The following is a 129,871-nucleotide window of genomic DNA, read 5'->3' as shown; positions in this document are numbered from 1 at the left end:
GGGTAGAATTATGGTGGGCACTGTGGGCTTGTGGGGAAACCCGGGCTGAGTCCTCAGCCCTACGCAGCCTCTCTGCACAGGGTGCACTCTCAGAGGGGATGTGAGGAGCAAAGAGGGGCACTGGGCTGTGTCAGAGGTGCTTCAGCAGGAGCACTTCTCGAAGTCATCAGGTGAACAAAGCAGGCACGGCACACGGGGAAAAAATTGTCAACAGCTTATTGTCAGTGTGCTTATCACCATCGTCATTGGATTGACAGCCATTGCCACTCAAGAGGTTCCCCAGGAGCAGAGAATCATAGAATCATCTAGGTTGGAAAAGGCCCTTGGGATCATCGAGTCCAACCATCTACCCTAGTCTACAAAGTTCTTCCCTACACCATATCCCCCAACACCGCATCTAAGCGACTCTTAAACTCATCCAAGGATGGTGACTCAATCCCCTTCCTGGGCAGCCCATTCCAGTGTCTGATCACTCTTACTGTGAAGAACTTCTTCCTCATGTCCAGTCTAAACCTACCCTGTTGCAGCTTGAAGCCATTCCCTCTTGTTCTAAAGAGGCCCTGGTTGCTGTTGTCCCTCTCCTGTGTCACTCATGTAGCTGGAGCACCAGCGTGACCATCTGGGTGCTTGTGAGCAGGGCAGTTTGCCAGCGTGAGGAGGCAAAAGCCGCTTGCTTGAAGAGTTCATGGCTATCACCGTTCCCTCTCATAAGTTGTCACATTGACTTCTGGGTTGGCTTTCCTTGCAGCTCCTCTGAGGAGCTCAGCTTCACCAAGCTGCTACTTGGCCCCCGGATTCCTCCCAGTGCTGAGGAGCTGGCGTTTGGGCCTAATTTTCCTGACCCTGCTCGCAGAGGAGCTTTATCCCGCTGCCCCAGCCTTTCAGGAGCAGCAGCCTGGTCCAGCAGAAGCCCTTGCACACCCAGCGCAAGCACACCAGCAGCAGTGAGACCCACCCCATGGCAGTCTCAATTTCCAGCCTAGTCTTGCTCCTGAAAGACGTGGTTGCCCAGAACAAGGAGTGCTGCAAAGAGCAAAACTAGTTTTCCAAGCTTGCCGAAGAGCTCTGGAAGAGATTTCACCAGAAAGCCCTTTACTACCACCTTCCCCACCTCTCAGTCCAGGACACCTCAGGGTCCAGCCCCTACAGCAGACCCCAAGGAGCGAGCTCCGGGAGGGTGGCAGCCGTGGTGGGCATTTTGTGGGGGGGCTCCCAGGGGGTAGAGGAGCATCGGTGGGCAAAGGGGGTGGGGGTGCAGGGCAAAGGGGGACCAGAGGGGGGCAGGCCTGTCCCACATCAAGCCCTTGCTGCCCACAAGTCTTGAAGGGCTTGTGCCCACAAGCACCTCACACTGCTGTACCAAGGCATGAAGATGAGGATGGGCTTCAGAAGAAGCCTCATGGAGCTGGCCCCCTCAGGGAGCATCCTGGAGTGGGTGCAGAGCCAGGGGCTTGGCTTCCAGGGCCAGGCAGGCTCTGGTTCTCCCAGCTGCTCCTCACCTGGCCCTACCTGCACAGCAGGGCCATCATCCTCTGGTGGGTGAGCATGGGGAACGGGGTCCCCGCTCTGACAGCTGGGGACAGAGCTCCCCGAGGCAGCGAGGGCTCTGCATGGCCCGGCCGTGCTGCCTGAAGGATCATTAACCCCCAGCCCAGGCAATGGAGGGCTCTTTGCCTCCTCACCTCCACCTGCTTCACCTACTCTCCCTCCACATGGCCACCTGCCCCACAGCTCCCAGTCCAAGCCCTCCTTGGCCCCTGACCTCCTCCTCCCCAGAGCTACCATCTGCCCCCCAGCGTGTGCTGCCTCTCCCCCACAGGGACCTGAAGCTGGAAAACCTTCTGGACAGCGAGGACAATGTGAAGGCCTCCATCTCCAGCTTCTCCAGGAAGCCAGCGGGTAGTCCCCTGGGGTTTCAAGATGGCACTGAACCAGAACTTCTTTGGGTCTGGGGTACGGGGGACAGCTGTGGGGCTTTGGAGGGCATCTAGGAAGAATTAAGTGGGAGCTAAGGCCATGAGAGGGCAGCTGGGGGGCATCAGAGGAGAGCTGGAGGGTGCTGGGGGGGCCATGGAGGCATTGAGGAGCATTGGGGGCAGAGGGGGCGCCAGAAACATTAGGATGGGAGTGTGGAGGGGTCTCCCAGACAATGGGCTTTCCCTGGTCCCCACACTGCCCCCTGTGCTCCCCCAGGAGGTGATCTTGCCCTTGCTGTGCCCACCCCACAATCACTTCTCAGCCTCCAAGCTGCTCCAGATCTGCTAGGTCTCTCGCTTCCTGCTCCCAGGGTGCCTGCCCTCAGACACCTAGGCCGCCAAGCACTTGGCACTCACGTGCAGTTTTGGGGCCCCCTCAACTTCAGGGAGGGCACTAATAAAAGTTTGAACCTTCTCTTGGCTCTCACTTTTGTGGAGGAGCTCCCATCATGGAGAGTCCCTGCAAAGGTTCTCCCACTATCCATGGTGGCACCACCTTTCAGCCCACAAAACAGCCTCCCCATCTAGGGACATCTCTCCATTCAAAACCCCAGGAATCTGGAGGTTCCCACCATGAACAGAGCCAACTCCAGCCTCCCAGGACTGTTTCTCCAGTCCCTTCATCATCTTTGTGGCCCTTCACAGCAGTTTCTCTTGTACTGAGCGACCCAGAACTGGACATGGCGCTCCAGGGGTGGCCTCACCAGTGCTGCGGAGAGGGGAAGGATCATCTCCCTCCATCCACTGGCAACATCCAAGAGCCCAGGATGTTGTAGCCCAAAGGTACACTGCTGCCTCATGTCCAACTTGGTGTCCACCAGGAAACCTCCAGGGTCTTCTCTGACAAGTTGCTTCCCAGCTGGTCAGTCAGCCTCCACCATGTACTGTAATCTGGTTGCTTCAGAATTATCTCCCCTTCATAAAGACATGCCAATCTATTACTCCTGGTGGCCGCCTTGTCCTCCATATGTCTGGAAATGGTTTCCAGGATTACTTGCTTCATCAGCTGTGTCATGAGGATCAAGGTGAGGATGGCCAGACTGTAGTTCCCTGCATCCTCCTGCTTGCCCTTCTTGAAGGCAGCCGTGAGTGACGCTTTCTGCCAGTCACCAGGAACATCTCCCCGTCACCATGGCTGTAATTACACAGGTGATGGAGAGTGGTCTCAGAAGGATTTCAGCCAGCTCCCTCATGCCATCTGCTCCCAGGGACTTGTGATTGTCCTATTTGTTTAAATGTTCCTCAAACTGGCTCTCCCTTCCCAAGGGGAACTCTTCCCTTAACCCAGGCACTCCCTCTGGCCTCAGGGGCCTGCGATTCCCAAAGGCAGCAAAGGCCAGAAAGTTTTGAGGCCATGGCTGGCCGGTTGTCCTACCTCCAGCATGTACTGGTGCCTGGGGTTTACCCTCCCCACATGCAGGACTTTGCACATCCCTTTGTTGAACTTCATGAGGCTCATTTCTCCAGCCTGGACAGTCACTTCTGACTGGCAGCACAACCCCCTGGTGTATCAGCTGCTCCTCCCAGTTTTCAACCATCTGCAAACTCACTGAGGGTGTACTCTGGTCCATCATCCATGTCATTACTGAAGAGGAGAAAGAGTAGTGGTCCCTGGAACAGGTTCCCCATAGGAGCTGTAGATGCTCCATCACTGGAAGTGTTCAAAGACAGTTTGGACAAGGCTTAGAGCCTTATCTGTAGATCGAGTGAAAGATGTCCCTGCCCATGGCAGAGGGGTTGGTCTAGATGATCTTTTAGGTCTTTGCTAACCCAAACCACTCCATGATTCTGCATGCACTCTTGACTTCCTGGAGATGAAGTCACCAGATCTGCAGCATCTGGAGGAGGTTCATGGAAACCCGAGGTGAGCAAAAAGGGGTTTGAATGACATCCCTGCACCTCATCACGGTCTGTCACTGATCACTGTCACTGGCATGCAAGATGGTCAGCGTGGAGAAAACTGCGGAGACACCCCTTTTGAACACCTTCAGACACGCTGGTGAAGAATCACCCAGGCGTGCAGGTGAGTGGAAATGCTTTACTTCTTAACTGACAACTCTGTAGTCTAAAAAGCACTAGTCATTTCAACACGGGGCTTTCAGAAACTGGCTTAGCCACAACCAAAGAGGGATCAGGAGAGTGGTGGAAGCACTCTAGCTTTGCTGGAGAGGCTTGGTTCAGCCCCTGCATAGCAGCCTGGAGCACCAGCACACACTGAAACTCTTGTCCAGCTCTGCTGGCTTCAGCCAGCTCTGTGTCTACTGTCAACTAGGAAAACTAGCAGGTAGCAGGCAGGGGGTTGTGCTGACTTGGGAACATCACCAAGAGACACTTCTCTGAGTCATTGTACAACAGACCTTTCCAAAGCTGGGTCTACCCTTAGTAGCCTGGATTTTCCTGTCTTCAGGAAGTCATCATAGAAGGATGGCTCCACAGACCCTTGCACCTGAACTCCCCACAATTTCCTTTACATGGTCCAACCCGGGTAAACAGAATGAAGAAGCCCACAGTGCTGTGCTGCAAAGGCAGCAGCTGGAGGAGTGCTCAACCCACTGGAGATCCCTGCGCTGCCCATCAAGCACAAATACGTGCCACCAACTTAAGCTGTAGAATTTGTACCGTGATTGGTGGCCAGGGAAAAAGCATTATTTGCTTATAGCATCGGGTTTCCCTCTCTGTCCTGTCAGAAAGGAGCAGCTTGAGGAACAGAAAGCTGTGGGTAGGTGTCCTCCTAGCAGGCCTCTCTGCATTTCCAGAGGTACTGCTGCCTTCCTCAGGAAGGTGCAGTCTCCTTCAGCACTGCCCTGAGTCACCTCCCCTTGGCTTTTGCCCCCTTTCCAACACCTTTTCAAAGGCCCTTGCCTCTTCTGATTTCTCTGCTGCTTTGAATATCCTCGTGCTCTCCAGATACTTATCTCCCAGTGGTTTCCTAACCATGTACTTTCTCCTGGCCTTTTGGGCTTCCTTCCGTGTCTCCTGCTCTGGATTCTGTCCTTTGGGGAGACTTGATTGAGCTCATCCACAGCCAAATTCATCCCTTCTGATAATGTTACTTAGGATCTGTGCTCATTTGCTGTGCTTTACTTTCCATTTATCTTCCTCATCTCCAGGCCAGGCTGGTGTGTTCAGGTGTGGCTGCCCCAGGAGAATACAGGGTGGGGAGGAGATTGCTATTGGTGCAGTCCAACAGGCTGTGTCCTTGCCCCATGGATTGTTTCCAGACCTCTTCCAGATCATTCCAGACACACAGAAACCCTATGGAAGGTGTCCTTGCCCACGGGGATAGTTTCTACTATTGCTCTACCATAATCTTTGTTCATGCCTTGAGCTAAGAAATCTCAAATTCTTTCCCAACCTTTACTCTTACTGGATTTTCCTGTTCTTCCTGTATGTACTCTCTTTGTAGAACCACATGGAGTTACTGGCTGATAAGAAATCTTGTGGCAGCACATTCCCTAAGCTGTTTTGCATTGCTCAGATGAAGCATTTGGTGGCCGGAGATAGTAGAATTTCACCCTGGTTTGCCTAGAACAGCAGCAGAAGTACGGTTTGTAGTGGACCGTTGCCTCAACAAACTCCCATCCAAGTCCACCAGAATTCAACCGTGGTATTTGGGGTTAAATTGGAATTCAGAATGGATGCTGTGCATTGATTTCTGTGAGTGGGCAATTTCTGAGGCACCGCTCATCTCTTTCATAGGAAGAAGGGCAAGTACCGATCCCAGATGGCAGAACCTCTCTTTATATTTTATAAATTATGTACTAGCAGCACAGAAGACATTATACTATTAAAAAAAAAAAAAAAGAAAAAAAATTGGTGATTTCTAAATCTTTAAAATCTGATATCATGGGAGAGACCAAACAAGCACTTGTTTGTACTCCTACATAGTTAAGGAAGCCTTCAGAAATGCTGAGAATAGTTTAAGGTCGCCACAAGAAAATACTTGCTTGTCTTCTTTCCAGCACAGACAAAAAGCCAACTGGTATTAAGACCCATACCACAAAGGCAGACTTCAAGTAATTTTCCTTAGTCGTCCTTCTCAGTAATAAACTTCAACCAGAGGCATCTCAAGAGGATTTATGATGCCTGAGTCCATTCCCCTTGTATCAAAGCCTGTTGGACAGCTTGCAATTCCCTCTTCGCAGGACTGCCTTTTCACTCCCGAGGAGCCCCATAGGCAGAGCCTGCTCTTGGAGTGACCACCACTCATGACATGTTGTCACCAGGCAAAGCTCCTAACGCATGGCTAACAATCCCCAACTGCAGCATTCAGTCTTCCCAATAAGATGTAGAAAATGAACCAAAATCAGAAGGACAAGAACACTCTCCTTTGCTGTTCAACGCATGCAAGAGAATAACCTAGTCTTTCCAAAAGCCTCACTGAAAACTTTAGCAATTATGATTTGGCCAAGAGAAAATCTCTAAAAAGCCTTAAATGTTAGGAGACGCTTTCAGAGACTTGACGAAGCACGTATCAGTCCATTACACAGTACTTTCTGCTAGCTATCCATAACTGTTGAGATAGTTGAAGCTTCTATTTCACCACCTGCTTCCTCCTTTTTGGTCCACTGCCTTGTCTTTGCTTCTGGGATTAATTCATAATGCTGTATTTATCCTGAATCTCCATGTTCTATCAGCTACAGGATCAGTCAGCAGCAAGTCAGGAGAAATGGATGCCAGATAGCTGAGATCACTTGTCCAAAGAGCCATTTTCCGGGAACTGCTTCACTTTTTCACTTTACAGGAACACAGAAGGTACCCCAACAGATCAACACAGCAGCAGCAGTGGGAGACAGACCGCATGAGCATGGCTGCTTTCTGTAATGCAATGCTGTCCTGCTCCCCAACGCTACGGACAGCAGTCACCAGCTATTGCTGATACCGGAGGGGATGTTTTATGTACTCTTTATTTGCCACTACTTGTTTACAGTGCAGAATCCCCAAACTGCTAGGGAAGCTCTGTAGCAAGTTAGCCTTGCCCGTGTGCATCTGTAGAAATGAGCCGATGAGGATGTGCTTTCCAAAGTGGTATCATAACCTTCCCAGAAGGCTACGGAGCAAACAGGAGGGGAGCTTTGATATGGCTGCCTTTTGCTTCAGAGAAAGTTTTGGAAGATGAAACAGTGGAAGGTGATGATCTCTGACTGTTCAGGGACCGAGGATGATTATCTGTGTCATCTCAGTGGTTCATTCCTGTCCTCACTGCTGAGTCTGCAAGTCAGGGCTACTGCCAGCATTGCCGCTCTCCTCATCTTCGTATCAGCTGTGCCATTTCTCCGCATTCAGGGGTGTGCTGTAGCATGGCCTCTAGCCCCAGGCAAGGTCCCGCAGCCCCTCGGCCCACGCAGACCAGCTGGTGTTCTTCCATTCACAGCTGCTGTTTCCCCATGTCCCATTGGCTCTTCACGTGGAAGCAGTTTAATGATGCCAGGCTCACCCCCGCCCCGATGTCCCTTGTGAGCCACAGCGAGGGACACGAGCTTGAAACACTCAGCAAGCCGGGTGTCCATGCCAGGTGTTGTCCCAAATCTGGGTTCTTTACTCGGTGTGCAAAGTGCTGGTCCACACACAAGTCGAGATACTTGTTTATTTCCTTTCTGCGCAGAGAGGGGTGCTAGGTGGTTCATCCACAAAGCCTGGCTTACACAATGTAAGCTTTTCTATTTTACAAAAAAAATCGGCTAATTAGTACACTATACTTCTCATTGGCGGTTCGTGATTTCACAACAAGCTCCTATTGGCTACTTGTATTCTCGCTTCAAACTAAAGGTATAGTACATTCCTAAATTACTACACATGCTCAGTGAGTAGGGGTCTCATCTAGGAGGTGGGTAGCTTAAGATCTGGAGCTGTGGTTTTCACATTATAAGGAGCTCAGTTCACCTAAAGGACACATACTTCTTATTTTCAACACATTGTAACAACCAGCAACCTTGCAGTTTTAATGGAATGTCCCAGTTTTCCCCTAGTTAGGTTCCTTGTGCCTTTTTGCTATCTACAGGCTGATACAACACAAATCTCATTTTCCTTGATTGCCCAAGGTCTTTTTCTCCCTTAGCAACATCTTCTCTGCTTTGCCTTCACCACAGGTGCTGGGGTGCCAATAGTTCCAGTCACCCGCAGGTTTCCAAAACACCGGAGGGGATTATCTCCCAGGTCCATGCAAGGTACCTCACACTTCACCTCAGGGCCTTCGCACCTCGACATGCCCCTGCCTCACCTTGCGCTCCACACCCCTCGTGCCCTGTCAGCCCCAGGAGGGCCCATGCCCTGCGGCGCCCCTTCACTCCCAAAGCCGGCGAGGCCATCTGCTCGCACCATCGCCGCTTCCACCGCCAGGAGAGAGGGGCCTGACCCGGCGTGTGCCGCCACACGGACACCCTCACCGTGGCGTCGACGCCTCCCCTCCGGCCGCCGACAAAATGGCGGCCGGCGCTTTTGCCCGCAGTAAAGATGGCGCCGCCGCGGCCACCGAAGTGCTGGCAAGCGGCCACCTCCCTCGCGAGCCCGCTCCGGAGGCGGGGATTGGCTTGGCTTGGCGGGGCGTGGCCGGGGCGTGGCGCGGCGCGAGCGCGGCGCAGGGCGAGCGGCGGCTGTGCGCGGCGCCGCTCCTGCCGTTCTCCGCCGCCCCGAGCCGCCGCCGCCGCCACGGCCACCCCCCCCCCGCCACCCTCCCCGGCATGAGGAAGCGCAACGAGTCGGTCACGGTGGAGCATGAGCGCGCCGCCGCCGCGCTCGCGCCCCTCGACAAGGGCTGCAGCCTGAGGCACAGCCTGCGCCTGCCCGCCGCCGCCGCTGCCGCCGCCGACACGGGCATGAAGCGACCGTTGGGCAGGTGAGCGGCGCCGGTCCCTGCGCCGGGCTTTGTTATCCCACAGCCCCTGCCCGGAGAGACACACACATCCCCCATTCCCCCCCCCCCGCCCCGGGCCTGGGTGTCCCCTGCCACCCGCGGGGGCCTAGCGGGGAACGGGGCCTCCTCCTCAGCCGGGCGGCGGGGGCAGGGCCGGGGGGGGAAGCGGCGGGGCTGCTCTGTCAGGAGAGGGAAAGGGCCTTTCTCCCCCCCCCCTCCTTCCCCAGCGCATCCTCCAGGAGCAGGAGCCGGCGGTGGCAGGCAGGTACAAGGGAATTCGGGATGTTTCCCACCTCTGTCAGGCGTCCCTGGCTTCTGTGTGCCGGGGGGAGCAAGGGTGCCGTCCCCCTCCCCTCGGGTGCTTTCCAGTTCTCGGTACGAATATCCCATGAGGAGAACGGGGTGGTTGGTGGGTCCTGCAGACCCAGGTGGTGGCCGGCAAAGGCTGGAAGGGCTTCGTTTCCATATCTGAGCGTTGCTTCGTCCAGCCCCCTTCGCCTGAAGGAAAGAAAAAAAAAAAACAACAAAAAAAAAACCCCAAAAAAAGGCTGGCACAAAATCTTCTCCATCAGAGAGTGTATGTGGAGGAGCCTGTGGGGAGGATCTGATTTGATTTGGTGGGTTTTTTTGTTTTTTTTTTTTTTTTTTTTTTTTGGAAGAAACCAGTGCCCGTCATATAAAAGGCTGAGATTTATATAAGTTCGCTATAAATGAATCAGATTTAGGTGCCGGTAGGAGAAGCTTGTACGTGTGGCTCTGTTGACAAGAGTTTAGCTGCGGCTGCATTAACGCTTTAAACGTTTTGGATGTGTCTATGCCGGGAAAATACCTGTGTTCCCCTACAAAAAAAAAAACCATAAAATCTCTTAACGACAGAAGGCACTTATAAGGTGTAACCTCCTTCGTGCAAAATTTCAGGGGGATGTAATACATGATGAAGAACGTACTCTCACAGTTGCAAAGGGCTGGGGAGGAAAGGACGTAAGCTTTTAGTTTCGTTTACACCGGCGTAGTGCTTTTCTTTGACTGCGTTTCGTAAGTGTGAAGAATATTTAATGATGGAAATAGCTGTGTGGTTTGGGGAGCTGAAGCCAAATTGCTGTGCTTCAGGAATACAGAAGCCTATTGGTGAATTTCTAGAAAATGAGCTAATGTGGCTGTTTCTCGGGTACGTTTTCTGAGAATTTTTCTGTTCTCGTAGACAAAATTAACTTCTGAAAATAACTTTTCCCTGTTCACGACAGGGACTTTTGCCGCATTCAAAGGTAGAAGCTTTAAAATGTTATTTTTCTTATTGGGTAATAGCTATTTAATTTTATGCCCTGGAGCTAAACCTTTGGGATGTTGTCAGCACTCTGGTCGTGTCACGACAAGCTTTTGATAATTGAAGATGGCGCTGGGTTGATCTCTCCGTTTCAATGACTGTGCAGTAGATCAGATTCTGTCAGTGCTCTGCTTTTATACCGTGTAAAAATTTTTTTTCTTCTTTTTGGGTCAGGTACTGTATATTCCATACAGCAGTGTTTCTCAAACTCTTGACGTTGTAGAAAAGCCTTATTTGTTTGAAACTCGCTTTCCCTTTCCCACATCTGGAGAAATTTTTGTTTATTTCTTTATTTATTTTAACAGAACCCTGTAGATCATCCTGTGTGGTGTTGCCAAAATAGCCTGTGTTTGTAACTGAGGGAAAAGTGCAAAGTGGAACATTCGCACATTTCTGTACTTAATGTTGTTGTTCTTTTCTGCTGTCCTGGGTTGGGTTGTCTGCCTCTCTTACTGACTTTCGGTGGACCTCCTTTGACTTCCTCACCTTGTGAGCCTTCAGACGGTGGTTTGCAGGCAAGACGTCTGGGTCTGCCAATACCCTCCGGTTATGTTTTCTACAGGATAACAAATACATTGCTGAAGTGTGAATCTGAGCGTGCAGGAATGGGAGGTTCAGGCAGAAGAAGGCATGATGCCCAGAGATAAGGTTGTTGTCCAGAACAACCATCCCGAGTCAGGTCAGATGGCTTTTTAGCTCCGTATCCCACCTTTGGCAGCAGACAGCAGTGGGTGTTTAAGGAAGAACGTGAGGAGGGTATGCATATAGTGGACCTCCCTTGGGGGAGTACACTGACTGTGGCCAACAAATTGCTGTACGAGTGTCTAGATCCTCGTATTTTAATACGCAAAGTCATGCTGTTATTGCAGCATTCCTTATACCACTGGATGTAAAATTAGTGTTTGACCGTGTTATTGTTTTCAATGTGTTACATCAGTTTTACTCCCCGGTGCACAGAAACCGTAAGGAGGTGAAAACTCTGCTGCAAGGTTGGTGGAGGTGGCATAATACCTGAAACTGGGGATATGTGCTTATGGGGAAAGGCTGAGAGAGCTGGGGCTCTTTAGCCTGGAGAAGAGAAGGCTGAGGGGAGACCTTATCAATGCTTATAAGTATCTAAAGGGTGGGTTGAAGGAGGAGGGAGCCAGACTCTTTTCAGTGGTTGCCAGTGACAGGACGAGGGGCAACGGGCACAAGCTGGAACATGGGAAGTTCCATTTAAATATGAGAAAGAAACTTCTTTCTGGTGAGGGTGCCAGAGCCCTGGAACAGGCTGCCCAGGGAGGGTGTGGAGTCCCCTTCTTTGGAGATTTTCAAGACCCACCTGGATGCAGTCCTGAGTGATGTGCTCTGGGCAACCCTGCTTTAGCAGGGGAGTTGGGCTAGATGATCTCTAGAGGTCCCTTCCAACTCTGACGATTCCGTGATCCCGTACCACAGCAAACTATTCTTTAGCAGTGTGCTCATTGATGAAATAGTTAAAATCAGCACTTCTGGTGGCTGTGAATTCTGCATGCAGGGGGAGGGGGGCTGCCTGCATTTCGTACTGCTGTTATTTAGTCTCTCTGCTGACTTGGGAAAACAGCACCTATGTTTGGCTTCAGCAAAGGCTGAATAGCACTGTTAACAGTACATGTAAGCGATGTTTATAGAATACAGGACTGACTTAGCTACAGCAGCTTATTCTTGCAGCATTTTTGAATTTTACCAGGGCTGGATTAGTCCTTCGTGTTTTGGTTCAGTCGTTATCATCACACTGTGCTCATTTGTCCAGGAATTGAAACTCATTCTGAAGAGGTGGCTGTGCGTTTGAACTACTCTGTAACAGAGAGTGTGTGGGCACGTATGTATAATGGAGTTGGATATCTGATAAATAAGATTTATGTGGCTTGGGCTAGTGCATACTGTAGTTGGTGTGGCTTAAGTGGTTTACAAACAGAAAGGAGCAAATACAGGTGTTTCCGTTTTTCTTCCATATGTACCAGTAAAACACAATATGGTGGTTATCTAAGAACTTACCAGCAGCTACTTTAAAAGTCTGTGAATGATTTGTTTTTTGTTTTTTGTTTTTTTTTTTAAAGGAACTGAGTTGTTTTGTCTGGAACTACTAAATGCAATAATGCAGTACTAAAGAAGCAGCATGCAGTGCTTGGTTTTCCTGGTATGTGTGTTTTGTGTGGATGGCCATTCCTCTAATATTTGTGTTATGATGCATTTACCAGGTGACTGTTTAAGTGCTAGATGGTTATTAAGGTACAACTGTGTTTTGGGTAGTTGCTCTGACTCATTTTTTTGGTCAGTGCCTCTGATGTTCTGATACGTTAGAGCAGCCTTAAATATAGAAAACCTTTATACAGTGGCACAGAGAATAAAGAAAAACAAATGAACTTGATACTGGCATTGATATCAAAGCAAATTCTCCTATCTCATTTCTGTTGAACCCTGATCCTGGTGGCAAACGCTCACATGTACATTACCTTTCTCTTCTGTGACCTAGTCCTTATCTGTGCCTTGTTAATCCCGATCAATAGTCAAACTATAGACCCGAACTATGTCTTTTGCCATTCCCTGCTCTCCTACAAACACTTGTTTGCCGCAGATATTAAAACTTGTTTCTGCCTCTCTCTGTGCTGTGAAGCGGTGAAGAGCTGCAAATCCCACGTGTCTAAGCTGTATACCTCAATGTCTCTTGTCTTCTTGCGTCGCTGGAGAAATCTGCTGCCCTTCAGGCTGTCTCCTCAGTTATCTCTGCTGTCTTTGCTACTAGTGACCCCCCCCCCCCGTCCCTGCAAGGTGTGTTTTTGGCACCCTTCTGCTTGCTGTCCCGCCTGCCTATCCTACAAGCTAGATCTCTTTTGACCGAATATATTACAATTAGGCGTAATTTTGGTTATGCTGTAGTCGCCATGTTTGCCGCCTTGTTCACTGTGTGCGGCTTTCTCAGTGCTTTTTCTTAAAAGGCAGAAAGCTGCTTTTGTGGTACCCTTTCCTGGGTATTTTATGAAAATACGGTGAGGTGCTGAAGACAAGAGGCTGCGGGAGTCTGCTGGTAGCGCTCCCTCTAACGCGGCTGAATTTTACTGAAAGGGTGAGTGTGCCCAGGCGTGTAGAATGCCATGTGTGGTGACCCTTGGTGCCACCCTGCCCCAGCAGCTGAAGTGCTCCATGCCTTCCTGTGTCTCTCTGGATTTAAGCAGCAGTATCTTTCCTTTGACAGAAAACTTGGCCATCTCTATGTAATCTGTCTTCTCCCCCCATCCCTTTGTATCTCTAGGCTTAGCCTCTTTTTTCCTGGTGTTACTTTGTGCAGTCTTTAATGATTATTCCAATCTGGTCATCGTAGCAGAGATCACAATTTTTTTTAATTGCTCTCCTGCAAGTTTTCATCAATATTTTCCTTAAGTTTGTTTTTTTTTTTTTTCCAGGTGAGTTTTGTGCCATTGTGTCTCTTCAATTGCTGTCTTCAAGTTAAATCAGTTAGGGCTCTTCAAGGAGGAAAGGTGCTGCTTGTATAAAGATATTTCATCAGTCGTGCAGCTTTTTCACCAATTCCACCTTCCTGCTGGGTAGCTGCTGCTATTTCAGTTGTCCTTGATAGTTGTTCTTGAGCAAAGTTCTCAAAGGAGCTGTGGAATGGTTTCCAGTCGCTTGCCTGTGCTTTCTTTCATAGTGAGTACAGGTTGAATCACAGTTCCTCATTTGTGTAAAACGTATAAAACCAGCTTGCTCTGTGTGGGGATTTTTTTGGTAGTGTGGATTTCACTGGTTTTGGTTACGGTTCTCTTGAAGAGGATGCACAACAATATTTTGCTCAGATCTGTGAAAAAAAGGGTTGTGTAGTTAACTTCCACACACGTCTGACTCTCTCTTTTTATGAATGGGAACTCGGTGGCTGTGTCTAAATCTTGGTTTGTTTCATGCTTTGTCAGCCATTTGGGCGGCTTGTGGCGAAGCGAGTGACTCTGAATTGCTCCCAAGTTTCCCAGTTTGGGGGGTGAGGTGTTCTGTTTAATCAGCGTCTTCCCACTTTGTTCAGGCTTTGCAGCCATTATCAGTCTCTTTCCTTGTGCTCATCTTCTCCCCCTTTTTTCTCAAAGATGTATAATTCATTCAGCAAAAATAAGACTACCTGCAGTGTGGGGAGTTACTATTTTTATGAGTATGTTTTGGGTTTTTTTTTAATTTAGGATTTATGTTTTTTTGAAAGTCTTACTGATTTGTGAGGCCATTGTGTTGATGTGTACCTGACAGTTCTGTGCCTCGGTGTGTTACTGTTCTTTCTTCTTTCACCACGTTCATCACTGACTTTCTTGGGTTAAACAGGCCTAGTTTACTCTCTCAAGCATCTCTTGAGACTCCTGCAGGCCCGTCTGTGATCAAAATTTCTTTTCTTGGATCCAACTTTCCCATGAGTCTGGATTTTCTATAATAGAGCGCAGCATTTTTTCTGCTGCATCTGCTCTTGTACGTCATCCTACAGCCTCATAGTCTCCGAGTAGTTTTCTCAAGTCCCCATATTTCCTGTGGAGGCCTCTGCTTGCTCACGCTTGCTCAAGCAAAGACTGAGCGGCCTGAGACTGCTTTCAGACTGAAGACTGTTTGCCCTCTAGTTTTTAACTTAGTTTTGTCTTGGTCTCCTTGAACTCCTTATTTCATGGCGGTGCCATACTTCTGACATCATGCTTGGTCCTGGGTTCAGTTGCTCTGCTTTGATGGCTTATGGCTGAATTAATAAGTACTGCGGTGTTATTAATTGCTACTACTTTGTAATTCCTATAAAGTCCTTTTCTACTTAGGGGCTGTATGAATTGCAAACCTCTGCTTGTTTTCAGTACACCGAAACTTCCCAACATATGGGTGGTTCTAGGTAACTCCTGGGACCAAGAGGACTTTCTAGGCACCTCTGGAGTGAAGATGTCTCTCTGGAGACCAGGGTCATCTCAGTGTTGTCATAATCTTTTCAGTCCTTTCTTCTCAACTGGATACTTATTCCTGGTTCCTTTGGGCATACCGGTGAGTATAATCATGGGCTGGGTTGTTGGCCAGTGGGATGCTCTTCTATAGGATGACCAGCTAAACTGACCTTCTAACATCAGCACAAATCCTAGGTTCCCATATGTGCTTTTCCCTCTAGATACTCTTTTTTTTTTTCTCTGGTACCTCAATGTCTCTTTCTAGCCTGTTTTCACACTGACCACAGAGGATCAATGGTCTACTTAACGACAAGCTAATTTCTAAGGTTGACTTGCTTTCATGCTATAAATGGCATGTAGTCGCTGAGCCAGGAATCTAGTTCTCTGCAAATGCAGTCACAGGGCATCACAGCGAGTCTGTGGGTTTTCTCCAGGATGCAATATATATGTGTTTCTTTTTGGTGAAAACAACGTTGTGGTGTTTTCATTAAAACTAATGATAGCAGCATCGTTTCCTCTCCAGAATTTGCTGCTGCAGCACGTGCAAGACGCCTGGTATACCCAAGCTGGACTTCTCCTATAGATCAAGAGTCCTTCCTGCTGAGTCCAGTTTCCTTTGAAAGGCACCATGATGTCCTTTTAGGAGGCTACAGCTAAATTACTTTTTCCTTCCAGGCCTTAAGGGCAGGTCAGATTATTTTGGTAATCGTGCCAGGATGTGAAATTAGTAAATAGGCTTCTCCTGCAATTCCTCTACAAAACCATAGGGTTTGGAACCTCAGTGGGTAGCTGCACTGTGGCACGTTGTTGGTGTTAAAGTAGTGGGCAGCTTCTGACATTGAGTGAATGCTTGTAAGCAAGGGAGGTTCACTAAGGCTGTAATGTGAGAGCACTATGTTAATGTGGCTGTGACTGAATCAGTACCACAGGAAGATTAAAAGAAAGTACTTCTAGCGTATTAAAAGGGTAACAGGAGACCTAGGAGACTTTAAAGTCATTAGCCTGAGGTGGAGTCTGTGCAATTTTAATGGTAAGAGTTAATTTGTGATTCAATGGAAGAAGAGTTAGCAGCTAAATATATATACTAATGAAAATAGATCTGCCCTGTGAAAGGGAGTGTAAAGTGTAAAATATAACAGGTTTGTCAAGATTACAGCCTGGTTGAAAGCATCAGTCGTAAAATTGTTTCTCCAAAGCACTTGACTTTGTACTGTAGTTCATTTATCCTATTGAAAGGGCTTGCATTGCTAATGGCAAGCATGTTATCGGTATTGAAAACTGGCGAGAGAGAAAACTCCGTGGAGAGAGGAACAACTGGGGAGTTATCTTGGCATTGACGCTTGAGCTCAAGGGTACGTAATTTTGTATATCAACCATCCCAACGATTAGACAATTACTGTTGGTAAAACTGAGAGGAAGAGAGGGTTGATGAGGGCTGGAGAACAGGGCAACCAGCAGTCTGGGGCGGCTGGTGAGATGGTGAAAAGGTCACCAGAACACGGGTTAAATGTAGCTGGCTGCAAGGCAGGGCAGCAGGGGAGAGTGCAGGGCTTGCAACTGTGGGACAGGAACGGTGGCAAAGAGTGAAAGTTGTTGTAGGTAATCACCTCTTCAAGCTGTCATGTGTCCTTTCCCACAGGCCTGGCACCAGTCTCGCCTATCCAGGAGGAAGGCTGCAGTCCTGGCTTTGCACTTTTGCCTTGCTGCCACGCTCTTCTCTTTCTCAAAGCAGCGAGTGTTGGTAAAAGAGTGCAATGCTGAGCTTCAAAAATCTGCTTCTTCCTTATTGAAGGCAATATTAAACATGCAAGCAGAATTTCCTAATTTTAGACTGTGTTAAGTGCCATGATCATGTATGACTATTGAATTGAGCTAAGAGGAAGGATGTCTGTGTTTACTTTTCAAATCAAAGTATTTGTTTAACCCACATTTATTTCAACATTGTAACTCTTACAGAGTAGTAGAGCAATAAAAAAAATAAATAAAAGATGGTTAGACTAGAAGATTAAGTTTTAAAACACAAACACTTGAAAGTATTTGAGATAAGTCCCGCAGCTGCCCACTCCTTGTTCAAAGGAATTTATTAAACCACAGAAAGAGAATTTTAGAAATCGGAAGAAGAGCATGAAAACCCCAGACATGGAAGTTGTCTTCTGAATCTAGCAAATAGCTGAAGCAAGACCTTCTAGTGGAGGGCGTATAGGACTGAGAAGTGCAAGTAGTTCAGTCTTTGTGGAGTTTATCTTTAGAAGTAAAAATCAAAATCCTCCCCCAGTAGACTGGCCGGTTTCACTCTTTTTGGGTTACTGCCATGTCTGAACGGATGCTGAAGGGCTTTAAGCACAGATAAAAGAATATAGAATTCCTCTTTTAAGATCTCTTAAGCCCAGAGTTTTTCTCTCATATCATGCTTGGGAAGAGATAACAGCATTCTCTGGTTTCCTCCCTCTTGTGTTTTAGTAGAGGCAACGTGAATAGCAAGAGCTGGTGTTCCTTCTTAGACTCCAAAAAGAAGAACTGATGGGTAGGTCAAAACGTGGGCCCTACCTTTCACTGGTAGTACACGTCTTGTACATCAGGCACAGGATGAAGAGGGGTACCTGAGATTTCAAATATTCTTTCCTGCAGTATCTGTGCTGCTGTTCTGAACGTCAGTGGTTATATTAAAATGAAACTGCGCCCACTGAAAATGCTGGTTAATTCTTCTTGCAAAAGAGATTGGTGTTGAATAATAAGTGGAATGAGGTCGTGTAGAGCATCGTCTCCCTTGTTACTGAAGGTGTGCAGAATAAAGGACTTTTTGTGGTATAACTGAAAAAAAAAACATCTTGGAAGAGTACTTCTCAGTGGTATATATGCAAGCTCAGAAGAGAGAGCAATAAATGTGTTTACCCTGTCTGGAGGCTGACTTGCTTTCCCCTGGGGTGACTTCTCTGAGATGTGGAAGCCTACACAAGTGAGGGTGATGTAACTGAAGCTTTGGAGTCAGGGCTTCCAGGTTGCAGCATCCTTGCTTGTGGATGAAAGTGTGTGTGAGGTGTTTAAGAATTCAGTAGACTTTTAGACTTCCTTGGCATCCCCAGGAAGGGAAGCCCGGCTCTCTTTTCTCCCCGAAAGCAGTCTTATCTCACTTTTTCTGAAGTTCTGATAGGATTCAGAGTAGATTTAGGACACAGGAGTAAGGCTGACAACGTCAGTTTTATACTGCTGAGTATGAAACCTGTGAATTGGACACAATCATTGGAAATATCCCATTCTCATGCCCTTGCAAATCCAGCAGAAAGCAGTCAGTAACCTTTTTTTTTTTTTTTTTTTTCTTTTTCAGTTTCTGATAGCTTTGTGCTGTCTCTAGTAAAGCATTCATTTCCTCTTTTGGCTACCGGAGTAGGGACCACATTTCGCTTTTAAGCTTTGTGGCAGGCTGATGTACAGTGCTGCAAAATGTTCTGTTTCCGTGCAGTTAAGCAGAAACTCCCAACACCTGCTTTTCACCTTCTTTGAGAATGTGTTTTCTGGCTCGGCTCTGAATTCAGAGTTCTGTAGTATTAGCAAAGGCTCTGATTTTAACTGTCATTAATATTTCAAGCCTTGTCCTTTCAGAGTCGTTTCCTCAACGAGATGATAGCTAAAGCTGGAATCCCTGAATAAAGCACAGATGAAAGCAGGAAGGGATTAATCTTCCTGGCTCTATGCAAAATAACCCTCTGTTCAAGGTATGTCAGCAGCTCTGTGCCTGTTCATACATCTGTTCTTTAACCAGGGCTGTTGCTTTATGGCCGTGCGCTGTTCGTTAAGCCTCCCTTTTTAAACAGGTCACAATTACAGAGGGCATTGTGACTGCTAGCTAAACGTAGCTGCACTCAGCTGATGGTCAGCATATGTAATGTTTTGGCATTGTTTAATGTTCTTGTTTGCTTGTACGCCTCTAACAGGAAACTGTTGGTTCATTGTAATCAAAATGTATTACTAATGATGTGTTCTGCATCTAAAAGGTGGCAGTATCGCTGCTAACACAAAAGCATTTTTTTCTTCAGCGCTTCCAAGCAGGGATCTCTGCCAGCAAAACCAGAGCTGTCTCAGCTGGACAAGTGCGAGATGACTATCTTCATGTATTCAAAAGGAAAAAGGTCTACAATACACGAATGAGACTTTTGCTCAGGTGGTTTGAAAGAGATCCAGAGCCCCAGAGCCTGCCAGTAGTGGTAATTCTCAAGCTGTGTGGCTGGCGGCTGTCTCGCAAACACCGTTGTGTGAAAAGAAGATTTCGTATTCACCAAGTTGGGCAGCTTGGAAATACGTACCTGTTCATACACGTGTATCCACAGGAACAAAGTCTGAATGAATCTATGGATTTCCTGTTATTGCTACAAGGTTAACACACACGTGCAAGTCTGGCGGCTTTACAGCACGTTAACAGGTTTTAAGTGGTGGTAGGGGAGCTGGCTTAGATGTACGCTATGCTTTTCCAATTATGGTATGCGTTCAACAGGCGAGTGGCTTTACATTAAACGGCAGTTAGGAACTGTGGTGGGGTATTACATGCCTAAATTGGTTCTGCTCTTGAACCTTTGCCTGTGCACCCCAATATTCCTCCTCCTGAAGGAGAGTGTGGTAGGGAGAAATGAGCTGTACCGCTTCTAATAAAAATCCGACTCAGCTGGTCTCAAGCTCCTGTTTTGCGCTTCCGGTGCTGTTTCAGTCTTTGCATCTTTATGTTCTGTTTTTTTCTTCTTTCATTTGCAGACAGCTTTGTTTTCCCCTGCTCGCGGACTAGCAGGAGGGCTGTGCCTTTAATATAAACCAGCTGTCAGCTGTGAAATGAGTGGAAAACTTAAGAATTCAGTAAACACTGCTGAGGGGAGTGTACTTGCACCACGGTAGTATCTTAATGCCAAGTTCGACTAAAATCTAGTGTGGGTGACTTCAAATTTCATTAGTGTCAGCAGCATTGCTGGGGAGCTCTGGAGAAAGCGTATTCTTAGAATTTAAACAAATGATTCATACTGGAAAGGCTCTGGTGCAAACTAAATGGCTGTTGCAGAAGATGCATTCAAGGCAAGTCAACAACCTTAAAACCCTAATCCCCAAGCCTGCTTTCTATCCCAAAAGTCAATCGTTCAATTGCCTAGGGTATAATTATTCATTGTTTGCTACATACTTAAAATAACAGAAGCATCTGCTCCTTTCTTCTTCGAACACAGCTTCCAGGTTAATCCCGTCGCATACAATTTGCGCTAATGCTAATTCCATTTTACTTAAACACTGAGAAGTAACGTAGCTGTTGCTTAGGCCGTGCTGTCACTATACATTTTACATAAATCAGTGCTGTATTGTCGAATGTTCAGCTTGTTCTTGTCTCCTGGTCTGTGACACACACGTAGATTTCATGCAATTAGAATATAAATTATCAAGACTGATGTTCCGAGCTCCTGTCCCTCAAAGGACAGCGGGAAGGGACAGGGTGCTTGAGGGGGAAAAGTTAGATGAAGTTCCCATGTCCCTGTCCTGTGGGGTGTGTAAATGCTCGTGTGAGCCTTTCCCTACCTTGCTTCATTTGCTCTGCTTTTTGCAAACATGTTTCGTTGCCGAAGGCCCATGTATTACCTGCAGGCTGCTCCGTTATTTCTTCAGCATTAGTTCTTCACACTAACTTGCCTTTCCTTCACTTTGTGGACTTTATTTTTTTTTATTTTTTTATTTTTTTTTCCTGCTGCGCATGGTCCTTCCTTGGATGACCTTCCTTGCATGACCTTCCTTGGCATTTCATTGCTATCCATTCTTCCTTTTGCCCTGGGTGCTGATGCTGCATTTCCCCTTCTTGCTGCACCAGGGTCTTGATTCTTGGGGGTCCAAGATCCTTCCCTATTCCACAAGCTGAAATATGGTTATTTAAGGTCTCAATAGCTGAATCTTGCTGGCCCCTTCTGAAAAACCCAATTCATTGAGATGCTCTCCTTTACTTTGCAGCTTTATCTCTTGGAAAGACAGCCCTGAGGTCCTGTAAGTGGCTAGATGGCTTCCTTCTTGCTGTTCGTTGTTTTAAGTTAATGTTTGATCACTGGATAATAATCAGAAGGAGGCACAGAAGCAGTCTAAGTGGGAGTGCGGGCTGTAAGAGGGGAGCTAGGTAATGAAGTGGTGGACTTGGGGGAATTTGGGAGCTTAAAGTTTCAAACCTCATCTGCATTCAGATAGTTGGAACAACACTACCTGAAGCTCTTACCCCAGCCAAAAGGAGACGACCTGTAGGCAACAGGTTATTTTGGGACTGAAATGGATTAGGAAGCCTCAGGGAAGAGCTTGAGTATAGACGATTTGCAGTGAAGGGGGGGGGGGGAACAGACGTTGCTGAAGAGGAACGTGTCTAAGGCACCAGTTGAACAGTTTCTGTAAGCTGATGCCACCTGCCAAAAAAAAGGGCTCCTCCTTCGGACAGGCTTTTCTACCGTGACTGCTAAAACAGACTCTACAAACCAAACAATTTGAAAAGCTAATTTTATATGTATTTGCCTTTATCTGCTGCGATGTGGTTACACGTTCAGGTCTTTCTTGCGACGAATTTGCTTTTGTGGCCACGTTAACGTTTGCCACCTTCGTGCTGCATAGGTGTGGAAGTGAATGGAGAGTGGGAGAAACCAGGGAGTTTTTCAATGCCGAGCTTGTCAAATGAGGTTAGGTAACTTCTCTGACTGCAAGGTGATGTGGGGGGATTTTTTTTAAAGATGATAGAAATCCGGTAGGCGTAACTGAAGGCAGCATCAGGAGGAATTCGATTGATTTTACGTGGGGCATTGTTAACGGAAAATAAGGGGTTGGATGCTGCAAGTGCTGTTTAGCATATAGACAAAATATTCTGGTTCTGTTTGCTGACGTGCAGCACTTCTGCGGAGCTGTGTATGCAGCTTCACTGTCTCTCTGTGATGCTGCTATCAACAGAGAAATAAGCTAGTGCTTACGGTAGCTTTCTGCTGTGCTTTAGAAACACAACATACCATTCAGCAAAAAAAAAAAAAAGGAAGAAAGCATTTTTTTGCTATAATAGCAGCAAAGAAAAGAATAAATTTCAGTATCTGACTGTGGTTTTCTGTGGTTAGAACTGTTTGAATTTCCTGCCGGATGCTAACTCAAAAAGTTCTACGGGTGTACTCACATCTCCTTGTCAATGCTGGGTTTGGAGCTTTTGCCTTTGTTGGGACACCTTCGCTTTCCATCACTGTTGCTGGTGTGTCTGTTTAAAAAATAGGTTGTCATATATTCTGAGGAACCTGAAGGTGGAGCTTGCAAGTTTGAAAACATTCTCAAAAAAGTCAGCTTGCCTTTCTTTTCTTTTCTTTTTTTTTTTTTTTAAATGAAAACCCGTAGGCTTTAAATTAGTTGCCTTTCCACTGCCTTATTAAGCCAATTATTCTTGTTAATTTGTCTTTTAATTAAAAGAGAAGTAGTAGAGCATCCCAACTGTTTGCTCCTGGGTACAGTCAAACTAAGTAGGCTGGTGGGAACTGTGGAGTGGAGTAGCTTTTCCTGGGCTGTGCCTCTGCCAGCTCTGCCTTGCTCCAGCCTAGCTTTTTAAGGCTAACATTTAAAAGGTGTGCTTAGTGTTTTATTCACCACCCTCTCCTGCTTTCTTTTCACTGTAAATAAGAGCATTTAGTGGCTTAGCTGGATTTTGAAATTTGGATAGCTTTCTCTGCCTACTGGGTTAAATGTTCATTCAGCTTTTGAAGTACTCTGGTAGACTTCTCTTTATCTAGGAAAAAAATCACTGTTCAGTGAGAAGCCATCTAGTCTGAATTGTTGTGGGAACCTGGCAAGCTTTAGTCTGTCTAGCTCAGCTCTGCATCGTCGGAGGGATGTTCGTGAAGTGTGGGCTGTTGTCCTTTGCCAGGAGTTGGTGGGAGGAATGAAGCAGACAACTGTTTTAGGCAGAGTGTCCTTTGTTGGGTGAGGGAATAGACTGTGTGACTTCTCAGGATCTCTTATAACCTTTTTACTGTCCATGTATCTCTAACTTGACTAAAATAATCCCTGATTTCAGATGCTTTTCTTAATTTGAATGATGAACAATTGGGACGCTACAGTGATGAAAGCCGTAGGATCAGGTATGAGTTTGCCTGTTGCATCTTCTCTACCTTTGATGGCATAGAATGGAAATTTACCTTGTATTAATTGACCGATACCTCCTGGTAACAGATCTAACAACTCTTTGCTGTTAGTGCTTGGTTTTATGTGCAGAAAGATTTGTACCTGATTTATAGAGGCTGTCAAAGAACAAGTAGATACCCAACCTTTTCTGTCTTGTCCCAATAGCTGAAAGATCATGTGGTCTTTTGCATCATCAGAAAGTAAATAGTGTCTTTCACAGGCATGGCGTGTGTCAGTAACAATTTATTCTGCTGCTGGATGCTTGCAAAATCGTTAAGTCCTTTAAAAATATGCTCTGCATGGCTCTTTGCAATGTAGTACCTTTATTCTTTTGAAGAAGTGCTGAAGTGATGATACTATACTGCGGTTCAGTTTCTGGGAGAGAGACTAAAATATTTCTTCGGAAAGAGTAAAGGTTCAAGATTTTAAGGAGATGGCAAAGGAATCCGGTAGAGCTAATTTCCTTCTTTTCAGATCTTTCCAAGAGCAGAGATTTTAAAGAATTGGTTGAAACTAAAAGTCTCTGAGGATGCAGATACCCATGCAGTTTGTGTTCATGATTTTTGGGTTTGTTTTATTAAACAAGCTTGGAAAAAAAAATGAATAATGCTTTTACTTTTGTGTTTTGTTTCTGGGATTGTGGTTTATGATTTGTTTTTAGATGATTGCTCGATCCCTAGAACAGCAAGATGAGTTTGGAGCCTTTGTTTTTTCTTTCTGAATTGTTTTACAGTGAACTGATCCTGTTAAATAGGTTCCCAATGCCAAAGGGAGGGATCAGTTGCTCAGATGCTCAAGAGTTCTGGCATATACTGCTGTGTTCCCATTGGCTTTCATGAATTCGGGGAAATGAATTCGTTTTCAGGATTGGATGAATTTTTTTTTTCTATAATTTAACCCCCCTGCTCTCTGTACAGTGCCTTCAGTGAAGCAGAATTAAGGCTTGGCCGCAGATTTTTCATTGAGGAGAAATCTGCATAGCTGGGCCCAAAAGAAAAGAATCACGTGGTTGCCTATTTGCTTGTGCAGCTTGGTTCACTGTGCGCAGAAACCAGGAGGGACAAACCCTTTGACATTAGCATCTTTTCAGTTTGCATGTGGCTGCACATAAAGCGGGTTTTGCAACAAAGGAGAGGAGCAAAAAGACCCGTATTAATCTTGTCGTGGAAAACTGCTTTGTTGCTAATCATAGAATGGTTAGAGTTGGAAAGGACCTTAAAGATCATGGAGTTCCAACCCCCCTGCCATGGGCAGGGACACCTCCACTAGAGCAGGTTGCTCGAAGCCCCATCCAGCCTGGCCTTGAACCCCTCCAGGGATGGGGCATCCACAACTTCTCTGGGCAACCTGTTCCAGTGCCTCACCACCCTCACAGGAAAGAATTTCCTCCTAATATCTAATCTAAATCTCCCCTCTTTCAAAAGCCACTGGTAATGTTTCGGAGTGGAAATGAGAACCATTGCCTTCCTGTGAGCTCCCGTTCAGGAGCTCTCTCTGAATGTGCTTTTACACAGTTGAAAGGCTGGCAGGTTTTTTCCTTTTTCTTTTTACTTCGCTGGTTCCCTGCCAAGAAAATAAAAACAAAAGGTTAATCAGCTTGGGTGGCTCAGATGGCCTGTGTGGAGGGAGGAGAAAGATCGGGTGATCCTGTCAGGATCTTTCAGGACCTGTAAGAAGGAGGGACCCTGTGCAACACCACCGTCCAGACTTCCTATAGGAAGGGAAGATGAATCATGAAATGACAGAATCGTCAGAGTTGGAAGGGACTTCTAGAGATCATCTAGTCCAACTCCCATGCTCGTGAAGATCCCACCGGAGCTAGAAAACATCTCTTGTTTAAAGCAAGGCTAGCAAGGAAGGCTGGAAGGCTTGCCAGTAACCTGATGTGTGGGCTGTCCTGCCCTGTGCACGGCTCCTGTGTTGTTTCTGCTTGCCCCTGCGTGCCTTGGGGCTCACTTGTAGTTTCCGGGTTGTAGAATAGGTTGTGTTGGGTACAACTCTGTTTACCCAAAGAAATTCATTCCAGTCCTTTAAATTCCTTTTCACCCTCGGTTTTTTGAATCCTTTGCCCATGGCTTTGTCTACCTCGCGGTTGTTACGCTCTTGACCCTTGGCTGTGGGGAGGAATGTATTGATTTTTAAAAAAATAAAGTGTTTTCTATTAGAGAAGTGGAGAAACGTGATCTTGTTATGCCATTATTCATGTTATTTATTTCTTCCTCTACCCCTTCTAAAGTCGCTTTTGTAACCTGGTAATCAGGAGGTACCTTGTGTGACCAAGAATGAAAATGATCTTGGCTCTCCACGTCCCATGCTCTGAATTCCTGCTGGGAAAGGATTGACGATGGTGTGCAGTTTGAACAGCTGATGATTTGAGGGACACCAGAGCAAGCCAGAAAACAACATTCACTGAACAAACATAGACGGAGTCTGGTACTCGGGTGTCTGTGGGCATTTTGTTTTACCGTTGCCTCTACTAGATGACAAAGGCCGTGTGGGCTGTACATGCCTTTGGCCGTAGGTCCATTTGGGACTGCAAGCCCAGCGCGTGTGCGTTTCTGATAAATTTTGTCCTGTTCTTACTCGACTGCAGCTCTCATGATACCAGTCTCTTGTTTCACCCTTGGCCTGCTCTTTCACCCTTTCACTGAATTTCACTGAATTTTTAGAGTTGGAAGGGACCATAAAGATCGTCTAGTCCAACTCCCCTGCCGAAGCAGGATTGCCCAGAGCATGTCAGAGCATGTTACTCAGGACTGCATCCAGGTGGGTCTTGAAAATCTCCAAAGAAGGGGACTCCACACCCTCCCTGGGCAGCCTGTTCCAGGGCTCTGGCACCCTCACCGGAAAGAAGTTTCTTCTCATATTTGAGTGGAACCTCCTATGTTCCAGCTTGTGCCGGTTGCCCCTCATCCTGTCACTGGGAACCACTGAAAAGAGTCTGGCTCCCTCCTCCTTCAACCCACCTTTCAGATACTTATAAGCATTGATAAGGTCTCCCCTCAGCCTTCTCTTCTCCAGGCTAAAGAGTCCCAGCTCTTTCAGCCTTTCTTCATAAGGGAGATGCTCCAATCCTTGAATCATCCTCGTTGCCCTTTGCTGAACTCTTTCCAGTAGTTCCCTATCCCTCTTGAATTGGGGATCCCAGAACTGGATGCAGTATTCCAGTTGTGGCCTCCCCAGTGCAGAGCAGAGGGGGAGAATGACTTCCCTCGACCTACTGGCCACACTCTTCCCTATGCAGCCCAGGATTCCATTGGCCTTCCTGGCTACCCTTGTAGCAGAGCTGAGAAGCAGATCCTGATGGAAGCTCCTCTGGCATACTTCTGACACAGAAGTGATTCAGATGCTCTCCAGGGGAAATTATTTTAGTCTGGATCTGCCTGCAGAACACGCCACAGCAGCGTGGTCATCGGGCACTCTCTGTTCACGAAACCTCCCGAAGTTGCTGAAGAGGAGGGAGAAACACCCACACTGCAAATTGCAAGGTGCCCCTACTAAATTTGCTTGCCTCGGTTGCTCTTTGCAGACATGCTGTGATTGTGGACCGCGGGTTGAAGTCCCTGTTGTGTGCTGGTGCGGTAGTTAGATCGTAGTTTGGAAGTTGTTTCCCACGGTGAGATGAAGGATATTTGTGCCTGCAGTTCCCTTATTGCTGGTAAAGATGGCACACTCAGGAGAAACTACTGTGAGAGGACCCCCAGCCTCCTTCTTGTTGACCAAATGCAAAATTTGATTGTTCAGACTGAATATAGGGCCTTTTGTCCCGGCGTAAATTGCCAGGAAAATTTTCAGTTGCTGATGTCACACTCGCAGGAAAAACTTTATTCTTTCAGATTTAAGTATGTCTGGAGAGAGAATGTATTTTTCACATCCTCTTCAGAAACCTGCGTGGAACAAAAATTGCTTCAGATTTTGCCTGTGTTTGGACAGAACCCAGAAGTTGGGCAAAAACCTTTGGTGAATGGAGAAAATGTGATGTCAATCGGGACTTTTTTTTTTTGGTTTGGGGGTAACTTGAAGTTGGGTATTTTGGGTTGGTGTAGGGTGGGGTTTTTTGCTGGTTTAGTTTTTTTAGACATTGTTTTTATTATTCCCGGAAATCCATTTATGATATTCTTCAGTGTCTTCAGTTTGCAGCTGATTATTCTGTAGCTCACTTGTATTTTCCAAGTAAGACCAACTGAGTTTCCTGGTAAAAAGTATGTTGCTGCTGCTTTTGCCTGAGCACACCAAAAGCTCCTTGTGCAGGGCATATTTTTCCTGAAATAGCTCTTCTGCGGGGCAAGAGTTTGATTTAGCTAAATTGCGCACTAAAGACTTACCTGCTATTTTTACAATGTCTGTACTTCAGCACGTTGTCTTAGATTTATCGGCAGAAGAGAAGCTGTTTGTTGATGGGTAGAGGCTTTGCCCTGGTTGCATTTTAAGTAGACATCTCCCTGGAGATGAGGTGTAAATGTCACGTTACCAATTAGCATTTGGCGTGGCATGCCAGGGCAAAAGAAGATATGCCTTGGTTCAGTCTCCGAAAAAGAGGAAACTAAAATCATTCCTGAGCTGTGACAGCATCGCTCAGACAATGGCTTCTTCAGTGTTTTCTGTTCCTGATTCCAGCTTGTGGCTGGCTCATGCTACGTGGTTTTGCAACCCAGACATCTGAAGAGCCTGTGTTTTGTCGTGCCTGGAGGAGTTCAGACCTGACTCTGGTCCCTTTTTATACGAGTGGGGTTTGGTGTGGTTTTGGTTGTTTTTTTTTTTTCCCCCGTAGGACTGAAATTCTGGCGTATGTGGAAGTCGCCCAGGAGAGCTCTGTTTGGCAGCAGGAGGATCTCAGCCCCAGGCAGGACAGCTTGCTGGAAAGCCCCGTCTGGCCTGGTTGCTCACCCCTTCTCGGTGGGAGGGTGGTGATGGCAGAGTCACCCCTCGAGTGTCAGGCGAGAGGAAACTGCAGGGTCGTGTTAACTCTGAGCAACCAGCCAAACGAGACAAAGTTTTAACGAAAAGACACCCTTTTCTTATTGAAGAGAGTTAAATTATATCCTGATGGTTCAGCGACTAAATGTCAGCCACCCTTCAGTGATCTCTCCTCCCCTCTCTTCCACAAACCCCGTTTCCAGTGATGGAAATAGGCTGTAGGTGCTAATGTGGGGGTGGGTTGTGGAAAGCTGATTTTAATTTGAGAGTGGAGGGCTGTGATTAGCCCAAGCAAAACGTTGAATGTTTCTTTCCAAAGTTGTGGGGTCTGCGTGTGTATTTAGCTGACCCTACAGCATTTCACAGTGGATTGCTCTGCAGACCCTGGCTCTGGAGTACGTCTTCTGGGTCCCTCTTGGAGACCACAACTGTAGGCAGGCTTTCTGTGTTGCTTGTTACTTCTTGTGCCCTCTGCCACCTCCTCTTCTATTTGCTGCTCTCCATGAGGCAGAGGTAGGTCAATCTAAGGCTTTGGTACTCAGTAATATTCTTCTAGTGCCCCTGTTTTGTACTGTTTCCTCTGCCAGCCCTTTGCTGTTTCTGCTTTCCTTAATGCTTTAGGAAACTGGGCTTGAGGTGTGGAAATACCACTGGAAGCCCTTGCTGGCTTTCTTCACCTCTTCATCGTCAGGTTTCATAGAATCATAGAATGGTTAGAGTTGGAAGGGACCTTAAAGATCATCCAGTTCCAACCCCCCTGCCACGGGCAGGGACACCTCCACTAGAGCAGGTTGCTCAAAGCCCCATCCAGCCTGGCCTTGAACACCTCCAGGGATGGGGCATCCACAACTTCCCTGGGCAACCTGTTCCAGTGCCTCTCCACCCTCACAGGAAAGAATTTCCTCCTAATATCTCATCTAAATCTCCCCTCTTCCCATTTAAAACCGTTACCCCTTGTCCTGTCACTACACTTCCTGACAAAGAGTCCCTCTCCGGCTCTCCTGTAGGCTCCCTTCAGATATTGGAAGGCTGCTATGAGGTCTCCCCGGAGCCTTCTCTTCTCCAGGCTGAACAACCCCAGCTCTCTCAGCCTGTCTTCATAGTGGAGGTGCTCCATCCCTCTGATCATCTTTGTGACCCTCTGCTGGACCCGTTCCAACAGGTCCGTGTCCTTCCTGTGCTGAGGACTCCAAAGCTGGACACAGCACTCCAGGTGGGGTCTCACGAGCACAGAGTAGAGGGGTAGAATCACCTCCCTCGCCCTGCTGGCCACACTTCTCTTGATGCAGCCCAGGATGCGGTTGGCTTTCTGGACTGCCATGGGAAGTATTAAAATCTGTTAACTTTTTGACATGGGCTTGTTGCAGCCAGAGCCGGCTGGAAGTGTCCGAATATTATTTTTATTTTTTTTTCCTCTTGGAAAATGGCAGTTCCTTTAGCTTGTCAAGAAAAGTGCATTGATTTTGATGGTAAACGTTTCTGAAGTGGAGAATATGGTTCCCGGGTGAGAGGAGACAGACAGGTACTTGTAGGTAGGCAGTAGTGTGGTGGAAACAGGTTTGGGATGAACAGGAGCCTATTCCCTGTGAGTCACCCTAGCAATCATGAGGACAATTTAGCCGGATGGGTGGTTTGGGGTGTCTCCTTTTTTGCTGTGCTGAAAAACTGTTCCCCAGAGTCTTGGCTTTTGCTTAGGGCTGCAAAAGCTGTTGAGATCTTGAAGATTTTGGTGCATGATTAAACTATTTCCATCCCAGTTCTGTCCATACACTCGTATTTCTTGTAGAAATGCTTAAAAAAGAGGTCTTCAGGCTCTCTATTTGATAATTTCAACCAGTTGACGATGTTCAAACCCTCTTAGCACCAGTGTGGAGCAAGCTCAGTGTGTCGGCTCCTAAAATTGCCAAGTGGGAGATGGATAATTTCATGCCTCTCGGAAAAACTGATCTCTGCTTTCAGCTGCTGGCAGTTCCCAATCCCGAGAATTGGTTGCTCGCTGGCGTGCAGTGTGGTTCCTGCTCAAGACTGACTGCTGGAAAACAAAAAGAAGTTGTGTTGCCTGAAGGCTTTACATTCATTTTAATTCTTTATTGTAATGATAGTTGAGGGCCTCAGTGTTTCTGCCCATACAACGTTAAATCAACTAGATCATTAGAAGTACACGTTTATGTATACATACAGGCATCTCCTACGAGGAGAGGCTGAGGGACTTGGGTCTTTTTAGTCTAGAGAAGAGAAGGCTGAGGGGGGATCTGATCAGTGCTTATAAATACTTAAAGGGTGGGTGTCAGGAGGATGGGGCCGGTCTTTTTTCAGTGGTGCTCAGGGACAGGACAAGAGGAAACGGGCACAAACTTTGAATATGAGAAGCTCCACCTAAACATGAGGAGGAACTTCTTTCCTGTGAGGGTGGCAGAGCTCTGGAAGAGGCTGCCCAGGGAGGTGGTGGAGTCTCCTTCTCTGGAGACATTCAAAACCCACCTGGACACGTTCCTGTGCAACCTGCGCTGGGTGGACCTGCTTTGGCAAGGGGGTTGGACTAGATGACCTCTAGAGGTCCCTTCCAACCCCATGTCATTGTGTGAGTCTGTGATATACATATATGAGTGTGTATGTGGTATTTATTCTGGGGCAACAAAGTCCATTTTGAGAGAAATTGCTTAACTGCTTCTGTGTGATCCTTCCATACTGTTGTTGTTGTTGATGGTGCTTTGGTGGTTTTTTTGTAGCCTACTCTTCCCAACCAGAATACTTAGGAGAAAACAGAAATAAAGTGCTGGGGCAATTGTTCCAACCTCAGTCTGGACTAACAGGGAGTGATGCCACAGATAAGAAATTTCATAATATTTTGTAACTTAGAAATACTTGCTTTCCAGGGCGTTGAGGGTTATGAACCCGTTTAGCTGGACAAGGCAGGTCTGCTCCAGTCTGTACGTGAGATTATATGTAATTCTATCAAGTCTCATTTCACATACTTTGAGGAACTATGTGTAAATCTAACCGACCAAATCTTGCTGATAGTGATTTAAATGGGAAGCGCAGTCAGGCTGCGTTTTGGAGACAAGCATGTGATAACACATTTCTAGAGATCCTGAAATCTGTTAAACCAGCAGGAAAAAAAAAAAAAGCTCTTGTTACAGGATGTTTTAAAATGTATTCACTGGGGAGTTTCTATTCTCTTTTTCTAAGCTGCATATCGTCAGCTGACAGTTTGGTTGCTTCTGCTTCTCTCAAACAGCTAAGGCTACATAAGCCGTTTAAAGTTAGTTTTGTTTAAAGTGTAAACGACCGGGTTTTATTTAAAAAAAAAAAAAAAGTTTTCAAATACACCAAGCACGCAGATGATTGTGAAAATTGCTTCATAAAATTCATGCTGTATTCAGGTCTGTCTTTCTTTTTCTTTATTTTTTATACAGGCGATACGGATTATGGTTTCGATTGCGGAAATTAATAATCTGGTTGCTGGGAGTGTACATAGCCATTCCATTTCTAGTAAAACTTTGCCCTGCTATTCAGGCAAAGCTGGTCTTCCTAAACTTTGGTAAGTGACTCAGTCTGTTGGGATGGGTGAGGGGTGAAGGAGGAGGAATGTCTTTATCTTTCATTTGTCTGCCCTCACTTTCGCCCTGCGTGTGTAAAGGTTGTGAATATGAAGAATATTAACTTTCATGGCTTGTAAGTTCTCCAAACTATGGTTTGAAAAGCGTTCTCTGTGGCCCTGGAGGTCTCTGTAATATGTCTTTTTATAAACCACGGTGACCAAACTGAAGCCAGCTTTCAGCCGAAAGGGTCTATACTAGATCAGATTTAGTTTATCGGTAAGGTTAATAAATCATGTGATTTTTTTTTTTTTTTTTTTTGGTTATGTGATGTGTTGTAAGTGATACCAAACAGCTCTGAAACATGTCACTAAATTAACCGTTGATGTTATAAATCTCCCATGATGTACGCTGTATGATGAGGACGGTGACCTGTTTGTGTGTGTAGAATAGGTGGACTCTCCCAGTGGTAAACGCCATACATAAAAATTGCCTGTATTTCTATATATTTCTCTTGCTTGGAGGTAGATACTCACCTGGCCCCCGTCACTGTAACATTGGTATGTTCTTGTCCATATCTTTCTAATATGAAATCTAGCAAGAAAGTCGTAACACATTTGGCAGATGGGAAAATCAAGGCACAGAGAAGTCGAATAATTTTCCCAGAACACTGCTAGAAGTGACTTGTGCTTCTGTCCAGACCTCGACCGCAGACCTTACCGTCCCCTTGGCAGATCCACCACCCTTGTGAGAATGTCACCGAGTTCTGTGGTGACGGCAGAGTCACCCAAGGGGTCTCTGGTGGTGTGCATGCTTTGTCTGGGACTCTTCTACACGCTTTTGCATAAGAGCAAACAGGCTTGCCCAGGCATAGATTTGCAGTCTAAGGGGCCAGATTTGTCAGTTTAACATCGTCTATTGCCTGCCTTGGTTTTCACGTCTGTGGAATGTTTATTGATATTTTGGGGTAAGTGAAGTGAGATTTGACTGTCACCATTATCAGTGTTTCTTTGTGTGTCAATAGCAGAAAAACTTTGGTATGTTAATCGTTACACCACTAAATATCCAGGAGACAGGCTTCCTGGTTCTGCTGGAGTGGAGCTCGAGTTTATGGGAAAAGCCTGAATCATTGAGAGAAGAGAGTCCTTAAAACTGCTTGATGCTGTCAGAAGATCTCTCTCTATGGTATCTCTCTGCTATATCCTCCTCGAAGACTCAGGAGGACAGCGTTTAACACAATTTATCTTACTCTGGCAGGACAAGAGCGATGTGGTGCCTGCTACTGTAATGCAATATCTCCTTTAGATTGTTGTATTATAGAGGCTGAAACCACGTGTCATCCTGAAACACGTTACAGCTCTGGGATGCACCCTGTACCCTGGGGAGTTTGTCCCATCAGTAACTTCTGTTGCAGCTACAATGCAAACCGTAAAAGGCTTGCCAAATCAACTAACCACCCCATTGACGCAGCAGGAGTGACTATCTTGTGTGGGGCAGATTTACGAACCAGACTGGGCAGAGATGGTTAAGTGTGTGTCACAGAAAGCTTTGTTTCCCCCACCTCTTCATTTTAGCCTGCTCCCTGGTTTTTTGATGGTTTCTTGTGTCTTCTTACCTTGCGCTCTTTGATGTTCGTATTTTAGTCACAGCTGTAGCCGGTTCATCCTTTCACACAAAAAGAATGTCTTCCCAGCATAGTGGACCAGTTTGTACAACTCTACAGTGTCTTTGTGAAGCAGTTTTGTAAGAAAATAGGGGTAAAAATGAAAAGATTCCTTATTCTTTTTTTTTTTTTTTTTTTCTTTTTTGGTATTTCAGTGAGGGTCCCATATTTCATTGACTTGAAAAGACCACAGGATCAAGGTTTAAACCACACCTGCAATTATTACCTGCAGCCAGAGGAGGATGTAACCATTGGAGTCTGGTAAGGAAGCCTGTTCTGTGCAGTGTGTGCCATGCATCTTTATCCTTCTTTTTGTTCTCGGTGTTGCCTATCCGGTATTTTTGCTGTGCGTGTGACAACCGTCGCCTGCTCTGATTTGTGAATGTTTGTGTTTTCCTCTGCCGAGTGACCGAGTTCATGTTGAAAAGTATGCAAATCTCTCGAGCTCATCTGAACTCAGATCGGTAATGCAGGAAACGCAATCGGGCGACCTGTGCATTCAGAGAAACTTCGTGAATTGGAATCGTAAATGTTACGGGTCTGCATTGCTACAAAGATCATGCCTCTATATCAGACAAGACCCAAGGAGTTAGAAGTTTTGTCGTTCAACTGCTGTTCATATTTTGTTTCGCAAAATAAATGTGGGGGAAGATAGGAAAAGGGGATCAAAGTGTTCAGAGTAGGAGGAAGAATATTCTGTGTATAAAACATATGTAACGTTTGGAGAGTGAGTGAGAAAGGAACACACAGTTTACTCTCCTAACACGACAAGTGAGCTCTGACACTGTCACTTGTTTTTCCTTCCTCTTGGAGAAGATTTTTCTGGTCCCAAGCAAGGGCAGTTCATTTTAACTCCTTGTTACCCGCGATCAGCACAGATGACTGGTTCTTTGTCTGAAAAGGTCTGCTTTCAGCACTTCCCGTATTATTAGACCAGCTCAAACCAGCTTCTGCATCTGTTTCTCGTGATCGCTTTCTGTCGTGTCTCAACACGGGGAGTTTCAAAGTCACGGAAAGATTTCCTGCTAGCTTTGCAGAAAAAGAAGGGCCTGCAGTTTAAATACGTATGCAAGAGCAGCAAACACCTGTAAAAAGGGCTAGACACCGTGTCAGGTGGGGGCGGATGGGGGCTGTTCCTTAATACAGCCATGATGTTAGATTTGTAAGCTGTAGGATTTGGAGTTTTTCAGTTATATGTGTGTATAACTTGCGTGTGTCTGCTAATGCAGTAGAGATTTTTCTCTTCACTTGAGGGTATATGACCTTTTGAATGGAACAGTAATATCCTGGTACACAAAGATGGTTCCTTCCCTTGAAGTGAATTTTGGTGAAAGGCATGTTTAGACGCCAGAAATTCAGTCTTTCCAGGGTAGGCTGATAAATAATGGTTTGTATGTTCTCTTCGACAATTAAAATTCGACCTGCTGAACTGTTGAATAAGTTTAGATTGCGGTCTTGAGATTTTTATTTTGTTTCCCTTACAAGTGTACTGTGTACCTTTACTAAAACAGAACTTAGAGCTTGTGGTGGCAATTCAGAGTCCATGTCGTTTTTCTTGAAGCTTATGGGATAGGCTTTTGCGAAAGTTTGGAGCCTTGCTTTAATGCCAATATAAGGTCTTGTGTTCGGTGTACTTCTGAAACAAAGCCCTCAGCCTGCTTGGTTCATAAGCTTGCAAAAGTCTTGAGGCAGAACAGTTGGAGAAGTTATGAGTCCTACAGTTATTGGGGCTTTTTTCCTCCTTGAGAACTCAATGTCTGCTGGCTGCCTGCATGCAAGTAGACTTTTTACATCGTGTTCCCCTGTGTTGGTTTGTCCTCGGAGCTTTACATCTGGGAGGAAGTTGTGTAAATGGAGTTTGTCTGTCTTCCAAGGAGAAAGGCATGTGAGTACTCAGATGACTTCTGACAGCTGTAAGCTGGCTTCCTTCTCCACAATTTGAGATGGTTGTGGACATGTACTTGCCTTCAGTGTTTGTCTTCTAGAGTAATTATCCAATTTAACTACCTGCCTTCCCTTCTGTGAGGTGTTCCCCTCATTCGATTCCACCAGTGTTGAATCCTTTCTAACCTGCTGCCCAGCTGTATCATCTACAGAAGAATAGCTGTGAGTTAAAATTTCATAGCTCCTGTAGATTGTAGCTTTTCTAGCTAAAATATTATACCTTCAAGAACCTGGTGTCTGAAAACAAAATACACGATCTTCTCATGAGACACTGTCCTGGGTTGAGAGACACAGGACTAACTTTTCTTCTAATGCTGGGGAAAATTGCACTTTTAGAAGACTCTAGTGTCTGAATTTGTGAAAATATTTACTTTATAGCCAGCCAGGCTCTGTGGGATTCAAGGTTAGTGTTTTTGAGCCTTGCCAGGTGCAGGGACAAGGAGGAGCAAGGCCTGGGCATTTGACCCAGGCTGGCCAACAGGACTCTTTCATACCATGAATGTCACATCCAATATAAATTAGAAAAGTTTGCTGCGTAGCGGGCTCTCTCCCTGACGGCGGTGGGTCCAGACAACTCCTTGCCCCAGTGCCGGAGCCCTGAGCCCTTCCCTTCCTCCTGAAGCCATTGCGCTCCCAGTGTCCGACGTTTGCTGTCCCTGCTGGGAGTGCACAGCTTCCTGCTGATACAGTCAGCTGAGTATAATTCCTGTATATCTTATATCAGTATTGGGATTAATACTGGTTCTTTAGTATTATTGTTAATTATTGAGTCTTAGTCTATTAAATCTATTTATATTTCAAGCCTTGTGTTTCTTTGTGTTCCCCGATTCCCCTTTCCGGGTGGGGAGGGGTCATCGGGTGATAGAATAATTGTCTAACAACAATAGATCGTTATGGGTTCTCTCAAACCATAACAGACCCCAAGCCCCTCTTTTTCCTCAAATCGACTATGAAGTCACGTACGCTCACCAAACAGTCTTTTCAAAACCAGCTGACTTTGGTGATTATTCTGAATATCTGCTGACCTAGGCGTGAATCTTGTATATGGTGTGTGTTAATTAACGTAACTAAGCGTCATAAAAGCTGAGGAATTCAAATTCTTTCTCCAGAACAGCGATAAGTTCAGTAATCGTGTTTCGGGTTTGCCTGTGAAGTTTGATGCCTTACACAGCCCTAAGTTTTGAAGGCACTGGTAATGGTGGTGAAAATGTGGAAATAATCCTAGCCACTGCCTTTTAAATTTGGCTGTTTGTTGGCTGTGACAGTTTTGTGAAGAGTGTGTGTGAGGTGTGTAGTCCCGAGTTAGTGAGTTGATCGGGAAAAACTGAAAATTTGAGAGGCAGACACCGCAACAGGCCGATGTAACTTTTCTTTCTGTATTACAGGCACACAGTCCCTGCAGCCTTATGGAAGAACGCCCGAGGGAAGGACCAGTTATGGTTTGAAGATGCTTTGGGTTCCAGCCATCCTGTAATCCTTTACTTGCACGGCAATGCGGGAACAAGGTGAGGCACAAAACAGTGATGACTTTGTTTCATGCTGTGTGTTCCTGGCTTGCCACGGTTTCAACACATTGATTAAAAACAGAATCTAAAAGCAGTTTGGTGCTTGTCCTTTCTTTTAAAAGGAAAGCATGTTTTAAGAAATGCCTCTCCGTTTATTGAATGTGGGAATAGATTTATTGCAATTACCAGAGACACCTGATACTGTAGTTTACCTTGTATCCTCTGTCTGCCAGAAGCCAGGAGGCTGTGACACTTACTAGATCAGGTAGGGAGAAGTACTTCTTTTTAGGATAGTGGTCTCTGAATCAAAACATGGGGGTAGTATTAGTGCTTCTGTATACGTGATTTACAGGCATTAAATAAACTTTCCACTTCCTTTCGTGAGCTTATTTTAGTAGTTAACACATTCTGAAAAAGGAAAATCAGAAAGAAAGAGGAAGGTAACGCGCTGGTCTTGTTTCATTATTGCATATGCACAGGACACTTGTCTGGAACAGGAGCATTTCTAAAATTTGTAATTTTGTAGTTGACCATGTGCTATCAGCTAAGGAATTAGGTTGGTTCTCTATACTTTGTTGCTGGATGCTAAAAAACACTAGCACAGTGTGAAACTTCCTGGATGTTTCTCAGAATCATGTTCTTACTGCCACATCTCTGCATGACACAGTGCTTTAGTTCAGTTATTAGAACGTGGGCTTTTTCCTTACTAATACACATTTTACGAAGAGTACCAGCCCCTTTCTGAGTTTTGAGTGCCAGTGCACGTTTTTTTGAATGTGTTGTCTGCTCGTAGATACTCTGGAAGAAGAGAAACATTGCGGAAATACAAGTTCAGTGATGTAAAGCGATTAAACTCTATTATAACTGTGCTGGTAGTGAAGGTTTACTAGCTCTCTAACATCAGAGGAAAGCTGCCCTTTTTCAACTAAATTCTTGTGTTAGTAGTGTTCTTCTTTGGTACGAGGCCATCTTTTGGTACAAGACGCATGCTGTGAGCCAGGAAGTCCCTGAGCCAGATGGGTCTTTGGAAACTGTCGTCTTGTGCTGGTGCATTAAAAGGTTTCATCAAATTGTTGCATTATATGCAATACTGCTTCGCTTGTTTTCTTGCCTTTATCGGGTGTAGCAAATGATACTCATGGAAGCTATTCTGCAGCTTAACGGTGGTAATTTGGGACCAGTATCTCTGTTATGTGCATATTGATTAGATTTACTTCTTGGCTCCCCCAGGTGCTAGAGAGTTAAAGTACTGGGCTACGGATCGATTCCATATTTCACTTTGCTTTACTCTGTGCACTGGAGAAGCTGGAGGTCTATTGGCTTTGCCATTTCAGCTTCAATGTATATTGCTGTATGTTCCTACACTGCATATTCAGTCTCTTTGGGCAAAGGGCTGCTTTATTGATGCAGGCTGCATTAACCATAAGTAAAAGGCGCTGCCTTGGCTTTCTGGTTTGCCTGAGTGGTCTGGAGCTGAGGCAAAAATGTTATGTTTACTTGATCCCTTCAGAAAAAATTCCTCTGTTGCACTTTGAGGAATGCATGGAAAGGCACCGGTGTGTGCACATCAAGGGTGGCTTTTCACGCAAGTGTATCTTCTTCTTCAGACTTGTATGGTTCAAAATTACTTTCAAGCAACCCCTTGCGTTTTGCCCTGAGCGCTTTTGGCTGCATTAGGTATTTTGTAGTACGGTTGGAGCTGACAGCTTTTGGCTGGCAAATGCATGTGTTCCTAGAGGGAGGTCTGGAAAATACCATTTTGGTTTAGAGGCTGCTCTGACCAAACCAGTCGTAGTGTTCTAGAGTTTTCATACGAGTGCAGGAGTAAATCTATTCTTACGTCAACACTAGACTAAAGTTTGAGTGTGGATTAGCCATATCATGTTGTGGATATACTTTAAAACATGTAATGGCACCTTCACTCTCCTTTCTATTTCATTGTCTAGATTTTAATTTATGAAAAAATTATTAAAGCAGATTCTTCCTCTGGACTTATTTACAGTGTTCATCTCTGGTTTTCTCTGCTTAGTCTTTTGCACGTGTCTTTCCTGTGCTTGGAGCCAGGTGAGAAAATCCTAGGGTCAGCTGCTTGGGTTAATGTGGTGAGTTCTGCTGAGAGCATGACACCTGGGAGAGCAGGGACAGCTGGCTGGGGCAGCACCGGTGACAGGAGCCCAGGATCTGCAAAACCAACAGGGGCAGGCTGGGTTGGATGTATTACAGGCTTTGGAAAAGGCAGATAGCAAGGTGGGTTGAAAAGTTTGTCTTTACCTGCTGCGAGAAGAGATTTATAGGGAAAAATTGAATTTAAAACTATGTCCTACATAGCTCAGCAAAGCCTTGCTGTCTCCTTGAAGCCTGTGACAAAGCAGTTAGGATGTTTCTTACGTTTGGCGTGTTTGTGTTAAACTGGAAGCCTGAGGCAATTGGTAGAGTCTGTTCCTCTAAAGCTTAAATGTTCACATGTGGGTTTTTTTTCTTTGTTTTTCTGCTCTTCTCTTCGTGAATCGCTTTGGCCAGAGGAGGGGATCACCGCGTGGAGCTTTACAAGGTAAGCGGCTGCACGTGTTGTCCGAGCGGTTGCATCAACGCATCAGATGTGCACAGACTTGAGAAGGCTGCTCAGGACGGCCCCCTGCCAGCAGGCAGATAGCTTAGGGCTCTTCGTCTCCTCTGGATATGGGAAAAGGGGTCTGTAAGCCATGAGCATGCTTTCCTGTATTAAAATATACTTGAAAGGTCTTTTGTTTGCTGCTGTTAATTGTCAGCTCCAAATGAGCTAACCAGGTTCTTTGCCAGGGATACTTTCACAGCACACTTTTTATAGGAAAAATAAAAAGCTTGACTTAATCGTAGCCATAATTATACTCCACCACCTCTCTGGGCAGCCTGTTCCAGGGCTCTGCTACCCTCAAAGTGAAGAAGTCCCTCCTCATGTTTAGATGGAACTTCCTATGTTCAAGTTTGTGCCCATTTCCTCATGTCCTGTCCCTGGGCACCACTGAAAAAGGACTGGCCCCATCCTCCTGACACCCACCCTTTAAGTATTTATAGGTGTTGATCAGATCCCCCCTCAGCCTTCTCTTCTCTAGACTAAAAAGACCCAAGTCCCTCAGCCTCTCCTCATAAGTGAGATGCTCCAGGCCCCTCATCATCTTTGTGGTCCTCTGCTGTACCCTCTCCAGCGGTTCCCTGTCCTTCTTGAACTGGGGAGCCCAGAACTGGACCCAGTGCTCCAGATGGGGCCTCACCAGGGCAGAGCAGAGGGGCAGGATGACCTCCCTCCACCTGCTGGCCACACTCTTCCTGATGCACCCCAGGATGCCATTGGCCTTGTTGGCCACCGGGGCCCATTGCTGGCTCATGGTCATCCTGTTGTCCACCAGGACTCCTAGGTCTTTTTCCTCAGAGCTGCTCTCCAGCAGGTCAGATAACGCAACTCAAAACCTTTTAAATCTGACAAGAATCCTGTTCTCTTAGCTACCTTGACTGTCAATGACACACTACAGCAAGCTCCTCCTGCTTTTCCTACTTGCACATGGAGGCTTCGGCAGTGAAGCTTTTAGTTATTACACTCATGTGCTGGGATAGAAGAGAGCTGATGCAGAGGGTTTTTTTGCCCGCCGCATGATGTTACCCAACTTTATAGCGGCACATGAAACAATACGGTGTTGTTATAGGGGCATAAGTAATTACTATAAATAAAACATTTGGCATTGTTACACTAAATATCTTACTAAGGGTCAAAGGAAGTGCCTGTTATCTGCAAAGCCAATTGAAATCTTGCCAGCTTCATTTGAGACTTTTTCTGAACTAATTCTAAGGGGAAAAACAAGAAAGAAAAATACTCTTAAGAAAGATTAAAACAGAAGAGGCTGTTTTAGTGCAGGGCATGGGATTGGGATGCTCCCAGGGCTGCTGGCTTCAGGCAGGGATGTTAACAGCTCATTGTCAGCTGTAACATCCCTGCCTCCTTCACCAGAAGGAGCTGGATGTTGATGGTGGAAGTTCTTCCTTCCCTCGTGTATCCACTGTGATAGGCCATACTTTGGCCTTGCTTTGCACGCCTGCTTTCCTCTTGGGAAGTGGGTGTTTGAGTGCTGCAGCTGCCTAATGCCAGGGTAGGAAGGAAGGTCCATGGGCAGCAGAGCCATGCTCTAAAGGAGAGGATGCTATTAGTGTGGGGCCCTGCATTGTGAAGGCCAAGGCGGGGGCACCTTAACATCTCTGGCAGCTGCAGTAGTGGTAGTGACAGTTTCTGCTGCTTTCCCTGCATGTTCCTGTTCCTCCTCAGGCTCATCTCTTCTTTAACCTGGAGGAGAAAGCCACCTCTGAAGTGTAAGGCTGGGCAGTGCCTGTGGTTGGGGCTTTGGCAGGTCCTTGGAGAAATCAGCCCCTGCAAGTGGTTCACCTGTCTCTTAGCTTGGAGTTGAATGGGTGCAGGAGTGGGAGGCTCCATCGACTTCTTCCTTTGGTAAAGGCATGAGATGACCTTCATCATCTTTATCCTAACTCTTTGTCCCAGCTTTCTGGGAGAACTCCCAGCTAGGGAGAGGAGAACTGGGCACGCCAGCTTGTGCCATGTCGGGCTGTGAGGAGGCAGGTCTTGGTGGCCGGGGGTCCTGAGCGTGGCCTGCCTAGGTTTAGGTGAATGTGGAGATTGCTGCTGCCTGTGCCTGGGGTTGTCTTGAGGGCATCCTTATTGCTGTTGCTTTTGGCAGCTGATCAGGACAAAAGCCAGGCAGATTGATGTTGCAGCATCTCTCGCTCTCTGCCGGGTGCGTTTTGCTTTGTGTAGCCTTGCAGCTCCTGGCTCCCAATGGCAAGAAGAGAATTTGGCTGGGGGTGCGTCATGCCATTCCTGTCCCTCTTCAGGAAACTCCATGGTCTTTCCAGACATGGAAAGGGAGCCCTTTCAAAGCCAAAGAAAGAGAAACGGGAATTGCTTGAAGACACCTGAATAGCAAAAAGCAAAGGAACTATGAGTGACTTGGAAGCTGTTGCAGTTCCATCTGCTAATATGAATTCCAAATAACTCTTAGTGGGAAAATGGCATTAAAAGAGGGGTAGTGGATTAGCATAACCCTGGGACAAGCGCCAAGAAATAACACAACCAAGTGCAGCAAGGGTGCGCATGATGTAATGTGTTAGTCTTGGGGAGGGGGTGTGTGGGGTGTGCCAGGAAGCAGCAGGGCAAACTGTGTGATACATACGTGAAGTTACTGGCTTTCCATCTTCAGACTACCACTTACATCCTGGTGGGATAATGGCAGTGCTCTCTCCATCTCCAATCAGGTGCCAGTTGTCTGTGTAAACCCCAGTTGTACTTGTATATGTACTCTGTGCCCCCACATTGCTGTAAATTGTCTAATTGTTTATAACTCTACTCGATGTTTGTGTATGTAACCTGTTAAGGTTAAAATGGCACTACTCCTTTAGAAGTAACACTCGGCTTACATGTAGCATTCCAGTTGTATGCTGGGATAGTCCCAGTACCACTAGATGTGTTATTTTAGGAATTGCAGCCAGTGCTAACCCAAGTGTTAATGCTGGAAGCCCAGCTTGTGGTGCAGTGAGCCCTGAAAGCAGCAGGTATCGCACACCGAGTGGGTACCTGATCTACCCCAGTGCTGCACTGCCAAACCATTGAGCAACGCTCCTGCCTGCCATCCCTCTGAGAGTGGTGTCCTAACCACTGCAGGAGTTTTAGAATTGGCTTCGCATAGAATCATAGAATCATCTAGGTTGGAAAAGACCCTTGGGATGATCGATTCTAACCATCTACCCTACTCTACAAAGTTCTTCCCTATACCATATCCCCCAACACCACAGCTAAGCAACTCTTAAACGACTCAACCCCCTTCCTGGGCAGCCCGTTCCAGTGTTTGATCACTCTTACTGCATCCTGCAGTTGTCATCTTAATAGCAATTTTATTCGTCGTGCAGGCTGCATTGGCTATAAAATCAAACGCTCAGCAGCTGAGTAATGGCAGCATGTTAAAGGAAGAGCTATGTGCTGCCCTCAGCCCTGTGCAGGCTATCACGAGGAAGATGAAAGGGCAAACATCTCCAAGAAAATCCATTGCTCGGTCCTAGTGAGAAGCCTGGAGCCACATGAGGGTTTTGCAGTGTCCTTCCTGGACTTGTGAGCGATAGCCTGCAGTTGATGGACTGTCAAAAAGGGAAATTGCAGCCTTGGAACCCAGTGCATACAGTATTGCCACTGCTAGTACCACGGCTGAGTCTTGTAAGGCTGCTTCTCACCTTGTTTTGGGAGCTCCCTGGAGCACTGTTTGGAACTTGTTTAGCCATAAAAACAATTGTCTAGCAGCCAGGTGGCCACTGGCTAGCTGATGTTACTTTTGCTGAGCTTTGTATAATTACGTGGCATAGCCATGACTGTGATACACGCAGTAACAATTCTCCTACAGATAGTGCTAGAGGAAAAATGGCTGTAACGCTTTTTATGTGCGAGTTACAGATAGAGTTACTGGGCATCAAACGAAATAGTGATGACACCCAGCATAGCCATACGGTGTAGAGGAGCCCAGGCCTGGTATGACAGCAGAGACCTCGGAGATGGGGACGGACGGAGCATTGCAGAGGAGCGCAGGCATGGAACGGGGCACAGGCTGACCCCAGAGACCCCCGGGCTGGGCACAATCTGCCAGTCATCAGCTAAAGGCATGCAGACCTGGGAGCTGGGCAAAAGCGGGTTTAGAGGTAACAAAGAGAACATGTCTAATGCGTGCTGAACACACCCCGTAAGGTAATTTGGGATGTAACATGGAGTCACAGACCAGTGAAGAGAAAGAAATGTCCAGTGCGTGTTTGAAATGTATGAAAATTAACCCCAGATGGATCCTAGAGAGAAGTGGGAGAAACCATCACCATCATAGTCCTCCCAGCAAAGGAGTTGAGTTGCCAACTTACCTCAACACCCCTCTTTTCTATGTTGTCCTCCATTCCTCTTTTTTCTGTACTTATGAGAGCTGAACGAGTAACAGTAATTGTTCAGGCTGCTAAGATTTCAATTACACTAGAAATAAAGTGTTGGTTTTACAGATGAGATTATTTCCTTTTGTCCATGAGAAGATTTAGAGTACAGTGAGTACTACGATTGCTTTTCTTAATCATGCATCATACACAGACCACGCAAGCAACAACATTTAAATCTTTTTGTGACTTGTTGTTGATTTTTATCTACCGTGGAGCTGTTATGTTCCTACCAAGCAGTGATAGCTTTGAATGGTAGCATTATTTTTACCAAGACACTTTTCCCAAGCAAGTTGATCTGGTTTTGGGTGGTTTTATTTGCTTTTAACAGATTTTGTTAGGGTTTCCGTTGGCTGTAACATAAATGTTCGTGATAGAGCAATTGCACATTTTTGGACGTATACAGTTAAGCCTTCTGAAACCAGGCTCCTGGTTTTTATGCTGACATTTATACCAATTTGAATAACCTAAATGAAGCAGTTATAGTGTTTCACTGGCAAAACCTGAAAGTGTTTCTTGGGGAAACGGTCATAGGATATTTGAGGATCAAATTTGAGGGCAAAGCTGTTAAAAGGAGAATCAACATCTAAGAGAGCCTCTTATGAGGTCCAGGAAACAAATGGAGTTAAGCCAGCAGGGTGAGATTATTAGTGTTTGAAAAGCTCTGTGCCCGCTACACCAAAAAGCTGTAGGTTGTACTTCACCACGTCAGGCTGATGATGATATAAATTAGGTCCCTGCACCTCGGCCTGAGGCAAGAGCGTGGCTGCTGTGCAAGTCTCTTTGATGGGTTTCTGCTTGTTTCTCTCCCCTCCAGGTTCTCAGCTCCCTTGGGTACCACGTAGTCACGTTTGATTATCGAGGTATGTGGGCTTCTTTTATTATGAAACTCTTTTAGATGTCTCTCTCTGTAGAAGCAGCAGAGAAGTTGCTCTTTTTTTTTTTTTTTCGGATCTCAGGGGAGCTATTGTTTTGTAAATGCTTGCTGCCAGCTAATTAGATGTGGTTATTTCTTTGGTTTTTTTTCCTCGTGGGTAACCAAAGAACTTCCAGAAGTTTCTTTCCAGTGCCATCCTGTCTAGCACTGCTTCCTGATGTCCAGCTCAGTGGACTCTGGCACAGGGCTCGTTGATTTGGGAGCTAAGGAGCAGAGACTGTCCCAGGCATGGATGCTGTCACAGCATCCAGTTAAAGCATCCTCCAGGTGCACATCTGGAAACTAGAAAGCCTGCCTAGATGTAGTCTTTTGGCTATGATCTAATTGACTTCCCTGACATCTCACAGGGAACTGAATTTGCACTTCTTTTTAAAAGCTGATAGGTGAGATAAGACATAGAATAAATGCCGACCATTTTGCAACTCTGACACCAGCAGTCAGGCATCTGCTGCTCTTTTTTTTTTTCCCCTTCTTAGTATTTAAGCCATGGCTGCAGTGTAATGCCACTGGAGATACAGGAAAGAAATTAATCCGTTGCATTTTTATCAAGAAGACATCTGGGAGAGGTTTATTTGTAGGAGCTTGCCCTGTTTTTCTGTCCTGCTGGCAGCTGCTTCTCTGGCTGCTTATTAGGTATCAAAAGGCATGTGGGATGCTTGCTGCTTTAGCATAAGATGTATAGACGTGCTGCAATAGTGATAGAGCCAAAACAATCAGGAGGGTGGAAAATTGCTTGAGGGCATTGATCGAACAGCATGGACAAACTGATGTTGCAATGGCCTTGTGAAACGTGCTCGGTTTTTGACCCGGAGCATCCAATTCTTACGTTGTTGGAGGCTCCACTTACAGATTGGTTACATGCGTGCAAGAGCAGCTAAGGTTTGGGAACCGGGCTGTCGCACGTGGGTAGGCGCAGGAACACAGCATGGCAGTGTTTGATATCCAGCTGTTGTTTTTCTTGTTGACTAAATCCACAAAAAGTCCTTGGCAGCCGGCAGTTACCTTGTTTAAATGACTGCAGGTCGATCAGGGCTTTCAGCCCCAAATTGTAGAGGTGCACAGTGAAATAATCAGAAACTCCCCATGTCCCAGGTCCCTTTGCGCTTGCAAATGGACTGCGCGGGAAGAGCTGGCTGGCTTGGCTGAGCAGTTTGTGCGATTCTCAGAGGGGCTCTTTCTTTTTCAGGCTGGGGTGATTCAATAGGCAGCCCATCAGAGAGGGGAATGACCTACGACGCCCTTCATGTTTTCGACTGGATAAAAGCAAGAAGCGGAGACAACCCTGTCTATATATGGGGACACTCCTTGGGCACGGGGTAAGCATCTGATCTCAGTGGGCCATAGCAGCTTCTGAAAACCATTAAACACTGACCTTGGATGAAGGTGCTGTTTGCTGTAATCCCCAGGCTGGCTTGGCTTGGGGTCTGTGGCATGATTGCTGCAGAGTAGCTTCCCCTTTGCACTCTACAGAGTGAGAAGAGCTACAGTGAATGACTGTACAGGAATTGATCTTGAACCTTCATTGCCCAGAGGGTTACACTGGAAAAAAGACACTTAGAATAATACAATGCAGGCTGACTGAGGGGAGAGAAAGTGGGACTGCACTGACCTCTTCCTGTGGTGAACCTATATGTCCTTCAGAGCAGGACATCAGGCTTCTCTGATACTCTGAAAGAGTGTCTCGGACCAGCCACACGTGCACTTGACTTGCCCTTACAAAATGGTTTCTCCTGTCCTTTCAAACACGCCGTGTATGATCAGTGCTCACGCAGATGCCTGCATGACTACACTGCTGGCCATCTGTGACATTTACGTGGTCGTGCCTGGCACAGGGAAGTTCAAAGTGTCAGGTGCCTTTGCCTGCATGTTTTTAACTTTCCTTTTCTGCTTTCTCCCATTCCGTTGCTGTCTGGAGGTGGGTCGTGTTCAGCAGGCAGTTCTTACCCCCTTGATCTGCAGAGGAGCAGAGGGCAAACGCAGGAGTTACTTTTGACTTGAGCTGTGTGCAGGTTAAACCGTTCGAGACCACAACAGCTCGCCTTGCTGTCCAACAAATGGGTTGCTGGGACAGGGAGTTGTTTCAGGATAGTGCCTCTACATCGCTATGTGATACTAAATGTCCTGCTTTGTTTGGGAGAAGGCAAAGAATTACAGAATCACAGAATATTTTTGGTTGGATGGGACCTTTGAGATCATTGAGTCCAACCACCACCACCAACAACAACAAAAAAAAACAAACCAAAAACAAACAAACCCCCAGAAATCCCAGAACACCAAACACCAAAAACAAACCAAAACAAACACCCACAACCACACCCCACACCCCCCCACAAACAGACACAACCCAACAGTCTCGGGCACTAGAGCATGCCCTGAAGTGCCACGTCTACACGTTCCTTAAATACCTCCAGGGATGGCGGCTCCACCACCTCCCTGGGCAGGCTGTTCCAGTGCCTGACCACCCTCTCAGGAAAGTCATTCTTCCTAATATCGAATCTAAACTTCCCCTGCCCCAACTTCACACCATTTCCTCTGCTCCTGTCATTATTCCCTTGGGAGAAGAGGCCAACACTCACCTCTCTACACCCTCCTTTCAGGGAGTTGTAGAGGGCAATGAGGTCCCCCCTCAGCCTCCTCTTCTCCAAACTAAACATGCCCAGTTCCCTCAGCCTCTCCTCATATGACTTGTTCTCCAGACCCCTCACCAGCTTGGTGGCTCTCCTCTGGACACGCTCCAGCAGCTCCATGTCCTTCCTGTAGTGAGGGGCCCAGAACTGAACACAGCACTCGAGGGGAGGCCTCACTAGTGCCCAGTCCAGAGGCACCATCACTGCCCTACTCCTGCTGGCCACGCTGTTCCTGATCCAGGCCAGGGTGCTGTTGGCCTTCTTGGGCTTTTCCTTTGGCTCTTCCTCTAAATTTTTGCCATGTTCAGGATCCCTTTCTGGGTCAGAGCATGCTCTTGACGTTTCCCAATGCACTGCAATCTGAGTGGCCTGGGACTGTGGACCCCGGCTGAGTTCCCTGGTGACCATAGCCAGCCTGGAGCTTGAGGCTTTTCAAATGTGCTGTACTTGGAGCATTCAGCAACTTTGGAAATATCCCTGTCCCATTAGGGAAATGCATGGGGGAGACCCTGCTGCTTTCTCAGCCAGCTATGGAAATTCCTTGCACTGTCACCCTGGGACCCTGCACTCCGGCTGCCTGGAACACGGCACCCCTCTGCCCACACCCCTGCCTTCCCCTCTTTCATGCCCAAACCTTGTGGTCTAGGGGTAAAAGGCTGCGTCAGACAGCTGCAGGTATGCTGGGAGCCTGAGAGCCACCTTAAAGGAGGTTCTTCCAAGTGGCTACATGGTGTGCTACTTCCCTGGACTTGATCACTTACCTAAATGCAGGTGCCTGATGGCATTTGGGACGGTTGGGTATGGGAGACCTGTGGGAACCCAAGTCATTGTGTGCTGGCTGCCCAGACCTCAAACAGTGTGAGGGGCCGACCTTACAGCAATTGAGTTGTACCTCTGCCACCTGCTACCACTAGAGCCTGGTGCTTTGCAGAGGGCCAGCTCCAGATTAAATGCTCATTGTTCTTCTTTCCAGGGTCGCAACAAATCTAGTGAGGCGTCTTTGCGAGAGAGGTAAGTCTGGTGGGTGGATGCTCTTCCCACCCAGCACGGGTCCTGCTGGCACCCCAGATTTCCTCATAAGTTTGTGGTTGTGACAAGGCTGTCCTTGGCGCACCGTGAAGGCAGCTGCTCTCATAAGGCAGACCCTGACCCTGCAGGGGTGCAGGTAGCCAGCATTTCAGCACGTTGCCTTTGGCTTTTCAGAAACGCCCCCGGATGCCCTGATACTGGAATCTCCATTCACCAACATACGGGAGGAGGCGCGAAGTCACCCCTTTTCTGTGGCAAGTACACAGTGGCTCTCGTGCTAGTGGCATGTAATTGTATGCTTAGAAACTAACCTTCAGAAGTGATGTAGCTTAACTAAGTGCGTGACTTGTGGGACAGCAGTGATAATTATGTGTCAGGGTAAAGAGCTGCGCTTAAGGAAGCTCCTGGGAACAGCAATACAATAAGCAATACCAGAGCCATGTGTGGAGCCTGCTTAAAGAAAGCAGGAACTGGGATCAGAAAGGGCAGTAAGTGTAGGGAAGGGAAGACAGACTCTGCTCTCACTGCAGAGACCGCTGCCGGCAGCCAAGGGATGTTACTGGAATGACAGTGACCTGTCCCCTTTATCCCCTTTACTGCTGTTTGTATAAGTGTCCTGCTGGTGCCTGCCACTAATGCAAATTTTTCCTCTCAGATATACAGATACTTCCCTGGGTTTGACTGGTTCTTCCTTGACCCCATCACGACAAGTGGAATTAAATTTGCCAATGATGAGAAGTGAGTTCCCTCTTTGCTGGGGTTTCAGCTCTGGCTGCAGTGAGCCGTGGCAAGCATCAAGGAGGATAGACATCAGACTGCACTCCCTGCTCTTCTTCTTTTTTTTTTTTTTTTTTTCTTTTTTCGTTGAATCATTTTATGTGCTGAAGGGATTTCAGTTACTCTCGCAGCCCTGAGTGCCAAACAGCTTTGCACTGTGGAGCTCTTTTTTTAATTGTTCTAAATAAGAACAGATGCAACTGGGAGCACAGAGACTACTCAGGATATGCTAATTTGGTCCATCTGATTTATGCTTTTCAAGTGTGGTGTACGTTCCATGTTAAACAGTAGCATTGAGACATTGAAGGTTTGGGAAGGTTCCTCTGCTGTGCGTTTGCATGAGCTGCCCTGCGTGTCAGAACGTTGTCTGTTTTCACTGAGCCGTTCGTTCGAGAGTCCTGAGTATTTGTGAGGTTGGGTTTCGAGTACTGAAGACCTTGAGGGATGGCGCTTTGCAGTGGGCTGAGGCATTTTTCTCTGGTCTGAGCAGCAAATAGCTTTTCCAAGGGTGCCTTTCACTAGTAAATTTTCTATAGATCGAATGAATGGTGCCCAGATAATAACATAGTCTGAACTGCAGTTAATGACCCACAGGACATGTTTGTCACTGCATTTTCCTGGAAAATCCCCATGTGTTGGTGTTAGAGAGTGATGGGATTGCTCTGAGCCTTTGTGACGTTGTTGTCTCTTTCACAGTGTGAAATACATTTCCTGTTCCCTGCTCATCCTTCATGCTGAGGATGACCCGGTGGTACCGTTTCATCTAGGAAAGAAGGTACGCGTGTGGCTCTGCAAACCGGTCTGGTGGGAGGAACTGGTGTGGACAGAATGACATCCCAGCCAAGCAAAAAATCAGCAATAGGAAGGTGTACGTAGAAATGCGTAGCCCGAAGGCACTACAAATTCTGTGGTGTTGGGAGGTGGCAAATCAATAGCGAAACGGAGCTAGAGCTGGCAAAGCTGGTCAAGCCAGGGCCCAGAACCCACCCTTAAGAGGGGTGATGGTTTGGCAGGGGTGGCTGGTTTGGAGTGACGCGTGTCCCTCACCTGCCTCCTCTTTGGACTCAGCTTTACAACATTGCTGCGACGTCACGGAGTTTCCGAGACTACAAGGTGCAGTTTGTTCCGTTCCACACGGACCTCGGCTACCGGCACAAGTACATCTACAGGAGTCCAGAGCTACCTCGAATACTGCGGTAACGGCCCAGCTAACCGGGGTCTCCTGTGGCTTGGGGGTGGAAGCTGGTGCTTGGGGTTTTGGGGCACACTGTGACACGCACCCAGGAGCGAGAGACGTGTAACAGGCGCCTGTATTGGGCAGCTCTTCTGAAAATCCCTTTGGTCTCCAGAGCGGGTGAGATACTGGGGGCAGGCTTAGCACAAAGTCAGAACTCTCCACCTCCCTGCAAAGCAGGTTTTGGGAAGGCGAGCCACAGAAAGTTGGGAGTTCTTCTCCTCTCTGGCTTATCTCGGCTGTGAGGCGGATGCTCTGGAGGAGCTGTTTGCAGAGCAGCTAATTCAGCTTGCCTCTTCTAGTGGGAGCCACTGATGGGTGAGAGCAAAGCTCGGTGCTGTTCCCTGCTCGGTGCAAGTGCTCGAGCTGTGGTATTTGGCCAGGGGAATGGGAAGGCCTGCAGCATGCACCAGAGTGTCGGAGAGCTGAGTGTCACTGCCGTGTTGTTTCCTTTCCTAGGGAATTCCTGGGAAAATCTGAACATGAGCATCAACACTGAAGACTGGCTGCTTGGCAGCACAGAGATTATCCTTTCTTTCCTTCCTCTCTCTCCTCTTTCTCTCCCCTCCCTGTGGGTCAGTCTGCCATTCTTCCATCCCTGGCACCAGAGGAGGTCAGGGATTCCCACTCTGGTCCTGATGTGTACCCTTGGCAACTCCAGCTCCCGGCGTCAGCATCTGTGATGGTAGAAGAAAGAAGTTGCTGGCTTTCTTTTTTGACATGGACGGAGGAGCGAAAATGGACCAGGAGCCGGTACCAAACGGTGACAAACGTAAGCACAACAAAGCCTGGCCGATCCAGTGTGGTACCGTTGAGGACAGACATTCCTAGGACACGCGTGTCATGACCAAGGGTGTTTCTTTCACTTTTAAACACTGCTGCTCTTTTTGGATCACGTAGAGACTCATTTGTAAGCGAATGGCTTTTGCCGTTTCTCCATACTACAGGTGTCTTGCTTGAGTTTGAGGTGTTCTCTTTCTAGGAAATACATGTTTTGCCTTCCCTTTTCGCTAAGTGGCTGTAATTAACAAATACACTGAAGATCCAGGTGGTGAGAGGTATTTTTATTTAGCTCTTCAGTCACAATGTGTTGCAAGTGTTGGGCTAATTGCACACATTTGGAAATAAAATGAAAGTGGGTTTTTTTTTTTTTTTTGTTCTTCCTTTTTCAAACATCTATATAATGGGAAAGGTTAGTGCCCTTTTATCTTTTCTGTACCCTTTTCCTTCTGAACGTCATTTCGGCTCCCATCTCTGCTATCCTCTGTGGAGCTCTTCCCCTTCTTCACATGCACTTCCTATTAAGACTGAAGTGACTTCTATAGATAAATTGCAAACGTGGGAGTTTAAGCCAGAAAGCGTGATGTGACTTTTTCGCTTCATCTCCCCCTTCCGTGAACAACGTGGACCCAGGATGCGGGAATGGTTGTCTTCCGTTCTCCCTGTAGACACCCAGACACGTACGTGCTTCCTTTGGGTGGGAAGGGCAGGGTTTTTGATTCATCTGTCTTTTAACTTCTTAGATCAGGTTTTCCTGTTCCTAGTGGCCACACTGTTCCTCTGCAGTTAAAAGCAGGCACTGGTGTGCAGTTCTTCATGAGAAAATAACAGTCTGGGGTGGTGTCCCTCCCCCGGCATTTCCCCCTCTACCTCCCTTCCGTGCTCTGGGCATCCCAGGCACTTCCAGTAGCACTTGTCAGCTCATCTCACAACCGTGGTCAGAGCACGTTGTCCAGGAGGCAGAAGCAGGAATGAGCCTCTCCCATGGGGAGAGCTTCTGGGGATGCCCTTGCCCTGCTTGGGGCTAAAACAGGGGCTGTTTTATGCCACCACCGAGCTCTGCACTGAGGCAGGAGCGGGTCATATGCTGATTCTGCGGTGTCCAGCTGGGGACCTGGCCCTGCCCCCCCATCAGTCCGTGTAGACAATAGCAGGTGCTGTAGGTTTAGTCACTAGTGCTCCTGAGTGAATTGTGCTGCCTGAAGGGTCTGTTCGGGGGTGTACAGCGTAGTTTATAAACTGCTCAGCATGCATCCAACTTATATCTGCAGGCTCATACTAGTTGCAAAGCAGACAGTAGCTTGTTCATGTACTGAGATTCTTCTGCCGTTAGCGTGGTTGTCCCTGAGGTTTCTGACCCTTGATTATTCATAAGCTAACTGTGCCACTTAAAAAATGATGTTTGACGCACTTGTATTTATTGCACTGATGGAAGAGAAACACTTTACTTGGCTTTGGAGAGTGATGTGCACATTCCAGCTAATGCTGAGCCGGGGGCCGGGCCGGCTGTCGTCCTCCCGTGTGACAGAGCTGAGGGCGACGCCGGTGTTGGTGATCCCAGCGCTGCCGTTCCCGTTAGTAGGCCAGTGATGATATGCTTGGAAACTTAAACTGAAATGTTTATCTCAAAGTGGTGTAGTTTTAATAAAGGCATTGACTGCTGATCACTTCAGCTTTACCCGTTTTACCTGGCGGTTTTTGGGACTTTTTCCCCAGTTGGGCAGATCAGGTGGGGTTGTGTGGCAGAGCTGTACGTGAGAGATGAGCTTGCAGCTTGGGTCTGGGCAAGTCTTTGCCAGCTCTGGGCAACCGGCTCTCTCCTGGAGCCCAGGGGCTCTGTGCCTGTTGTCTGGCTGCAGCTGAGGCTCGGCTTCCCCGCTGGGGATGGGGGGAAATGGGAACTGCCTGTGGGATTTCTAGCGCAGGAGCCCTGCGTGCCATTTGCAGGGCAAACCCAACACTGTAACCCCCGCCCCAGTGCATACAGTGGACATAGCAGGGGTTCAGACTGACCTTTCTGCCATGGGCATGTTGTCTGCGTGACGGTGCCAGCACCCCAGCACCGTGCCACCTGCAGGGGACCACATCCCATGAAGCCACAGCTGAGTAAGGTCAGCATGGCTTTCAGGTGTTGTGCCCTAAACTTGCTGCAATCTGAACCTCCAGGCCTGGAGGTAGTCACGAGTCAGCCCAAAAGTCAAACCCAGCAGGTGTTCTGGTCGTTTTAATGAGTTGGTGTCACACAGGGGAGTACTGGCGCACTACACAGCACTATGTATGGGTGTTAACTCTGACCCCAGCACCGGGAGGGACGCACGGAGCAGCATGACCCAGCTGTGGAGGGACACAAGAGATGTGATAGATGGTTCACCCCTTGGGTAGCACCCAGCTGTGTCTGGAGAGCCAAGAGCCTGCTTGGGGCCTATGGTCCCAGCAGGGTCAGCCACCCAGCTGGCAGTGGCAGGTACAACCCTCTTTATGCAGACATGGAAGTTAAAAATCCCTGGAGTGGCTTGGTTACTGGGCTTTTGGTTAGCAAAGAGGCGTGGGAAGAGGCTACGGCAAGCTCTGTGGCAAGGAAGTCGTTGATCCCAGGTCCTCTCTCCTTCTCCTTGAGGCACATAGCGTTTGATATTGGTGCCTGCACTGGGGCCAGCTGATTTAACAGCCAGCTTCACCTTCTCTAGGTGTTACTGGGGAAGGAAGTGACTGGAGGGGGACAGACAGTGGCCTCTCCCCTAGCTTTGGGGCTGGAGGAGGATGCAAGACACTCTGTGTTGGCTAAACCTGCTCGTGGGGCAGGATCAAGGAGGTCAGGCCAGGCTGCGTGCAGGGGGAGAGGGGAGGATTTAGTTGGAAAGCCCTTGTTAAGCACGGAGCACAGCTGTGGAAGACTTATCCGTGGTCATCTCACTAAAAGCACTATGCAGCACATGCAGGCTGGATACTTGGGTACAAATACAGGGTCTTTTCTCCTCTCCCCCAGCTCCCGTTCCTCAGTCAGGGCTCCTCCTCAGAGCATCACTCTACCCTCCTGAGGGAAAGGCCTTGTTCCTGCAGAGCCAAGCCCATCTGACTGGTGGTGAAATGCAGATGTGGCCTCCTGGGCTTGGAACCCATCCCTCCTTCCTTCCCTCTCTGCTTCCATTAATCCCGGGGGAGGTTGGGTGGGGGAATTTTTGTGGCAGAAGGCTCCACGCCCCAGATCTCCCTGGCGTACTCCGTGATGGTCCTGTCACTGGAGAACTTGCCCGAGCATGCAATGTTCCTGATGACTTTCTTAGTCCATTCCCGGGGATCCTGGGAAGAGGAGAGGCAACGTCAGCGGTCTGTCCCTCGCCCGGCTCTGTCCCAGCCTGCAGCCTTGCAGGACACCAGTTATGCCCACTTGGCTGGTTTAAACGCTGTGGCGTGGGGCCACCAAAGCAGCAAAACCTGCCTCACGCCCACACCATGTGGTGTCTGTAAGAAGAGCTCCACAGGGGTACCGTCATCCTGGCTCCCCCCAGTCTCCCCACCGCTCTGCCATGGTCCAGGACCCCATCCCTGATGCCCTCGATAGCGGGGCAGCTCTTACCATGAACAGCTGGTCCACTTGGCCTTGGCATTTAATGTAGGCCTCGTAGTCGGCAAACACCTTAAACCTGAAACCCAAAGCAGAGAAAGGCTGAGGTTTGCCTGCTGTAGGGTCCCGGTGTGGCAGGACAGGACAGGGCAGGACATCTTCCTGCGGGCAGGCAGGGCTCAGCCCCCGCGCAGGGGCAGCCGGGAAGGTGGCCTGGTTTGGCTGAGACCAGCCCACCAAAGGGGACGCTTCCCAGGACTCACCTGTCGTGGTTCATGAGCATGTTGACAACGTCCCTGAAGCAACCAGGGTCTCGAGGGGAGAAAAACCCGCTGCTGATCTGGTCGATAGCCTGCCGCAGCTCTGGCAGCCGCTCATAGTACTCCCGTGCGTTGTACCTGCGCCCAGGGGAGACAGGGACTGATGCTCTCCCCCTGAGGCCCAGCACCTGAGGTGTCTGGGGCGGAAAGGGCAGACAAGGATGTGGTATGGCTCCTGAGTGAAAGGGGGGCCTTGTTCCTGGGGCTGTATCCATCAGAGCACCCTCATAGTGGCTCTGAGACCAGTCGCGGTGGCAGAAACAGTTTCTGCCCAGGCTCGCAGCCACCGTGCTCTGGGTGAGCTGGGCTGCGTCCTTGATGGACCATCCACTGACCAGCCCAGGGCGGAGGCTGCCTCCAGCCCCAAGCTTTTTCCTGCTCCAGAGCTGCCCCGGGAGAAGGATGTCCCTCCCAGAGATCATGGCTCTCCCTGCCAGAGCTGGGACCTGTATCCCCATCTGACAAGCCCCGGCACGCGTTGGGCTCTCCCCAGCACCAACCCTTGGCGATCCAGGGCCTCCACATCCTCCACCCGCATGCCAAAGATGAAGAGGTTTTCTTCGCCTGCCTCCTCAGCCATCTCCACGTTGGCTCCATCCATGGTACCGATGGTGAGGGCCCCGTTCACCATGAACTTCATGTTGCCGGTACCCGAGGCCTCTGTGCCAGCTGTGGAGATCTGCTGGGAGAGATCTGCCGCCGGGATCACTGCCGGGTGCAAGAGAGGTAGGAGTTAATACTTGGCACACTGCAGCTCCCCACGACCCAGGCCCGGGACGGCAAAAAACACAACCCCGGGCATCTGCCAGTGGCCCTGCTGACCTCAACCTCCCCCCGAACAGCGCGGCTCTGGGGCCAGAGCCAGGCTCAGCCCTGCCACAACCCCATGCGGCTGCTGTCACTCCTGCATGAAGCTGGTTTCCTGCCCCGTGTGTAACCCTCGGGCCCTTCCTAAGGGAGAGCCAGGTGACCTGCCGTGACGGCCTCCCAGGCCAGCCAGTTTCTGGGCTCAGCTGGGACATTCCCAGCTCCTGAGGTGCGATTACCCAAGACCCGACGTACCCTTCTCAGCCAAGGATACCCTGTAGTTCTCCAGGAAGATGACCTTGAGCCTGTCCCCCACATAGGGATCGTTGTTGATGACCTCGCCGATGGACGTGATGAGTTTGATGATCATCTTGGCCATGTGGTAACCAGGGGCCGCCTGAAGAAGAGCAGCCCAGAAATGGTGAAGGCTTTTAAGGAAGGGAGAGCATGAGAGGTGCCAGTGCGGGTCCTCACCATGGGGAGAACGTGGGCCTCACCTCTGCTGTTCACATGGATCAGCAGAAACACCCTACTGGGAGGAGAAATCCTGAGCCACAGGGAAAGAGTGATGGGGCCTTGTGCAGTCTGGTTAATCCATGAAGGTGTTTCCTGAAGAGCCCGCCAGCAGACGCATGCTGGCTAACCTACAGGGGGCCCGGCAAAGCCACAGAAAGGGGACGGCACCTTCCCCACATCCCCACTGAGCCACGCGAACACCAAGCCTGGAACGCACGTTACCTTTCCTCCGATCATAATAGTCCTGGGCACGAAGGATTTGGACGGATCGCTTCTGATGCCTGAAAGAGCAGGGCACAGCACAGCTGAAGTGAAGATAAACTGGACAGAGTTTATTACGTGCGTTAGAGGTGGGCTGGGATCCCAGCCCGTGTCACGTGGACCCAGCAAACTTGTAGGACCCTGAAGCCCAACCAGACATCTGCCGGAGCCGTGCTGGGTGAAAATGGGCTGCAAAGTCCTCAGAAAACCACTCAAGCCAGCACGATGCAGAGCTCCAACGACTTGCCTCCCTTCGGGAATGGGTAGGGGGCCAGTGTGTAGACTGGGGAGTGGGGTTTTAACTTGCACCAGGTCGGTCCTAACACCTGCAGTACAAATGTGGGGGTTACCTGCGCCCTGGGACCCAGCTGGGCTGGAGACGCAGGCTGTGAGCTTTTCCTCAAGTTCTGTACAACGCTCTTCAGACACTCTCTCTTGGAGAGAAGCCCCTCGTGACAGAAGGACAGATCTAGGCTCAGGAGTCCTTGGCCACCAGCTGGCATATTTTTACATGGGAACCCTGGCAGTGAGAAGCTGGGGGGGGGCGGGGACAGGGACGGGGACACCCCTTGCCTACCAGCCCGGGCAGGACTTACGGTTGTAGAGGGTGATAGCATGCAGGCAGTTCAGCAGCTGCCGCTTGTATTCGTGGATTCGCTTGACCTGAACATCAAACATGGACGAAGGGTTGATCTTGACCTTGTACTGCTCCTCCAAGTAGGCCGCAAACTTCAGCTTGTTCTCCTGGCAAGAGAATCTGATGAGGAACGGGCACGGGTTCCAAGGCCTTGCATCAGAAGTCAGCATTTGCTGCCGGGATGTCCCTGGGAGCACGGTGCCTTCTTCCCCCGCCCCCGGCCCTGCCTCCAGTGCACATTACCTGCTTGACTTTCGCCACATCCCTGATAAAAGTCTCATTATTGATGAAATCCAGTAGCTTCTTCAGCTGGCTCAGATCTGTGATAAAGTCTTCCCCGATTTTCTAAAAGAACAAACCAAGAGAGGGATGTCCCACCACTGAGACACCTCACCCAGTCCGCAACCGCGCTTCCCCAGCAGAGATGCCACAGGCCAGTTGGGAATTGGAAGAGGCGCACTGGCCAGAAAAAGGGGTAGGGTTTCTTATGGTGAGGTTACTTCTCTGTGTCATCCGAGAACCCAAAGGTACAGGGGAAACGAGGCACTTGCAAAAGCCCAAACAAGTCCTTCTCTCTCAAGGAGCTTTAGATGAGCAGGACATTAAGATACATTTAATTGCAGGATGTTCTCCAGCTATGGCATGTTGCAGTGTGAAGCAAAAACCTGTGCTAAAGGGCCTGGTAAACAAAGGGGACAGAACTGGGGCTGGAGCTCCAAGGGAGCTCCTTCGTGCCTGTGAAGCCGACCGCTTGTGCGGACACCCCCCATTTCACACACCATGGTACTACTGCCTGACAGGTTGTGTGTAGCCACCGCCAGGGCAGGGAACCGCGTCCAGGTTTCTGCGACTGTTTTGGCCGACTTCATCTCCGACATTAAAACCCAGCCGGCCTCACACCTACACGTGCAACAGGCGTGCTCCTGCCAGGCTGTCCTCACTCAGGCCTTAGCCCAGACAGAGGTGAGGTGATCGCGTCCGGCCCCCTCGCTTCCGATGCTTGCGACTCACCTCAGCAATAACGTCAGCCAGTCCCGGGTTGCACAGAAGGAGCCAGCGCCTCGGCGTGATCCCGTTCGTCTTGTTCTGAAACTTCTCCGGCTCCAGTTCATAGAAATCCTTGAACCTGGAAGACCAGGGAGCTCTGAACCACCCACCACCGCCCGGAGCTTCGGCCGAGCCCCGCACTGTATGTGCTTCCGACTCGGGGCAGTCTCTGGGGGGGGGTCTCCCTGTAACAACCATGACCTCTTGTCCCGGTTTGAAGTAAAACCAAACCGATTTTCTGTTCTGTAACTTTACATCCTAGCCAGGCCTCCTCTAACTCTCTGAAATTAACGGCATATTGTGGAGAAAACTGCTCGTTCTCAGAGCGATAAGCCCAATGTTTGTGCTCCATGCCAAGGGATGGTGAGCAGAGAGGCTCTTGCTTGTACTTATTGCTATAACAACCAAGGGCAGCCAATTTCGTTATTTGCCCCATTAGAGGGTCGGAAAAGGAAAAAACGTAGAGGGGTCACATCAGTGGGGAGGAGTGGACAGGAGAGGTGACCCAAACCTGACCAACTGGGGTATTTCATCCCATCTGCCCCACGCTCAGTATAAAAGCTGAGGGATCAAAGGGTCAGCCCCTTCCTGCGATGGCCGACGTCCAGAGAGGACTCTGTCTGTTCATCTGCCTTTGATCCCGATCCGGGTGTCCCTGACTCCAGAGCTGGAATCCAGTTCCCATTTGTCACTCTGTCCAGTCTGGGACTTCCCCAGTGCCTGCCGGTGACGTGACTGTCATCCTGGGAGCTCGATACGGTTTTGTATATATTGTATCTATTTCATTATTTTCATCTTTATTTTTATTTTAATATTAATCCTTCATTAAAGTAGTTTAGTTCATTCTAAACTTCTGAATCTCCTTATCTCTTTCTCCTCCTCTCTCCTCTTTTGGGGGGGGGGGAAAGGGGGAGGAAGGGCCATCTGTCAGTCTGGTTTTGGTAAATTCGGCTGAAACGACGACACCTCTCTATGCTGCCTCTCACCCCCTTCCTCGGCCGTAATGCCGAGGGTTTCACCAGCTCCAAAGGGAAGTGAATTAGACCTTGCACATGTGTGAATAAGACAGTGTCCCCAGCCTGGGGCGGGGAACATGCCCAGCAGGGCAACCAAAGCAGACCTTGACACCTGATGGCTCCAGCTAGCCCCCCCCAGGCGAAGCCCAGTGAGTGGAGAGGGTGCGTGCCATGGGTGTCCCCCAACTCACACCGAGTTCTTCACGATGTCAGAGTGGATGCGGGCCACACCGTTGACCGCATGGGAGCCGATGACGCAGAGGTGCGCCATGTTAATGCGTTTGCAGTCTCCTTCTTCGATCACCGACATCCTCCGGAGACGGTCAACGTCCCCTGGGTAGAGAGCTGCCACCCGCTGCAGGCAAGCAGAAAAGGGGACATTAGTGACCCAGCTGCAGGGCCTAGGAACAGTCCCATCCTCAAGGCAGCCAGATCAAGGCCCCCAGAGCTCCCACAGCCTGTGGCCAGCCCGGTCCCCTTACGTCCAGATGCATTTGGTTGAGGGCGTAAATGATCTCCAGGTGACGTGGCAGCAGCTTTTCAAACATGGAGACCGGCCAGCGCTCCAGGGCTTCGGGCAGCACGGTGTGGTTGGTGTAGGCGCAGGTCCGTTTCGTGATCTCCCAGGCCTGCGTTACAGACAGCAGGTTAACGAGCGCGCGTCCAGGCCAGGAGGGGAAAGGAAACCCCATGTGAGGACGGGACAGCAGCTCCTTCCCCTTCAAGGTTGGGCATGGACCTCCCAGCTCTTCTTACCTTGTCCCAATCCACCTTCTCCACATCCACCAGGATCCGCATGAGCTCTGGGATGGACAGGGCAGGGTGGGTGTCATTTAGCTGAATAGCCACCTGCAACACAGACTTGCTGGGCTCAGATCTGGCACTGGCAGGACTGGGACAGCGTCCCCCATGCATGGAGTTGAGGTGAGGGTCAGCCTCAAGCCTCTTCTCGTGGCACACATCCCAGAAACAAGAGCTCCCAGGAACGGAGCCATTCGACCTTTGCAAATTTTACTCCAAATTGCAATTATTTTTCCCTGGGAAAATAGGCCCAGAGATCACCTGTTTTCCAACCCAAATTGTCAGGGTCTTTCTATACGTTCCCCCACCTGGTCCTGAGCATCCTGCTCTCCCTCACGATAGGCAGGTCTGGGCGAAACACCCCCTAGACTCTGCCCACAAACTCACCTTGTCTGGGAAGGTTTCAAAGCATGTTCTCACAGGGTCTCGACAGCCAAATTTGGAGGACTTGAAGCGGCGGATGATGTCTTGGAGGGTAGCAGCCACCACAAAGTACTCCTGTTTCAGCCGCAGCTCCTTGCCTTCAAAGAACTGCAAGTGAGGGGACCACAGCCATCAGTGCCCAGATGGAAGCCAAACCCCTGGAGATGCTCCTGTCCACGCTGATGGGCTTCCCACCAGGCCTCATGGGGGCAAATGTGGATGCTTCTCATCCTGCCTCTGATGGGGCAGCAGCTGTAGGGACTGACAAGGGGCTCAGCATCCCAACCAGCTGCCTCCAGAGGGCAACAGAACCTGCCACATCCATGCCGCTCCTCCAGAGCAAGCGCAGCTCCCTCCCTCACTGCAAGACCCTTTGCAGGATTTTTTTGGACGGAGGATTCTGGACTCCCTGTGGCAGCCAGGAGCCAGTGTCTCTGGACCACCAGCTGCCTCCCACGCACTCTACACATCACCCAGGTATATTTTAAAACAGCAGCGGGAAGAAAGTGCAGGAGAGGAGCTTTTTCCAGCACAGATGCTAATCCATGACTAGATAGTGAGGGCTTTTTGATCCTTTTGGATCCAGTGTCCAGGGAGTGCGTGGCCTGGGATGGTCCCTGCAGGGAGAAATCCCTTGAACTGGGGCTGGAGACGAGTCGTTCCCTCACGGCCGCCTCTGAAATGACATCTTACTTTTGCGAAGGGTAAGCCACGTCAATTGGCAACTGCCTCGAATTCGATGGAGTGACACGTCTTCCCCTCCCTTGCAGCAGGGAACGCAGCAGCTGTACAATATGGGCCAGATTCTCAGCTGCCATCAGGTCAGCAGAGACCCTCTGAAGAGCTACGGGGCCAACCTAGCGTCCCAAAAAACCTCAAACCAGAACGATAAACATCAGGTGGCCGTGACCTCCCAGTATCGCCTTGTTTGCAAGCACAGCTACAGGGAGGATGATCCCAAGCGGCAGGGAAGAGAGGCGAGAGAGCAGTCACTCACATTGTCATTTGGGTACAGGACTCTGGATATGTTTTCTGCCAGGTTTCTGTCCAACACTGCTTCGATGTAGTCACCCACGTTGACTGCAACGAGAGAGAGAAAGACACACGGAGCGCTGCAGCAGCTGTAGAGATTCAGGCAGGTCCCTGACACCGTGTTTTTCCCTCTTCTCTCACAGAGAGCTTTGCAACGGGAGCAGTCCGGCTGGTATTAATGAAATACGAGCGGGAATGTACACATGTGAAAGGCAGCAGAGAGACAGGAGGAGAGAGGGTAACAGAAAAACACATCTCCGTGCGGTTTCTCGTAACACAGATAGCAGGAAGGACAGACGAGATACTGGAGACAGATAACAGCCAGAGAAAGCAAAAAAAGGAAGCGAGTGACCAGCCGTCTTGCTTAAGGACTAAGGAGAAATGGGGCAGGGCAAAGAAGCACAATGACTGCAATCACACTGAACTCCTAAAGGCTACAAAAGGCTCATCCGAAACCCAGCTCGCAGCTGCCCATCAAGAATTGAGGGGACATTATGAGTACTTGAGAGCCATCGTCCCTCGTCCCACCCAAGTTCTCCTGGCAGGGCTGCTTGGACACACACCTCTCTGCGTTTGCCAGTACAGAAGGATAAATCAAATCACTCTCGTCTAAAACCTTCCCCTTCTGTAACAGCCTGGCACTGACATGTGGTGCGTTAGTTGCCCTGTATCTGCTCTTCAGGGCTGCAATTAGAGCCTGAAAAATGCCCTAGAGAGGTCACAGGTCGAAGACCCGAAGGAAACCCAACAGTGAGGTGGACTGTGCTTCTCTTTTCCTTCAGTGCTAAGGGATGACGCTGCACAGAAATGACCCTCCGTGGCAAGTATGGCTTTGCAGCTCCTTTGGTGATGCGGGGAACGCAGTGGCAGGTGGGTCGATCACTCGGGGAAGGCACAGGGCAGGTTTTGAGAGTATGATAAGCATGATGGGGATGGAAGGAAGACGGATGGGTGTCCTGGAAGCAGTTTGAGGTAGTCTGATCCATGGATGTGTGCGCAGCGTTGTGTTTGGAAGTAGCCAGGAGGTACGGAAGGGACCAGATGGGGGGGTGCTGTGCCAACAACCATGTCCCAGCCTGGACAGAAGAGAGGCAGCGGGGGAATAACACTTACACTCTTGGAGGTTGAAGTCATTGGGTGCTTTTGCGGACCACAGCCTCATGGTGTTCACAGTGTTGTTCTTGTATCCCGGCACCGGCGTGTCGTAAGGCATAGCAAGGACAACCTGCAAAAGGACAGGATTCCCCCTCTGATTAGCAGCACGGTGGGCTCAGAGAAGGTGGGAAAGCGGCTGAAACCTCTACAGGAAGAACCCAGAGGACACAGACAACTCCTGGCTGTGGTAAGGATCTCACCTCAACTAAAACACACCTGCTGAGCTTCACAGACTTCCCTGCCTGCTATCATGGGCGCTTCCAGCAGCCACTGGAAAAGCATTAATAGGAGAAGCAGAGCTGCCTGGAGCTTCACCGACAAACTGGAGCTACAAGCCCATCAATGAGAGATGCAAGAGAGAGAGATGCAAGCAACCTGCTAACCTTCCACTACCAACCAGTGTACCTATTAGTCACCAGAGCACTGGAAGTCATCCCAGCTGGGATTCTGTCTGTGCTGGGGTAGGGCCAGGGCAGCTGGGACCTTTGTGTTTCTGTCTGGGATAAACTCCACAGCCTGAATCCTGCCCGTTAGCCCTCTGCAGCCTGCCAGGACCAAACCCTACCACCACAGCACCATTCCCACAGCAATTCGTCCAACTGTTAAGGTCTTGTTGAACCTGTCTGGGTAAATCCACTGAGATCTCCAGCACCCGAAATGGACATGAGTGCAAAACTAGCAATGTGGCCTACGGATGATGCTTAAGCATCAGGATGCTGCACGCATGGCTACAGGGAGCGTAGAGAGAGTACAGAGAGCACTGGGGCTCCCAGCTCAGATGACACTAGCCAGGCAAGGCATGGGTGTGCTTCCAAGCTTGTGGGCTACAGCTCACTGCTCCAACATCTCCGTGGCTCCAGACCTGCTGAGCAGCGAGGTAAGGCCCCCTGACCTAGAGATGCAGATGACTAGAGAGCAGCCCTGAGGAGAAGGACTTGGGGGTGTTGGTGGACGAGAAGCTCAACATGAGCCGGCAATGTGCGCTGGCAGCCCAGAGAGCCAACTGCATCCTGGGCTGCATCAAGAGAAGTGTGGCCAGCAGGGCGAGGGAGGTGATTCTACCCCTCTACTCTGCGCTCATGAGACCCTACCTGGAGTACTGTGTCCAGCTCTGGAGTCCTCAACACAGGAAGGACATGGACCTGTTGGAACGGGTCCAATGGAGGGCCACAAAGATGATCAGAGGGATGGAGCACCTCCCCTATGGAGACAGGCTGAGAGAGCTGGGGTTGTTCAGCCTGGAGAAGAGAAGGCTCCGGGGAGACCTCATAGCAGCCTTCCAATATCTGAAGGGAGCCTACAGGAGAGCCGGAGAGGGACTCTTTGTCAGGAAGTGTAGTGACAGGACAAGGGGTAATGGTTTTAAATTGGAAGCGGGGAGATTTAGATTAGATATTAGGAGGAAATTCTTTCCTGTGACGGTGGTGAGGCACTGGAACAGGTTGCCCAGGGAAGTTGTGGATGCCCCATCCCTGGAGGGGTTCAAGGCCAGGCTGGATGGGGCTTTGAGCAACCTGCTCTAGTGGAGGTGTCCCTGCCCATGGCAGGGGGGTTGGAACTGGATGATCTTTAAGGTCCCTTCCAACTCTAACCATTCTATGATTCTATGCCCTCAGCCTGGAACAAAGAGGCTGAGGGCTTACGCCAGCAGAGCTGAACAGTGCTTGCAGAGCAAGGCCTGGATCCTTCAGCACGGAGCCTGGGCTGCCTCTCTGATGCTGGCAAAAGGAGCCGGCATCCTCCTGAGTACAAGTCAGCGTGTACTGGCACGACAGCCCGGCTGTCCCCAAGCAAAAGATGTGAGAGGCAGCAGAGAACCGAGGGAGCTGTGCTCACAGGGCAGGGAAAACCCAGGCAGATCAGCAGGTTGGCCCTGAACAGCCTCTTCGTGCTGGCGTCAGCAACACCTCCCCTCCGGGGAGAAGCAGCAGCTTTTGAGAGCTCTTGCTATTACCAGCTCCGAACATGGAAGCAGGCAGAAAGCCTGCCCTGCCCGAGCCACGGGACTGGGGCACACATCACATGAACTGAGTGATGCTATATTTGGAGATGGCCTTCTTTGGCTTTTTTGAGCCTTTCCAACTTGTTTCCCTTAACGGCACTATCTGAAAATTCACCTCCTTGTAGAAAGCAGTGTTTCCACTGTGCTGCTCGGGTTCCCTGAAACCCCGGACTAGTGCTGGGGTCAGAAGAAGAGCACATTGAAAGGCAATGGCACTCGGTCCCAAAGTGGACGTCTGCTTCCCCAGAGAGCTCTGGCAGGGTGCCTCCATGCTGTTCGCGGGGCTGTGGGGTTGAACCCCTGCACTGCGTGTGTCCTGGGAATGGCATAGGTCACCGCGCAGCCTTCGACAACCAGGGTCCCTGGAAAAGGACCCAGTTTATTTCCCCTCTGAGCGGGCCCAGGCAACTCTGCAACCGAGCTTCAGCTCTTGGCGCTGAGGAGAATGTCTTGGCTTTATGACCGTGTGCTCCTCGAACGGCCAGAGCTGGTTCATCAGGCTGAGAGACCCTGGAATGTTACGGGAACAAAGCTAGCTCACGTCCCTGAATCCCAGGGAAATTCATAGTCCTTCCTTCCTCCATCCTGGGCAGTGCTTAGACAGGAGAGGATAAAACATCTTCAATCCTCTTAGTAAATCTGTGCCTCTTTAAAGCTTGCCTTCCTCAGCTGTAAGACTGGAATGCATTTACGGCGCAGCAGCCTGTTCTCTGAGCAGGCACATGCTCCTGAAGCACAGCACTATCATCTCCCCAACTGTGGGAGGCTGGAGAAGCGTTTGCTCTCCACAATGCCACAGAAGAAGGCCTCCAGGCAGACTGGAGACTTGAGACCGTGCCCACAGCCTGCCCTGACAGCACTCTACCCATCAGGCAGGTCCAGGAAAGAGAAACTCGCTGTGATGATGGGAGTTAAAACTCCCAGAGGATTGCCCCACGGCCACCCCAGGAGATGAATCTCCACCCACAGCAGCAGCACCAGAACCACCTGCAAAACCACTGGGTTTGAGCGAGCGGTAGCCAGGAGCAGGGCAGAAAGAGCCTAGCGCTGCTGCCAGCAATACAGCCCTCCTCCGACATAAACCCACGCAAGACTCTGAGGTTTCACCCTGGAGATCAACAGAGAAGGGGGCCCCAGCTGATCTGAAGTTACAGCTGCGACTGGGCATCGTCCCTCTTTTTCCTCAAATCCTGCTGCAGCCGTAGCCAATGAAGTCACCTTCTTAATTGCAAGGGCAGCAGAGTTTTGCCAGACTGGGAGAGAACTGAAGTCTGACCACCCTCAGACAGCCTGGGGACACTCTCCCCCCCTCCGCTCCACCCTGGCCTGTCCTCCCCCAGTCCAGCACTGAGAGAGATGTTGGTACCTGGGTGTCCACCCACTTCACACCCTCGGGGGTGTGTTCCACGCGGCCGTAGAAGTGCACGGGGAGCATGTACTCTGGGCGAGCTTTCTCCCAGGGGTTGCCATAGCGTAGCCAGTCATCGGCCTCCTCCACCTGCAAGAGGCAAAGAGGGTTCAAGTGATGGCTTGTGTCTCCAAGTGAAGGCTAAACTGGGCTCTCCAAAAGGAAGCCAGCTTAAAAGCAAAGCTTTAGTAAGCTGGCTTTAAAAATGGATATGTAGAGGCCTCTAGAGGACAGCTGGGCTTTTCGAAACATGGATGGCTACATCAAACACTACATGACGATGGACTATATCCATCATCATGGATGACTACATGGACGGCTACTACAAAGCCTCTATGGGTTTTGTAGAGATGGACGGGTTTAAACCATCCAAACAGCACAGACCGTTGCACTGGGTCTCTCTCAAGGGCTTTACGTGCAGTTTGACCGTGACAGTGGGTTATGTAGGCTGTGGTTCCCTAGAAGACCACCAGTGCTGCTCCTGGCCACAAACCATCCCCTGCAACCCAGGTCTTGCTAACTGCTCTGCCCTCTGCCAGAGAGGACCTCTCCTCTCTGCTCGTAACAGCACCAACGGGAGTGAATTCAGCAGAGCCACCAAGGCTGATGTGCACCAGAAACCAGAGGGGCTGAAGCACTTGGAGAGACGCTCTGTGCCTGCAGGCATTTCTCTGCCAGGTGGGGGGACAGGTCTGAGCCACAACCCAGCGTTGCCACCACCCCTGTTCCTTTTTAAGTAACATCAAGCCAATTACAGTGGATGCTTTTCCCCCCGCCCCTGTTTTCACCATTTATAGGGCTTAGCATTGCAGCTTCTTTGTGGGGAAGTACGAAAAAAAAAACCCTCAAACCTCTCACCCTTCCTGACTTACGGAGAGCTATTTTAAGGGGGAAAAAAGGGTCCTTTATGCTCAGAAACAAGGCAAGTCTCCTAATGGAAACCATTTCCAGACATACGCTAGGGAAAACTCCCAGCTGGGGCAGTTTTTTAGCCTATTTTCACTTGCAAAAGGTTACGATCATTAATGCAACAGGAGAGTCCCTGTTTAAGCCCCCGCTGCCCGTCTCCCAGGGAACCTGCAGGAGCAGCAGCGCCCCAGGCACTCGCATGTTCAAATTCATCCTCCACCAGCCACCTTCAGTAGGTGTTCAGCCACAGCTCCATCCTTAGCCTGACCCCTTGCCGGGCTGGGCTCAAACACCCAGTTTATGAGCGGCCCCAGGCACCACAAATGTTGTTTGTGTGGCCAGGCCTCATCCACAGGCAGAGGTGGCCACCGCAGCATGGGAGAGAAGGAGAAAGGGTGACTTGAGTTTGCCAACGTACCTGCCAGCCGTCGACGATCTTCTGATTGAAGATGCCAAACTCGTAGCGGATGCCGTATCCGTACGCCGCCAGCCCCAGCGTGGCCATGGAGTCCAGGAAGCAAGCTGGAAGAGCAGAGCATGGTCACGCCGCAAGGAACCTCACCCCATCGCTCGCTGCACAGGGGTGAGGAGCTGCTGCAACCAACACCGCTGAAAACATTTATTACTCAGAGGAAATCCGCGTCCAGAAGGGACAGATAGGGACAATCCGCAGCAGGGCCCCAGGCACGTCCTGCCGAGCCACCACAAACACCCCGAAGTTGTCAGTGGCAAGGACAGATCGCCAAAAATCTAAATTCAGCCCTGTTGCAGAGAAATCTTCTAAACTTGCCCGAGGTGCCCAAGCCTTGCCCTAAGCCTGCCTCCCTGGTAAAGCAGGGCTTCTGACCCCGACTCGCTGCTCCACCAGCTCTTCCCTATCATTACTTTCAAAGCAAACCCTTCCAGCCCTCAGCCCGGGGCAGCCCTGGTGAAGATCAGCCCCGGCATTTCCTCCACATTGGGGAGCTCTCATCTCCAGCAGTCCCGTGGGACAGGCAGACTAAAATAGCAGCCAACAATCTGCCTACGTGAGAGCTGCTTGGGTGCCTCCGAAAAGCGAGAGATTTCACAGGGAGGTGAGAATAAAGGCTCCAGACGGCCTCTTTCAGCCACAGCTGAAAGAGACAACAAAATTCCATCTCCTGGATGCTCTCCCTGGGGAGGAGGCTCCTTCCTGGCCAGCCAGGAGCAGGCAGGAAGGCACCACGCTGCTGAAGGGCTGATGCGGGCTGAGGTCTGCATGCTGTCCCCCTGCGGGGCTGGCAGCAAGGCTGTGACAGCCTCCAGCCAGGTCACCCTCAGTCCCTCTGCGCGAGGAGGGGGCTCCCCTCTCCCCATATTACCTGCCAGGCGGCCCAGGCCTCCGTTTCCCAGCCCAGCATCTTCTTCGATTTCTTCCAGCTCCTCCAAATCCAAACCCAGCTATTGGGGGAAAAAGGCACAGCAAAACATATCAGCGCCCAAAGAGCTCCAAAGAGCACAGATCCCAAAACAACCCACGCCGCGGGAAATTAAACCCACGGGAGAGTCTCTGCATCCCTCCCCCCCTCCTCTCCCCACAAAACATCTCACCAGCCTCTGGTCCCACGGCAGCCCAATTAACTGGAAAACAATTTAGCCCATCATCAAACATCGCCTTCCCATGAACTAGGTTTCCTTAGAGACCGCAAACAAAACACTGGTCTCCTGGCAGCCCCTCACGCCAAGAGGCCCTTCCTCCAAACTTGCCGCTGGAGACAGGATGGTGAGTGGCCAAGTCGGTGTGGAAGGGACGGCTGAGTCCTGCCTGGGTACGCTCATCACCCCTCCGCTGGCACCCACCCCATCCTTGAGGAAGGGGACGACCAGGCTGGCAGCTGGTTGCTGCAGCGTTTGCCATCACGCTCTGTGCCTTCCCGCATCCTGCCACCGAGCTCCTTGGCCAGAATCCATGGCTGGAAGCGGTTCTTTCCTCTGCTGCATAGAATCATAGAATGGTTAGAGTTGGAAGGGACCTTAAAGATCATCCAGTTCCAACCTCCCTGCCATGGGCAGGGACACCTCCACTAGAGCAGGTTGCTCAAAGCCCCATCCAGCCTGGCCTTGAACACCTCCAGGGATGGGGCATCCACAACTTCCCTGGGCAACCTGTTCCAGTGCCTCACCAGCCTCACAGGAAAGAATTTCCTCCTAATATCTAATCTAAATCTCCCCTCTTCCAATTTAAAACCATTACCCCTTGTCCTGTCACTACACTTCCTGACAAAGAGTCCCTCTCCGGCTCTCCTGTAGGCTCCCTTCAGATATTGGAAGGCTGCTATGAGGTCTCCCCGGAGCCTTCTCTTCTCCAGGCTGAACAACCCCAGCTCTCTCAGCCTGTCTTCATAGGGGAGGTGCTCCATCCCTCTGATCATCTTCGTGGCCCTCTGCTGGACCAGTTCCAACAGGTCCATGTCCTTCCTGTGTTGAGGAGTCCAGAGCTGGACACAGTACTCCAGGTAGGGTCTCATGAGCGCAGAGTAGAGGGGTAGAATCACCTCCCTCACCCTGCTGGCCACACTTCTTTGATGCAGCCGGCTTTCTGGGCTGGCAGTGCACATTGCCGGCTCATGTTGAGCTTCTCATCCACCAACACCCCCAAGTCCTTCTCCTCAGGGCTGCTCTCCAGCCATTCTCCGCCCAACCTGTATTTGTGCCTGGGATTGCCACGTCCCAGGTACAGGACCCTGCACTTGGCCTGGTTGAACTTCATGCGATTTGCACGAGCCCGTCTCTCAAGCCTGTCCAGGTCCCTCTGGATGGCATCCCTTCCCTCCAGCGTGTCGACCATGCCACCGAGCTTGGTGTCATCGGCAAACTTGCTGAGGGTGCGCTCTATCCCATAGCATCTCTGGCATCTCTTGGGCCATTTGTTCTCTGGCCTGGGGGCTGCTGCCGGATAAAGGCAGCAGCAAGGACTCTCCAGGAGTCAAGAGACGCTGCCTCTCGGAGGGCAGTGGTACCCCCCCAGCCTTGGTGCCAGGGGGGACAGTCAGGCCAACACCACGGCTGCTCCCCAGACCGCTTTCCCAGCGCTTCAGTGCTCTGCAACCAACAAACCAGGAAAGCCTCACGCACAGCGTGATGGGGGGTCATGAAAACCAAGGGGAATTCTCTTCAGGGACCGAGCCATGCTGGATACGAAACCTCCCATCCAAGCTGGCCCCCAGCCATGATGAGCTCCACATGTCGGAGGCTACAGGCAAGGAAGCCTCCACTCGCGCATCAGGCCAAATGAGCACGTGGAAAAGGGACTTGAGGATCCTGCCTGAAAAAAAGCAGCCTGCCCTCCGAGGCACAATAACCTCAGAGAGGAAACATGTCAGGTCCCTCCCTGGAAATCCCTTCCCGTCTCTTGGCAGGGAAGGTCCTGGCCAGGGCATTTCATCTGCAATCGTAGCACCTCATTTTGAGAGGTGGTGACAGAGCCCAACTTCTGCTAGAAAGTGTCATATGGATCATTCCGGTCAGGAGGGGGAGAAGAGGAGGGGGGAAATCAAGCTTTTGGGCGAGAAAGCCCAAAAACTCATACTCTGTCAAAAAGGTCACTGTCCTGCTGCAGAGGTGGCCGCGAGCCTGAGTAACCGCGACCTGGCGTTTGTGATTGCCTTGGCGGTACCCAGCTGTGGTTTTTCCAGTGTGAACTCATCCGATGACATTTTAATTCAAGCAAATGATTCCTCCCCTTTTCTTCCTTCCCAATGGTTCGCTTTTTTCCAGCAGCGCTGCTGCGGCACCTTGGGTACCTGCATGTATGAACCGTGATGTGGTGTTTTGGTGCTCCACTTTCCCCTTCTGGCCCAGCCTCCCCCATTAGACTACATCTCCCATGATGGCCACCATCCTTTCTAGTAATGGAAAACTATTTGCAGCCTGGGACTCTTCTAGTCTTTTGGGATACTGGGTGTTGCTTTCTGGATACTTTTCTGGAGTTTCCCAGCCACTACATGAAAACGGTGGTTTGAGAAAACCACACTCCAGCTCTCAAGGAATGCCAAGGTCCCCCCATGGTCTTCACTAGGGGGACGCAAACACTAACAAGAGAGCCAAAGCCTCGCTTTGTGTAGTCAAAATAACACATCCTGAGGAGGAAGCCCTGAGAAATAAGGATACCCAGCCCTCCACGTGGAAGAGTCCGGCCGGTTCCTCAGGGGCCCCAAGACTTCACCTGGTAAATGGCTTCGTCGCAAGCGTTCTGCAGGCCCAGGTTCACCATGGTGTTCTGCAGGGTGCGGCCCATGTAGAACTCCAGGGACAGGTAGTAAATGCGCTGGGGAGGCAAAGCAAGACGTTTACAAGCGGCACGGCACAGCACGGCACGGCACTTTGCTTTCACCAAAGTGGCTTAAAATCAAGAGCAGCCCCAAGTGCTTTCCAGAGACAGGACGTCTTCCCGAACCGGCCCTTGGCGCCTGGCTCCCAAACACCACGCAACGGCACTTTTTGTTTGTCAGAAGGCTCTTGTGCGGGATGCCAGCCAACCCGCCGCTGCGCGTCCCCCTGCCAACAGCCTTCTATAGAAAAAAAACTCGCTGCCTGTTAAGTGTTTCCCTAATTAACTCGGGGCAAGAATTATCTAGGATCCTGAATGGTATATTTATACACCGTCAAGCTCAGTTGAGGGGATGCTTACGCTGGACTTTTAAATTCCCCACCCCCACCCCCCCGCTGAGCTGAAGCTGATGCAGAGCCTGCCCAAAACCGGAGTGAGCACCAACCCCCCCGGCCCCGCACAAGCCGGCCGGGCTCTGGCCCCTTCCCGCTAAGTGATTTTTCCAGCCCAGGGTTCTCCTGTTTTCCTCCCACAGGTATCATCGCCCCGTTGAACACATCAACTGTCCCAGGGGAGGCAGGGTTCCCGGCACAACCGGGCAAGTCAGGCTGCTCCGCGGTGACCTTCCAAGTTTTCAGAGGAGCCCCGTGCCTGTGCCGCGAATGCTAATGGAAGCCTGTGCGGAGGAGGAGGAGGAGGAGGAAGAGGAGGAGCAGGCTACACAAACTTTTGCCCTCGCTCAGACTTATCGCTCCAGATGATATTTTATTTTTATTTTTTTTTAATAAATAAACGGGAATTTTTAACAGGGCAACAGCCCGGCTTTAAATCATGCTGCCCCTTGAATCTCTGTCCTTCTTGGCTGGGATCTTTCCCCGCCGGCCTCGGGATAGGCTAAGCAGTGGGATTACCCACTCTGCCCCCTCCACTGGGAGTCTGAAAGGGTCCATCCCGCTCCTTGGGGCTCATCGGGAAGACCGAAAACATCGCGCGGTTGCAGAAATACTCTGCTCCTTCCAGTCTTCCCCAGGGATGTGTTTCTAGTGAAAAATCTAAGCACGGGGGACAGGAACCAAACCCGCTCCAAGCGCCTTGTAGCCCTTATGAGATCTGTACAGTCCCTTCTGTTAGCGCGGCGGCACGGATCAGAGCGCGTTTGCGTGAGTAAGGATAAAAAAGGAGAGAGAGCTCCACGCAGCAGCGTTTAACTCCCAGGCTGGGCGCAGCCCTACCGGCACGAAAAGCACAGTTTGCTTCTTGTGTCAAGGCGATATTCATAACCCCGAGAAAAGAGCTGACTCGGGAAGGCAGCTGCCTGCACGCTGGCAAGGTATGTGCCTTTTCTAGTACACACCTGCCCTCTGGGGCTGTCCACTTTAAGTGCTCGATCGAGTCTTAATTCAAAAGGATTAGGGCTAAGTAATGTCCTGCAGCCCCCCAACACCTCCAGCATCGCCATCCTGACTTGAGAAGCCGGGAGGAGAGGAGGGAGCAGGCCCTCACTCAGCTCCAGAAGGTACAAGAGCCTCCGAGTCCCCCAGGAACCACCAGCTCCCCGGGGTCTGGTGACCTGGGAGAGCTCGTCTGCTTTGCACGAGGCAACAAACTCCTCTCCAGCCTCAAAGCCGAGCTGCCTGCAGGCTCTGCAGGAGCGAAGCCGGGACACGGCTGTGCTGGGGCATGTGCCGAGACGTGGAGGTGATGATGCCCACGAGGGACACCACCGCAGTGGTGCGAGTGCAGGACACGGCCGTGGTGAAGCGTGCAGAGGAGCTGGCAGCGGCAAGGCCTGTGTGAGGACACGCTCACGGGAGGATCATAGGCGCTGCGACAAGGTGCAGAGGGTCACGGTCGTGGGGAGGCCGGGGGGGGACACGGGGGGACACACGGCTGCAAAGAAGCTTGTGGGGGATACAGCCATGGCGAGCTACACGAGGAACATGGCCACGGTGATGCCCACAGGGACACAGCCATGGCAAGATGTGTGCAAGGGACACGACTGGGGCAGGGCCCAGGGGGATGGTGCGTGCAAGGGACATGGCCATGGCGATGCCCACAGGGACGTGGCCACGGTGAGGTGCAGGAGAGGGACAGAGCCACGGCGATGCCCACGCGGGCGCAGCCACAGCAAGGTGCAGGAGAGGGATACGGCCGTGGCCACGGCCACGGGGACGAAGCCACCGTAAGGCGCACGAGGGACAAGGCCACGGCTGCAGTGACGCCCAAAGGGATGTGGCCACGACGAGGTGCACACGAGGCACGGGACCACGGGGACGAAGCCGCGATGAGCTTCACGAGGGATGCAGCCGTGGCTGTGGTGATGCCCGAGGGGACATGGCCACGGCGAGGGGGCCACAGCTGCGGTCGTGCCCAAGGGGACACAGCCACGGCGAGAGGGGATGCCCATGGGCCACGTCCGCAGTGACACCCCTTGAAGGGAGGAGGCGGGGGGAGGGACACACACGACACGGAGACACCCGCGGGGCCGACGGGGATGGCGCAGCCGTCCCCTGTCCCCATCCCCGTTCCCCAGGGACCCCGGCTCCGGCTCGGGGGGGTGTGGGGGGGGCCTCACCTTGGGGTCCCGCTCGTAGTAGTGCTGCTGGGTGCGGATCCAGCGCCCCACCAGGTGGTCCCGCACGGTGTGGGCCAAGGCGAAGTAGTAGTCGCGGGGGGTGGCGACGTTGCGGTCCTTGACCAGGGTGAAGTGGAGGTGGCGGTTGAAGCTCTTGCGCACCTCCGCCACGTCCCCCAGCCCCGCGATCCCCCGCACGCTAATCTGCTTCCGACGCTCCCCGTCGCTCAGCGGCGCCGCCATCCCGCCGCCGCCTCCTCCTCCTCCTCCTCTGGCTCTGCAGCAGCCGGGACCGCGGAGGCCGCGCCTGCGCCTCCGCCGCCCGCGACGAGGCGGAGCCCCGCACGGCTAGCGCCCGGCCCGGCCCCCGCTGAGGGGAGCGACCGCCCCCGGGACGGGCCCGCAGCGCCGGGGGCGGGGGGGAGGGCCGGGGCTGCCACCCGGCCTGCCGCCCGCCCCGGGACCGGGGTGGTGGGCTGACGGGGACGGCGGGTGAGGGTGGTGGGGACAGGGATGGTGTGAGGGGAGGGGGGTGGCATGGGTGCCCGGGATGGTGTGAGGAGGCGGGGGGGGGGGGGGGCGGTGTGTAAGGACCCGGATGGCGTGTGGGGATGGGGGGGGGGGGGGATGGCGTTGGGGTACAGGGATGGCGGGGGGGGTGGGGGACAAGGATGGCATGTGGGGCTGTGATTGTGAGGGGGTGGGAATGGCCTGAGGTGACAGGGATGGTATAAAGGGGACAGGGATGGTGTGGGGGGGACAGGGATAGTGTGGGGGGACGGGGATAGTGTGGGAGGACGGGGATAGTGTTGGGGGGTGGGGGACAAGGATGGCATATGGGGGACAGGGATGGCATGTGGGGCTGTGACAATGTGAGGGTATGGGAATGGCTTGAGGGGACAGCGATGGTGTGTAGGGACCCGGATGGTGTGTGGGGATGGGGATAGCACAGGGGACTGGGATGGAGTGTGGGGACGGAGATGGTATAAAGGGGGACTGGGGTGGTTTGTGGGGACAGGGATGGCATCTGCGGCTGTGACAGTGTGAGGGGATAGGAGTGACTTGAGGGAAGATGGATGGCGTAGGGGGCTGGGATGGCATATGGGGGACAGGGATGGCATGTGGGGCTGTGACAGTGTGAGGGGATGGGAATGACTTGAGGGGACAGCGATGGCATGGGGGGACAGGGATGGCGTGGGGGGACAGGGATGGTATAAAGGAGACAGGGATGGCGTGGGGGGACAGGGATGGTATAAAGGGGACAGGGATGGTGTGAGGGGGACTGACAGCATGAGGGGAAAGGGATGGCATCAGAACACCTAATTTCTCAACCCACCCACCCTGCGGGCTCTGGCGGTAAAAGCCACACCAGCACCAGCACATTTTCATTTTAAACTGGGGTTTTATTGTCAGTACAGCAGGGTTCAAGTGTCCCCTGTACATTCGGCTGCAGAGGCAGCGGCCACGCAGCACCACACGCCACCGTGCCACGTCTCGCTGCCCCGGGGAACGGAGCAGGCTGTGGCCACCAGCCCACGAGTCGGAGCACGCACCGCTGGCTCTCCGGGAGGCCGGGCTCTTTTGTACCCCCAAAAGACCCCTGGGGTCTGCTCTAAACATCCACACAAATACAACACGATTTCACAATTGGATTACAAACAGTGCAGCACGTCCTCTCCAGCTCCCGCTGCCTCCGAGATCCATTCCAGCCCGCCAACAGGACACTGCTGGAGTGGTGCATTGCAGCTACCCGGCCACGGCTCAGTCTGACCACAATACATTCATTTTTCAAAGTGAGATGCGTCTGCAGGAAGCCGGCACCCAAACTGCCACGTAAACGCATCCATCCCGGGCCCTGCATCCACCTTGCCAAGGCACCAAACGCCCGTGAGGTCCAATAAGCCGCGCTCGGGGGTTTATTTTTGTGCCTGCGCCTTGTTCATCGATCTTAGCCCTGCCGACTCCAGAGCCGTCAAATCCATCGTTAGCCCTGTAGTACCCAATTCCCAGGCCTTCCTCCTCCAGATCCGGCAAATCTGATGTTGTCTTCCACCACGCGGGTCTCCCAACAGCCAGGGAACCAACATCAGGGTGTAGGCTTTAACCCTACGGGGCATACGGGCCCCGATTCCTGTCTCTCGAGTCCCTATCCCAGTTTCTGGAGCGCTCCCGAGCTTCGCCAGTTCAGCAAGGGGAAAGCAGGGCTGAGGCTTCCACAGGGCATTTCAACGGGGCTGCCTGTCAGCAGCACGGCCGCGTAAACGCGCTGCCTCTGCACACACACGCACAAGTTCACCTTCAAACACGGAAGTAGTAAAATAAAAATCATCACGGAAAAATGCTGACAAACAGGAAAAAAAACGCCCTGAGGTCAGGACGGTAAAGTAGTTCCTTCTGGAGTAACCATTTCCTACAGCGACTCCGGCACAGCACAAGCTCATAGTAAGGGCGTATTCCAAAAAGGTGTGTTTTTCTCAGAGAGAGCGTAGATGTCCTGCAGGGTCCTGGTTTTCCTTCAGCAATGATCAAGCTTTACCTCAAGCTGACTGCAGACGCCGTCAAATCAAGGCTCGCTCTTTAGACTCCGTGCTCCGCACTGTAAAAAAGAGCTAGTGATGGAGGGGGACTCGGCAGGGGGTGGGAGGGAAGGGCCCTAGTTTATGGTGACCTCCCAAAGGACTCCGGAAGCCAAAAGCAGGCCCTTCGACAGATTCTCCCGCGTTGGGCTTCCAAAAACCGATACTCCCCAAAGTTACCTTCAAGGAGCTTCAGTACTGCAGTCTATTGAGCGAGTCGATGTAATGAAAAGTGGCTCCCAACGCCCAGCTCGTTTCAACATTGTCAATTTTCCGGGCAAGCTGAGAAAAAAAAAAAAAATCAAACAAAAAAGTTAAACCACAATTCTTTGGGAGAAGGAGAAGCCCGCAAGGTAAATACAGTGCTGAAGTTTATCACAACTGGTTATCACTACCGTGGGGACAGTGTCCTCCCCAGTCACAGAGCAAAAAGGCAAATCAAGGACCGAGCTATTGGCGTGACACCTGCAGCCTCAGCACCCTCCCGCCCGCTGTCCCCAGCGATCCATTCTGTGCGTCACCTTGAAGACCTGGCTCTTGGGGAAGCCCAGCTCTTGCAGGAGGAAGGTGATGTACGTGAGGTCCATGCAGAGAAAAGGGCTGTTTCCGGGGCTGATTTCCATGGTCTTACATACTAAGGAGAGAGAAAACAGGTTCTGAATGCGCACTGTGCACCAGCTTTGAAAAACCTCACGTGAATCCATCAAACACCTCTTGACAGCTGAGTTGTGCAGTGGTGGAACCTGTTACAACGGAGCTGAAATGACCCCCACACACGTTGGCAGAAGCAGAGAAGCTTTGGCATGCTGGAAGGAAGATCAAGGCGTTACGTCTCTCCCCTGAGACAGCTGAGTTTCTTGTACCTCTCCGGGAAAGGATGAAAAGGGCCTCCTCCAACTTTTCTTCCTTCTATCTACTTCAAGCCTTGAAAAATCTGAGCAACCTCAGGCGTCTTTATGTTTCTCAAGCATAAGCATTCAACAGACATTGACAAAACCAAAGGAAAAAAAAACAAAACAAAAGAAAAAGACAAACAAAATAAACCCCGCTTCCTTTCTCAGGATGAATTACCCAAATGGTAGTCCAGAAATCAGAACTGCAACAATCGTTCGTTCATTCATCAAGTTTACCGAGAAGCCCCGTGTCAGTTCAACCAAAGCCCGAGTTTGTGGTATCAAGAAAAGCATGTTTACATCTGTAAATCTGCACAGGCAGTTCTCTGTGTGGCTGATGAAGCGAAAAGCTACGAACCGGTTTTCCCTCTTTTTCCGATTAACAATCAAGCACATGAACAAATCCTGAGAGAAAAAAAACAACAAAAAATAAACCCAACTAGAACAGGTTATTCCAACAGGGTGAGAACTCCCACATTGACTTTGAAAGCACGCTTTCAGGGCAACTGTTAACTGGCAAGTTTATTAGTAATTCTTGAGAGAGTTTTGAAATATAAGGATTATAAGATGTGTCTTACGTGGGCTGCAAAAGCAAGAATTAATATAAAAATAGATGAGATTTTCAGAAATAAGCAGAAATATTGGTGAGATGCTATGGAGAGAGGTGCCCAGGAGCGGTGCTCAGTAACTTAAAACAAAAAAAACTTTACTTAAAACAACAAAAAAAATCTTAGCACGTCACACATTTGCCACCTGGGTATGAACTTACACACAATACTGGTGTGTGTTGGATTGCATTTTACTCACCGTATTTAGCTGCAATTTCAAAGTCACCAACAGTTAAGCTTCCTCCTTTTTCTTTGTCTGAAAGGAAAAGAAGAAAAAAGTGGTCTTTTATGGTTTTTGTATAAAGGCAATTGTAGATTAAACTCATAAAAGTTGTTTGGAAATCAAACCTTGAGCCACTGAAATCGGTGACAAAACTCACACTTGCTTTAAAGGTGAACGAGCAACGAGCCTTTAAAAGAGTCTTACTACAGGTTGAAAAGTGTTGTTTTATGAAGAACTTTTAGCCTCGTTTCCTAGAGAAACATAGTTTACAGGTTCTTCCACCTTGTCCCCATGTCTGTGCTGCCCTGCCCTGCGGTGCCTGAACACAGTTAACGCCTTTAACCAGATCTGACAGGGCAGCGGTGCTCTGCGACATATTAAATTTGAAATTATTTGCAAAGCAAAGTGGCTGAGGTATTTTTGTCCCAACTAGCTGGAGATCTCATCACCTGTTTTCTACCACTGAACGCGACAGCCTTCTGTACACCAGCACAGCACTGGAAAAGAGACGGGATGCATTCTGAATGCTTGCGGAATTATCCGAAAATCTTCCATTCCAGCCTAAAACGGTCAGTGAAGCAAAACGCACCGCCCAAGATCACTTTGCTCCTTTACCGCCCAAGAAATTTGTTTGTCGTTATGAGGCCCTTTTTTTCTATTTTAGATTGCAGAGTTAATCAGACACCAACGATTTCTGAAATGCAGGCAGTTTGTTTAAAAAACATTACCAGAATCATAGAATCATCTAGGTTGGAAAAGACCCTTGGGATCATCGAGTCCAACCATCTACCCTACTCTACAGTAAAGTTCTTCCCTACACCATATCCCCCAACACCACATCTAAACGACTCTTAAACTCATCCAAGGATGGTGACTCAACCACCTCCCTGGGCAGCCCGTTCCAGTGTCTGATCACTCTTACTGTGAAGAATTTCTTCCTAATGTCCAGTCTAAACCTACCCTGTTGCAGCTTGAAGCCATTCCCTTTTGTTCTATCGCCATTTGCTTGTGAGAAGAGACCAGCACCAACCTCTCTACAGTGTCCTTTCAAGTAGTTGTAGAGAGTGATGAGGTCACCCCTCAGTCTCCTCTTCCTCAAACTAAACAGTCCCAGCTCCCTCAATCGTTCTTCGTACGATTTATTCTCCAGGCCCTTCACCAGCTTCGTTGCCCTCCTCTGCACTCGCTCCAGCACCTCGATATCTCTCTTGGATTGAGGTGCCCAAAACTGGACACGATACTCCAGGTGTGCCCTCACCAGTGCTGAGTACAGGCGGACAATCACCTCCCTGCTTCTGCTGGTCACGCTATTTCTAATACAAGCCAGGATGCCGTTGGCTTTCTTGGCCACCTGGGCACACTGCTGGCTCATATTCAGCCGCTTGTCAATTAGAACCCAGAAGCTGCAGTCCCTTCTCTATAGAAATTAAACTGCATCTAATACGCACTCTAGACCAACGCTGCACAGCAGTTTAGCAAAGGACTAAATTTCACGACAGCCTAGCAAAGCATGGTGATGTGTACAAGCGTTTAATTTCTTCTACAACTTGTCGTGTAAAATGAAATAAACCAGGAGCAAACGTACCGATGAGACCAACCTCCGCCGCACGGTCATAGTAGTAGGAGAAAGTGTAAAAATCCAAGTCCTTCACTTCCTCAGCTTTATGCACTTTTTTGTAGAGCATCTTTGCCACTTTGTTAGAACAGGACTCATACAGAGGCTCACCTAAAAGAAGGCAAAGAAACCCAGAGAATTAAATATACGCACAATTTACCTAGGATCTGCCAGAAAACAGGCTCCCTTTTGCACGACGGCACTTCATAAGCTCTTCACAGAGAACTGAAAGCTGCATCTTCCAGCGGCGAGACTTAACCACCCTCAGGTTGGGACGAGGTACGCGATAGATCAGAGATGGACAACATCACCCGAGGCAGAAGGATTTTGAAAGACCTGTTCAGGGATTGCCCAGCTCCATAAGCATTACTACCAGCAGCTTTACCAACTGGACAGACGGACACCACGGCACAAGAGGGAAGAGCTGCAGAATCTCTTCACCAGCATGGCAAGAGGAGCCGGACAGAACAGTAAACAGAGAATGCAGTGTCTCTGCAAGAGGCTGAGAGTATCATTTACTCTGCTAATCGCATGCTGGCCTAGATAGGAAGAGTGATAAATCACTATACCTGCCTTCTGTCCTTTAATTTTGTACACTATCTCTGCATGTTGCCATTCAGATTTGAAGCCAGGTGGTAAACAAGGGCTGATCAATTCCTCCCCTTCTCCTACTGCAGAAGTAAACCAAAGCCACATTAGGGAAAAGCACAAGGAGTTAATTGCAGATCCCTCACCCCCAGCCCTGCTCCATCCTGTCCCACAGCCTCAGCGAGGCACCTCCAAGCCCCGGTCATGGCTCAGATGTCCCCTGCCCCACTAGGGCTGGCAAGAATCCATGCCTCCTGGGATCTAGCAGTGTCACCTCCTGCATTCATCTCAAATGCACCCAGCTATGGTGACAGGAGTCCACATATCACTCAGGAGCCCAGTGGGAAGGGGACAGAGGACTCCTCCCCCCACAACAGGGCTACGTACCCTACGCTCAGAGCCAAGACTTGAGGAGTGCCCATAACTTACAGGGTTTTCCCTCAACTCCTCCTAAAATGGCGAGCCTTGCTGACATCAGCCCGAGTCCCAGGTAACTGCAAAGGGATAAAAGCCTCCGTGAACAACAAACATCCTTCCTCTGATACTCCACCGACAACTTGGCGGGGACACGCCGATCTCCTCTACGTGGTCCCAGCGAAACGGCTGGTGTCAGCAGCTGACACACGTAAGGGGAACAGTGTGACAACCCACTCTCACGTTACCCTTACCCAGAAGGATAGTCTGCCTTTGAAAAAGCACAGGCAATAAGCTGTCAAGGGTAACCTGGCTCTTGAAGAACTGGGAATGCTGAAGGCATTCCCTTAATGTTTCTTCTACCCTCCTCAAAGGCAGCACAGCCTCTAGCATACAGAATCAGCTCTTTTTGAGCCCAAAGACACCCCACAGAAAACCCGGGTGGGAAGAAGCTGCTTCCCTCTGCACCAAAACACTGGGAGCCAGGGAAGACAGCGAGGAGGAAGGAATGGCAGAGACAGAGCGCCATGAACTGACTGACTGCAACCCTCGTTCATCCTCCTGCGCCGCTTGGCAGTGAGGAGGTAGAAGAGCTGGGACTGAAGCTGAGGCTGGGAAGGAAGGAGAGGTGGGGGGGAAGGTGTTTTTTGATTTTGTTCTTATTTCTCATTATCCTACTGTTTAATTGGCAAAAAATTAAATTAAATTCTCTAAGTCGAGTCTATTTTGCTCATGACAGTATCTGGTAAGTGACCTCCCTGTCCTTACCTTGACCCATGAGCTTTTTGTAGTATTTTCTTCCCCCTGTTGATGGAAGGGGGAGTGACAGAGCTGCTTGGTGGGCACCTGGCAGGGCAGCCAAGGTTAATCCACCGCGATGACGCGGCTCAGGTTTCTCTGCTTCTTCCCAGTATTCATTTGCAATGACCCCATTTCAGCAGAACACTTAGATCCCACTGGTTTCAACAGAAAGCTCTATCTCTACAGTGTGCTCTCTTTCCCACAACTAACCTGTATGAATACAGCTTGTAGGTGTTGTTAAACATCTGAAATGAAGTTGTGTGGCCAGCTGGTGATGTCTGGAGAGTTGCCTGGAGGGAGGAAAAGATGTCACTGCAAGGTTTCTGCCAGCAGCAGCAAACATCAACAACAGAATCCTCCAAAATATTAAGTAAAACACGAAACAATCCTAGCATGGTTCAGAGACAAATGATGAATTTGCAAGTATTTCAATTTGACCGCTGATACACAAGACAACCACAAAACCCACAGCTAAAATAGTATCAGAGTCTAAACTGGTTACATTTCTATTTGTATCCACAACAAATTGGTGTATAACATAATTATTTTAATTAAAAAGGAATCCTTATTCCAGCTCTTAACTGCTTTTGTCAAGAGGCTACAGCAACTGCCTCTTCACATGATCCCTACTGGGGAAAAATGTGTGCAAAGTAATCCGAAAGCCAGGCACGCATTCACTTCCTACTCAACTGAATTCAGCTGCGAACTTCCAAAAGCCGGAGGAAAAGCACATCACGGTGCCTGCCAAGGAATAGAGCAAGGACCAGCCTGCCGTCTGAAGAAATGAAAGGATAATTCTCTAAAGCACTTTGCAGCCTCTTCCCCAAGCCCACCAGCACGGCTGGTGCGTTTTGTGGGGAGCAAAGCTCAGGCCACCACGCTATTCATGCTGCTTATATCTTAACACCATCTCTTAAGACCAGAATTTCCACATCCTGGGCTCTTCACATCCCCTGTCGTTCTGCTGTAAGACCACGACGTCTCGATTAACCCCTCGATTAGGAAACAACATACAGCATCCCAACCCTCTGCTTTTGTGCAGCTTTACTACGAACAGTATCTCCGCTCAGGCCAGAGCCTTACAACTCCACGTCCACGGGGCTTCCAGCTCACAGAACACCTATAAAAATGCCACAACAGGAAGCTGAAATGACAAACATCAGCTTGTATTTTTACTGCACAATAACAGTTGCTCCTTTAGAAAGCATTCATTTGCAACTGAGTGAACTTAGGAAAACCAGTAACAAGGACTGAGAAGGCAATCTGTTGTTCTTAAAACCCAATACAGGCCAAACGTTGGACTTGAATTCATTAACAGCATTGCCTTTGAGTTCTTCATTATAAGCAGCACAAACTAAGGGTCAAGGATTAAGACGCTCAGGCAAACACTGCGTTTTCCCCAAGAATAAAGCAGCCCCGGCAGGTTCACCACACGCATCACCGACCCACGGGGCTGGAGTGAGAGGACTGACAGAGAGTTGTGGATGCCTCCGTGACTGACCGTAACAAGGCAGATGTTACCAAGTGACCTGGGTTTTTCCGTCAGAAGCGTGGCTTCACCTCACACTGACAAACTCCTGGGCAGTTTCCAAGGGAAACAAATCTGAGGATTTCTGCGCCAGCACTTCCCAACAGTGTGCATGTTCACGTTACCTCGGTGCGTGGCAGGAAGGTGATCTGTGTTGATCCACCACCCAAATCCAGCATCCCTACACTTCTCTTCTGCGGATCATCTAGGCTACCTGAAACGTGTGACAGAAGAGAGAAAGCCATGGTGGGCGCTGTGAGAAACTGGCTAGGAACAAAACCAGTGGTAAAGAAAGAGGACAATCTAACTCCATCTATCAGCTTCCAGCTGGCACTAAATTATACCATCATCTACTGGGCACTTATGTTGGCTTTATTAGGGTGACCTGAAAATCTTCAAGTGACAGTTTCTCTTATTTCTCTGGTGGCTGTTCATGCCCTAATTACAGTAGCTTTGGTTACTGGATCCCTAAACATTTTTCAGTGGATGCAAAGACCCTTTTGCAAACTCTACTCTGGTAACCACTTTGTAACAGGGAGGAATGTGGTTTTCTTGGCCACCTCTTCTTGATCCCTTAGTGATATTTTGCAGATTCCTATGGCCAAGGGGATGACAGACTGAAAAGAGCTGGCCTAAGAGACTCAGCTCTCCTGGAATTATTCCTGCTGCCAGCCCAGACTGTTCTTCTCATGTAAATCCAGTTCTTCTCTAAATCCTTCAAATACACCTTCCTGACAAAACTACTTTGTGCCAACTACCTCAGTATACCTCACAATAGCTGATGTTCGAAGATCTCTGACCTTTCTGATCTTTCCTGTCAGCATAAAAGGCTTTAGAGCACTAATCGTACTGCTCCACACACTGGGTGTGCCGAACGGAGCCTGCTCAGACGGCAGGCTGCTTGACTTACTGTCAAGGTCAGTTTTTACTTTACTCTTCAGCCACCCTTTTCTAACTCAGCAGCGTCAACACTTGTGGTATTTCTATATCATAAATCTGTAAGGAAGTAGCATAGCACTTTCTTTCACTCTGTGCAGATGCCAAGCACATCTAGAATATCCACATTAAAAATTTAGCCAGAGCTAATGGCAGACTCTAAAAAGGAATAAAATGCTCTGGTACCCTACAGGGAACTGAAAAAAAGGCTACATTAAACATCTAGGAAAGGGGATGAAACTCCTCACTCTGTCAAGTAAATGACCAAAATCCTAATGACTTAAATAGGCCAGTCCAAAAACAACTGCTGACTTATCCCCAGATCCTCCTTTCTCCCACTCTACCCCAATGAGAGCAAATCCCACGCAGAAGCAGAAAATAGCATGAATTTCACAGCACTGGTCATATCTTTATGCGCATGCTGGTGTACACATACCTGTTAAAAAATTTATTGTGATCCAGGCCGAAATACCTAATAAGAAAAAAAGTTCAGAAGACACACTGTTAGATCATACCACTTCGTCTAACAACGGTAACAAACAAGGTGAGCCGTGTTACAAGATTTTCCTGCTTAAGGATCTGTTTAGCTGGGGGCAATTTAAAGTTAAACAGAGAGAATGACCTTCTATACCAGAGCTTATGCGGTATTTCGGAGAGAAGCTCCATATACGAAATGCCTGGAGAACTCTGTATTTCTCAGATCAAAAACTTAGGCGAGAAGTCACAAAGGCTCCAGACCTCACCTAAAAGACAAGGAAATGACTGATGCTCACATTGTTCATTTTCTAGGAAAACATCCGCTGGTCGGCCTTTTGTCTGATGTCAGGCACTCGACCTTTCCTTTTAAATACCAAGAATTTTCACCTTTTCAGTGTTCTAATTTTTCCTACTTTCCTCTAAACATTTTTGTGAGCCACACTGTTTCTCTCCTTTTCTTGCTTTATAAACCTTTTCTCCATAAATTAGATGAATTAGTGGGCCTGATGTTAACAAATTCAAATATTTATCTATACGGTTAAAACTCAAGGCATGCTAGGGAACATAGTCCGGTTCAACCCTTGGCTGAACCAAGGCTGTCACTGCTACTAATGATTTTAAAACAAAACAAAAAGAAGAATTACGGTGTCTTTCTTCCATTAAGCAGTAAAAAAGAAACTCATAAACAGGTCCAAACAGCTCCAGCTATTTTAAAGCTTGGTTTCTAAGCAGACTTAAAACACATCTCAACACAGTTACTTAGCATTTAGACATGTTTCTTCAAATTATTTTAAATCCAGACTGACTCTGGGTTCTGTCCTCAGCATTTTTTGATGAGTATCGACTTATTTCAGCCTGTATTTTCTTCTCTGTATAGCTTTTTTTGAGATTGAGTTCACAATCACACTCATTAGATCAGTTATAATTAACATTATAACCAAATACTTTCAGAAATCTCTGAGCAAGAGCAGGCTGGGCAAAACTAGCTGTTGAAGACCATCTCAACAAGAAGATATTCGGAAACATTTCCCGAAGTGCTGACCGCACAGCGGCTTCCCGGTGATCCCACAGGAACCGCCCAGCGCTCAAGAGCTTTGAAAATCAGGACAGAGTTCAGGACTTCGAAGTGGAAAACGTAGCACAAGATCTCTCTGGCAGGCACTGCCTGAGGCGGCGTAAAAACTGCGTGAAACCCGTGGCTTGTGGGTTCCCACTACAGCGAGTGGGGACTTGTGACAGCGCAGCAGGAATCTCCAGCACTGCACAAAGGGTCTCCCCAAGTTATCCTACCTTCATCGGTTCCGTTCATGATCGACACGCAGTTGTCCCTCACAAAGAAGGGGGAGGCCTGAAAAATCTCCTTCACCTGTAGTTCAAATAAAAGCTACACTCAGAGAAAGCCTTTTTTTTTCAGCTGGAAAGCAAGTTGTTTTTTTTTTTAAAACTCCGGTTTTACACAACTGCTCTTCTTCTTGGGCCAGATCCTGACTGCTGCTCACCACTTTGTTTGAAGTTCAAGAGCCCAACAAGCATCAGCCTGCGCTCTGCTGTAAAAGGTCAGCAATTTACACACTGGCTCTGCAGTTTGGTGCAGAGACAGGGATGGACGTGTGGGTTTTCAAGCCTGAAGACTGCTCAGAAACGCCATTAAGAAGGGATGGACATAGGTAGGGAAGGGCAACCCGTTTACTTTGCTGCAACTGGTGAGCCACAGGGTATTATATATGCATGAGAGTGGCAGGAGATAAACACCCTGGCTTCCAGCAATGCCCCAGGGAAGGGCATTTTTAACAGGAGCATGTTGGCTGTTAGAGGTCCTCTACGCTACATCCCACATGAGGTAGCAAAGCCCTAGGTTTCCAGAGCCCTCTAAAGTAACAACTGCAGCAGTTCCAGCTAAAATTCAGCACGGAAAAGAACAGGCCAGCTTGCAGCCAGCAGAGAACAATACAGACATGGATTTCAACCACACCACATTTCTTCCTTCCAATTATTGCTTAGAAAAAGAGAGTACACTTAGTGCACATTTAATAAACTTTTCCTGCAGCAGTAAGGTCTAGAACATAATACTTTATTTTTATAATATTTTAAAATATTAAACATACTTGACATGCCTATAAATACAATTTACATTCTGTCCAATCAATATGAAGAAGCAACCTTGCAGCAGCAGGCTGATAACACGACCAACCAAACAGCAGAGAGCTTTTCTCAAAATAGCAGCATCCTGGTCAAAACCACCAACAAACACACCCAGTAAGAACAAGCCTGTGGTGACTGTTAGGAGTATCTCATGACACTTGTTACGTGTCATCTCTGGGCTTATTTGGAGCTATCATTAACTCCTCTGCGCTTGTACTCCCGCAGCTTCTCCCCCCAACCCCATTTGAGGTCAGGTGACTCTGCACTGCTCGCAGGGTTAACTGACAGGAACGGCTCATGGACATGGAGATAAAGGAGTATGTACCTTACACGGAAGGGACCCAATTTTGCTGTAAAATTGCTGGAAAGCAAACTGAAAGACAAGAAATTGTACCTTATCCAGCAACTTCTGAGCTTTCTCTCCTGGCAGCAACCGTAGGCCAGCTGTGGCTTTCAGGACCAGAGGAGTAAACTTCCACAGCTCCATAGGAACTTCCTTTTTTGCCACCTCCAGGAGCTCTTTTATTCCCTGGCCACTCTGTGAGCAGAGAAAGAACAAAAAAAAAAAAAAGGCATCTTAGAAACTTTTTAGATTTGCTTTTCTTGGAAGGGCAAAAAGGGGGATCAGAGGTATGATTCACTGTCAGTGTGGAACAGAGACAAGTGAATATCACAAGGGGTCAGGAGAAGGTGGAGGGCTCACTATTTCCTAGAGTGTGAGACCTGCTGGATATAACGGGGATTATCCAGCAAGAGGTCAAAAACAAACAGGAAGAGTCACTTTTTCAAACAGTCACACAGAACTCTCTGCCACTGAATGTTTTGGCTACAAAAGATTCAAAAGGCAGTATGACAAATCTTTGGGAAAAGAAAAAAAAAAAAAAAGGCCTCTGGAACCAGTAACACACGATGAGCTGGGTGTAAGTCTGGCTCAGGAAGTCCCTAAATCTCTGTGAGCCAGAAGGTAAGGGAGACAGGAGAGAATTCACTTAGTATTTGGCCTGTTAGACTGTTTTCCTGAGAATCCAACTCCAGCCACTTTTGGAGAAGGTTCTGCTCCAATCCAACACAGCTCTTGTGTCATTTTCTTAAGCGCATCAACATTCTTAAGGCCAGCGATAGGAAAACCATCCACTGTGCTTAATTAACCACGTCACCGAGCAGAACTAGATGTGTTCTGTTCCTTGCTGCTCTGCACGTCGACCAAATTTTACTGTGGGATTTTATCATTTGGAGACACTTCCCTGCACTGAGACAGTTCAGCACACTGCACCACCGCAAGATGGGATTTGCAGGACGTACCAAAACCAGGAGGTTTTGAGGCATCTACTTTTACAGTAATAGAAGCAAAATTACCTTTTCGACATCATCAGCATATGCGGATAGACCTGGCTTCAGTGCTTTAAACGTCTCGTGGGTTAATCTGGGAGTCTCTGTTCAAAAACAGTATTCCAGAATCAGTAATGGTGCAAATAACTTCGCATACACAAAAAGAAAACCATTTTACAAATTACATCATTATGTGCTAACAGAAGTCAACTGAAGCCTCTGTCTAATGAACTACCAACAGCCACTCGACCTTTAAATACAGCCCTTGCCATGAAATTAGCTCCTGAGAAAGGCATTCTGCAAAGCTAAGGTGCTCCCCACAGGCCCATCACACCATACACCACGCTGCTAATCCCTAAAAGCACCCTCAGATCACCTACTGACAGCATCCACACAGGTTCTTTCATTTTTTGAGTTTCACAACTGGGAGCTGACAATACCTAAACAAATGAGGCTTACGACTCCAGAGGAAAACTGGAGCTTTTTCCGTATATTCCTGTCTCACTTCTCAGCAATATTTTCTGTCCAGACGCAATACACAGCAATTTCAATCAAACAGTACAGTTTTGTAATTTAAATCCAATGCTGAAGCCGAGGATGCACTAAAACTGACAACGCAGAGAGAAGCAGCTCGCTGCCAGGAACTGGAGACAGCCAACAACCTCACGGTGAAAATCTCGGGGAATAAGGCAGTTTGAATTTATAATCCTCCCTTCCACCAAGCAGTGTGACGAAAAACTGCTCTTCTTCAAGGCACCGTTCTAAAGGTACAGCTGCTGTTTAGTTCACACTCTGACATTACAGCATTTTCTCCTTGCTGAGTATTTTCATCATTTCATCCAAACCCACATGCTCGAATCATCATACATTTCCTGATGGCTCTCCAGAAAGAGCTCAAGCATCTTTGTTCCAAGTAATCCCTAGAAAAGAATCACCAATAATCTGCTCTAGATGTTATGGAAAGAATCGTGTATTGAGCAGGCCATACCTTTTGGCTGCCGTGTAAATTTAAAAATATGGATGCGAGTGCCGGTGCTTCCTGCATCAAACATAATTCCATAAAAGACCGAGAGATCCGCGGTCGGTGCCTGATGGTTCAGTTTGTCTACTCGGCTTTCAGCAGCACCTTCTGTTGCTCCCACAACTGGTTTGGAATCCAAGTGCCATTTTATGTAGGCAACATAAAAAGCTACGCATGCCAAAATCCCAAAAGCGAAGAACCGCTTTGATATCTTCATGGCTTCCATTTATCAGATATTTTGTTTCTTCCCTTTATCAAATGTTTTATTTCTTGTCCTTCACACAGAACGGGTGGTTCTCGCATTACTCCTACATCCAACAGGAAAGAAAAGATAGGTTTTATTTTCTGAACCGGCTGAAAAGGATCTAAGAGTATGATGGTTACTTGATGAGGGACTTCCTTGCAGGAGTAAACTTGACTTGAGCACTAGTTAAATATTTAACTGTTAGTTGGTTTAGCTCTGCGATAATAAAGTTGGGCGTGACAGTCAAAGTAAGCAGTAAGTCACTGCAACAAACAGCCTGGTAAAAAAAACTTACCCACAGGGAGTGACAGACTACTGCTGGCAAGTAAATGGATTTATGCCTGCAGCTCCTTCAGCATCCGGAGTCAGACTGAAGAGCTATCACCTACTGCCTTCAGCACTCCAACCTATCTCAAGCAGCCCACGAAAGCTTGCAGTTAAATGCCTACGTTTATTCCGGTAGGACAATGTAGAATCCTACAGTCCAAAACCTGGGATTCCCCCGCCAATGACTTGTAAAACCGGACCCAGCAGCAAAATCCCTCTCTCCCATGTTGCTTGTCCTAACCATCGACTGCCTCCATGGCTGCTGGATGCCTACCAGACCACACACTACTTTCCCAATGGTTCGGAAGAAACGCATCCATCCTCCTTCAGCCCGTCATTGAGATCTACAGCTAATTTTAAGACGTGAAGCTGCATAAATCTTCTCTTCCCCATTGCTACCGAGCCAATGTTCCCTCCTAAGAAGGAACAGAGTAAGGAGAGTTCAGAGAAGCTTAACAGAGTAACCGAGGTGGGAAGGGACCTCAAAAGGTCTCTCATCCAACCTCCTGCTCAAAGCACGGGCACAGCTATGGGAACCCACCATGTTGCTCAGGGATCCAACTGCATCTTGAAAACCTTCAACCATCTTGGTTGAAGGTTGACACCTTCAAGGAAGGTCCTACAACCTCTCTGGGCAACTCAAGTCATTTACAGTTATCCTCGTTAAGAGGAGGTCCCAACAGAGTAGACAAGGGCAATTTAAAATCGGTGTTTAAAAGGCAAGATGGAAGATCCAGGGAATTAAGTGTGACCTTCCCAGCTCCAATACCAGGAAAGAAACCACAGCAAAGTACAACGCAATAAATCTACAAGCACCCACAGGACATCACCCAGATGATGAAAAAACAGTCAGCGGTAATTTCTGGGGAGCAAATTACATTATATCATTCTTTTTTTTTTTTTTTTGATAGCGTAACGAAGAGGAGAAAGCAAACCAACCGACGCAGTTGATTTAAACCAGGTTTTGAGACATAGAATCTGTGGACGATACGAACTCAGGCGTACAGAGGGGGAGGAATTTAAATTCAAGGTGATTATTGTGTACTGCCGAAAAGGGGCGAGACGGTGTTTTTATAAAACGGAGGAAAGCAACACCACAGGGAAAAACACCTGTGAAGAATGGATCGGTGTAGGGGAAACGGAACCGTAAGCTGTCACGAGGCAGAAATCAGGGAGATGGCATTGCAAGAAAAAAAAAAAAAAAAAGGAAAAATCTTTCCGGCTTCTATCAGCAGACTCCGGGACATAGGTGGTAATTAGTGCACATATACGGGGCGATTACTCCCACCTCCCCGGTGCTAGAAAGGCCTCAAGGCAGGTACAGGAGGACTAAAAACAGGCCACGGGAGGAAAGCACCGGGAACCGGACGGTCCCTTTGAGGAGACAATCCTTGGAAGCCGCGGGAAAGGGGCGGCCGGAGGGACGGGGGAGTAATGGAGGAGCAGCAGTCTGCCGGCATAAACCCCCTCTGACACCCCCCACCCCCCGCTCCGTTTTCCTGAAGAGAACGGGGAACTCTTCCGCCGGCGAGGCCGAGGGACCCCGCGGGAACCGGGTGTCGGGCCGCGGCACAGGCCAGCGGGCGGCTCGGGCCTGCGCGGCCCGGCCCGGCCCGGCCCCGACCCGACCCGACCCAACCCGGTCCGATCCGGTCCGGTCCAGTCCACCCCGCAGGGCGCCCGCCCGCCGCCACCTCCGCGCCCCCTCCGCACAGGGATCCCCCCCGCTACACGGCGCGGCACCCGGCCATCCCCGCACTCACGCCCGCCATGGCGACGCCACCGCCCCTCCCCTCCCATCCCACCGCGCAGGCGCGGTGCGCGCCGCACCGCCTTCCCCAGCCAGCCCAGGCCGTGAGGAGAGGCGGGACGCGGCCGGTTCCGCAGGGCCGGTTCCCCTCGCGAAGCCCAGCGGAGCCCCTCAGGGGGTGGCGTCGTCGTCCCCGGAGAGCCGGTCGTGTCTGCCCAGGCTGCATCCAAAGCAGCGTGGCTAGCAGGGCGAGGGAGGGGATTTCTGCCCCTCAGCTCTTGGTGCTGCGTCCGGGCCTTGGGTCCCCCCCCAACATAAGGAGGAGGTGGAGCTGTTGGAGGGGGTCCAGCTGAGGGCCACGAGGATGATGAGAGGGCTGGAGCCCCTCTGCTGTGAGGACAGGCTGAGGGAGCTGGGGTTGTTCAGCCTGAAGAAGAGAAGGCTCCCGGGAGACTTTACGGCAGCCTTCCAGTATCTGAAGGGAGCCTACAGCAGAGGTGGGGAGGGACTTTTGACAAAGGCATGTTGTTTGCCACTTTGCTCTGCTCTGGTGTAGACCTCACCTGGAGTACTGTGTGCAGGTCTGGAGCCCTCAATAGAGAAAGGACATGAACCTGATGGAGCGGGTCCAGAGGAGGGCCACTAAAATGATCAGGGGGCTGGAGCACCTCTGCTACGAGGACAGGCTGAGGGAGCTGGGGTTGTTCAGCCTGGAGAAGAGGAGGCTCCGGGGAGACCTCATAGCGGCCTTCCAGTACCTGAGGGGGGCCTACAGGAAGGCTGGGGAGGGTCTGTTTACAAAGGCCTGCAGTGACAGGACGAGGGGCAATGGTTTTAAGTTGGAGAAGGGGAGATTTAGATTGGATATTAGGAACAAGTTCTTTACTGTGAGGGTGGTGGAACACTGGAAGGGGTTGCCCAGGGAGGTGGTTGAGGCCCCTTCCCTTGAGATATTCAAGGTGAAGCTCAACGAGGCCCTGGGCAACCTGGTCTAGTTGGGGGTGTCCCTGCTGACTGCGGGGAGGTCGGACTAGATGACCTTTGGAGGTCCCTTCCGGCCTGGACCAATCTATGAATCTGTGTGATAGGATGAGGGGTAATGGCTTCAAACTGGAAGAGGATTGATTTAGATTAGATGTTAGGAAGCAATTTTTCGTTCTGAGGGTGGTGAGGCACTGGAACAGGTTGCCCAGGGAAGTTGCAGATGCCCCATCCCTGGAGGTGTTCAAGGGCAGGTTGGATGGGGCTTTGGGCAACCTGCTGTAGTGGGAGGTGTCCCTGCCCATGGCAGGGGGGTTGGAACTCCATTATCTTTAAGGTCCCTTCCAACCCAAACAATTCTATGATTCTATAGGTGTGAGAGAAACAGTCCCCGAGGGGAGAGGAGGCGGGAGGAGGTGAGGCACAGAAGGCAGCTGTGGAGCAGAGCAGGGCCTGTGCAAGGTGAGGGAGAGGCCCTGTAGCCCTGGGATAAGGTCACCAAGAAGATGGCTAGCATCACTTCTGGACACCCCCTGCTCCACTTGTGAGATCCAGCCTTGGCAAGAGCTTTTCACCTGCAAGTTGGGTCCAGCTATGAGGCAGAAAGTGTTGGTAGATGAGAGCAAAGGACACCCTTGGGTTGCTGCTTTTTTTTTTTTTCTCCATACCTCGCATTCCTCTAGCAGTTTTTCTGCTTGAGTAACTTCCTTAATGGCTTTTCTTCCACTTAGATCGTTTTGTCTTTCACCAGCTAAAACTACTCCTGCAGCAGCTTCCACCCAATCTGGAAGAATGTGGAGAGGCGGTTTGGGAGTGAGGATGCGTGAGCACGCAGCAGCAAATGCAAGGTATGAGGAAAAGAGATAGAGACTGATGTTTGGAAATCGGATGCAGAGCAGAGGTCTAAGCCGTAATGCTGTCGGCTGTGGGCGAGAGGCTCGCGTCCTCCCAGCGATCCCTGCTGCCGCTTCTAAAGCTACATGGGGGTGTCTGTGCTGAGAGACCCCACTCTAGGAATGAGTGCAGCGTCTCCCAGGCTTTTATTTATTCTAGTAAATTATTCCTTCGTTGCAGTGTTTGGAAAGTAAATTGGTTTGCCCAGTAGGTAGCAGGCATTGAGAAATTTGATGGTTACTGTTCAAATCAAAATCCCTCTTTTACCCGGCTAAATGAAACTGATCTTTCCAACTATTTTTAGAACTTGCTTTAATGTTGTTTAATTATATTTAAAAGGAATCGTGCTATTAATGGGAGAATTCTGTAAGGGAAGATTAAGGCTCAAAGACTTAAAAAAAAAAAAAAAAAAAAAATCTTTAAAATTTGTGGCTCCCCCAGGACGTGATGGCAACAGGATCTATATTTAGTTCCTTAGTTTGTAAGTGAGATGCTGACACCTAGTGTGGTTTCTCCACAGAAGCCTGTTTGAGCCTGCAGGCAGCTTGGAAAAAAAAAACAGCTGAGAGCATTCTGGTAATTCCAGTCGGTGTTAATCCCAAAATTGCTGCTGTAGCACTCCGGTCGGTCACAGCATCTCAGGAGCTGTAAATCCATCGGGAAGAAGATAGACAGGAGAGCCTCAGCAAAGATGCAGCCTGACTGCCGGGTAAATACCCTTTAGCCCTGGGACTGAGGGGAGGATGACACTTGCAGCTGGGCATGGGTGGCTGGTCTTGGTGAGTCTGCAGCATTGCATCGCCTTACTCTGACCGGAAATATGAGATGTTGACAGATTAAAAATTGTCAGGTTTTATGGTTATTGCTATACCAGCTGTAGCGCAGTGATACCCAGTGGCAGCGTGAAGGTAAATTCAATGTAAATAAACTACCCAGGCTTGGAGTTGTCCTTTAAAATAAAACATGGGGGAGCCTCATCTCAAATCCTGTGATTGTTACTGGGATTTTGGGCTGCTGTGAAGATTCCCACCGAGGAGCAAGTCTCCCTAAGTCCAGAACAGGACTTCAGTCCCTTACGTTTATAAAGACGCTCTTGTCTGAGCTCGTTACAATGGGCAGCCTGCTACCCGCGCAGCCAATTTTTTTCTTTCAAGTTGCAAGAAAACAGGAATACTTCTGGAGAGTTATTCATGTTCAAGGACCACTTGCATTTTTTTTTCTTCAAGACAAAAGGTTTGTGTGGTGTTAATACTGTTCTCCTTAGCAATATAATGTTTTTCAACCCTAAATGAAAGATGCTTCTGTCACCAGTTGCTAAAAGGTACAATTACAGAGGCAGCAAAACAAGGTGTTCTTTCCCCTTTTCACTGGGGAAGACATAAGACTGTGGGAAGTGAGGCCCTCATGGAAAAGCAGACCAGGCCAGCAGAGAGCAGTATTTTATCAGGAACACCATTTCCCCAGGGACAGGGGGGCGAAATAGCCCAGTATTTATTTCTCATAGTTGAAATATCTTGCATATATGTCTATAAACAGTGCTGCAGTTCGGAGTAGAGATCCCAAAGAATGGGAATGTGATGCTGTGGTTGGTTGGGTGTTTGGTTTTTTTTGTGAAAAAGCATTTTTTATGTGCACAGGGAACAGTTCTCTGTTTGTGGAAATCCCCTTGCCTCATCTGTGGCCCTGGGAAGGGAGTGTAGGTGGTTTGAAAGGTTTTGCATTTGTCCCAGGGGCATGTTTGTCCCTGTGAGGCTTTCTCACACACAGTACTGCGGTCGCTCCTAGGGTTAACTCAAGCCCTATAGTCTGAGGTTTGGAACAAATTTTCAAGTATGGTGTCTGCGTATTAAATATATTACTTATATGTGCGTGTTTAGATTCACAGCTTGGTGTATTACATTTATCATACCTGAGCCAGGATGCAGGTTATTGGGAACCAGCTGTTTGGGAAACTGCCACTCCAGTGTTATAAGAAAAATTGTGTGGGATGTCTGGATGAGAATTAATAAACAGTGATCAAAGGCAAATTGTACAAATATGAGAAACTGTATAATTAAAAGGTTATTTTCATGACTGTTGCAAAAGAGTAACGAGATTATGTCATAGATATAAATTCGATTATGTTATAGATATTATGTTTGGGAAGTTCAAAGGGGTGAGGGGTCTGTTCCCAGCTGGTGCTGGGGCCACTGAAGCTGGCGTCGCAGCCCGCGGGTGCTCAGGCACCAGCCTCCCAACTGCTGTTGCTCTGCGTCTCGGTTCCCAGCTGTGTCCTGGGTGCCAGGTGCTCCCCACTCACTTAACTAATAATGCTATTAGTATTATTTCATGTTTAAAGTACAGAAGAGCATATTCCATTTGAAGATGGAGAGCTGCCTGGCAGAAAAGGACCTGGGGGTGCTGGTGGACAGCCGGCTTAACATGAGCCAGCAGTGTGCCCAGGTGGCCAAGAAGGCCAACAGTATCCTGGCCTGTGTCAGGAACAGCGTGGTGAGTAGGACTCGAGAGGGGATCGTCCCCCTGGACTGGGCACTGGTGAGGCCCCACCTCGAGTGCTGTGTCCAGTTTTGGGCCCCTCACCACAAAAAAGACATTGAGGTGCTGGAGCGGGTCCAGAGAAGGGCAACGGAGCTGGTGAGGGGTCTGGAGAGTAAGTCTTATGAGGAGAGGCTGAGGGAGCTGGGGGTGTTCAGCCTGGAGAGAAAAGGAGGCTGAGGGGAGACCTTATTGCTCTCTACAACTCCCTGAAAGGAGGGTGTAGCCGTGGGGGGTCGGTCTCTTCTCCCAAGGAACAGGTGATGGGACAAGAGGAAATGCCCTCAAGTTGCGCCAGGGGAGGTTCTGGTTGGATATTAGGACGAATTTTTACACTGAGAGGGTTATCAAGCCTTGGAATGGGCTGCCCAGGGAAGTGGTTGAGGCACCATCCCTGGAGGTGTTCAAAAGGCGGGTTGACATGGTGCTGGGGGACATGGTTTAGTGATGGTTTTGTTGGGTTTTTTTGTCAGAGTTAGGTTGATGGTTGGACTAGATGATCTTGAAGGTCCCTTCCAACCTAGATGATTCTACCTATGATTCTAAGATTTTGGAGTTCCTCTGCTAACCGTGGTGCAGGAAGCCAGAAGTCCTGTCCCACGGCAGGCCAAGTTGGGATTGCCTGAAGAAGAAAAATATTCTGGAAATACAAAGGGAAAGTAACAGCAACTGAACCTACAGCTCAAATTCCTATCCAAGATCCATTTTCTCCCTTTCTCTCAAAGAGCTACTAGGGCTGACCTTCAGCAGAAAAATTGAACAGCGAGCATTAAGCTTGTTTCCCCATGGATCCGAGTCCCACAGCCCCTTTATCCCCCTGCTGCAAACCACACGTGTGTGGTGTTGGCTGTGATAGTCGATCCCCACCTTCTCCCTGTCTCCCTCAGCAGGGCGGGCAGCTCTGCAGTCCCATCACTTCCCTGGAACCCCACACGGCACCTCTGATGCCCTCCACTGGGGTTCCCCATCACTCCTTCCCAACGTTTCTAGCAAGGCAGGGCTTGGCACGTACTGTGGCTTCTCTGGAGCTGCAGCTGTCCCTGGCTGTGGCCAAACGTACTGGATAAATGCTGAGTGGCCATTTCCTTTCCTACAGAGGAAGCATAAATAAGGTATTTCTCCATCTCATCTCTTCTGCTGCCCGCCAGTTTTTGACAAACTGATAGAAATCAAACATCCAGAGAGGTGATTCTGCCACTTTGCTCTGGTGAGACCTCACCTGGAGTACTGTGTGCAGGTCTGGAGCCCTCAATAGAGAAAGGACATGGACCTGATGGAGCGGGTCCAGAGGAGGGCCACCAAAATGATCAGGGGGCTGGAGCACCTCTGCTATGAGGACAGGCTGAGGGAGCTGGGGTTGTTCAGCCTGGAGAAGAGGAGGCTCCGGGGAGACCTCATAGCGGCCTTCCAGTACCTGAGGGGGGCCTACAGGAAGGCTGGGGAGGGTCTGTTTACAAAGGCCTGCAGTGACAGGACGAGGGGCAATGGTTTTAAGTTGGAGAAGGGGAGATTTAGATTGGATATTAGGAAAAAGTTCTTTACTATGAGGGTGGTGGAACACTGGAACAGGTTGCCCAGGGAGGTGGTTGAGGCCCCTTCCCTTGAGATATTCAAGGTGAAGCTCGACGAGGCCCTGGGCAACCTGGTCTAGTTGGGGGTGTCCCTGCTGACTGCGGGGAGGTCGGACTAGATGACCTTTGGAGGTCCCTTCCGGCCTGGACCAATCTATGAATCTATGAATCTTTGAGATGTTTCTGGCAATTGTGGCTGAAGCTAGTAACCAGGTTCAAAAGTTTTGGAGGGGCAGCAGGTGGGCAGGACAGTCACATAAGCCTCCTATTCTGAGGGAATCCTGATCGAAACATGCCGTTGCCACATGCGTGTGTAGGCCCTCCACTGGCTGCTCGGCTTTCCCACCTGTGTTTTTCTAATTAAAGCATCTTTTCTAATGCTGCTTTAATGATTTCTGTGATCTGAAGCAATGTCTTTTTTTTTTTTTTTCTTCTTCCAGGTTTTTTTTTTTCCTCGAGCTAAAGGTATCATGTGGCGGTAAGTTCAAACTCTGAAGCGCTCTAGAATCGGGCCAAGTAAGTATATTTTGCTCTCGCTCTATAGTAAGGTGTAATAGATGATCTTAGCCGCTTTGCGTTGGGTTTGTCTAAAATAAATGCCAGGTGGGCTCCAGCACGTTCCGCGGTCGTATCACAGAGGGTGTCTCCCGAGGGGATGTCGCTGATGGAATCGTTAGTGGTTGTGGCTGTGGTACCACAGAACAAAAAAGCCGAGCAGGCACTCTTGCCTTTCCTCGCTGCTGTTCATAAGCCACGCGCGGAAAGGAGCTGTAACTTTGAAAATGCTGCCTCAACGTGGCCTTTTTGGTGCCCTACAGGCTGAAGTTCCTCACAAATTTATCATGACCTACATAATTGACCTATATTATGCGTCTATTTGTTAAATAGGTTGCACTAATTAGAAACATGAATGGGGATGGCTTAGTGGTTATTTATTTATCCAGAGGTGTGTGTGCCTGTTGTCTGCGGTGATGTACGGGCGGATCATTTCCAGATTTTCCCCCTCTGCCCCCTCCATATTTGACCTGTGCCTTGGATTATTGCAATAAAATGTGAACCGAGTCTGCTTGCAGAGAAAAAAACAAAAGTCTTCTAGGCAAGGGGATATATCCTCACGCATGCCTGTATGCAAGAAAATTAAGCACGAGGGAGGAAATACAGCAAAATTTTCAAGGCCCTGACTTGTAGGGCAGCGAGTGGGAGCTGGGCGTGTGTTGCATTTTTGAGACACACTTCTAGGCTGAGGAACAGCATCGCTACACCCTGCTGATATTTGAACATTTTACAATGAATGGGTTTATTTCTCCTTGCGTTTGCGTCTCACTTGCAGGCTGTAGGAGCTGCGTGAAGCATAGGCTGACGTTGAAATGCGGTGAACAGTAATTCCTTCGAGTTTAATGGAATTGCACCTGCTCCCAGCAAGTACGAATTTTGCTTTTAGTGTTTTAGACCGAGATCCAAAGCCCGGCTGATTGGCCTCTAGGGGCAGATTTGGATCACAGCTTTAAAACAGATGTCCGCTACTACAAGCCCTAGCAGTTGCATTAACAACGCCGTCAGGCGGTTTCCACTGCTGTGTCCTCATTCATACAGACAGGGTGCGCAGAGTGTAATCTAATTAAGGAGAATTCCCCAGATTTTTTTTCCACGTCTGCTATCAGCGCATTTTTAACTTCTCCAGATTCATTAGAAATGCCTCCATCTGTGGGCTGTCACATAGCACTGTGGTGAATATTATCCGTAATTCCTCCAAGAAGCTTGTTTTGAAGAAAAAAAATGGATGGGGAGGATGAGTAAAGTGAAAACAAATTGCTGCCGTTTTTAACTGTTCACGATTTCAGGAATTGTGCCCCGTGTCTCACGTTAGGGCTGGGTTTCCAGGCAGTCAAAAGCATATGTTCTACCAATGAGTGTGTGGGCAAAGCGTTGGTTCAAATATGTGTATTATTCACTGCTTGTCAAGTGGCACAAGTTTGTCTAGCTGAATCGGCAGCCCGTGCCTTGGCCAGGCTTTTGTTAATAAAGATTTTTATGATCTTGTCATAATCTTGGAGTCAATTGCGAATATTCTGGGTGAGAAGAAAGTCCTTTCTCACCTTATCATTCTGCATCCCCTGCAGAAAATTGATCCCAACCTCTTCTGTACAGCTTTTGAGGGCCATTACTGTATGATGTAGGATGTTAAGGTTCAAAAAGCAGCTTTTGGTAAAAATGCTCTGGTTTTAGAAAACATTTTGGGCATGGTATTTGAAAATTAGATTAATTTAGCTTCAAACTGACCTCTTGAGGTTCCCATGCACACACCAGGGCCCAATTTGAAGTTTGATTGGGTTGCTCAAAGCCTTGTCCGGATGAGTTTTCAGTGTCTCCAAGGATGGGGGCTGTCTGGGCCCTGTCCCAGGACTAAGCCACCCACAGGGTGAAATTTGTTTCCTGGTATCTAATAGGAACTCGGCGTGTTCCAGCTTGCGCCTGTCACTTCTTGTGCAGTCACTGGAAGATCTCTGGGAAGAGCCTCGCTCGGTCTTCTTTAGGCAGCTGCCGACAGCCATAAGCTCTCCCCATTGCCTCCCCTTCTCGAAGATGAAGAAACGAGTGCTGAATGGAGGGGTAGGGTCTCCTTCCTCTCCTGCTTGGCTCCCTTTTTGCAGACACAGCCCGGGCCATGGTTGGCCGCTTTTGCTGCAAGGGCATCCTGCTGATCCTGGTGAGCTTGACCCTGGGGAGGAGGGGTGTTCCATGGGGCTAAGCCCCACTCTGTCCCTTTGCGTGGGGATTTCTCTCTGTCCTGGGGCATGACTTGAGGATGTGCCTTTGCCAGAGCTGGTGAGCCCCCTGCCAGTCCACTTCTCCAGCCTGTCCAGGTCCCTCTGAAGAGCAGCCCTGCCCTCCAGCTTGGTGCAGAGTGCGAACTTGCCGAGAGTACACTGCATTCCATCTTCCAGGTCATTAATGAAGACCTAGATAGTGTCAACCCCTGAAAAATGCCCTTAGTAATCAGCTGCCAGTTAGACTGCTGACTACAGACAGTGGTTGTGGGTTTTGTGCGATGATTTGCATCCCCACGTGATTTCTTATTTTCACACGGTTTAGTTTCATGATGAATTTTCTGTGTGTGTCTTTACGATATTTTCAATGACTATTATATAAAGCAATTTAAAGTTATGAAGAACAGAAAACTGAAAGTGTCTGTTTTTCCTTAGTATTGATAATATGCTATTGCTCGATATGTGTAGAAATGGAAATATGGAAATACAGCTGGCTGCTGACTCCCCTCTATGTATATAATGCAAGGTATCCAATCTTAATAATATAAATAATAATATAAATTAAATCTGGCCCGAAGAGTTAATAGCACATTTCTTCATTGTACAAAAATGTGACTGGGTCAGACTAAAGAGCAAAAACTACTTCTAGAGGCCCATTTCAATGTGACAGCGCTGTCTGAGGCAGCACAGCCTTCTCTTACGCTGCCTTCCTTGAGCGACAAGAGGAGCCGAAGGCACGGAGGTCCGAGACAGCTCTGTGGGTTTCACGCTGTGAAACTTTCATCTCAGCTTTAGGGAGGGAAATGTAAATAACGGTTCACAGGTGCTGTTCATCTCTGTATCTCAGAACCTGCAGAGGAATACATCAGAAATAAACCTTAACTTTAATTTAGGGTACCTTCAAACGTATCATTGTGTCCGGAGGACTATGCCCAACTTAAACGTCTGCATCAGACAGGAGGGCAGTATTATTTTCTTCTTGGCTCAAGGTCACTTCTCATGCCCTGAGAGACATTTTTTGAGGTGCATTGCTGTCCCGGTGCCCCTTAAGGGGGAGTTCGCTGCTGCTAGTCCTCCGTGTGGTTTTGCCTGACTCTGTACATTGCTGATGGATGCTTAGAGTCTCGTAAGGGGAAAATGATCCAGAAAGTCACTTTTTCTGCTCTGAAGCACTGTGAACCTCTCGTTTGTTAGGAGTTGCCTGAAGTTTTGTGTGTGAAATAATCATCGTGCTCCTTTGAAGTTAAAAAAAAAAGTATTCTCAGTTAGTTTTTTCATGTCTTGCACCAACTACTGACAAGTAAGTATTAGTGGCAGCCGGTTGTTAGCCTTCAGTCATTTATGCTTCAGGAGCTGCAGGACTGTTCTCCAGTATTTCGAAGCTTCCTTGAAGAAGGAAGCCAATTATCAGCAGTTTGCTTCCTATAAAATGAACGTTATTTTCTAGTGCCCCAGTGATAAACTCACCGTTGGTTATGAAGCACTCGTATGCCAGGGGGAGTGCAGAAGTGCCTGGATGAATAGTTGTGGTCAGCTCAGAGGAGCAATCAGAGGAAATCTCTGCTTTTCAACCTGAGGCGCTTTAAGGAGACTTTTTTCCAAAGCCAGCCTCTCTTCCCTTTGAGGACTGGGCCTTTTAGAGCACCCACCTCGGGCACCCAGAAATGCAGACACCAAAAATCATTAATTGTTTTTGAATATAGAGTGTCTTCTCTTGTGCCACATTTTTTTTTCTCCGTAGATGGGGTGACCTACCTGTCTTCTAAGATAATTTATGAAAATAAATCTCCTCTTGCAAAAATGTAATCCTGGTCTCTCTGATGAGCTCCGTTACTTTGGTATCGTGATGCAGAAAAATTATGCGGTAAGTGAGATTTTCAGAAGTGATTTTTGACGTGAGGCACCTGTGAGCTGCTCCGTGTTCAACATGAAACCAAAACTGTGCATTTTTTGCAGAATCAGCGACTGAAACAATTGCTAGGTTTTAGTAGAATGTGTAACTGTGGCTGTCTGGGAAGATGATGTATTGACAAGTTAAAATACCTTGGTAGGCTAACTCTGCGAATTTAGAAAAGTTATTTTTTGGTTCAGCTGAGGAACTGAAAAGCTCATCAGTCGCAGAATTGTACCTGAAATACCCTCAAGGGAGCCATTGCTAAAATTTTTTGAGTATATCCTTTGGTGACTAGTTTGGCTGTGGTTTTCAGGCAGTCGTTCCCTCGTGTCCTGGTGCAGAAAGCAATTGTGAGGAAGCTTGCTCAGAGGAGCATGCGGGTCTCCTGTGTGCTACCACAGAGCCTGGTCTGAAGAGGGCTGCTCAGCCCCGGGGAGACGCCGAGAGCCTGGATTACAGCAAAGTTTGCGGGAACGGAGAGGGCTCGGCGTTTTCACGCTCTGAAATCGAAATCAGGCCTTCATCCTTGCCAGCGCAGGCTTGAGGGCTGGGTGTTCTGGATCAACGAGCAGACAAAACCCCCCAAGCTTCATCTTCCCCACACCCCAGTTGTGTTCCTCTGACCAGCTTGGGAAGCTGGGCTAGTGGGGAACAAGAACCACTGCTGGTGAGTGAGTGGGAAGGGGTAGCGGCTGTGTGACCAGCTGAGGATGCAGGAGCTGGGATGATGAAGGGAGAAGCCTCAGAGCTGTGTCCTGCTGACCTGGCTGCACCAGCCTGCTCGAGCACTTCTCTCCAGCCCATCAGAGCTCCCAGGGAAGCAAAGCGTAGCAAAGCCGAGGATTTTAGTGGGTCCAGAGAAGAGCAACAAGGCTGGTGAGGGGTGTGGAGCACAAGTCTTATGAGGAGAGGCTGAGGGAACTAGGGTTATTCAGCCTGGAGAAGAGGAGGCTGAGGGGAGACCTTATTGCTCTCTACAGCTCCCTGAAAGGAGGGTGTAGCCAGGGGGGGTCGGTCTCTTCTCCCAAGTCACGGGTGACAGGACTAGAGGAAACGACCTCAAGTTGTGCCAGGGGAGGTTCAGGCTGGATATTAGGAAAAGTTTTTTCACTGAAAGGGTTATCAGACATTGGAATGGGCTGCCCAGGGAGGTGGTTGAGGCACCATCCCTGGAGGTGTTCAAAAGACAGGTTGACGTGGTGCTGGGAGACATGGTTTAGTGATGGTGTTGCATTTTGTTGTTTTGTGGGTGTTTATTTTTGTCAGTTAGGTTGATGGTTGGACAAGATGATCTTGAAGGTCCCTTCCAACCTAGAAGATTCTGTGATTTTCCCAGAGGCAGTAGAGGTTGCCTGTGTTAGGGACCATAGAGCCAGAGCAGCAGGTCGGCAGATGCCTGCTTGATAAAGGTGCTGGCTGGGCTTCTGCAGTCAGTGAGGGAAGACCTTCTCGTGGGCGATTCAGCTCTTTGAGGAGCACAGCATCCCAGAGGGATGGGGGAATCAGGTGCTAAGCCTTCCCTTGTGTTCTCAGGAAAGAAAAGCACGTTTGGGTCGACCTGGCCACTAGCCCGTCTGCCCACCTCCCATGAAAACCACTTCACCTCTAGCTTCTCCTCATGAATAATGGGGGCTTGAATTTACCAAGCGAAGTGATCGGCCCCTCCAGCCTGCTATTCATTACTCCAATTAACAATCGGTTGCCTGAAAAATGGGCCAATCTGTTTCTTGGGGAGCCGCATAGAAAATCCACCAGGCGAGCCAATTAGCATACCAGCCCTCACCGTCTAGGGAATTTAATTTAGCTATTTGGTTGATCTAAGTACCAAAATATTGTTGTTTTGTTATGGAGCATATAATGTTTGTTAAATGGCTGAAATCCCCCGAGGCCCATATGCTGCTGATATCCTCTGCGTCCCCCTGAGCCGGCAGAGGCAATAAGGCAAAACTGTTTTGTCCCGCACATGGCCCCTGTGTTTTTCCTGGCAGGACACGGCAGCTGGACGCAGGCGGAACAAACCTTCGCCACCCGGGGTGGGCGGGATAGCTTCCCTCCGAAATAGTTGCACACTTGAGCAAGCCCATTGTCTGCCCAAAAAGCGTTTTCAACCGCCTCTTACCAGGCAGCCGCCGCGTACAAAAAGTAGGCAGAGCCGGCGTTGGGGCAACCTGTCTGCCCAGCGTATTGTGCATGGGGGGTGGGTGGGATGGTCAATTAGTTTGCAAATTGCCCATTTGCACATCCGCGCGTGAATTAGTTAACATTGCTCCCCCAGGGTTTATTATTCTTACCATTGCTATTAAGGAAGGCCCATGAATAAATAAGGTAATTTGGACAAAGGCCTTTTCTCGCTACACGCACGCGGTCCTCGCCTCCTCTTCTTCGGAGAGGACAGGCAACGGGTGAGATCCCTGGGAGGAAAAGAGAGGTTCCCAGGGATGTTGCCTCTGTGTGTTTCTAAGCCTCTGGGTTGATGCTGGTGTAGTGGTGGCATGCGTTGTGCAAAGTTTTTTTGCTCGTTTAACAGCTTTTTCTTTTTTCCTGGTGAGAGGGAATGTATAATATCTTGTTTAATATCTTTATTGATGATCTAGCTAAGGGGATTGAGTGCATCCTCAGTAAGTTTGCAGATGACACCAAACTGGGTTGGAGTTTTGATCTGCTTGGGGGTTGGAAGGCTCTACAGAGGGACCTGGACAGGTTGGATCAATGGGCCAAGGCCAATGGGATGAGGTTCAATAAGGCCAAGTGCCAGGTCCTGCATTTCCGTCACAACAACCCCAGGCAACGCTACAGGCTTGGGGAAGAGTGGCTGGAAAGCTGTCCAGCAGAAAAGGACCTGGGGGTGTTGGTGGACAGCCGGCTTAACGTGAGCCAGCAGTGTGCCCAGGTGGCCAAGAAGGCCAACGGCATCCTGGCCTGGATCAGGAACAGCGTGGCCAGCAGGAGTAGGGAAGTGATGGTGCCTCTGGACTGGGCACTGGTGAGGCCTCACCTCGAGTGCTGTGTTCAGTTCTGGGCCCCTCACTACAGGAAGGACATTGAGCTGCTGGAGCGTGTCCAGAGGAGAGCCACCAAGCTGGTGAGGGGTCTGGAGAACAAGTCATATGAGGAGAGGCTGAGGGAACTGGGCATGTTTAGTTTGGAGAAGAGGAGGCTGAGGGGAGACCTCATTGCCCTCTACAACTCCCTGAAAGGAGGGTGTAGAGAGGTGGGTGTTGGCCTCTTCTCCCAAGGGAATAATGACAGGACCAGAGGAAATGGTGTGAAGTTGGGGCAGGGGAGGTTTAGATTAGATATTAGGCAGAATGACTTTCCTGAGAGGGTGGTCAGGCACTGGAACAGCCTGCCCAGGGAGGTGGTGGAGTTGCCATCCCTGGAGATATTTAAGAAACATGTAGACATGGCACTTCAGGGCATGCTCTAGTGCCCGAGATTGTTGGTTTGTGTCTGTTTGTGGATGGGTGTGGGGTGTGGTTGTGGGTGTTTGTTTTGTGTGGTTTTGTTTTTTGTTTTGGTTTCGGTGTTTGGTTGGTTTTTTGTTGGGTTTTTTTTGTGGTTGGACTGGATGATCTCAAAGGTCCCTTCCAACCAAGAAGATTCTGTGATTCTGTGTATGACAGCTGTCAGCTTGTATTGCCATCGCTGGTGCACGTTCGCTGTGCTTGGAGCTGTGACCCTGATCTCGTAGCTGAACTGCTCCTTCATTTCTGGAGAAATCCTGTGTTGGGATTTCAACAACCAAAGAAGCCACCGATATATTTGGCCTGATCTAGCGACATCAGTCTTCTTCTGGTCTGAATTTGCTGGAGGTGGTGGAGCGTCATGTTGGAAGGAAAGGAGTCTAACTGAACGGACAGTGCTGCTCAGCGTTCACACCGCAGTTAGTTCTCCAGTTCAAAAACCCAAAGCGCTAGGTAGATCACTTCCACCTAATCAGTAGAAGAAAAATATGGATGAGGTGTAGCGCTCTCTCTCATACTTGGGCATTTTTGGTCAGGCATTTCAATTAGTCTGTACATGCCAAAGAAAGAGTTTGTGCTCTTACCACCTTTGATAATCTCTGCAGGTGTCTAAGGATTCGGTTACCCAGCTTTGAACCTGCTGATGTTTCTCCACCGTTACGAGGAAGGAGAAGGGCCCTCCTGAGCTGGGTTTTAGCTCAGCTGCTTGCCTTGCATGCCTCGCAGCCCCTAATATAACTATTCAGCTCCTGCTAAATCATCACCACCTGGACCGCTGGATTTCAGCCGATGTCCAGACTCTTGGCAGTCCAAGGGCTACTTCCAGGGATGTGAAAAGTTAGAGAAAAGCAAGTTGTGGTCAGGAGGCGTGAATGTGCTACATGGATGTCTGCATTTCTTCTGGGAGATCTCAAAGCTCTGTAGGACTACCTTTAACTTCAAGTAGTTGGCCAGGGCAAAGAAAGAAAACTCACTGCTCTTCAAATATATTTGACAGATGTACAGACTTTGCAAAATACTGTTACAAGAAGAATTTGCTCTTGAATTATTTGGCACAGTGGCTCACTTTAGTGAAGGTCTGCCACCAGGTCAGCCACTTCATTCCTGTCCAGCCTGCCTCTGGTGGCTTGTTCTCTGACACATAACTCTGCTTTCGCTGCATCCATCATCGCCTGTTTATTACAAGAAAAATACATAAAAAGCCCACAGGCATTGCTGTACAGATACACTGTGCCTGATTTTCTGGGGTGCTGGGAGCCCGCAGTGTTCGTCGCTTTCAGTGGGACTCGAGCAAAATGCAAGGACTTTTCCTTTCCAATTGAAGAATTTGTGAAGGCAAAAGAAGTTGCTTCTTTCCTGACCTTCTCCCCCAGAAATTCAATCTGTATTTTCTTGCACGCTGATTAGGTGAGTTAACGTATGGCGAATCCCCCCTCTACACCTCTGTCCCTCAGTCCCCAGAGGCCACGAAACAACAATAAAAACAAAAAGAGAAAAATATCTCTCTGCCTCATATCTTTATGCCCTAGTTTCTGATAATGTCTTTTCTGGGGGTGAGTAATTTTACTGTACCCCATATGCACGTGACAGCATGTATGAACAGCCGAGTCCATAGTTGGCATAGTTAAGAATGGGCCATTTTTTTGGCTGCTGTAAATAACGTTAGGGAATCCATGGTGAAAAACATGTCCCTTCTTTCTTATCCAAATTAATCTCACTTCAGAGACAGAATGTGTTCCAACCATGACATTTTATTCAACCTTTTTTTCAGCAATTTTAGGCACCATCCCAGAGGACTGGCCCAGTCGCCATCTTTTTCCACGGAGATGCAGGCTTGCATTTGGCTGTAGCTTTTTACGAAACAATAAGGTATTTCTACCAGTGGTTAAATTTGTCTGCGTATCTGACGTGACCCTGTGCTATTTGGCGCTCATGTCTTAATCCTCTGCAAATGTGAGGAAAACCCAGTAACATTTAATGTTTCTTTGCAGCCCAGTGGTTAACCAAACTCTACTGGGCTGAGAAAAGGCTGGTGCCGATTTGAGGATTTAGCAGCTAAATAGACTGAAAACTGGTCAATATGGGCACAGCCAATATTATATAACACTCGTTTATTTTTAAGCCAGAATGAAATCAAATTCCTTTGAGAAGCTGTAGTATTATTTTATCAACGTGCTTACATTCTCTGAGCCAACTTCTAATCTGATGGAAAAGGATCATTTGTCTTTTCTGAAACCATAAAAAGCTGGACTTCCTTGGTGCTGTCTTAGCTTTCCCAAATTCTTTACAAATTAAGTCAAGTCAACCCATTAGGGTTGGAGAATTTCCCCTCGGAAAGTGAAGGAGCTGGTAGTTCCCTGCAGCTATCACCAAAAGATGTGACCACTGCTTCTTTCCTTGTTTAAAACTGCAAAAGTTTATTGACTAAAAGAAAATTATTCTGAATCGGGAATGGCAGCTTAACAAGCAGCGGATTGCAGCAAAGCCAGCTAACGAGCAGGAGGTATGTTTCCTAAGGGTAAACGTAGAGACTTCCTTCTCCCTTTCTTCGACTCTGTTATTCATAGATTCATAGATTGGTCCAGGCCGGAAGGGACCTCTAAAGGTCATCTAGTCCAACCTCCCCACAGTCAGCAGGGACACCCCCAACTAGACCAGGTTGCCCAGGGCCTCGTCGAGCTTCACCTTGAATATCTCAAGGGAAGGGGCCTCAACCACCTCCCTGGGCAACCTGTTCCAGTGTTCCACCACCCTCATGGTAAAGAACTTGTTCCTAATATCCAATCTAAATCTCCCCTTCTCCAACTTAAAACCATTGCCCCTCGTCCTGTCACTGCAGGCCTTTGGAAACAGACCCTCCCCAGCCTTCCTGTAGGCCCCCCTCAGGTACTGGAAGGCCGCTATGAGGTCTCCCCGGAGCCTCCTCTTCTCCAGGCTGAACAACCCCAGCTCCCTCAGCCTGTCCTTGTAGCAGAGGTGCTCCAGCCCCCTGATCATTTTGTGGCCCTCCTCTGGACCCGCTCCATCAGGTCCATGTCCTTTCTCTATTGAGGGCTCCAGACCTGCACACAGTACTCCAGGTGAGGTCTCACCAGAGCAGAGCAAAGTGGCAGAATCACCTCTCTGGATCTGCTGGCAACACTTCTTTTGATGCAGCCCAGGATGTGATTGGCCTTCTGGGCTGCAAGTGCACATTGCCTGCTCATGTCCAGCTTCTCGTCCATCAGCACCCCCAAGTCCCTTTCCTCAGGGCTGCTTTCTAATACCTCATCCCCCAGTCTGTATTTATACCAAGGATTGTTTCAGCCCAGGTGCAGGACCCTGCACTTGCTTTTGTTGAACCTCATGAGGTTCATCTGGGCCCACCTCTCCAGCCTGTCTAGATCCCTCTGAATGACATCCCGTCCCTCTGGTGTATTGACAACACCACACAGCTTGGTGTCATCTGCAAACTTGCTGATGGAGCTCTCAATTCCTCTGTCTATGTCGCTGATAAAAATGTTAAACAGTACTGGTCCCAGCACGGACCCTTGAGGGACACCACTTGTCAGTGGTATTAGTCACAATCTTTTTCAATGCTGTAAATTGTTTTTTATATTCCTATATCGGTTCTCTCCATTTCCTGCCTGCCAGTTGGTAGCCTTTGGTGCAACGATTTCATTGGAGCAGTTTAAAGTTATTGATGATGTGAACTATGTCTCATCCCATTGATGGTCCTAAGATTTGAGGAGCTCAGGCTGTGCGTGGGGTAATGAAGGACCAGAACCCAGCTTTCCTGGTACAGGCTGCTGCTCTTTGGTCATAACTGTGGTCCAAATGCTTTGGGGAATGGGTAACTGCTGCATTTTATTAAAGACACGCAACTGAAATAATAATCGGATAAAAGGATCATTTATTGTCAAACGATTATGGAGCCGCATTATGTGATTTCGTATCTTTTCTCTGCATTTCAAACCAGCTTGCGGTTTTACTCTGTGCCATTAACACTTTGGCATTACACAGGAGTATATTTCATGTGGCAAATTCTGTGGAACATGGATTATGTTATCAGGAAATAAGTAAAAATTTCTCAAGTTGGCCTTGGCTCTGCTGGTGGTAATCGTGAAAATGTTTGTCCTTAAGCTACAGCAGAGGATTGGGTTCTTTAAAACTGAAGAGGGAAAAAATGCTTTTAGGGTGATTTCTTTACAATAAAAACATGATAGTCTTAAAGCTAACTGATAATCTCGGTGAGTCCATTCCACGTGAAGCAGGGGAACAACTGGATTCCCAGCTGATGTAAGTCAGCATAGTCCCATTAGCTGACAAAGCTGGGTCAGTCCACAGCAGCTGAGGATCTGGCCCTGTGACTTTGAAAGAATCTTCGTCTTGCTGGCAAAACCAGGGAAAAGACTGTAACAGGATTTCGTGAGGGCAAATAATATTAGAGAAGCAAATAAGATGGGCTGGGGACCAAAGAGGATGGCTGTTTCATTTGTCGTTTATTGAGTTTTTTGGGTTTTTTTTAAGTGAAATGTGCACCAACGTGGGCAAGTTGTCTCGTAGAGCTGCTCGGGGCAGTTAACCTTTTTTTAGTACTGTTTAATATCTATCACTGTAGTGGAGTTAGACTCATGAACGATACACCTTTAATAACAAAACTCCTGAGTTAATCTCCTTTAGAGGTCTGCTTGGCATTACTAGCAATAATCTAACCCTTCCAGGTTATTGTAGATGCACTTATGGGCATAAAACCTTCTTTGGGAGAATTAGGTATTTTCTCATTATGCACGCTAATAGCTTTTCACTGAATGTCACCAAATTTCCATGAAAATCTGTTTGGTTTTCACTGGCAAGTCGCAGAGTTTACCCAGTCAATAAAAGAGGATCTTGAGAATTGTTTCTAATGAGTTGTCCTCTGGCTACCTCTGAATTATGCAGGTGAGATGATACTCTCCCATGAAATGATGGAAAATGAAAGCAATTTACCTTCGGAACAGGCAGATGCGGGGAAGGAAATGCTGAAGCAGATGAATCCCTGCTGTATGTGGAGCCGTTTCAGGACAACGGTTGGGCGGTTGAAGCATCATAGAATGCTTTGGGTTGGAAGGGACCTTAAAGATCATCTAGTTCCAACCCCCCTGCCATGGGCAGGGAAACCTCCCACCAGACCAGGTTGCTCAAAGCCCTGTGCAACCTGGTCTTGAACACTTCCAGGGATGGGGCATCCACCCATCTCCATTCCTCGCTCTGCCTGCAGGATGTCATTGCCATGTGTCCTGGGAGAACGTGTGGCTGCTCAGGCTGACTGTTGACCAGCTGCTGAGAAGGTGTTTTAGCTTTGCAGGGTTGCATGTAGACACCTGAAGTCTGAGCCCCGGGCAGCTAAAGCCTGTATTGGATCTGGTCTTCAACCTCTGTGTCTCAGCTCCTTCAGGGAAAATAATACTCCATCTCTCTACCCTTGTATGTCCAGGTTTAGCAGACTCTCTGGGAAAGGGACCTTCTCTTGCTTTGCTTGTCATGCTAATAATAAATAATGGCAGTAAGAAGACTGGAGTGACCACGGCAAGAGGAGTTGCCATTGCATTGTTAGCAGCAGCAGGTATTTCCTGCCGAGGAGGTGACCCCTCATGGTGCCACTGATCTTGTCCCCATCTGGGACATTCAGAAACACACGGGCAGCAGGGCTGTCTGGGCGGTGGGTGCCCGGGCGCCTGTCCCCCACCTTGAGTGGCAGGCGGTGACCAGTGCCAGCTACCTCCCGCTCCTCGCAAGGTGTTTTGGGGAAATCAGGTCACGGCAGAGATGGGCTGCAGCTTTGCCATCTGCAGAAGAGTTTGAGAGAGCCTGACATGCCGGCTCCGTGGCAGGTGTCCAAGGCGCTGGAGGTCATAGAATCATAGAATCGTCTAGGTTGGAAGAGACCCTTGGGATCATCGAGTCCAACCATCTACCCTACACTACAAAGTTCTCCCCTACACCATATCCCCCAACACCACATCTAAACGGCTCTTAAACACATCCAGGGATGGTGACTCAACCACCTCCCTGGGCAGCCTGTTCCAATGCCCGACCACTCTTTCTGTGAAAAATTCTTTCCTAATGTTCAGTCTAAACCTACCCTGTTGGAGCTTGAAGCCATTCCCTCTCGTTCTGTCATTAGTTACCTGTGCGAAGAGACCAGCACCAACCTCTCTACAGTGTCCTTGCAAGTAGTTTTAGAGAGTGATGAGGTCTCCCCTCAGCCTCCTCTTCCTCATACTAAACAGTCCCAGCTCCTTCAACCACTCTTCATAAGATTTGTTTTCCAGGCCCTTCACCAGCTTCGTTGCCCTCCTCTGCACTCGCTCCAGCACCTCGATATCTCTCTTGGATTGAAGTGCCCAAAACTGGACACAGTACTCGAGGTGTGGCCTCACCAGTGCTGAGGTGTCAGAGGCTCTTGTCCCTCTTGGGTTATGAAGGACGAGGAGGACTCTGCTGGCAGATGATGTCTCCAGTCCGGTCTGCAGGGTCTCGCCTGCACCCAGCTACAGCTGCAAACCAGTCTTGGCCTTTGTGCTCCCCAGATATCCCATTCCTGGAATATTTGTGTTAGGTTGATGGTTGGACAAGATGATCTCGAAGGTCCCTTACAACCTAGAAGATTCTGTGATTCTGTGATTTGTGTTTATAGAAACTTTTTTGTTGAGCCCAGAGCTGGGATGTGATTACGTGCTAAACTCTGACACACCGAAAATGGTGTGCGTGTGCGTGGCCGTGGAGGAGGAACAAGGTGGAAGATGATACAGTTTTCAGTACCGTGAGCTTTTTGATGGCTATTTTCTGAAAGACGGTCTCTGCTCAAGGTGCAGGTACACAGGACCAACCTGACAGGGATATTCCCTCCACATCCTAGGGAGCTGAGTTGTCCATGGGCTCACTGAGAGCTTATGGCCAAGCTGGAAATCGAATTGAAGCCTCTCAAGGGCTTGAGACAAGTCACGTCCACCTTCAGGTACTGTGTGCCATTCAGCTTGGGCGGCCACCCAGCACTGGAGAAATCCCAGGCTGACCTGTGATACTCTTGCCAGCTAGTTTTGCTTTGGTTTTAATTCATTGCTTTTGCTTTTCGGAGAGTTGTTCGATGGGGCTTGGCTTGAAGAAGGGCTGAAATACCGTCACACGCTCTGCACCTTGTGAGAGGAAGTGTAATTAAGCCACCTACCTCTTGAAACGTACAGCCCGCCTTTGAATAATCAGGGAAAGCCACCAAAAGGGTTAAACACTTTATTTAGATGGCTTTGTTTGTTACGTGTGTGCTTTGCTTGTTCTGAGAATTAACGGAAGATAAGCTAAAAGTTCATTTATAAGAGTATTAAAGGATAATTATGATGGAGTAAATGCAGCGGGTCAAAAGGCATTATGATGAACAGAATCATAATATAGGGCTTGGGAAAATAAGATAAAATGTACAATGCCCAACATCACTCACTGAACGCCACAGAAAGTGTACTTCCTCGGTTTTCTCTCCTCTTCTTCATTCCCAGTCTAAATTAAAGTTGCGTCCGTCAGCACTCTGCTGTTCAGGCACAAACACGTAACGATAATCAAGTGCAGTAACTTAAATTAAACTTTTGGGCAGGCATAAATATGTGACCTTTTAATATCAACAAAATGATAAAAAAGATTTGGTAGGAAATCTGTTTCAATCAGATTAGAGGAGAAGTGGGTAAAGCTGATTACAAGCCCGCTAAACACAGTATTTGGGCAGTATTTGTTCAGAAACAATAGCGTTAATTCTACTTTAACAAGTATTATCTGGAAAATCAATAATTAATGGGAACCCATTATCAACTTGTAATTTAGCACAGAGATTAAGTTGGGGGAGAAGTGAAAGCGAGTGGGCAACCTGCTTTTACTTGACCTGCCAGGCTGATGGATTAGCGAGTGACAGCAGGTTTCATATTTTTTTAAAAGGAGAGGTGGTAGAAATAAGTCAATTTGGGCCTCTTGCTGTTTGGCGCCACCTTGTCGTCCCCCCCCATCCGCCTCCTCCCGCTTTGCAGAAGAGATGCCTTTCACAGCCATGTCGCTGCAGCCAAGGGGCCAACATCTTCGGTGGCACTTGGTCCTGGGGGGAGGCGAGGTGGGGACCGAAATCCCCGAATCCACAGGTGCAGGGAGAGGGGTGGAAGGAGGGAGCGGAGGTGGGCAGAAGGGGGCTCCTTGTGGAAGGTGTGGATGGGTGCAGTCACCCCGTCTTGCCTTGGCTTCCCAAGGGGGCGTCCCCCTCTTTGACATCTTTTCCGCACCTCCCGGCTTTCCAAGGTGCCCCCTACCATGTTTCCTCCTTGACTGACAGGACTCGTAGTGACATGTGGGAATGCACGTGAAACGGCCAGATTCTCCCCAGACGGCTCCTTCCCCTCCCTTCCCCCCCCCCCCCCCCCCCCATCGGCTCTATTTGGGGAAACAACCTTATTTGTCCTCTGCGCTGCGTCGGGAGTCGGACGTGGCGTGCGGCTCGGAAGTGGCGTGCGCCCGACGCGTCGCTGGAGTAGGTCATCGCAACAGATGCCAAACAGATAATGGTTTTGCGAAGACAGCATACTTCCAGAGGATACAGATGTTCTGATCAAGGATCTGTCTCTGTGTGTGTGTGTGTGTGTGTGCGCGCACGTGCATCTCTCTGGATATCTCTGTGAGCGTTCACTGAGGCCAGAGCAGGCTTTTAAAGAAGCAGCGTGGCTTGGTTTTTGCTAAATTTTAGGTGGACAGCAGCGAGCCACCGTTTCCACCTCGCTACTGGTCTGCCCATCTTCTTCTTCTGGGCAGAGGCTCTTTTTGCCTGAGTTACCTACCTGGTTTTGGGCAGAGAAGGATGCGGTTCGTGGGCTGTAGTGGTTTAGCAGAACAAGGGAGTGAAAAGAGATGGGTTGGGGACACTGGAAAGCAAGTAAGCCAGTGCTAGAGGCCCCTTGTGGAGGCCCCGGTGCAGCTGGACATGGCTGTGTAGACACCCATGTTTGGGATGTTCTTTGCCTTGCTCGTAGGCAATGGTTAAAAACGGGCTCAAGGAAGGCCCTGCTGACACAAGCGGTGGCTTATGGATAGAAGAGAGGCAAGAGGGCAGGGACATATCACCACTTTTAGCAGAGCGGTGGATAGAGCTGGAAATAGTGGTGCCTTGGGCTGGCCTCAGGTTTCCCACCAAACCTACCCTCGCTAGTGGTGCAGGTGAAGGACACCACGACAGGATGAGGAGCCCGAGAGCTTCATTTGTCTCTCTGCTTCTGCTGGCCGTGTCCTCCATCTCTGAGCTGCAACGAAGGTAGGTCTGGTCCTTCCAGGGTGGCTGAAAGGCTGATGGCCAGACACCGCCTGGACGTCGGCTGTCCCTGGGGCAGGACGTGCAGCCCGGGTTGTGATGAGGGCTTCTTGACAGTCAGCAAGGCGGGATGCTCTCGGCGAAGGGAACAGATTGAAGGCAGATTGTGTGGGTGAAGCAGCACCGTGCCACACAGCTAGGGAGTGGCTTCAGAAATGGCATTTAATCATTCAACATTAACACAAGACATCTGTCACCGGCCTCAGCAGTGACGGGGCTACACAGCAAAACAATATGTTCCGGCGCTCCTAATCACTGGAAAAACACTACTTTTTGCAGAGAGTTCTTTTAGTGCCCAGCACAAATCCTTCTATTTTATTATAGCAATCCCAGCCAAATCCTCCAATAAATGGAGTTTTTATTAATGTGCAGCTGTTAAATGAGAAAAAATAAAACTCAGAAATAAAAATGAATCCCTGAATAATCAGGCTGATCCCAGGCAGTAAGAACAAGCAGGCTGACCAAATACTTACAGCTTTTTGGTATTATTTAAAAATATGATCGGGGCTTTTCTTTCCCCCTCCATTTTTTTTAATTTTTTTTTTAACACAGGCCTGATTAGATTTTGCTCAGGAAGATACGAGCCACTTCTGTGGGCTGGAAACACAACAAGGAGGAGGGCAAGGCACTGGGATGAAGGTCGTATCCGGTGCATGTGCCTGGTATTTGCCTGGTAATTCCCATGGTTGGGAATTTGCTCTGGCCGGGGAGGAGAGTGGCGGGGTGGCAAACCATGCCCAGGGCAGCTGGGGTCCGGCTTTGCGATGGGATCCCCCTGCTCCTGTGCAAGGAGACAGAACGGAGAGTCAAAAAAAAGAGGGTGGAAAGATGCGGGAGACAAGAGCCCTCGGGCCATCGCAGCTCACGTCAGAAGGATGGGGCCGTTTGCCTCAACCAGTCACAGTTCGGGGCTCTCTGCCTTGCCTTGGAGCTTGCCAGGGAAAACGTCACTCCCTGGAGTGCCATTTTGCAGTTAAAAAGGAAGGAAGAGCCATCCCATGATGATGTGGTGGGTGAAGCGGGCGCCGAGTTAAGTGGGGGGGAAGAGCGGTGCCTGCCCTGGGTTTAGCCCCAGGTCCTTTCCCCGTGCACTGGTCCTGTCCTGGCAAGGCGTCTGCCAGCCCTGTGTCCTGGGTGGAGAGGCCTGCCACGGAGGGAACAAATCTCCTTTCTTTTTGCTGGCTATTTCTGCTGGGAGACCTGGTCCAACTGCGCTACGCCCACGGCACAGCCACACGACCGCACGGGTGCTGGAAGCTGGGCTAAGCCAGGGCCCAGGCTGCGGTCCAGCTGGCAATAAAACGACCATCAGGGGCCGTTTCCTGATGGCTCCAGCCCAAAGGACAATGCTGAGTGAGCAGAGATGCAGGAGACCTGCTGGAGCTGCCATCAGATGCATGCACGTGAGACCTCGGACAGCCTTATGGGGTCCCACCTAGAGCTAAGCCTAAAACAGGAGGGCAAAGCCAGCCCGGGCAGTGGCCCCAGAGCCGAGAGGGCTGTTGTCCTACCTGAGGTGCTCAGAGCTGAGCTGTGGCCATTGGGACAGTGCCTGTCACCGGTGGTGAGACCCTGGTCACCCAGGGGTGCTGCCCAGGGGAACACAAGGCAGGAGGGAATGCCCGGAGTGGATAGCACCCTGCCCATGAAATGGCACGACCACCTCCACTATTCATTCCGATTAAATTAGAGCCAAAGTAAAGCCCTAATTCTTCTGATTAAAGCTTAGAAGTTAAGCTCTTCGGGCAGGACGCGTGCCTTGCCCTATGCTCTCCTAAAGCACTTTGTCCACTCGATGACAAGACGCTAATAATACGCTCCTATATGTTTCTTACCAGGCGTTCGTGGTGCCCGGTCCATAGGGTGTATGACGTTCCTGGGACATCCCACCGCTTCTGTCCGAATGGTGGCATTTGTATGTGGTGACCCGGCCGTTTTCTGCTACAGTGGTGAGTTAGGGTATCGGGGACAGAAGCAGATTTAATTGTCGCTGCTTTAGCCTCAATGAATAGGTTGGTGTTTTACCCCAAGGGTAGCTCTTTTATCAAGCTTCGCTCGAGTGCTCCGTACCCTGCTTTTCTGCTCCGCAGGACTGTCTGAGGACGTGGGATGGGACCGTTCCTGAGGCTCGCCCACATTGCAAGCTCGTGACACCCGCTGGGAAACCTGTGCCTGTGCCCGGGCAAGACCTGGGCTGTGGTTTCAGCAGGGGCTGGATGCCCACCCTCAGGACCCCGTCCCCCACATGCATCCAGCTTCTCGCAGGGAAGCTGGGAAACTTCTGCCTCTTAACATCTTGCCTGGGGAAGCTCTCCCATCCCTCCTCCTCTGCGCCACGGGCAGAGGCACAGCCTGGTATTGTTTGTCACAGATCAATGCGTTTACCCATGTGGAAAAATGTCATTACCACCGGGGCTCGGCTTTTCTTTCCCCTTGAACTGCTCCCGCTGTGCCGGTGAGGGGCTGGCTAATTGCCTCTTTTCTCAGGTTGTCCCTGGGGATGGCTGCCCCCTGGCCCACCGCCCAGCTCACGCCAGCCACGGTTCACGCCAACGCTCCCAGGGCTTCCCCCAGCCCGAGCAACTCCTTTGCCGAACAAACGAGCACTCAGCCACCGAGCGGGGCCAGGGGGGGCTCTTCGTTACATCTCCCCTCGTGAGATAAAGAAACAAAGTGTGTGTGTGAGGGGGTGTCACTTAAAAAGAGAGGGAAGGATGGGCAGCGGGCTCCCAGCTAGGAGGGGAGATGCAGGTAGCCTGCTTGCGCGTGCTCTGGACCGTTATGGTGCTGGGATCACAGACTCACAGAATGGTGGGGGTTGGAAGGGACCTCTGGAGATCATCTAGTCCAACCCCCCTGACAAAGCAGGTCCACCCAGAGCAGGTTGGACAGGAACGCATCCGGGTGGGTTTTGAATGTCTCCAGAGAAGGAGACTCCACCGCCTCTCTGGGCAGCCCGTTCCAGGGCTCTGTAATCCTCAAAGGAAAGAAGATTTCCCTTGTATTCACATGGAACTTCCTGTCTTCCAGCTTGTGTCCGTTGCCCCTTGTCCTGTCGCCGGGCACCACTGAGAAGAGTCTGGCCCCTTCCTCTTGGCGCCCGCCCTTTAGATATTTATAAGCATCGGTGAGATCCCCTCTCGGTCTTCTCTTCTCCAGGCTAAACAGACCCAGGTCTCTCAGCCTCTCCTCATGAGACAGGTGCTCCTTCCTTCCCTTGATCATCTTTGTAGCCCTCCGCTGGACTCTTTCCAGCAGTTCCCTGTCCTTCTTGAACTGGGGGGCCCAGAACTGGACACAGTACTCCAGATGTAGCCTCACCAGGGCAGAGCAGAGGGGGAGGATGACCTCCCTCGACAAACGAAAGTAAGGGGCGGTGGGGTAGGAGCCACCTCAGCGGTGGGTCCCATCCTGGGTGGGTTACGTCCGCCCCCAAAGATGAGCTGGGGGAACGAGCACCCCAAAATGGGGCCGGCACAGAGGTTTGCTGCCCTGGGCTGGGCAGGCAACGAGAGCAGAGGGAAGGGTGGAAGGGTATTCCCCGGGGGTTTCTGCCGCCACCGCCACCATGTTCACCTCCCGGGAGGCTGGAGGTCGCTTTGGCTGGCTGAGCACTGCAGGAGCCACAAAGGAGGGCGGGCTGAAGGAAACCGATAACCGGGAGTCTCTTCCCGAGTGAAACTGGAACCTTTCTGGCTGCCAAGCAAGAGAAAACAAGAGCCTTTGCTGCCATTTCCAAATAGGAAGAAAATGTGTTGAATTCCACCTTCAAAATCCAGTGAAACCTCAAGCCAAAAGGAAAGACTACAGACAATGATCCCACAAGGGAGGGGTTTATTTCTTCCTCTTAATCCTTTTCACTGAATTTCACTGAATTTTTAGAGTTGGAAGGGACCATAAAGATCATCTAGTCCAACTCCCCTGCCGAAGCAGGATTGCCCAGAGCATGTCAGAGCATGTTACTCAGGACTGCATCCAGGCGGGTCTTGAAGATCTCCAAAGAAGGGGACTCCACACCCTCCCTGGGCAGCCTGTTCCAGGGCTCTGGCACCCTCACCGGAAAGAAATTTCTTCTCATATTTGAGTGGAACCTCCTCTGTTCCAGCTTGTGCCCGTTGCCCCTCGTCCTCTCACTGGCAACCACTGAAAAGAGTCTGGCTCCCTCCTCCTTCAACCCACCCTTTAGATACTTATAAGCATTGATAAGGTCTCCCCTCAGCCTTCTCTTCTCCAGGCTAAAGAGTCCCAGCTCTTTGAGCCTTTCTTCATAAGGGAGATGCTCCAATCCTTGAATCATCCTCGTTGCCCTTCGCTGGACTCTTTCCAGTAGTTCCCTATCCCTCTTGAATTGGGGAGCCCAGAACTGGATACAGTATTCCAGTTGTGGCCTCACCAGTGCAGAGTAGAGGGGAAGAATGACTTCCCTCGACCTACTGGCCACACTCTTCCCTATGCAGCCCAGGATTCCATTGGCCTTCCTGGCCACAAGAGCACACTGCTTGCTCATTGTCATTTTGCTGTTTACCAGGACCCCCAGATCTTTCTCTTCAGAACTTGACTCCAGCAGGTCCACACCTAACCTGTATTGGTGCCTGACATTCTTCTTCCCCAGGTGCAGGACCCTACACTTTTCCCTGTTGAACCTCATGAGGTTCTTCCTTGCCCAGCTCTCCAGCCTGTCCAGGTCTCTCTGGATGGCAGCACGGCCCTCCGGGGTGTCAGCCACCCCTCCCAGTTTGGTGTCATCAGCAAACTTGCTGAGGGTACACTCGGTCCCCTCGTGCAGGTCGCTGATGAATATGTTGAACAGGACTGGACCAAGTATTGACCCCTGGGGGTCAATACTTCCTTTCCTCCTCCTTTTTCCCCAGAGTGTGACGATAGTAATAATATAAGTCCTTATTTGAGGTGATAAAGTAACTGTTCATTGTCGGCAACATTCAATCTGTTCATCTTGGACAATAATGTTCCCTTTTTGGCATCAAGGTCCACCTTGCCTATGTTAGAAGAATCACGTCAAAGCAAAGGCCGGGAGATGGTAGGGAAGCTGGGAAGTCTTTTGTGCTACAATCTGTCCTCTATTATAAGAAAAAAAAACAACAAAAAAACCCAACGGTAACAAGGAAATTTTACACATTTTACAACTAGTTGCTGACAATGAAGGAGCAGAAGAGAAAAGAAGAGGAGAAGAAAGTGGCTCAGGAGTGGCGTTGGCGAGAGCGGGGCTGAGCTACGGGCAGGAGAAGTCCGTGCACGTTGAAAGCTGCTCTTTCTGCATCCGAAAAGAAAATTGCCGAGCGCAGAAAACGCGTCCCCGAGAGCGTCCTGGAGGGAAGCTGGGTGTGAAGAGCTCTCCTGCAAAGGTCAAATGAAATGGGTGAAACGAGCTGTGGGAACCCTACCTCTGATATATATATATGATTCTGACACCAAATAATGTGATTGCCTGCAAAGGTGAGCCGGCCGAGCACACGTGCCTTTACTCATACAAGAAGGAGGATCCATGGATCCATGCACGGGGATATATTTTGATGCTATTTTTCTGCTAGTTCCATACATCCTTTAGATGGTCTGTTTGGGACAGGGTTGCTTCCGTAAAGGGTCCTTGGCTTGTGTAATGCCAGGTGGGCTCCGTGAGACAGCCACATGTCGGTCTCTTTAGCTAAAAGGCGCTGGTTTACGTCTCTTGGGCATCCAGTCCTAAATTGGGAGCGGTGGGGGGTGGGGAGGGGTGCTGTGAAATTCGTCAACGAATTATCTGCTCTGTCTGAAAAGAAACGGAGGCGTTGCGGGGTGCTGGGAAGCCGTGCTCCAGAATTTCCCGGCCTTTCTGCCGACGCCGTCTCCCCGCTGGGCTGCAGAGAGGAGAGGGCTGGAGAAGCCCAGGGTGTCACTTGTCGTGGCAGACCCGGAGCCCTAGGCCAGTGCCGAGAACAGGACCTGGACCTCTTCGCTCAGCGGGAAACCTCCGAATTCACCTTCCAGCCGAGGCGCCGCGTTTCGGCACCGGTTTGCATTTGGGGGAGCCGATCTCGAGAGCGGTATTAAAGGGAAGAGTGAGAGTAGCCGCCTGTGCCGCGCGGTGTCCCCCTGCTTTAATTAGGTTAGCTGCTTTCATGGCAAGCGCTGTCACACCGAGCTGAAAAATCAATACCATATGGCACAGCACTCAGATAGCAAACTTGGAGATTAATTAAAGGAGAAGTAGTTCTGTCAGGTCTCACAGCACAGCGCCTGCGATTAGGGCATGGCTGAACTGGTTTGGAAACGCAGAGGCTGGGCAACACCTTCACCCAGAGCTGAGCTGGGCTCTCCCACCACTTTGGGGTCAGAATAAAGTGGAATTCCCCCTTTCCCTACCCCTAAGGGAGATGTATTAGAAATACTGAAATCACCGTTTCACGTATGTATTCCTAGATTTCCCTGTGTCTGCAGGGCCGGCCACTTCCTTCCCGCTTGCTGCGGGTCGGGGTGGGGAGGTGGGAAGGGATTGCGTTTGTTCTGGGAGGCTTCTGCTTGGCGAGGTGCTGGGTGTGAGCGTGGAGAAGGTGCTCACCGTGCCTCTGGGCTGGGAGCCGGGAAAGCCATGGGAGGCAGCAGGAAGAATAAAATGCCGAGGGGTTTTCTTTGGACCGGCACTTAGGGAAAGAGGTTTTGGAGGCTGGCTGGGTAGAGGTGTCTGGGAAAGAGAGAGGAGGCTGTGAGGTGGGGAAGAGATGAGGCAGGGGTAAAAAAAAAAAAATCAGCCTTCAAGCCACCAGAGGAGCCGCCAGTTCTCACAAGGACCATTTGCAGCCCAGGCACTTCTCCATCGCTCCTTCACCTCCTGGGACCGTGGCTTCTGATCCAACCCAGTTGTCCCTGGGCTTTTCCAACACCCCTTGCAGTCGCAAGCTGTAGCCGTGGCTGGTGGTGGTGGTGGGGACGAGAGGTGAGGCATGCCCTATTCCCCAGCGTGTTCCCGGGTATCTGGGGGCCAACCAGGCGAGGAGACCAGAGTCCTGGAGCCAAGCCTAGATTTCGCATGGAAGCAACTGGGGTGTCTGCCGCGGACTGGAGTATTTTGTGATGTTACACCCAGAGTGAGTAGAGAGCAGCAGCGATGCCCCCAGCACCTGGGTGAGATGCCTGAGCTAGGATCCAGCAAGATTTGGCTCCTGGCTCTGCCCCTCTCCTGCTGCCTGGCCACAGGCAGGTCCCTTCCCTTTCCCCTGCCCATTCCATGTAGTACATAAGAGTCGTCACTGCCGGCGTCCTCCAGGCTAAAGCACGGCGAGCTCCCCCAGTTCCTCCATATCTAGATGGCAAATGCTAAAACTATGGATGCCAGCGGAGATTTTTGGAAAGACCTTGCTGGTCTCTAACTTATTTTAACTTATTTTCACATCACGCCGTTATCCGATTGAAGGCCAAATGTCTGAATGAAGAAACTGGCTGACAATCTTCCAGTCTGGAAGTTAAGAACCTCAGTTCAGTTCAAAAACCCACTCAGGTCAGTAAAAATCTTCCAGGGGGGTTTCATCGTCCTTGGGGCGAGACCTTCATGGGACCCAAAACTTCTCTGCGCTCCCAAACGTAAAAGAAACCTGAGGTGGTGGTGAAATGCTGGGGTTTTTTTCATGGGAAAAAAAAAAAAAAGAAAAAAAAGAAAAAAAAAAAAAAGAAAAAAAAAGGAAAAAAAAGAAGAAGAAAGAAATCTGACTCCATCGCTTGGGAAGTTTCATTTCCAGGGCGCGTACCAGAGCGGGACAATGTCTACCCCTCTTTTGGGAGATGCTGATTTAATGAATGTGGCAGCTATTGTGTGTGCTTGGGAGCCTCGCAGCCGTTTTTCTTTGGCTGATATTTTCTTTTCTTTTCGGCTTTAATGAGTGTTTTTCTAATTGACTTGATGATTTCTTGTTTAATTAGCACATTTTGGAGGAATGATCAAAAAATAATAAGATAAAGTAATCGGACAAGCATAGTGCGGAGGAATAATAGCTCCTTTGTGGGGCTAATTGGAGTGGACAGTCCATCGGCTAGTTTGGGGCTCCTCACAGTTGGATATTCCCAGCCTAGCTGTGCCGTGTGCCCAGGACTTCCAAGCACCCACATAGACCCAGCTCCGGTAGTCATTTCAATTAGCTTTAATGAGCTGTGAATGAGCACCAAGGAGAACCCAGTCGGGATCTGGGCTCTTTTGCCGTTGCCCAGATTTTGCAGAAGACTGCGGGAGCCAGCGGAGTTTGCCCAGGACCCACGGCCGGCACGGGGCCACGGGTACCGCCGGGCAGAGCATCCCCAGGGAGGGCTGTGTCCAAGCTCACACACCCTATGTAGGACAGGAAAGGGTTTCCCCCAGGGATGTGAGATGGGCAGGTAAATGGGACTAGAAAAACAACAACAAAGTGGAGGGGAAGCAAAAAGCACCGGCTGAAGGAGCAGCCAGAAATCGGAGCTACAGCTCTTTCGTGCTTGCTCCACCTGGGTTTCCTCCTCAGTACCCTGTCCCTCATGTTCCTATATATAGATTCATAGATTGGTCCAGGCCGGAAGGGACCTCCAAAGGTCATCTAGTCTGACCTCCCCGCAGTCAGCAGGGACACCCCCAACTAGACCAGATTGCCCAGGGCAACCTAAGTATCACCTAAAGGTTTACACCTCTGGGACATGCCCCAGTCTCGTCCCTAGCAGCAGGGACAAGGCTTTCTTTCCATGGGCTACATCACCTATAGCTCCTGGAGATACATGGGGTGAGCTCCGCTTGCTCACCGATTGCCGGTCATGCCTCCAGTCGCGGCTGTAGGTGCTACAGCACCTTGATGGTCGTTTGTTTGCCCGGTATTTGGCTAGGAATTAATTAGGAGATGGGCTCCAGGCTGCTGTGACAGCTGTCTGCGTGCGGCACTTCCCAGCAGTTTGATTAAATCGGCGACACTCCAGATGTGAGAGCCCTTTGCATCAGCACATGGTTTGCTCTTAAACTCCACTTAAACCGTGACTGCTCTTCTGGTTTTAATCAAAGGCAAATGCCTTAAGACAGAAATCTGGTGCAGAGGAATTAGTAGGGATGTCTCTGGGGCATGTGGAGCGGGACGTGGAAAGGGACACACGCACACACCCACCCCCCTTCTGGTGCCAAATTAGGGCTGCTGATGCACTTGTGGTAAGCTGGGCTGGCCACGCTACAGCGCTGAGCAGGTGGCGTGGAGGGCCAGCTGTGCCTGCCCTCACCCCTGCAAACCCTTTCCTTCGCCCTCCTAAACTCCAGCGTGAAACGAAGCACTTTCCGCAGCCCGGCAGGGCCGGGTAGCACAGGTTTCCCCCCTGGGTTTAACGTGGCCATGACGCCTGCCCCTGCGAATCCATCCCCATTGTACGGTATATATTCCTACCCGTCCAAGGGCACCAGGCATCAGCCCCGCCGCCCGGCCCTGGCTGCAGCCTGGGAAAATTCTCAGCGCCCGCATCTCAAGGAGGAAGCCCACCCGCGACTCGGAGGTGGGGATTTAGCCTCGCGAAATACGACGGTGCCCCAGTGCGACGCCTTCCCCCCACACACACTGCTTTGCTGCCTTCTCCCCCGGCGATGGGCTGTTTCTCAGTTCCCTTTCACCAAGTGTGTCAGAGGCGATGTTTTCACAACAGCCATCGCTTCCCCACGCTCCCAGCAGGACACGGAGGAGGTGGAAGAAAAGCCCTTTTCTTTCCGTCCGTGCTTACTGAGGCAGGGACCTTACCCCCCCCTTACCCCCCCCCCCCCCCAGGCTCCCACCCTTGCCAAATTGCCTGTGTTGCCGTCGGCTGGCTGCTCCCCCAGCCGCGCTCCGCTCCTGGGCCACCTTACACCCGTGCGAGGTCCACCATGGCCACCAGCCGGCTGGCTGAGCTTGCCCTGAAGGCTGTGGTTTCCACATTGTCCCTGGGGACCGGACTCCCGTCTCGCTCCCGTGCCGGGTTGCCAGGAGCTGATGCGGGGTTACGGCGCGCCCGGGGGGCACCGGGCTGTGACTGCCGGCCACGGGTCCAACGGGGTGCGCGTGTGGCAGGAGCGGGGCTTTCGGAGAGGGGTTCTCCATCCAGCTGGGAACACGGGAACCTCTTCCGCCCTGAGCTGCCTGAAACTGTCAGATGGTCCTTTTATTATTGACCTGATTCATATCTAAACCAGGGAGGTGAAAGCTGTCTTATCCCATTACTAATCCCCTAAACCAGGCCCTTCAATACCTTCTCTGTGCTATCCCCCTCCTCATCGCTACCGCAGGTGGTTGCAAGGCAAGCGCACATCCTTCTGAGGTTCCCCAGAAGTTTCATGCCCTCTGCAAAGACAAGGGCCCCGAAAACCCACCAGCCGCTGGCTCGGGAGCCGTCACCGTCGGCAGAGGAGGGTCTGCCTAAATGTTGCAGGTATCCGTAATCCCCCAAGGACTTGCAAGGCTTGTCCCCCGTGTCTGGAGGGGACAGCCCCGCACACCCGTTCCATCCCCGGGTGCCCCTCACGATGCCACCCCGCAGGGTGCTGCAGGGCACGGTGGGTGCCCGACGTGGCAGCCATGGGGAGGAGGGGACACCATGGGGACTGTCCCACCTCGCTGCGCCCCCAAGTCCTGCAAAATGCAGCTGGGGGGGGGGGGGGCAGAGCGCAGAGAGGACGGGGGGGTGCTCCAGCACCTGGGACCTGGGTCCGCACTGGGGTCAGGGTGCTGTGGCCTCCGTCCACCCTGGCTGGAGCCCTCCTGGAGGGTCTGGGTGCTGGGGGACACCGGGGCTGCCGGACAGGCTGGCGCAGGCGCCCTGCCCTGGGCACGGACGGACGGACGGATGGATGGGGGGGGGAACCCCGGGGAAATTAGAGCAAGGGGCGATGTTTGATGTTCTGCTCTTTAAGCGATTAATAATCTTTCGGCGTCGGAGAATCAGCTGAAAATCTTCCCTGGAAAATAATGAGCAGAGAAACATTTACTGATTAGTCTAATCCCAGCTAATCCTAGCTGATGAGCGTATATCAAGATATCCTTTAACTGATTTATTGTCCAAAGGAGTGGTGGAGATGCCCCTTCTCCACTGCGGCTTTGGCGGGGGGGGGGGGGAGCCGGTGGTGGCTCTGTGTGTGTGTGTGTGTGTGTGTGTGTGTGTGTCCCTCACCCCATCCCGCAACCCCATCCCGGGAGTGGGCGCATCCCCCCGTTCCCCCGGCACTGCCACGGCCGCCCTCCGTTCCCGGGGCGGCAGCGTCGTATCCAGGCCACCTCGCCGGCGCGGGAGAGATTTAATCGCTATTTCCATTTCTGCATCTATCGGCTTTCTCTTGGGTTGGAGCTTTTAACGTTTCATAAACTGATTAGGAGCAATTATACGCGCTTTATCCCCAAACTTTCCAAATGCCTAGGCCATATGCATATTTAAGGCTTCATCATCTCTCCCAACAGCTCAGCCTGAACGCAAACTGCTGAAATCAAGCTGATTCTGGGACAACGTCAAAAATTAGGGTTTTATCCACTAATATCTCCTGGGACAGGAAATTTGTTGTGGGTGGTGGCCGGATTATGGCTTCTAATTACTGTGGCAGATCCTCCCTGCCTAGCAGTGAAAGTCTCCGATTCCAGCAAAACTGCAGCAAAACCACTCCGGAGAAGCGAAGGTGCCCAAGGGGACGCCGGGGTGCTCTGTCCCCAGGTGGGGGGGGGAGGCAGCCCTGGGTTGGTGATGCCCCGAGCATCCCTGCAATCCCAGGCACATGGGGACCCCCCCCCCCCCCAATTGCTTGGTGGCCTTGGGAGCGTGACCTCCCCCACGCCTCCCTTTGCCTTTCTCGGTAAGAAGCGTGATGGCCCAGAGGGGGACACGGGGACACACACACACACACACCCCCACACACACACTCCCACCCCAACCAGCCCCCAGCGCCGGCCACGGCAATTATCCTAAATGAAAGTTATTGTTCTGCTTAATCCCGGGAACAGCTTGCGAGGGGAGATTTGGGTCTTTCTTTAATAATGCAAAGTTAATGCGGAGTCCCCTTGTAATTATCTTTATCAGAAGGACCCTCGGTTAATCTGACCGTCCAGCGAAGGCCTGGATCAGGCCGCCTCGTGTAAGCTGGTTGTAAATCGTTTCCATCAACAGATGAAGGGAAGGGGGGGGTGGGGGTGTGTGTGGAGGGGGGGGGGGGGGGGGGGTGGCAAAAAATTGCAGCCCAGGTGCAAAAATCTGGGAGCGAAAGGCAGCACGGAGGCCAGGCACCTCGAGGTGGCCCCGACCCCGGGTGGAGGGACACCTGGGGTCAGGGAGGGTCCCCCCCCCCCGTCCCCCCGCCCCCCCCCCAATGCCCTCTGCGCCAAGCAGAGGGACGGAATGGCCGGGTGGGATGCCCCTGTCTGGGATGTGGGGCTGAAGGGTGGGATGAGGGTACTGGGGAAGGGACCTGGGGAGGGCACACCGCGCTGCCCTGGAAGAGGGGACATGGGGGGACATAGCAGGGGGGGGTCCTGGGCTTCTCCCGAAGACCCAGAGAGGGAACCCACGGGGAGGTGAAGGGGGTTTATGCGGGAGCTGAGTGGCCGGGAGCAGGGAGGGGGCTGAGGGGGTCCCGGGGAGGGACAGAGTGGGGGGTGGAAGGGGACACGGGGAGGGGACCCGGGGGGACCGCAGGGGACCCGGGGAGGGGCTGGGGAGGGCCGAGGGGCGGGGGCCGAGTGGAGCGGAGGGAGGGACGGCGGGAGGGGGCGGCGGGGGGCCGGTGAGGCGGGGGGGGGGACGACGGGGGGGACCGGGGACCGTTAATCCGGGGATTGGGAGCGCCCCCCCGCCGGCCCGGGGTGTGATTGGAGCCGGGGCCGGCGGCGGGACGATAAAAAGGGCGGCGGGCGGCTGTGCCCGCTCCGGGCCGGGCCAGGCGGCGGCGGCGGCGGCGATGCCGGGCCGGACGGAGCCGTCGGGGGGACGCGGGGCGACGGGACCGGTGGCGGTGCCCGTAGCGGTGGCACCCGGGGCGGCGGCGAGGCCGGGGGGGCCGGGGCTGCGGGCCAAGGGTTTCGCCATCACCGACTTGCTGGGGCTGGAGGCCGAGCTGCAGCCTCCCCCCGGTCCCCCCCCCCACCTCCGCCGCCGCCGCCGGTGGCTACGAGGGCGGCGGGGCGCTGGGGCTGGGGTTGGGGCTGCTGTGCGGCCTGGGGGGGCCGGGTGCCCCGTGCCTGCTGCCCGCCCCGCTGCCGCTGCTGCCCGCCCGCGGCCCCCGCCCGCCCCCCGGGCCCCCGCCCGCCGCCCGCCGCCACAAGGAGAACATCTCCGGTGAGCGGGGACTTGGGGGGGGGGGGGGGGGGGGGGGGCGGCGAGGGCGGGGGCCGGGAGCCGGGGGGTGGTGGTGGGAGGAAGGGGTCGCTCCCGGGGACCCCCGGCCGGAGCTGCTGCCCGGGGCTGCCTCGCACCTGCGGCCCCGGGCACACGCGGTGGCGGCGGCGGCGGCGACGAGCATCCTCCCGCCGGCCCCGCGCTCCCCAAGGGTGGGCTTCCCCGCCCCCCCCCCCCGGCCCCCGCCCCTGCCCCGGGACAGCGGCACCGGTGCGGTGCTCCGGGCTCGAACGCGGCCCCGATGCCGCCGGTTGCTGTGGGAGGGGACCCCCGCCCCGGTCCCACATCCCCGTGTTTTGGGAGCTGGGTTTGGTGTGTGTTCCCCCCCCCCCATCCCCGCTCCCCACGGGAACGTGACTCTTCCCCCCAGATGAGGACAGCCTGTCTGGGGACGCCAGCGACCTGAAGATGTCCACCTCCCAGATCAAGAGAAAGAAACGCCGGCACAGGTAGAGCCCCCAAAGCCGGGGGCCGCCCCCCGTCTCACCTCCTCGCTGCTGCCACCAGCCTCCCTCCTGTCCCCTCTGCTCCCCAGGCTGGGGCGGCGGGTGTCCCCAAGGGAGCAAAGGAAGAGAAGGGCTGCAGGTGGGGCGGGGGGGGGAGGATTTTCAGAAGGAAAAAACCTCAGCGGGGAGGGGGCTGCCTCCCGCTTCTTGCCCGAAAAAATCTGGGACTGTGTCACAGGATGCTCTCTCTCCTCTCGGCAGGACGGTGTTCACAGCCCACCAGCTGGAGGAACTGGAGAAGGCTTTCAACGAAGCTCACTACCCCGACGTCTACGCCCGGGAGATGCTGGCCGTGAAGACGGAACTGCCGGAGGACAGGATACAGGTAGGTGGCTGTGGCGGTCCTCTCCTCTCCTGGTTGGAGTCTGCGGGCTGCCGGCGCCCAGCGGGCTCGTCTGCTGCGTTGGCCAGTGAGTGCAGGTGGTGGGAACGTGGTGGCACCGAAATGCGGCAGGCGGTGGGAACGTGGTGCCACTGAAATGCTGTGGAGCACCTGGGGGAAGGGGTGGCAGCTCAACGTCTGCCCCCCCCGGCACCGAACAGGCTCCAAATGGAAATGCAGAGCCAGGGGACAGAGCTGGCCCCAGCCCCCTGACCTCCGGAGACCCAACTGAGGCAGGAGCTGAGAGCGATTCAGGAGCTGCTGGGCCAAACTGGTGTCCCACTGGCTTGCTCGCTAGCTTGTCCCTTTGAGGGACGCATGGCGTTTTAGGGCCTGAGCCTGCCCCGCTGTGGAGCAGCTGGAGAATGGGGTGGTGGTCTGGGCGGCAGCCGGGTTGTATCTACAGCCCTTGAGACTTCAAACGCAGGAAGGGGATGAGAAGAGGGACCTGAGCACCCTCTGTCGTCATCGGTCACTGCATTATGGACCCCTTTTTCTGGAGAGGTCGGTGCTCCCTACAGAGGCAGCAGAAGGGGCCTGTGGGCAGGCGGAGCGTGGGGTGACTTTCGTCTTGGATCACCCTCCCGTGTCACGATCAGCCTGGTGTAACGTGTGCTCCCTCTCCCCCCCCCCCCTTCCTCCCCCTCTCTCACTGACACCCACGTGTGTGCCCTCCCTCACCCCCCTCCCCACGCACCGCCCCGGCCACCCTCCCGCTGCCGCCTGCGTGTCCGTACCCCCAAACCCCTTCGTGCACCCCTGCGGCTGCCCCTTCGCCCTGGGTGCACGCTCCCCCGTG

The 129,871-nt window shown here is 50.2% G+C and overlaps 4 protein-coding genes across 6 annotated transcripts in view; 2 read left to right on the top strand and 2 right to left on the bottom strand.

The window, feature by feature from the left end:
* The first annotated feature begins 8,543 nt into the window (after positions 1-8,543).
* On the top strand, positions 8,544-52,827 carry ABHD12 (abhydrolase domain containing 12, lysophospholipase). Its single transcript, XM_074168589.1, has 13 exons — positions 8,544-8,811; positions 31,542-31,666; positions 33,483-33,588; positions 36,657-36,776; positions 39,297-39,327; positions 44,590-44,635; positions 45,896-46,025; positions 48,310-48,347; positions 48,540-48,619; positions 49,021-49,103; positions 49,839-49,917; positions 50,211-50,338; positions 50,836-52,827. Exons 1-13 carry the CDS (start codon positions 8,657-8,659, stop codon positions 50,873-50,875), a joined length of 1,161 nt encoding a protein of 386 aa, XP_074024690.1. The 5' UTR covers positions 8,544-8,656; the 3' UTR covers positions 50,876-52,827.
* On the bottom strand, positions 51,546-74,194 carry PYGB (glycogen phosphorylase B). 3 transcript variants are annotated; one of them, XM_074168586.1, is made up of 20 exons: positions 73,922-74,194; positions 71,242-71,343; positions 68,399-68,477; positions 67,474-67,577; positions 66,105-66,236; positions 62,695-62,806; positions 61,547-61,629; positions 60,514-60,657; positions 60,082-60,174; positions 59,808-59,954; positions 59,517-59,680; positions 58,274-58,388; positions 57,506-57,607; positions 57,222-57,369; positions 56,587-56,645; positions 56,104-56,245; positions 55,542-55,749; positions 54,985-55,119; positions 54,734-54,800; positions 51,546-54,456 (listed from the first exon to the last, which is right to left on the bottom strand). In XM_074168586.1, exons 1-20 carry the CDS (start codon positions 74,162-74,164, stop codon positions 54,304-54,306), a joined length of 2,532 nt encoding a protein of 843 aa, XP_074024687.1. In that variant the 5' UTR covers positions 74,165-74,194; the 3' UTR covers positions 51,546-54,303. The 3 variants fall into 3 exon arrangements, with proteins under 3 accessions (XP_074024687.1, XP_074024688.1, XP_074024689.1); XM_074168587.1 differs by lacking the exon at positions 71,242-71,343 and having other exon boundaries at positions 52,554-54,456; positions 73,922-74,164; XM_074168588.1 differs by lacking the exons at positions 68,399-68,477; positions 71,242-71,343 and having other exon boundaries at positions 52,554-54,456; positions 67,474-67,494; positions 73,922-74,164.
* A 1,119-nt stretch (positions 74,195-75,313) lies between these two features.
* On the bottom strand, positions 75,314-91,440 carry ENTPD6 (ectonucleoside triphosphate diphosphohydrolase 6). Its single transcript, XM_074144677.1, has 15 exons — positions 91,407-91,440; positions 89,040-89,380; positions 88,079-88,155; positions 87,117-87,260; positions 85,871-85,946; positions 84,540-84,575; positions 83,293-83,381; positions 81,850-81,929; positions 80,854-80,918; positions 80,406-80,507; positions 79,807-79,947; positions 78,198-78,254; positions 77,019-77,131; positions 76,678-76,779; positions 75,314-76,517 (listed from the first exon to the last, which is right to left on the bottom strand). Exons 2-14 carry the CDS (start codon positions 89,296-89,298, stop codon positions 76,690-76,692), a joined length of 1,329 nt encoding a protein of 442 aa, XP_074000778.1. The 5' UTR covers positions 89,299-89,380; positions 91,407-91,440; the 3' UTR covers positions 75,314-76,517; positions 76,678-76,689.
* Positions 91,441-127,747: 36,307 nt separating this feature from the next.
* The window catches only part of VSX1 (visual system homeobox 1), a 3,302-nt gene continuing 1,178 nt past the window's right edge, over positions 127,748-129,871 (top strand). The window contains 4 exon segments of the mRNA XM_074169017.1: positions 127,748-127,929; positions 127,931-128,124; positions 128,555-128,633; positions 128,892-129,015. Of these exon segments, the coding sequence (XP_074025118.1) occupies positions 127,748-127,929; positions 127,931-128,124; positions 128,555-128,633; positions 128,892-129,015 (579 nt within the window).

This window comes from Numenius arquata, chromosome 2, assembly GCF_964106895.1.
Source record: "Numenius arquata chromosome 2, bNumArq3.hap1.1, whole genome shotgun sequence".
Lineage (NCBI taxonomy): Eukaryota > Metazoa > Chordata > Aves > Charadriiformes > Scolopacidae > Numenius > Numenius arquata.
This window is presented reverse-complemented; position numbering and strand designations above follow the sequence as displayed.

Excerpts from the sequence above, each read along its gene's own strand:
- ABHD12 (XM_074168589.1), top strand. The coding sequence starts at position 8,657 with ATGAGGAAGCGCAACGAGTCGGTCACGGTGGAGCATGAGCGCGCCGCC. Across the intron at positions 39,328-44,589 it reads ACCGCGTGGAGCTTTACAAG|GTTCTCAGCTCCCTTGGGTA; the intron begins GTAAGCGGCTGC and ends TCTCCCCTCCAG. Across the intron at positions 48,348-48,539 it reads GAGGCGTCTTTGCGAGAGAG|AAACGCCCCCGGATGCCCTG; the intron begins GTAAGTCTGGTG and ends TTGGCTTTTCAG.
- PYGB (XM_074168586.1), bottom strand. The coding sequence starts at position 74,164 with ATGGCGGCGCCGCTGAGCGACGGGGAGCGTCGGAAGCAGATTAGCGTG. Across the intron at positions 59,955-60,081 it reads AGAAGGTGGATTGGGACAAG|GCCTGGGAGATCACGAAACG; the intron begins GTAAGAAGAGCT and ends TCTGTAACGCAG. Across the intron at positions 56,246-56,586 it reads CTATTATGATCGGAGGAAAG|GCGGCCCCTGGTTACCACAT; the intron begins GTAACGTGCGTT and ends GCTCTTCTTCAG.
- ENTPD6 (XM_074144677.1), bottom strand. The coding sequence starts at position 89,298 with ATGGAAGCCATGAAGATATCAAAGCGGTTCTTCGCTTTTGGGATTTTG. Across the intron at positions 84,576-85,870 it reads CATGAACGGAACCGATGAAG|GTATTTCGGCCTGGATCACA; the intron begins GTAGGATAACTT and ends TTTTCTTATTAG. Across the intron at positions 79,948-80,405 it reads AATTAAAGGACAGAAGGCAG|GTGAGCCTCTGTATGAGTCC; the intron begins GTATAGTGATTT and ends GCCTTCTTTTAG.